Source organism: Odocoileus virginianus, chromosome 3 (assembly GCF_023699985.2).
Source record: "Odocoileus virginianus isolate 20LAN1187 ecotype Illinois chromosome 3, Ovbor_1.2, whole genome shotgun sequence".
Classification (NCBI taxonomy): Eukaryota; Metazoa; Chordata; class Mammalia; order Artiodactyla; family Cervidae; genus Odocoileus; species Odocoileus virginianus.
In genome coordinates this window covers 57,351,758-57,473,250 of record NC_069676.1, presented here as the reverse complement: position 1 = coordinate 57,473,250, position 121,493 = coordinate 57,351,758, and the positions used below count along the sequence as shown (strand labels likewise).

The 121,493-nt window shown below is 49.3% G+C and overlaps 1 protein-coding gene across 2 annotated transcripts; it reads right to left on the bottom strand.

The window, feature by feature from the left end:
• Positions 1 to 2,362: 2,362 nt before the first annotated feature.
• Positions 2,363 to 112,578, bottom strand: PPARGC1B (PPARG coactivator 1 beta). 2 transcript variants are annotated; one of them, XM_070465632.1, is made up of 13 exons: positions 112,181 to 112,578; positions 30,601 to 30,774; positions 29,254 to 29,340; positions 22,851 to 23,066; positions 18,838 to 18,954; positions 15,816 to 16,938; positions 14,855 to 14,891; positions 14,258 to 14,331; positions 12,317 to 13,103; positions 9,182 to 9,257; positions 7,069 to 7,190; positions 3,784 to 3,938; positions 2,363 to 2,646 (listed from the first exon to the last, which is right to left on the bottom strand). In XM_070465632.1, exons 1-13 carry the CDS (start codon positions 112,256 to 112,258, stop codon positions 2,546 to 2,548), a joined length of 3,147 nt encoding a protein of 1,048 aa, XP_070321733.1. In that variant the 5' UTR covers positions 112,259 to 112,578; the 3' UTR covers positions 2,363 to 2,545. The 2 variants fall into 2 exon arrangements, with proteins under 2 accessions (XP_070321733.1, XP_020741035.2); XM_020885376.2 differs by lacking the exon at positions 29,254 to 29,340.
• Between the last annotated feature and the right edge of the window lie 8,915 nt (positions 112,579 to 121,493).

Sequence of the window (121,493 nt, the reverse complement as noted above, 5' to 3'; positions counted from 1 at the left end):
ACTTTGAATGTATAGTTCCTTTCTATTTTTTCCACAGGATGAAATTTCAGTTTACTCATTGGTGCAAATTAGGAGTTAGGGGAGGCATCAGGTGATTTAAATTCTATTCCATTCCATTCCATTCTATCCCATAACGATTTACTGTGTGCCTACTGTGTGCTAGGCAGTGAACAGCTATAAAGGGAATTTATAATGTTCAGACTCGTCTTTTTGGTCTATCCTCATAAACCCTGCCTTCTCCAAACATACTCCTGTCCACTATTCCTCTTGGCCCCCACCTGCAAGTGGGATTGTGTCGGAGTAGTACTGGGAGTCCTGCGCCAAGGAATGGCTTAAGGGCAATTTTCTCTTCATAGATCAGGACATGACATAGAGGGATGGGCCAGCATGAAATCTGGCCACCACGGGGTTCTCTGTGACAGAAACCTTTCAAAGATTAGACCAGGATGTCAGATAGGTTAACCTCTCATCAACTAGTCATGACTGCTCAGAGCACTGTGATGAGGATTGTTGAGCATGACCAAGTTCAAAGAACATGAGTGCAGTGGTCAACTAGTTATGTCTGCAACTGGCCAAGGATGTGGGAATAGTGGCCCATATGTCATGTACTTGCTAGATACCACCTTAGAAGCCACAGCTATCAGAGCCGGCATGGACCTTTGAGATCAGCCTGCCTAATTCTCCTCCTTGGTCCATTTCACAGAAAAGAAAGCTGGGGTCCAGAGAGGTGAAGTGACTTGCTACATAGGAACTCAGATTCCCCGTTTCTTCCCGTGCCAGTCTCCTCCAACCTTCTCTGTGGGCTTGAAGTATGCTCACCTCTCAGGAGAGGCTTATTGGCCCAGTTAACCAACTGAGGTATTTTATAATCTTAAGAACATAAACAGAAAATCCAAACCCCATAACTACCAACTGCCAAAGAACAAGGCTTGGCATTAGTAATATATTATATTACTTTGTTTAGTTAAATGAGCCAAGTTCAACTTTTTTTAAGCAGCAGGATCTTTTTTCTCTTCTTTTCTTCCAAATACAAAAACTCCCCAAGGAACTCTGATGTGTGAAAAAGACCAAGTTGGAGCCACTCTGTCTGAAGCTGAAGCAGTACGCTCTTACCCTGCCTGGCCATGTTCCCCCTCACAAATGGCCCCCAAGGCACCTCCCGAACATCCAAGCTGGACATGGCTTTGATATCACTCAAGAACACAAACTTTAAAGTAAAGCCCAATGAGAATGTTTTCCAAGTTGGAAAGGAGCTTGGAGATTGTCTTATCTATCCCCATGCCTTACATCCCCTCCTGTTCCCTGTTACCCCTGCCACCCGAACAACTTCACAGGTGAAGAAAAGGGAAGTCAAGCTGAAGGAGGATGAGGTGGTAGCTGGCCCCAAAAGGGCGACTGCTCCAGATCGCCTCTCTGCATCACTCCAGGTGTGTCCTGAAGCTCTGATGGTGTGTCCACAGGTGTAAGCACACCCAGGACCCCTTGGATCAAGATTGGTGCCAAAGCCTGAACTTGCCTGATATTGACAAGGCAGCTGCCAACTCACCCCCCAAAATGAGCCCCGAGGTGCCCAGCCTGTTGTCCTTTTCAGGTGAACCCACCTCTACCAGTCCTTGCAACTTTGCCTCTTTACCCTAGCTGAGGCAGAAGGAGGGGCCTGGGCTGGGACACTATAGTCTCACCGGTCATGAAACCCTGGGCAAGTCATTTTGCCTCCTGGGGCACTGCAGGCCTCACCTGGAAAATGGGAATAATGCAGCTCACCCCACCTTCCTTCCAAGGTCCTCAGGGATCTGCGCACTCATGGCCAGGCACAAACTCTGAGTGTAAACAGGCCCCAGCTTGCTCAGTGAGACAAGGCAGCGCTTGGCAGAACAGGCCCAGAAGCAGGCCCTCTCTCCAGCGCTCCTGGTGGTGGCTGCATGCCTCTTTCCCTGGTGACCAGGCTTCTGGCCGCCGGCACCTCTGGGGCATTCTGGCAAAGGGAGCGGTGCAGGTCAGTGGCAAACACCTCACGACAGTGCATAGTTAACAAAACCAAAGAAGCAACACAATAATCCCAGGCACAGGACGTCTGAGCCATAAATACATTGTTGTAAGGATATACTTTTTTTCTTCAATTAGAAATGAGTTTATAATCCTGATTCTATTCACGAGTAACGATTTCATCATCACACACTACAGACGAGAAATGGTATGGTGAACACAGCTGCACGTCTACGAGGGGACGTCGGTCAGGGAGGAAGGGGAGGTGGGTGCCGGACCAAGCATCTGGCGCCCACCCAGGACAACCCGTCGGAAGCGAGGACACTAATGTGGCAGTGGAACATCAACACCATGGAAACTCACAGACAGAAGCAGCTTTGTTCAATGTAAACATTGATTTTTTTTTTTTAAAACGACAGCAGTTCTGAGTTTCTCTCTCTCTCTCTCTCACGCGCTCGCTCTCTCGCCTTCTCATATACTTAATTTCTTTGAAAACGTAAACATTTTGGAAGGGCCTTGTCTGAGGTATTGAGGTATTCCTCGAAGGTTAAGGCTGTTATCAGTGCAGGCTCTGCTGGGCCTCCTTCAGTAAGCTGTCAAAATCCATGGCTTCGTACTTGGTTTTCACTGACGCAGGCAGGGCCTCTTCTGAATTAGAATCTGGGCGGGGGTGGAGGAGTCAGTGAGAGGGGAAGGCAATGAGTGATTCAGAAAGCCTGCCGATCAGAAAATCTGCCACCAGGGTCAGCCCCACGGAGCGGAGGTAGCCTGAGGTTTCAGAGAGCAGTGGGCAGTGGCTTGCGTTCCTCCGGGCCACCTCTGCCATATGGGTGGTGTCTTGGGGGCTTGGCTGCCCTGGTTGCAGGCTGGGGATGCCTGAACCAGAGCCCTCCTCCCAGGGCTCCTTTTCCGCTCCAGCAGCCTCTAATTCTGCTTCCCTTAATGGTTTCATGCCCTTTAGGAAGCCAGTGCAGAAGTCACATGAGGCAGACAACTACGATGTCCTCAGTGAGTGGCTGGGGAACTGAGTCCCCATGGGGGACACAAAGTCAGGAGCACTGCCTGGTCAGGTGCCTCCGGGGTCTCCTGACACTCAGATCTGCACCATGGAGGCTGCAGCAGACAGTGACCTACCACGAACTCTCTCCCAAATTGTACTTGTCCTTCTTTACCAACTTGTCCCCAGATGGTGAGGGCATGGTGACAATATTGTTTCGCTGTGGCCCAGTAATGGACAAGGCTGCTGTCTGTCAGGGCCACCGTGGATGGCAGGGCCTATGAAGTCAAAGAGACGGCAGCTGTGGTTCTGCCACCTGGCTGCAAACACGAGACTGGACCTTCCAAGAGGCCACAAGAGGCTTCATCTCTTTGGTACCAGTCCTGGCATAGGGCAAGACAGACCAGACGCCAGAAGGAAAACAAGAGGACAGCTTCCAGGCCAAGTGGCTGCCAAGTTATTCCCACCAGCCTGGGGGAGCCTGGTCTTCCCCCGTGGCTCAGGGGTAAAGAATCCTCCCCAATGCAGGAGACGTGAGTTCAACCCCTGGGTCAGGATGATCCCCTGGAGAAGGAAATGGCAACCCACTCCAGTATTCCTCCTTGGGAAACCTCACGGACAGAGAGCCTGGTGGGCTACACTCCATGGGGTCACAAAGAGTTGGACACGACTCAGCGACTAAACAATGACAGGGGAGCCTGGGCATGGGAGCCATGTCCAGAGGGGACTTTAGGTTTCAATAAAGGAGGTCACTGCCCCAGATCTTTGGTGAGCGGGATGTGCAGGGCCTGTGTACTCACCGTAGTCAGTGTAGCGGGGCCAGCAGAAGTGCCGGAGCCCCCCATAGCTCAGCTGGAAGGAGGGCTCACTGCGCTTCCTCAGGGCGGCGCCATTCCTCAGGGACAGGGCAGCGTGCTCAGAACACCGGTAGGTGATGAAGCCATACTTCTCGCCTCTGGAAGGAGAGGAAAAGGGGAGCGTGTCACTGGGCCAGGCTGGTGGACACTGTCCGACCACCTGCTACCAGGTGAGGAGCGGGAAAACCATGAGTCATGAGTGACTGCGTCGCATGGCTCCCCGACAGACATGACGATGGTCACTGGGTTGGCAATAAAATACTAAGAAGTGCTGGCCACCACCCGTCGCCTCACAGGCTCTTCAGACACCCTGTGACCGGGGACTGCTGTTATCTGTCCCTCTGGGATGAGGAACAGGCTCTTGAGTTTCGGATTTGCCCAAAGACAGGGGGCAGAGCAGGGACTCAAACCAGACTTCCTGCCTTGAAACCTGAGGCTTTTCATGCTCCTCTCTATTTCCTTCACAATGCCCATTTTTCAGGATCGGCCACACCTACGCTCCATCCTACCACTCCCACACCCTTCAAAGTCAGCCTCAGCTGTCGCTTCTTTTTTTTTTTAATTAAATATTCATTTATTTATTTAGGCTGTGCTGACTATTGCAGTGTGTGGGATTTCTCTAGTTGTGGCGCTCGGGCTTTTCTTCTTGCAGCACATGGGCTCTAGAGCACACAGGCTCAGTAGTCGTGACATGCGGATTCTCTAGGGTCTCTAGCCGTGGCACACAGGCTTAGTTGCCCCATGGCATATGGGATCTTAGTTCCCCGACCAGGGATGGAACTCACATCCTCTGCATTGGAAGGTAGATTCTTAACCAGTGGACCACCAGGGAAGTCCCTCGGCCACCACTTCTTTGGAGGCTAACCTGTCCTTCACCTTCCCTAAGATTGCTGGTATTGCATATACATCTCCTCCTTCATGCCTGCCTATTCAGCATTATCTCCCTGCCCTCTAACACCACCCAGTACTCAGCTGGGCTCAGGGCACCAGGGTAAGTAAGGCACAAGACACTGACCCTCCTTGGCTGTAGTGATTTGTTCAAGCATGAACCTGTCACCCAAAACAGAACCCCAAAGATTCCATGCCATATCTTTGCTGGAACCCCTGCTTCCCTGGGTAGGAGATATGCTCACAGCTGGAGGCAACCACTTTGCTAGCATGAGGGAAGCTTGCCTGAGAAGAATGCCAACATGAGGGGGACCTAAAGTCAGATCTACTCTCACCAGTTTCACAATCAAATGAATCCTGATCTATCGGCCTGCTACTCAGACTCCACAAGGACAGTACCATCCTACCACTCAGCACAGGTCTACTGACCTCAAGTGCCTCACAAACATGCAACTGAATTGCATTTCCTGACACCTCTCTGAATCAGGCCAAGGCTGGAACCCTCTGACTCTATATATCTGAGACTCATGAGTAATTTTTAAATCTTAACAAATTGAACCATCTCCTTAGAGATTAAATTTCTTGCTTTGTTTTTAACATGTTACCCTCATGTGATATCCTGAAGACTGCACACAACATAAAACAGTTTGTGTCATGACTTTTTCAAACAAATTATGACAAAAATACACACCAAAAAGTTTACCATCTTTATTATTTTTCAGTGTATGGTTTAGTTGTGTTAAGAACATGCGTGCATGCTAAGTTGCTTCAGTCGTGTCTGACTCTTTGCAACGCTATGGACTATAGCCTCCCAGGCTCCTCTGTTCATGGGATTTTCCAGGCAAGAATACTGGACTGGGTTGCCTACTCCAGGGGATCCTCCCAACCCAGGGTTTGAACCCATGTCTCTTACATCTCCTGCACTGGCAGGTGGATTCTTTACCACTAGTGCCACATTGTGTTAACTTACACTGTTGTAAGATGGATCTCTAGAAATGTTTCATCTTGCAAAACTGAAACTGTATACCCATTAAACAACAACCCCCTATACCCTCTTCTCCCAGCCCATGGCCACCACCATTCTACTTTCCATGTCTATGAGTTTAACTCCTTTAGATCCCTCATGTAAGTGGAATCACACAGTATGTGTCTTTTTGTGATTGGCTTATTCCACCCAGTATAATGTCCTCAAGGTTCATCTATGCAGTAGCATGTGACAGGATTGATTCCCATCCTTCTTAAGACTAATATTCCATGGCATGCATATATATCTTGCTTATCCATTCTTGTTGTTGTCAACTCTTGGATATTGTGAATAACAGTGCTATGAACATGTATGTGCAAATATCTCCTCAAGGTCTCACTTTCAATTTTTCTGATTATATACCCCAAAGAGGAATTGCTGGGTCAAATGGTCAAATTCTATGTTTAATTTTATGAGGAACCCCCATACTATTCTGCACAGTGGTTGCACCTTTTATTGGCTTGTTTGGGTTTTCCATAACATCAGTTGGAAAAAACCCGAATGAACTTCTTGGCCAACCCACTACATTCTGACCCATAGCGCACAAGGATTCCAGTCTCTCCACATCCTCACTTGTTAGTTTTCTATAGCCATCCTAAGGGATGTGAGATGTGTAATGATTCTTATGTAGAAACTATTTTCTCACTGAAGTTTTTAAAAGTCATCATTAAATTAGAATTTTAAAACCTTAATAACTTAGTTTGCAAGTAATAACAGGAGATACTTCAGAATTATTTCAAATCTGACGAAGTTTTGACACCTAAGTTGTGCATTTATATGCAACCTATTCTTGCAGATCTCCCAAGAGAGAGACACTGCTTCCTGGGTGAGTGCGACACAGGGCTGCAGCTGTAGAGGAATGGAGGGATGGAGTAACGTGGGGTTTGCAGCCAAGAGTGCAATGCAAGCGTGCCTTCAACCACCGTGGGCTTTTGGCAGCCCCATACCAGCTCTAGGATGGAAAACCAGAAGTGGACACATGGGCTGCAGATCTGGCTCTGCCACTAACTAGCTGCTCAGTTAACGTATCTGAGCCACCCAGAAAGGAAAGAATAGAAAGAGTAAGGTTGCATATGTCATACGCAAGTTGGAAAACTGAAGTAAGACAATGCATGAAAGTTGCCTCGCACTTTAGCAGACTATCAGTACATGTTTGCAGTGATTCCTGGGCTGCACAATTGTCACAGGTCCTCCCTTCTCCTGTACCTGATGGTAGGTTTGTCCTGGAAGTCCTCTTGGGCATCTCCAATGTGGTGAGCCCTGAATTGGGACCTCTGCACACCCCTACTGCCCTCCTCTGCGAGAGCCTGACTCACCTCTTGCGTCTCGTGAGCACCTGGCACTCCACAATCTCGCCAAACACTTCAAAGCGCCTCTTCAGTTCACGCGAGCTCATGTCACTGGAGAGATTTCGAATGTACACCACGCGGCCTTCGCCCTGCCGGAGGGCGACACAGAGGGACCTGTCATTCAGGCTGCCCCCTAGATGGCGGGCTCCCACAGAGTCCTTGTCCCCAGTCCATATCACCTGGCTGAGCAAGCGACTCCAGCTGGGACTGGAGTCAGAGATAGGACCACGACAGTCACTATCCCAGAGGACCTGCCTTATGGGAGGAGGGGACTGTTAAGCATCGGATGGGAGGTGGCCCGAAAGGAAGTGACTGTGTACTTGAAGGGAATGAACAGAGACTGGGCGGAGACAGGAGAGGAAGTCACCACTACTACTGTAACTGCACCCTGAGCAGCTTCTGTATCTGTTTGGAGTCTGACTTCTTCTGGTATTGGGGGAGGTGCTAAGGATGCTAAAGGGTGAGCACTGGCAGCCAGGTTGCTACAGGTCAGAGGGGACAGGGGCATAAGGATGTGAGCCACCATTACCTTTGGTTTTGCCAGGGTACTATGTAGACACTTGTCACCTTTAGGTGCCGGGCCCTTAGACCTGCCCATCAGAGGGGGTGCGTCGGGGAAGCCCGGTTGGGACCTCCCCCGCCTCCCACCACCATCTAGTGACTGGATCCAGTTAAAGGCATGGCCATCAGAAGAGTGGCTTTGATTTGCTGGAGAAACTCCAGCTGTGCTCCTGGTGGGCAAGACCACCAGGGTCTGTTCTAGACAGGCTTTCTCTGGAACAGGTTAAGGCCAGCGATCCTCCAGCCATGCCCTCCTGCACCTCAGAGGGCAGTGGTCCAGAGAGGGCACTGCTGCACAGTCTCAGACACCAGGTACGTTCCCCAGAGTGGCCCAGTTCAGCTCCATGTAAGAATGCAACCGCCCTCTGCCCCCTCCCCACCCCCGCCTCCTCCAGCACCTTGAACTCACAGGCCCTTTCCGGCTTCTGTCACCCCCTCCGCTGTCCTCCTGAACCTTTGCTTGGATGGCTTCTTCCATCCCTTGGGGCCTAGCTCTCTGAAGATGCCCTTTCCAGACAACCATGTAAATAAATCCTCCCCACAAGTCAAAACATGATTTGTTTCAGACATCTTAGTCGTGGTGTGATTAATTTCACAGTGCACCTCCCAATCTGTAATTACAGTGTTTATTGCTTTGCTTATGAGTCTGTCGTCTCTCTTTCCCTTCTGGCCCAACCATAGTAGTGGAGACCTTGTTTATCTCATTCGCTGTTGCCATCCAGCACCTAGAACAGGGCCAGGCATGTCACAACTGTTGAATGGTCACACAAGGATCCCAAGAAGATGCTCCATGTGGTTTTAAGTACCTGCTTGCAGACACCTATACACACCTCCAGGGTATGCACACCTCAAGCGTGCCCTGCCCTGAAGCACCACGCTGTCGGGGGCGGTGGGGGGGTGGGGGTGGGGGATGGAAATCCAGTGAGAGTCTGTCTGTGCTTCTGTCTTACTTTCCCTTCCCTCCTTTCTAATGATATGAGGACACTGACTCCAGCTTCCTAATGACTTTTCCCTGTGTGCTGCTTTGCAACAAGTTTACCAGGCACAGCCTGGGCCTCCGGACTAACTCTGGGGGAGGACTAGAGAGTCGGGCAGGGAGGAAGAGACAGGCTCTCTTGGTCCTTTTGCCCAGATCACACCAGGGGACCCTATATACAGATGAGTAAACTGAGGCTCAAGGCAGTTGGTCAAGGTCACACAGAAGTGGAAGCAGGGCTGGCTCTGCTCCCTCATCAGTGTTCATCCCCTGTGCCCTGTCGAGCTTCTGATACTGAGCCCTAAATCCTCACCAACGGCACACTACCCCACCCCACTCCCAGACCAGTCCATTGGCTGCATTTTGCACATGCCACCTTTGATGCCCTTTGGTGACCCTTGTGCTTTCGTAAATGAGAGAAATACAACTATCTCCTGCAGGCCAGATGACCTCAAAGCACTTCGGGTCTCTGAAGCCCCCACACTTCCTGATGCCCCTGCTTGTCCCCACTCACTCCGGGCTCTGGGGCCCCAAGTCACTTACAATGGCCTTTTCCCGCCGCTTCCTGGCATGCCGGACGCTTGGCGTTCCGTCTGAACACGACCCTCTGCTCTCACATCTGTCAGTGAACAAGCAAAGCAGACTCACTCACTCTTAGCAGGGACCACAGTGGGGCGGGAGGAGGACTTGCTTCAGGAGCGATGTTTCTTCAGCTTTGTTAGGACTTGTTCATCAGTGAAGGTAGAACTAGGAGAGGGAGCCCAGCTCTCCGCCTCAGCGGTCACCACCCAGGGCCTCAGGTGGGTCTGAACATGTGACTGACACATGCCTTCTACGTTGCTAACCATAATCCCTGTGAACCTTTCTATGCCGTTGGGGGTGGAAAGGCCCTTTCACTTCATTATGATATTTGACCTGACGAAAAAATATCCTCTGAGGTCTCATGCTTCCCCATTTTTCAGATGAAAATCTTAAGGCTCAGGTTCAAGATGAAATTTGCCCCAACGCTAAGAAGTGGGAAAGCTAAAGCTAGTAGGAGGTCTGCTGATTCTAGACCCTCCATTTGTGCTGTCTGGCCAGGCAGCAACCTTGGCCATCACAGCCCCTGTACCCCAAGCAGCCAGTGGGCTACTCAGTTGGAGAAGCTCCTGGGTGCCACATGCCTGCGCCCTCCCAGGCACCTGTCTGCACAATGCCCTCTCTTGCCAGTGGCCAGGCAGCTGGAGGGGAAGGAGCACAGCATGTAAGGGGGGTTGAGTGCCGACTCTGCCACACACCGTTTACATCCCTGGGAACACAGCAGAGAATGAGAGCAGGGGCTCCAGAGTCAGCTAGCATTCCAATGCTGATTCTACTACCTCTCTGCTGGTGACCCGGGACTGGCTACTTAAGCCAGTACTTCATCTGTAAACTAAGGAGAATCAATTGTATTTGCCTCCTCAGCCATTTGGGAGAATCAAATCAGAACATATGTGTACATGCTTAGCTCAGGAATGGCTCAGTACTGGCTGGCTATATTTTTCTATTGAAACTCTTTGAGCCTCAGTTTCCTCATCTATAAAATGGGGATGAAAAGCACTTGAGCTTCCCTCAAGTGCCTCTGTGAAGCTCAAAGAGGGTAATAGAAAGGGATGTGACTTGCAAACTTTAAGTGCTATATAATAAGAGTATCATTATCCACTTGCAGTGGCATTGGAAGTCTTCCCCCATGAAGAGCTCACAGTGACTTGAAGGTGCTGCAGGGCTTGTTAAACCAGCGCAAAGCGTTCCTGTTGATTATGTTTGCTAGCAGAAGCACAAGTAGAGAAATGCTGGTCTGGAGAAGGCTGATGACTAGTTTATCCAACTGACTAGCCATCAAGCTCTGCCAGGCAGCTGAGTAGGAACCAAGTTAACCAATTAACTTTCTCCAGCGAAAGCCAGCCTGAACTTAGCCCAAAAGTAAGAAGGAGGAAAAGGAGAATCCAAGGTGGTTGAGAGAGGCCCCTGACTCTTGTGCCAAGCCCATGGGTAAAGGGCCTGAACAGGTCAGGAGGGGAAGGAAGCCAAGAAGCTCCAGCTCTGGCCTTGGGGAATGTGCTTCGACAGGAGAAGAACCTTAGTAGCTTCTGAACAGACGCTGCAGAAGAAACCAGCTAATGTGAACAACAGGCAGACTAGCTCACAGCGACCCTCTGGGGAAAGAAGAACAGAGCTGGAAGGGAGGTTCGGAGAGGTCTGACAGAAGATGTCTCTGACTAACTGTTCTGGCTTATTACATAGACAGGTTTTTAGAGAAATGGTTCAAAATGAGTTCATTTTAAATAACAGTTCAGGGCTTTGGCACAATAGTGTCTGGGGGATCCAGAAGTCCCCTAAAATCCAACGCCCAGTGAGTTGCCTGCTACATTTTAACGGAGAAAGGAAGCTTTGTTTTCACCAGATTTTCAATTGAGAGCCACCGGTAGAGATAAGAAAACACAAAGAGGAATTTTTCTAAGGTTATCTTCCTACTACCTGAATTCTGTTTCTCGGATTATGGCACTCTAGCAATGTCGTCGTTACCCCGGAACTTGTTAGAAATGAAATTCTCCACCCCCACCGCCGACCTACAAAACCTGAGGCTCAGGAGGCGGGGCCCAGCCACCAGCTTGGTAAGGAGGCCTCTCCCGGATTCTGCTTGCTGCACTGCTCTGAACCCAGGAGCGCCATCTGGTGGTCACTCGGGTGCATCTCGGGCAGAGGGTTTGGGACATGCACCCAGGCTCCTACGGCCTCCCCTCCGAAGAGCCAGGGCCTGCTGTCATTGGGGAAGAGAAGCAACCTGTCTTCACCAAAAGATGCCAGACTTCCATTCTTTCTGCCCAGCTCCCCACAGAATTCCGGAACGGCTCCTTCTACAGACCGGTTCAGTGAGCAAAGACGGTATGAGGAAACGCCCATGACACGTCATCCTGGTGCGAAGGAAAAAGAGCTCTCCCACCGGGTGACTGACTCCTGGAAGACTGCACAACTCCGCAGCACCGAGAAACAGGAATAAACCTTATCACTGCTTTAAATCCGGGTTTTGGGGGGTTTTTTAGGACACAAATTAGAATTATGCTAATCTTTGTTTTACAAGTAAATTCACGTAAGTATTACACTGTGTACATGTGTTGACCCTTGAACAACACAGGTCTGAACTCTGAGAGTCCACCAACACTGGGGTTTTTTTCAGTAGTAAATACCACACTGTCAGAAGTTGCTGAATCTGAAGATACAGAGTTATCTCAGATGAGGAGGGCCGACTATAAGTTACACACAATTTTTGACTGTGTGGAGGAATGCTGTCCCTAACCCTCACCTTATTCAAAGGTCAACTGTATATATTTACACAAAAACCTACCCATTTTACAAATATAAAAACAGAAACAGATGAATAAGGTCACAAAAAGCCATAAAGTGTGTTTTCTTCCTCCCTGGAGGCCAGGAGATCTGGACCACTCCTCACTGGACCACTGGACCACACAGCAGGCTTCACCTGGCTTCAGGACTTGCCCATAACTCCTCCAGGAGTCCACCTCCAGGGCCTCTGACCAGGACACAGGCCACACAGGAAGCTGCGGCCCTGGTCTCAGGGCTCCTCTCTCCCCTGACACCTCAGAACTGGGGGTGCTCAGCTAACCACCATCCATCCTGAGGTAACCCACCCATCCATACCTGAAGGTTCTCCGTGTGGCTGGTGACCGGGAGCGGCAGGATGAGGAGCCAGAGCTGGAGCGGCTGCGGGAACAGAGCCGCCGACTGGCCTTGCTGGGTGGGCTCTGGTAGGGGCAGTGGTCAGAGCGAGGGGGGCTGACCCCTGAGTCCTCTTCATCGTCATCCTCCTCCTCGTCTTCCTCCTCCAGGAGGAAGGTGCTCTCACCACTGCTGCTGCTGCTGTCCTCAAAGACTGTGTCATACTCGGGGCTCTTGCAGGAGGCCAGGTCTTCATCCTCCAAGGCTGTCTCTAGGAGCCCAAAGTGCTTGGTGAGGCTGGCACGGATCTCGTGGTCTCTCAGCATTGTGCTGTCCTTGGTGGGGGCATCAACATTACAGCTTCCATCTCCCTCCCTGCCAGAGGCCTGGGCCTCAGCCTGTGGGGCCCCTTGCTGGGGCCAGTCCTTCAGGTGGGCCCCAGATGGCTCCCAGGACCTCAGCACCTTCCTCTGCAGGGCGCCGTCTGGCTTGAGCACCTGGCAGTAGTCATGGTCACCGAAGGAACAGGAGAAGGGGCGCTTCTGACCAGCCTGGGAGGCTGGCTGGGCTGGGGTATGCCGCAGGTGGGACAGGAGCTCGCTCCGCTCTGGGTGCTTCTTTGGCAGCTTGTGGGCAGCCTCGGTGGTGGCCCCAAGCTGGGGACCCTCCGAGGTGGGAGCTCTGTCTTTGCCTGGGCTGTGCTTGATGTCTGGCTTGAAGGGGTCTTCCTCTGCGGGCTTGTAGGGAGGCGTGGTGGGCGGAGTGAGTCCTACCCAAGCAAGAGGAACACCGTGAGACAGATCATTTCTCCAAGGAGCACTGAAACCCTCATTTGAGATGGCAGAGAAATAGCATGCATGTCACCACTCCCCAGAGCCAGTGGAGAGCAGGCATTGCTAATCGATCACTGCGCTGCTGACTGAGCCTGGACGTAGCCTGGGACTCCATCTCATACAGTCCGTCAGCAGCTTTTCAGAGCTGGCATGTGATGAAATCCATTTGCCATCCCTTCTGTAGCCTTGCAGACGCCTCCAAGTTGTCTGAGATCTCTCTTCCTGCTCCACATTCCATCATTCCACAAGCCCTCCCAACTGGTCATCCCAAATACCTCTGAAGTCTCCCAGGGTACAGAGGTGGCAGGCACCACAGGCAAAAACCTCCCATCTGGATTTGACCACCACAGTGACCTTAGGTGGTCCTGCAACTGACCTTAGCCTTCACCCTCCCCCAGGTACCAGAGGGAACTTGCCAAAATGCCAGCGATCTCTTCCTTTCTGAGGCTCCTGGAGCCTTGAGGATCTACATGAAACCCTTCAGCCTGACATTCCTCTCAGCCTTTGATGTTTGCTCTTGCCTGACCCCCCAGTTCTCCCCACAGCACTGCCATGTGGCCGGTCTCCCCCGATGCACCTGTACTTCCACTTCTTGTGCCTTTTTGCTCATGCCAATTCTGCTGCCAAGAATACCCTTCTCTTTTGTTTTTGTCTCCTCAACTTCTACTGCCCTGCAAACGTAGCTGAAATGCCTGCTGCTCTGGGTACCCGTGCATCTTCTCAGGCCACATCCTGCCCCTCCCCATACTGTCCCTTCCTCTATGCTCCCAGAGCTCTTGCAAGGTCTTTGGAACAAGCACATGTCAAACAGTACTTGTCATGATGTGAGTCTGTTTCCCACATAGGACTGCAGGCTGCTTCAGGGGAAGACATGCATCTCTCTTTTTTTTTTTACATCAGGTCATGTGCCAACTGTCAGCAGCTGAACAGCGGAGCCTGGGTCCTGACTCTCCTTATAACTCTCTCAATGGGAATCTCCAGATCCAGCGTAGCCTGGGCGGTGGTGGCAAGGAGGGCTTGTTCGGGTACCCCCTTACTGCCTGAAGTGCTTCCTCCCCAAGGGCACCTCCCCACTGAGCCCCTAGCTTACCTGCTGTGCCACAGAGCTCCACCGTCAAGGTCTGCTCGAAGGTCTTCTTGCCAAAAGGAGGGTCACCGGTGGGGCTGGAGGACAGGAAGAAAAGACGCCAGTTAGGAGCAGATTCCACCTCCCCGAGCATGCCAGGAGGGCAAGGGGACACCGTGACAGATCCTGCTTCTGCGGCCCATGAAAGTGAGGCCTGGGGAGAATTTGCAGGAGAATCCCCATCCTGGCTGTTAGGGAAATTCAGAGCTATACAGCTTTTAGGAGACGTGGGAGAGATCTGAGGGAGGTGGAGACAGGACAATCATTGTCAACCTCCTTATTTACAATGAAACAGCTGAGCCCCAGAGAGGAGAAGACACTTGCCCAAAGCCACACAGCAATGTCAGCTTTTCCCCATGAAATTCTCCATCTCTTAGGCCTACAGAGACCAGCTTCTAAAAACCAAACTGCCTACCAAGGAAACCCAGCTCCTGAGAACCCTACATGGTAAAGAGGGCAGGGGTGTGGGGACAGGATCAGGCTCAGTGGCCAATGAGTCACCCTACACCCAACCAGATAAGGTCTCATGGAGTAATAAGCCAACAATTTCCAGAAATCTACCTTTGCGACAAGGCCAGCATGAGGCACCTGGAAGAGTCTGAAAAGAAGACAAAACAGAAAAATAAGATTTTTCAACATGGCATTGCTAGAGAGGATGTTTCCCTCTGAACTGCATTGGTACCAAGCACAGCTTCTTTCAGGCATGTGACCCAAAAGCCTCTTCCATTTTTAGGGACGAGTAGGAACAGCTCAAAACCTTCATTCCCCCAGACTCAGCAACATTTACAGCTGGCGGAGCTACGGCTTTTGCAGCGTTGACGGGTACTAGGGCGACCCCTTATGCCCAATCAGTATAGCGCGTGTGGTGAAGCATTCCCACTTCCAAGGCCAGCATCTGTGGGCTCAGCCCCAAGGAGATGTAGGACTGACTAGTTGACTAACCATTAGACACCTATGTGCCTTTGTTTCCATGTCTTAAAACAGGAATTAACAACAGCACCCACCACATAGGTTTCCTATGAGGATCAATGGGGACAATCTGTATTAAGTCATAGACCAAGCCTGGCAGAGCAAGTGTAAAATAGATGACTGCTGTATTATTATCCCCACTTGTGTTACCATTTAAAATTCAACCTCACTGTGGAGCTGAATTTAGAGACTCACACCGTCCATCACATTGTTACTCAGGAAGTCTTCTTTAGAGGACTTATCACAATTTGTAATTACTTTCCTTTCTTGCTCACTTTATGATTGCCCATCTCCCCCACTGACACACAAGCCCCAAGAATGTAGGCATCTTGCTCCTTGTTCATTAAGGACGCCTGGCCCATGCATGATGAGAAACTCAGAGATGCTCAGGTGATTCCTGAAGGTCTTCCCAGCTAAGCCCATTACACAGGAAGGGAAGTTGAGAGCCAGAGAGGGAGAGGGGTTTGCCCAACCTGGGGCTCCTGGCTCCAGTGCAGTGGGGTCAGCCACACCTCAGCCCCGCCCCCTCTCTCGGACCACCGACTCCGACTACCTCTGGAAGAGAGCCTCGGGCAACTGGGGTCCTCGTCCGTGTCCCCACACCCGCTCTCACAGGGGCTCTCCAGAGCTGGGATCTGGGGTCCCCGCAGGAGCGGCTGGTCTTGGCCACTGTCCTCATCCGTGGGGCTGTCAGGCTCCCCCTCCACATCATAGGCTTCGGGGGCCAAGCGCAAGGGCAGAGGCCCCTGGGGATCTGCAGGGACCATGGGCTCATCCGTGAACGTCAGCCAGGGGCCGAGCTCAGGGTTCAGTCTCCTGGAACGCCGCACGGGGCACACGGAGCTCTCTGGCTTCCTCCCCAGCTTGGTCCACGGCAGGCCGCGCCCTGACCTTTTCCGGCCCCATTCCTCCTCGTCCTCTTCCTCTTTTTCTTCTTCCTCCTCCTCTTCCTCCTCTTCCTCCTCCGGCTGCAGCCTGGCCGACCGGCTGACATGCCCTTTCACCTGCAGTCGCAGCGGGCGCAGGCTGGGTCTGGGCCCCGAACTCTTGGGTGAAGGTGAGACCCTCACCTCTTCCACGGGGCCCGGGTGGCCGGCGGAGGCCTGGCTGTCCTTGGGCCGGGGCCGGGGCGTGAGGGAGGCGTAGACAGGTGTGGCCAGACGGTAGGGTTTGCTGACATCGCAGAGGACATCTTGAGCCAGAAGTTCCCTCAGGATGGAGAACTCGGTCCAGGTGGCTTTGGAAGGGTGCTGGGACCGAGGCCGGGGTCTGACCTGCTTGGCGGGGCTGCTACTGGGCTGTGGAGCTGGCTCTGGGGCCTGTGTGGGCAGCTTCCTCTGTGGGAGGCAGTAGGTGTGCATGTAGCGGATGAGCTGCACCATGGCCTGCATGTCCTCCTGGGAAACCTGGGCGCTGGGGTCTGTCCTGCCCAGCACTGTTGAGTCCCCGGGGGAGGCTGAAGCCAGCTGGGGGCTTGGGCAGTCCTCGCCCGCCTCCTCATCCTCCTTGATGGGGAGCCAGGGACTCAGGGATGGTGGTGCCTGCAGGCCTCTATCCAGGGAGAGGGCTTTAGCCCGAGGGCAGGCCGGTGCCGAGGTGAGGTGCTTGTGTAGCTCCGTGCAGCTCCGGCTCTGAGAGTGTGGAGTGGGGCCCTTCCTGTCTTGGGGGCCATCCATCTGGAGAGGGGAAAGAGGCCAGAGTGAGGAGGAAGACCCGCACGGCTTCTCCCCGCTGCCCACACCTGCACCACTGGCCAGGCCCAGGCTGTCTCTCCAGGATGATCACGCTGGGTTTCATTGCTCCATCCCCGGCTTCCAGCACAGAACCGCACTTGGCAGCACTCAGGGGATGAGGATGAAGGAACGGCCAGCCTCCTAACAGGGACCCCAGCTATGGACCCCGCCCTTTCCAGGTTTACTGCCAAAGCCCTGTTCTGACTACCTTGCTCCCCTGCGCGGAGCCCTCAGTGACAGCGCCAAGAAGTACATTAGTGGCTGCCTGGGGCTGGGCGTGGGAACAGGGACTGACTGTAAATAGAGACACTGGGGATCGTCCTGGGAGGATGGAAATGTTCTAAAACTGGATCGTGGTCATGGCTGCACAACTCTGTAAGTTTATTAAAAATCACTGAATCATACTTTTAAAACAGGTGCCTTTTATGGTATGTAAGTGGCACCTTCATAAAGCTCTTTAAAAGAAAAAGAAAAATTCAGTAGCTTTCCAGTGCCCGTGTAGTAAAGGGGAAGCCCCTGGTGGGGTGCTCTGCAACGTGGCCCCAGCCAACAGCCCTCCCCACACACTCCCTCACTCGTCCACACACGGGCTCCACCCCCAGAGCAACCATCTCTCTGCTGAGGCCAGGCCGGCTGTCCTGCTGTCTCTCATGCCCCATCCCCCGGCAATGCTTCCGAACCTTCCAGAGGGCAGGCTGGCTCACAGAGGGGCTTAGCTGCTGCCTCTGTGACAAAATGGAACATGAGGGATGGCCCTCTCTTTTGGGAGGTCAGCCAGGGCAAGGAGGGAGGGGACACAGGGAGAGGGCCCACCCTCCTCCCCCACCTCCGGGCAGACCAGGAGGGGACAGGCCCCCGCAGCAGGCCATTATCTGAGAAAGATGCTATCCTGAGTCTGCCTGGAGGGGTGGCACTGTCTGCAGCAGTCCGTGCCAACGGTGTCTGGGAACAAGAGGAAGGGCCGCATGCAGGCTCTGAGTAACAGAACACTGGGAAGTCACCTTGGAAACCCCTCCTTGAAAGTCTCAGAAGATGGAGCCCAAGAAGGGAAAGGGACTTGCTTCCCTCTGGGTGTTCACAATGGCGATTTCAGCTCTCTGAATTTCTCCACCCCCAGGAGAAATTCAAACTCCTCCTTGTGGTCCCCACGGTACCAACAAGGATATTATGCTGGGTTCTGTCACCTCATTAGAATAAGCTTCCTGAGGGCAGGCCACAGCCTCCTTGTCCCCACTCTAACTCAACATCTAAGACTGCCTGGAACACTGAGAGAGAGTTGGCTTTTTAAAAAAATATTTATTTATTTGGCTGCACTGGGTTGTAGTTGAGGCAGGTGGGATCTAGTTCCTTGACCAGATTGAATCTGGGCCCCCTGCATTGGGAGCATGGACTCTTAGCCATTGGATCACCAGAGAAGTCCCTACAGTTGACTCTTGAACCAGACAAGGTTCCACACAGTGGAAAATTCACATGTGACTGATAGTCAGTTCTCAGTACCCACTGTTGCTCTGCATCTATGGATTCAATGAACTCAGATCCTGCAGTACTGTAGTATTTACTACTGACAAAAATCCACGTAGAAGTGGCCCTGTGCAGTTCAGACCCATGTAGTTCAAGATCAACTGTACATGAAAAAGTCCAGGGCTCTTTCTCAAACCCCAGACCAGCCTAGGTTTCAAGTAGTGTCCAGGACATCAGCAACAAGGGTTGTGTGAGGAGCAAAGAGTGAACTGTGAGTGTATTGAACTTGATGGCCTCTAACAAGAATGGAAGGGTGCACCCGCTGCCTAGAGACCCTCTTGGAGGAGTCCTGGGTGGGTCTGGGGGCATGTGTAGACATACCTTGACACAAGGCCGCGGATTTCTGGACCTGAGGCCTGCCTGGCGCCATGTGGTCCCTTCCTTCTGGCTATCGGAGGTCGAGGCTGGGTAGGACGTGGCGAGAAGGAGTTTCTGCAGCTGTGGGAGGAGCAGATGGGAGAAGACAGAGCTGAGCTACAGCCAGAGACGCAGGGAAACACATCTTGGGGAGAAGCCCGGCCTGGAGTCAACCCCCCCCGCCGCCCCCGGAGTGACCACACTCTGACCCCGTCATCACGGGAGCATGGAAGAAGACAGGGCACTGAATGACCTGGAATACATTAAGTACAGAAAGCAGGTTGTGTAGCAATGCCAGACACAAGTATCCCAGTAAAAAGTAAAGTCCTCTTCAGAATGAATAACCCAAGAGAAATATCTATGATCTTCAGAAACCAAAACAGATCTTGGGTGATGTCTACCCACGCTACCATTGAAATGTGATGCACACACTTGATTTGGACATTCTACATACACTTGTGGTTACACACACAGGCACACACATACACAGTGTGGATGGTGAGGCCCCACAATGTTCCTTTGGTGTAGGATTTTAGCTGATTTTCCTTTCTTCTTTTTGTTTAATCATATTGTTTAGGAAATTGATTCTTTACCTTAAGCGAATAATACTTGGAAATGGTGGAAAATACACATACCACAAATACTAACGGGTAAACAACTGGAAGATAGTCTCCCTCCTGTCCAAGGTCCCAGAGGCAACTGCTATTAACCACCTTCTTGTGAACCTTTCCTGAGGTGGGACTCAAAAATATATACACACACAATGCAAGAATGTATATATGTACACATCACCTCCAACCAAGCCAGCTGTTTTTACACAAGTGAAAGCATACTAAGCTGATGCTTGTCTGGCTTTTCTAATTTTTCTATAAAAGTTGATAAGCTTTTCACACTTCTACACCCAGAGGAAAGGTGCTCAGTGTATTCCAGCCAACAAAGCAGGGAGGTGAGCGCACCTGGGGGTTTCGCCAGGGATCCTACCACAGCCGAAGTTGAGAACAAGTCAGGAAGCATGAGCGGTTTTTGTTATAGCACTGAGTGTTTCCTCAGGAGACATGACCCCCAGGTCACCCCAATGGGATGGCCAAGGGCCCGGGAACCAAAGAAAAGGCCACTCCCACTGCCCTAGGAGCTGGAGGAGCCACACAACCCTACCAAGACCCCAAACCAGCATGTGCATGTCTGTGATCCTCTGACATGGACACGAAAAGATGGTCATACCAGAGCAAGGGACCTGGTTTAACCCAACTCACTGCGAGACCTTGGGTGAATCCTTCCCTTTTCCCGGCCTTGCTTTCTCCAAGGTTGTAAGTGTGTATGGATGTGTGTGTGCATGTGTGTGTGTAAAACAGGAGCAGGCAGACTAAATAATTGGGTCTTTTTTGATTCAGGGGTCCCTGTAAGAATACGAGAGAAGCTGCTAGCCTCAGAAAACACACACATATGCAGAGGTCCATGGGTTCTGCAGGTGGACTCTCTGGGACCCATGACTCCAGGTTAAGAATCTGTACAAATTCTCAGGGCCTTTCTAGAACTATGTTGGAATGTGGGGAGTCTAGATGGCAAGTCTAAGAAACAGAAGTACAGTCTAAGGCACGAGAGGGAACAACCAACCGGTGACCAGCAGGGGTCTCTCTCTACCTCTCTACTCGGGTGTGGTCCCTCTGCAGAGTCCTATACAGAATTCCTCTCTTTACTACTATTCCTACTGGGCTTCCCAGGTGGTGCAGTAGGAAAGAATCCACCTGGCACGCAGAAGACGCAAGAGATGTAGGTTTGATCTCTGAGTCGCGATGATCCCCTGGAGAAGGAAATGGCAACCCACTCCAGCATTCTTGCCTGGAAAATTCCGTGGAAGGAGGTGCCTGGTGGGCTATATAGTCCATGGAGTCACAAAGAGTCGGACGTGACCGAGCGACTAACCACACACGTGCTCACACGCACAAAGTATTCCTACTACTGATACTGGGCTTCCCTGGTGGCTCAGCTGGTAAAGAACCCACCTGAAGTGCAGGAGACCTGGGTTCGATCCCTGGGTTGGGACGATCCCCTGGAGAAGGGAACGGTTACCCACTCCAGTGTTCTGGCCTGGAGAATTCCATGGACTGTATAGTCCACGGGGTAGAAAAGAGTCGGCTATGACCAAGTGACTTTCACTTTCACTTTTTCACTACTAATACTACTACTAACACCATGGCCAACTGTTGTGACTATCACTTAGATAGCGTTTATTGAGCCATTTCTTTGTACCTGGCACTGTTCTAAGTGCTTTACACGTCCGTATTATCTGCTGTACTCCTCCCAACTGCCTTTGAGATAAGCACTGCTATTAACCCCACCTTACAGACCAGGAAGCTGAGTCAGAGAGAGGCACAAGAGCATTCACTGGTGAGGCTGAGATTCAAACCCAAGAGGTCTGATTCTAATCAGAAAGGACATCGACCCTCATCAGCAGGAGCCATCACCTGGGACTGAACACACTTTTGAGTCTGGCATGCATAGGTGCTTGTTAAATGTTCCACACTGCTTTGGGGAACATGAAGTCAGCAGGAGAGAGGGAAAATGGTCCTGGACTAGGAGTCAGAAGACTTTGTGGGCAAGTCAACTTGTATGATCCTGGGAGAGGCCCTTCCCTCACTGAGCCTCAGTTTCCCCAGAGGTGTACTTTATGATTACCAAGGGCCTATTTAGCTCTAACTCTCCATGACTGAAGATCCCTGCCACCTCTAACAGGCCCTGACTTTTCAGCTAAGTCTCACCAGCCCTAGGAGTGCCACTGATGAGGTAAGAAGCCTCAGACAGATGAGCTGGACTTCACAAGCCAGTACATCTGGGGTTCTGGCACCTTTAGCCTGCGACAAGAGCAACTGCTTTCGGCAACTTCTGAAATCCCTTTGGAATCTGAAAAGGCTGAGACCTTCTCCCCAGAAACCTGCAACACCATGCGTACATTTCCACATTCCACATTGAATCAGGTAGCATTTAACTTTTGCTGGTCAGAGTATGAACCGGTCCAACCTCTTTGGAGGGCAGGCTGGAAGTACTTGTCTAAACTGAAAAACCACATACATTAAGACCCAGGAATTCCTTTTCTAGGAATGGATCCACTTCCTCCTGGTGAAGGACACAGTCTAAGGCAATGGAACAATAAAGGAGTTGAAACAATGCACATATCCACCAACCAGAGGATTAGTTAAAAGAAGTTATGGTACCTTCTTATAGGGAACACTATGCAGCTGACAAAAAGGATAAAACAGAGCTACCTCTGCTCATCTGAAAGAGTTTCCATGCCACACAATTCACTGAGAAAAGCAAGGTTTAGGCTGTGTAATGGAGGCTCTTTTTTGTCGTTAAAAAAAAAAGTAGAAGAGAAAAGTCACACAACAGATCAGTAACCATGGTTACATCCAGGGAAAGAAAAAGCCATTATGAGACGGGTAAGGAGGTTTTGCTTTTAACTCTCCATACTTCCTGCTTGAATTTTTCACTGTGTGTATATGTGTGAAAATGAAAGTCGTTCAGTCATGTCCAACTCTTTACAACCCCATGGACTGTAGCCCACCAGGCTCCTCTGTCCATGGGGATTCTCCAGGCAAGAATACTGGAGTGGATTGCCATTCCCTTCCCTTCTCCAGGGGATCTTCTCAACCTAGGGATCGAACCGAGGCCTCCCATATTGCAGGCAGATTCTTTACTGTTGGAGCCAACAAGGGTGTGTGGAAAATATTTGCATTTAATTTCAAGGTTTAACACACACTTAGGGTAAATCCATGAAATCCCAAAGGGCCTACAGAGTTGCAGGTTAAGCCCAGGGAGGCTGCCCACCACCAGTCCAGGCTGTGTGCCCTGAACCCTTGCCAGTGATGCACAGAGATTCCTGCAGGGGTTGGAGCTGGTTTCCCTGCATCCACCACCCTTACAACCACACACCACATCTCAGGCCACCACCATCACTTCAGTTGGAAGCAGATTCTTACCAGCGAGAGCTCGTCCACCTCAGGGGCCGAGGCAGGGGGCCCCTCCAGAGAGGGGCTGGGGGGTGCAGAGGAGGGGACAGGTGATGCAGAAGCACAGGAGGGTGTGTCTCCATCCTCCAGGGCTGGCAAGGCAGCCAGACTCACAACATCCTCAGGGATGTCATCCAGGGTTTTGGTGAGCGCTGCCAGGAGGGCCTCATTCTCATTGTCGATTATCTGCAGTGAACAGAGAGACAGAGAGGGGACATGGTTAGCCAATGCCTTGGGCTCAGTGACTTTGGGTAGAAATCTGCTCTGTACCTGCAGCTGTACCACCACCATCATCACCCTCCCGCCACACCTGCTCAGATCTTCCCAGTTTCCTAGGAAAGCAGATGCTCAAGAAATCTGCTATGGACTCCAAGAATCAGAGATTTTCAAGCAGGCAGCAGGTGGTAACAGAAAGGGCCTTGGCTTGGGGTCACATGCTAATCAGGGGATGCCCATCCCTTTCTCCAAGGACAGTCACTTTATACCACAGCCTCCTGTGTCCAAACTCCTGGACAGAGTACTGGGGCTGGTCTATGCCACTGGCAGCCCCAGGTCAGCCTCTCTGACCCTGGGGCCCAGACAGCTGGTAGAAAGACTGGAAGCTTCAAGGTTCAACCGTGACAGTGATGAGCAGAGCAACAGGACAAGAGCTACCATGCCCCTGTCGGTTCCCAGGGCCTGCAGCCTCATTCACTCATGGACCGGCAGGGCAGTTACTGTGGTGGCTAGGAGCTTGGGATCTGGAGCTGGGGTGGATCCCAGATCTCACATTTACCAACTGTAACAACAGAACCTACTTCATAAGGTTATTGTCAAGGACTGAGTTAATATATGTAAAATGCTAGGAAAACAGTGCCTGGCATATAACAAGCACTAATTACTACTACTACCATCACCTCCACTGCTACTACCACTACTACGACTCCTGCTATAATGATGATGATGGTGATAATGAAGGTGGTGACGATAGTGGTCTGGGGTAATGGTGATGATGATGGCTGTGGCGGTGGGCAATTCCTTCCCTCCCCTTCCCCCTCTTCCTTCTCCTAACACATATGTACCACTACTCTGTGCTTGGCGATGATTGGAGACTGGTGATACAGACGAGTAGCTCATGGAGTTTACCCTCCAGTAGAGAAAAGAGTTAAACAAGGAAACAAAACTAGATCATTTCAGAGAGTGAGAAAGCTTGGGAAAAAAATAAAAGGAAGCTGTGATGCAGAATAAGAATGCGGTAAAGATTTATAGGCTATTTACAGCAGTCAAAGAAGGCTGCTCTGAGCAGCTAATACTGAAACTTAGGCTTGAAAGATGAGAGGGTACCAGCCAGGCAAACAGCTGAGGAAAGATGATTCCAGGCAGAGTGAAAACCCAGTGCCAAGGCCAGGGACAAAGGGTTTGGCTGATGAAAGAAATAGAAAGGCTTTGTAAATACTGCCTCAGGTAAACCCCACAATAACTCTTGTGGGGGTGGGGTTGTTGTTCAGTCGCTCAGTCATGTCGAACTCTTCGTGACCCCATGGACTGCAGCACGCCAGGCTTCCCTGTCCTTCAGCATCTCCCAGAGCTTGCTCAAACTCATGTCCATTGAGTCAGTGACACCATCCAATCATCTCATCCTCTGTCACCCCCTTCTTCTCCAGCCTTCAATCTTTCCCAGCATCAGGGTCTTTTCTAAGGAGTCGACTCTTTGCATCATGTGGCCAAAGTATTGGAGCTTCAGCTTCAGCATCCATCCTTCCAGTGAATATTCAGGATTGATTTCCTTTAGGATGGACTGGTTTGATCTCCTTGCAGTCCAAGAGACTCTCAAGAGTCTTCTCCAACACCACAGTTCAAAAGCATCAAGTCTTTGGTGTTCAGCCTTCTTTATGGTCCAATTCACACATCCATACATGACTACTGGAAAAACCACAGCTTTGACTACGGACCTTTGTCAGCAAAAAGTCTACTGTCATGTTAGATGGTGACTGCAGCCATGAAATTAAAAGATGCTTGCTCCTTGGAAGAAAAGCTATGACAAACCTAGAAGGGGGGTGGGGTACTATTCTAATTGCCATTTTGCATTTGAGGAAACTGAGGCTTATGGAGGTTGACCAACATGCCCTGGGTACATTTCATTCATTCACACAGCAAATCCAGGGCAGAGGCAGGGCTGACACAGAGCATAGCACACACAGATGAACTGACCAGTTTCCTTCCCTGATGTCTCAGATCTCTGACACGAGGGTTAGCATGCACACTCCCAGCCCACCAGCCCTGCGCGGAGATCACCCTGCTTCCAGGTGAGGCACTGAGTGTCCCACTCAATAAAGCCCAGCTACTGGGCTTGTTCTGGCAGGAGGCCTGTCTGTCACATGATGTCTTAACCAGCGCTCTTTCCCATCCCAGGTCAGGCTGTTTATCCTTTCTTCAGGAAGTTCATCTGAAATACACATCCCGTGACGGCCTTTTGGCTGCACTAAATCTGTTCCAGGCCTTGCAGCCAGTGAAGCAGTTGAGTAATTCAAAGGGGGACATGGGAAAAGAGAACAAATGTGGTTGTGACTTTGCAAGACAGCCAAGAATAAAAGAAAGGTCAAAGGAAGGTTTCAGTTTAGCCTGACCAGGGCCCCCAGGATGGGGGTCCAAGGGCAGGTCCAGGAACTCCGGTTCAGGAATGCAACAGGGCTCAAGTGGCAGCCCAAATCCCTATCCACAGGCCGGACCCCCAAACCTGTGTTTCCTGAGCAATAATGTCCAGCCTGATGGGGAGTTAAGATCTTGGACCTGGGGCTCAACGACCACTCTTGGGGTTGACTGAGGGGCACTCTACCACTGACAGGGTGACCTTGGGCAAGTCATTTCCCATTTCTAAGCCTTGCAGCTTTGGGGGAAGACCTGATCCCCAGTCAGTTTCCTTCCAAGGGTTACTAGGGAGGCTGGTCTGGAGGCAGCCACACAAGGGCTCTGTGAATTGTTCCTCGCCTAGCTCAGTGCCTGGGGCGTGGGAGGCTCCAGGCAGATTTGATGAATGGAAGAATGAGTGAACCAAACAATGAACTCTGACCACTGGGGAGATTAGAGTCTCAAAGTACCCATTCCAGAGTGAAGTTATTCAGAAATCATTCAGTGTCATCAGCACTGGAAAGAAGGAGGGGTCCTGCTTTCACAGCCAGAGGAAAAAGGCCCAGAGATATTCTGAATTATCACAAGTATCAAGAGCTGGAAGGGCCCGTGGGGGTCACACAGAGACCAGGGAAGTCAAACATGCAGCTAGCATGCCCTCATGCCCCCACCCAATGTTCCATCCACGCCCTTTCTTAACACAACCCTCCAGGCAACAATGTGGATCATCTGGGTTGGAATTCAACGGGAAGCCTATTTGCCGTTCTTTTTTGTGGTGGGGGGAATGAAGGTCCAGGAGAGACTTGTCAATATTGCACAGCAAGTTGGGAGCGGGTAGGGAGGATGATCAAGGACTTACTAGGTACTCAGCATGGTGCTGAAATGAATACCAGATGGTAGAGACCCCCAAGGAGCCCCAGCAGGTTAGGCAAAAACAAAATGACTAACAGAAGGCCTTCTCGCTCTGTCCTCAGCCCTCCTTTAGCAGGTCCAGTTCGCAACAGCCAGGCAGGGTCAGGGGTCCTGACTCTGACTGGGAAGAGAGTCCAGCCCTGCCCTCGGCATGGTCCCACCAGCACCCCAGGATAATATATCACAGGGAGCCACACCGCCCCTCTCCTCTTTCCAGGCCCATTAGCTCAGCTCTCCCAGCTCTGCTTAGAAACGGAGTGCAAATTAATGGAGAGTTAATCAGCTGAGGAAGGGATATTAATAGGCTTGGCCCCACCCCCAATCTTCCTGAGCGCTCTGAGGCTGGAGAAAAAGGAACCTTCAAGAAACCAGAGGGAGAACCTTCATTCTGAGCACCTAGAGGGGCTTGAGGGAATGACAAAAGAACAGAGTTCAGGCTCCCAGGGGCAGAAGAACACTCAGAGATTGTCCCCCATTCACTGGGGTGCAGGAAACCCAGGAAGTCAGTTTCCCTTCCTTTTTTCTGGGGGTCAGTCCACAGATGTCACAGGAGTCTAAAAAGGACCCAGTGGTGCTCTCCCTACAACAGATTAAGGACCGCTGATCTAATCCGTGCTCATTCCTCATTTCTCACCCAGGGAAACTGAGGCCCAACAGGGAAGAGCTACTAGCCCAAGGCCACACAGCACATGGTGACAGAACCAAACGCCTGCCTCCTCCAAAAATATTTACTAAGTTTAGCCTACTGTGGCCCTGGCCCCAGTACTCTGGGCACACAAACAGAAGGTACTGTCCCTGCCTCCGGGGGCAGTTGTCAGCTCTTGTAAGGATAGCTGTTCTCCACTCTCTGTTTCCATAGCAATGGTGCCACCTGACTTGTGAGAACATGGCTCTGACACAAGGCAGCATGGCTATACGACTGCCGCTGGTCAAATGAGGACTCTGTCCCAGTCAGTGGCAGGGCATATTAGAACCTCTGGGCTCTGAATTCCAGCTCAAGGACTTCAGAATGGGTCATGTCTGGTCCTTGGCAGGAAAGAAAACATTGCAATCAGTTTCTTCATTCACCACCTATGACCGAGTCTTTTCAATTCAATGTGCAAGGGCCTCACAGAAGAACAAAATACTGCTTGTCCTCAAGGAGCTTGAATTCTGAAGATCACATGCATGCACAGGACGGGAGCCCAGAGAGGAAGTGACTGACCACCTGCCTGAGGAAGAGCTAACATGAGAGCTGGGTGTTGAAGGATGTATTCATATAAATATTTTTTTAAGCCCAAAGAAAGTGCCGGTCTCTGTGCACAGCCTGGGACCATGACAATTTACAGTGTTGTATCAGCCCCCAAGCTCCAGGGGTGGGGAGGGGGCCGGGGAGGAATCAGGCACTGATCATCTAATCACCCTCACAGAGGGGCACTGGGGTGTGATGGGTGGCACAGGTTATGGAATGCAGGGCATGAAGGGGAGAGAGGCAGGGTACGCACAGTCCTGACCATCTCTGGAGATTCTTCTGCCTCCCTTGCTGTGCAGAGCCCAAGGGCCACACCAGGCTGACTTGTGTCTGAGGCCATTTCATGCACATAGTAGGCTCCTGGCAGGAGCTTACTACTGGGTCTGGCCGGTCTCTGAGTAGGTGGGGCCTGTACAGTTTAGGTGGGGATGGTCTTTAAGTTGCTAAATTGCTGAGTGAAAGTCGCTTAGTTGTGTCCAACTCTTTGTGACACCATGGACTATAACAGTCCATGGAATTCTCTAGGCCAGAACACTGGAGTGGGTGGCCTTTCCCTCCTCTAGGGGATCTTCCCAACCCAGGGATCCAACCCAGGTCTCTCACATTGCAGGTGGATTCTTTACCAGCTGAGCCACAAGGGAAGCCCAAGAACACTGGAGTGAGTAGCCTACCCCTTCTCCAGCGGATCTTCCCGACTCAGGGATCAAACCAAGGTCTCCTGCATTGTAGGTGGATTCTTTACCAACTGAGCTATCAGGGATGGTCTTTAGGCAGCATCCAAATCCCTCTCGCTCATCAGTTCTCCATAACCTGAAAGTGTTCCCTGGAAGGTGGCCCCACTCTGAGGGAGGGAATAGCAGAGAGCAGTTTACCCCATTGTTGTGAGAAAGAATGGAGGCTGCAGAAGGAGCCAGAACCAGAGCCCAGTCCTGCTGATCCTCATACAACAGTGAGGGGGCTGGGTTCCTACATTAGAGTAAACACACTGACCCTTCCTAACTGTGTGGCCTTGGGCAAGTTACTTAACCTCTCTAAGCATCACTTTTCTCATCTGTAAAATGGGTTACTGATAGTTTTTTTTACTGATAGGTTAGAATAATCTTGGGGAAAATCCAACTCCTTCCCTGGTGGCTCAGACAGTAAAGAATTTGCTTGCAATGCAGGAGTCCCAGATTCTATCCCTGGGTCAGGAAGTTCCCATGGAGAAGGGCATGGCAACCCACTCCACTATTCTTGCCTGGATAATTCAATGGACGGAGGAGCCTGGTGGGTTACAGACAATGGGGTTGCAAAAAGTCAGACACAGCTGAGCGGCTATCACTTTCACTAATATGACCCAGAAGAGCATGCATAATCTGGCCCCTGACTAGCCCATCCCCACCCCCCATTTCCTGACACCTTCCCTTTAGCTACTGCCCTCCAGCCCTTCGGTTCCCCAACACAGCAAGTTTTTCTGCTTCCTAGCTCTGGGATCATCATGAGGCTCCTTTGTCCTCCTTCAGCTGAAGCATCTCCTCTTAGAAAGAACTTTCCTGACCACCCAGTTTCTTCAGATGCTCCTCATCCCAGGTTAATTCTTATTGTGCCCGTGTCACTAGTGACCACTGTTTGTCTATGTATTACCTGATCTAAGGTCAGTCTTCCCTCTAGACCGTAGAGTCCACTGTTGAATGCAGTGTCTGACACACATAGGGAGCTCCATAAACATTTCTAGAAGGAATGATACAATTTGTCAGGAGAACTATTTGAGAGGATGCTCATGGCATACTGACTTGGCACACGGTATGTTATTGTTATTGCTATTATTATTATTATATTGTCAGATAGGCACAGGGAGATATGCATTCTTCCTCCAATGTTTATAGAGGAGCATATTCAAGGGAAGAATAATAACTCCAAATGTACTCATTACCCAGCTTCAACAAGGCCAATTTTATTTCACCTATTACTCTCCATGCTACACACCCACACATGCAAATGCATGCAGGGATTGCTTTATTCTGAAGCAAATCCCAGACATCACATTATCCCACATTAGAGCCCTTCTTAAAGGAAACATGCCTCCAAGACTGGGGCTCACAGGGGAAGAGGCATAGATATGAACTGCAGGTCCTGGCATTACTTCTTCTTAAAGACCCTCTGTGGGAGGGGGGGAGGGAGGCTCAAGAAGGAGAGAATACACACACACACACACACACACAGATATATATATATATATATATATATATATAATTATGACTGATTTGCATTGTCGTATGGCAGAAATCAATACAACACAGTAAAGCAATTATCCTCCAATTTAAAAAATTGTTTTAAATAAAAATAAAGAAAAAAACAAATAAATACAGAACCTCTAGGCACCAATGGAAATATGGAGATAAATACACTCCTGTATGAGAGTTGTTAATAAAATTACGTGAGTAAATATACACACACAGGGACAGTCCTGCCACAGAGAATGGGAGTCAGTCCCATTATGGCATCAGCATGATTATAAAGCTCTGGCTTAGGAGGCAGGCAAACTTTGTTTCAATCTAGTTCAGCTACTGACAGGGTAAATCGCCCTAGGCATGTAGCTAAACTTCTCCAAGCCTCAGTTTCCTCATCTGTAAAATTGGGAGATAATCTCACTTGCTTCACAGGGTGGGAAAGAGAGTTCAGTGCGATCACTCAAGGAAGGGAGGAACTCGCTCTGGCTCACAGAGAGACTCAGTTCTGACTAGGGGCAAGGAGAAAGTAGCTCTTTCCAATCCCCACTTCCCAGAGGCAATAATACTGCCTCTGAGAGGACAAGAGCTGCCCAAGACCAAGTGCAGACCCAGGACGACAGACAGGGTCCCAATAGCCAGAGTGGATGAAGAGACTTCTTTGCATGAGCAAGTGGAAAAAGGTGACTCAGGGCAGAGCCAGGCTTTCAAGGGCAGAGAGAGGCACGGTGAGGCAGACGGTGGTGAAGTTCGGAGGGCATACCTGGAAGAGCTCCGAGTCATCAGGGCTATACTCGCTGGGGTCGGTTTCAGAGTTCTCTGGGCACCACTGCAGCTCCTCAAAGCAGGTGGCTGAGTCAAAGTCGCTGGCATCCAGCTGGGAGAGGTCGAGCTCCGGAAAGTCAGCGCAGAGTTGTTCCTCCCCAGATCCCCCACCCTGAGGAGACAGGTAGAAAGGAGGTGGGTCAGAGCTGAGCCTGGCTAGACCCAAGAAGGGACCCTCCTACTTAGGATGCTGCCAGTCTGAACCCTTGGCTGCCTTTGTCTAGGGCCTGATTTTGCCAAGTGACCAAGAAATGGAAAGATCTACCTCATCCTCTTGCAACTGTTGAAGCTACCAGGAGGTAGGTCAGGCTCTAGCATTACAAATGCCCCTGCCTGCTATATCTTCCCTTCTCCTCCACACTCCTTTACATCCCTCAAAGCCCTGCCCACAGAGGACCTCTTATCTCTTCCCAGAAATATTTGGTTGAAAACTCGATTACAACCTGTAAATAGAGATCTACTCCTTTCTATAACTGTTCCCATTTGAAAGGGGATTTCTAGAAGGCAACAATCCTTCTATATGAATAATGAAACAACAAAAAGCAAGAACTGACATCACTGAGTGATTGCTGCATTCTAGAAAAACACTCACCCAGGTTCCCAGAAATAATTGTCTTGTTTAAAAAGGTAGAAGATCACCCATCAGCAGACAATAGATAAGTAAAACTATAACCATCTATATCATGGGATATTACAGTGCTGTTGAAAAGAATGAGGGCATTATGTATGTTCTCCATATCATGTTAAATCTAAACTGCAGAACATCGGCAGGTAAAATACTATCCCACATGTGTAAAAAGAATGAGACAGACTCAAGCCACACACTGTTCATGATAATATATATGAGAACACAGCACCAATACATAGGAGGTCTAGAAGGCCATAAGTGGTGGGTCGGGTAGAAGAAAGTCAGGAAGGACCTGGTAACAGCACCGACTAAACCGGTGCTTCTCAGAGTGTGGTCCCAGGATCAGCAGGGGCAGAACCACCTGGGAACCTGATGGAAACAATGCAGATTCTCAGCCTAACCCAGACGACAGACTCAGAAAGTGATCACTTTCTCACCCTGGTCTCCCAGGTTTAACAGTTACCAAGGGACTTCCCCACAGATCCAGTGGTTAGACTCCAAGCTTCCAATGCAAGGAATTAAGATCCTGCATGCCACTGGGAGCAACCAAGAAATTTTTAAAAAAAAGTTATCAATAGAAGGGTGCCTTGCAGATTCAGAAACAGCCTGAGTTGGGGGAGGCTGACACAGAAACAGGATACCATAGACACTGGGGTCCCAGCATCTATGAATCACAATCCCCATGCACCAGCTGTGATGCCTTGGGCAAGACCCTTAACCTCTTTGAGGCTCAACTATCTCATCTGTAAAATGGGACAATAACACCTGTCTCATACAGTTAATATTAAATGAGGCAATGTTATAACTTGGCTTGGTAAGTGCTCAATAAATGGCAGCAAGCAGGAATGGTGACAAATTTAAACATAATATAAAACAGCAGAGTTTCATGGCAGGCAGAGATGGGTGGAACCTCCTTCAAGAACAGAAAGAGGCCTGCGTGACACTGAAGAGAAATAGGTTTTATCCAGGCCTTTTCCTTAATTGTTACCACTTACTAGGCCTCATAAATTATGAATAAATGTATATTATTAGCTCAACTTGACACAGGAAAAAGGCTTTTATCCGAATTTGGGTCAAATGTCTTAATTGGCATTTTGCAAGAATCCTGTACACCCAGGCAGCAGCAAGGCCAGTTCTCGCAAGCGGCCAGTCCCTGCTTTCAGGCCAGGTAGCACGTGTCCAGAGAGTGCAACTCCAGGGACACTCCCATCCATGCCTGCCCTCTATCTGCCCGGTCTTCATCCAAGCCACATGTGTTCAACACTCCTGGGAATTAAGCCCTGTCACTTGGTGAGGATTCTCAGCCGTCTCCTGGGGCTGCCTCCTCCCCTACTGAGTTGGCTCATGGGGGTACAGCGTTCTTGCCTGTTCTAAACGGATGTTTGGTTTGTTTTCAGTTTTGGGCTGTGATGAACAAGCCTACAGTACTTGTGTACAAGTCTTTGCATGATAAAGACTCATACATCATACAATTGTCTCTCTCTTGGGTGAGTATCTAGGAGTGGAATTGCTCGCTCATATGGTAAATGTCTGTGCATGCATGCTCAGTGTGTATGACTCTTTGCAACCCTATGGACTACAGCCCGCCAGGCTCCTCATCCATGAAATTCTCCAGGCAAGAGCACTGGAGTGGGCTGCTATTCCCTTCTCCAAAGCATCGGTGTGCCTTGATAAAACCTGCCTGAGAAATTGCTCTCCAATGTGGTTGGGGCATTGCACACTCCCATAGGCGGTATGGAAGTTCCCATCGTTCCATGCCCTCACTAGCACTTGGTTTTGTCAGTATTTAAATGAGCCAAGCATGGTAGCAGGGGCCTGCAAACATTATATTAAATGCTACTATAAGGTGGGCCCTGTGATGTATAAGACTCAGTGCTTTCCTTCATGATTTGCCATCTCAGTGGGAAAAGAAAACACAAACATATTTCATTACAGGTTGTGTTAGTGCCACAACGGAAACAGACCAGCTGCACTGATGGAGGACAAGAGGTGGAGGGGGATCTACTCAGATGGGGTTGACCAAAGGCTTCCTGGAGAAGCCAACGTCTGGTTTGAGACGTGAAGGAGGAGGAGCCAGGCAGTTGAAGATGTGGAGAAGGTTTCAGGCGGAGATCCAGGTGGGGACCAAGCCTAGAGTGGCGGGCACTGACCACAGGCCAGTGAGGCTGCAGCTCAGCCCTGGAGTAGCGGGAGGGAGAGGATGCCTTCAGAGAGGCCGTGGAGGCCCGCTCAGGTAGGGATTGGATGGATTTGGGCCTTATGCCAAGTGCGATGACGGTGGTTAAAGAACCCGCCTGCCAATGCAGGTGACATGAGAGATGTGGGGATTTGATCCCAGGGTTGGGAAGACATCTTGGAGGAGGACATGGTAACCCACTCCAGTATTCTTGCCTGGAGAATCCCCATGGATAGAGGAGCCTGGTGGGCTACAGTCCATAGGGCTGCAAAGAGTCAGATACAACTGAGGCAACTTAGCACACAAGCATGCACATGGTGGGGGTGGGGCCAGTGTGGAAGCAAGTAGATGGGCTAGGCTGACTAGTATCCAGTAGAGGGTCTGCAAAGCAGGACGAAAGGCCAAAAGCAGAGACACAAAGATGCTGGGCAACTGGCACCTCACTGGCCAGCAAAGCCCCCACCTATAAGCTCTCTGGGGAGCTCTTTCTTTATATATTCCAGAATCAGCCCATCCTAGTAACTCAGAGCAGCCACCTCTGTAATCTTATAAACAGCTACCTCTTGAATCTTATAAACAACTTTTAAATCAGAGTTCCAGAATTCCAGCCCAGCAAGGAACCAGCTGCCCCAAGAGGCTGAACATGCAGGTCATTGTGGACAAGTCAGGAGACCCCTTCCAGAACCAGATATGGTATGTGTGCACAATGCATGTGTGTGCAAGGAATTCAGACTTAACCTCTAGGCCTTCGTAGACACAGCTAAGAACTTCTGACTCGCCTTCACTTGGCACATATGGAAACTGAGGTCCAAGGAGGATAATGGATTAGCTCAGGGTCATCCAATGAGTATCCTTCCTATGAAAGCCATGCCACTGCCTTTATAAAATGCCATCAAGTGGCCATGACCACTGCACTTATTGATTTACAGAGAAGCTCGACACACTCAAAGTGTACCTAGGACATAAAAATAAAGAAACCTCAGCTTCGCGGCCTTGTCGATTAGGGCTGAGGCCACTCTCTAGCTAAAAACCATTAAGTGTTGCATTAATAGTGACTTCTCTGGCCCTCTCCATATGTAGAGAGGCTTTTGGAGGGGTGCCTTAGGTCAACTAAAGGGCCTCTAAAGCGGCTGGCTCCTGTAGGCCCCACTCACAGAATGGTGGGAGGCAGGGGCGTCAGAGCACAGGTGAAGCCACTGAGTGCTATCTATACACCGTGGATCAGGCCAAGAACTTCATCTACATTCTCTCATTGGATTCCTCTAACAGCACTGCAGGGCAGGTGTCACTGTCCCCTTGTTACCACTAACCAGGAAACTCGCAGATCCCATCACTTGTATTGGTCTGCCAGGGCTGCCGTAAGAGAGCACCACAGACTGCGTGGCTCAAACAACAGAAATATTTTGCCTCCGTGTTCTGGAGGCTGGAAACCTGAGATCAACATGCTGGCAGGATTGGGGCTTTCCGAGGCCTCTCTTGTTGGTGAGTGGATGGCGTCTTCTCCCTGTGTCTCTCCCCATCATCTTCCTCCTACTCATGCCAGGCTCTGTGTCCAAACTTCCCTAGATTAGGCCCACCCTGATGACCTCATTTTAACTCGATAACCTCTGTACTAGAGACCCTATCTCCAAATAAGGCCGTATTTTTAGGTACTGGGGATTAGGAGACCAACATATCTTCGCATGGAGGATGCAGTTCAACCAATAGCACCCAGGGTCCCAGAAATGTAAAACTGAGATTCGAACCCCGGGTCTCCTGGCTCCCTACACAGCCTGTGCCATTGTCTGACACCCTGCTTCTGAAGGTGAGAAGGAACTTTTAAAATCATTCCCTCCCATTTATGGGCTTTCCTGGTGGCACAGTGGTAAAGAATTCTCCTACCAATGCAGGAGCCACAGGAGACACAGGTTCGATCCCTGGCTCGGAAAGATCCCCTGCAGGAGGAAATGGCAATCCACTCCAGTACTCTTGCCTGGAGAATCCCATGGACAGGGGATTCTGGAGTCTGGCAGACTACAGTCCTTGGGGTTGCAAAGAGTCGGACACAACTTAGTGACTGAGCATACATGCAGGCATTCCCATTTATGGGTGGGGAGACAGAGCTTTGGGAAAAGTCTGAGAAAGATGCAAGTCACAGGGTTAGTTTGTAGCTGAGCAAGGACAGGCCTGGGGCCACACGTGCTGTGTTGTGCGCTGGCCCCAGGCACACAGCCCCCCCGTGGTCCCCACCACAAGTCTGCTTATACCACTGTGGCAGGAACACCTCTGGCTGCTGCATCATCTGTACCCATTCCTCCAGCAACATCACACCCCGTATCTAAGCAGGCTGAGGCTGCCCCAAGCCAGGGAGATAAACACCTCTGGCAATGGATTAATGGTGCTTCATCCAGGTTCACATAAGTGCCTTCATTGGAAGCTTGTGCATCTTGTCTGAAATCGATTCCCTGTTTAAGAAAGAATGCATCTGCAGGAAAAATTGGTAGCTCCACTTCCCTGACTACAATCAGCAAATCGCCTAGCTTAGCGTGCCTGGCCCAGAGCACATTCTCAGAGTTAGACCTGGTGGAAGGAAGCGGGAGAGGGGGAGGGGCAGCTGCACTAAGAACCTGGGTGCTGGGCCTGCCCGCAGTCACTATGCCTCCTTCAGTGGGTCGCCCCCTCTCTCGGGTTCTCACTGCCCCCTCTGAAAAAGAGAATATGAAACACACAGACCCTGTGGACCCATCGTGCTCAAGTGGTTGATACAATTTTGTACTTATCTAGTTTCTGTGATCCACACAGACTTTGGGATGAAGGCAGAATAAATAAATGAAATTTATGGAGGGGGAAACAAAGGTACAGAAGGAAGGTCTGTCTTAACATGGAAAGAGGCCCAGACAAGAAGGACAAAGGGCTAAGCCTGGCTTGGTTACTAACACTCATCCTTTGAAGTCAGGACCTAAATTTTGTAGCCTCAGTTTCTATCAACAAAATGGGGATAATAAAAGAATCCTACTTCACAGTGTCCTTACAAAGATAAAGCAACACAGGTCAGACTCAGGTCTGGCATGTGTCAGATACCCAGTGAATGGTGGTCATAGAGCACTTATAGTTGACATTCAAGTGACATTCACAGCTATAGCCTCATCGATACCTTCCCAAGAGGCAGGAAGGTAGGCAGTGGTCAATGTTCCCACTGCACTGACAGGGACAGCAGGGCCTCTCAGAAGGTCAATGCTTGGAGAACTTGTCTCCTGACCCATCCCCTCAGCCCTAAACCTGCTGACGCCCTCAATCCTATGTTCCTTCAGCCTGCAGCAGCCCCCACTCCAGTGTTACCGTGGATCGTGGTTTCCCTTGGAGGATGATCTTGCCCTAACAGACAGACCACAATGGCTCTCTCTGGGCCTCACACACTTCTTGACCGCCATCTTGGACGTCCTAAGTACTGCCCTACTGCCAGCTTGGAGCCTCCATCACTGACAAAGTTGTATTAGATGGTCTCAGGCAAGTTTTCCCTTTTAAATGATTGGGCATGAGATCTATTAGGGGCACGGGTATCTAGCACTGGGCTCACCTTTCCTGACTCCCTAACAGTAGCAGACACCACTAATGAAACATGGCTCTACTTCCTAATGAGCCCCAAGCATTTGCAATGAGGGGCCTTCATGGCCACTGCTAATCCATAGACTAGACCTATGAGCCTGTGCTTCTATTTGCCTTCTAGGAAGGGAGGGAAATAAGCATGTATGATGTCCCCACAGAGTCATTTCACCGTAAAGATGTTTTCCTTTTTCTCCTCCCACCTCTGCTATTTGGAGGGCCTCCCAGCCATTCCCCTTCCTAATGATGGCAGCCCACTGATCTTCCTTGGGGACGTCATCCCTCCTCCCAATCCAGTCGGTCCAGGTGAGTATAGTCTGGCCAATTTAAAGGGTTTCATCCAGTGATCAGGGCAACTGGTTCACAGCGGTGGTTCAGGGTGAACACCAGGAATGTGCTGTAGCATTTGGACAAGGGTACCCAGTTGCTTGAATGTAATTCTGGAGACACTGAGAGCCATTTTTGCTTCTTCCTGAGAATGAAGCCAGCACAGGGAATGTGGAGTCAAGAAGGAAAGAGAGATGTATTCCTGAGAAAACAATGTAAACACTTGGATCCAGCTGTGCCTGAAGCCAGTCTAGTCCCTGTTTTTCACAAATATGTGAGTGAATAAGTTTTCTCTCCAGATTAGGTGCCAGCTGGAGTTTATTATCTACCAATGAAAAAGTTATAATTGATTCATCTCTCTTACAACCAAAAGGAAAAAAATCTAATCTTCCCACTGTCTTCCAAATTAGTACAAAATTCCTAAAGATGCTTCCAGGAGAATAGTAGGAAAAGTAATTGACTTTTAGACCACAAAGAAATACTACCAGCCTCCTCTGAAATAAGACTCAGGAGTCATAGACACAAAATTAAGCTCCAGGAAGAGTAAGTAGAAAATGCAGGAGCTCTGAGCCCAGCCTAAAAGAAAAAAACACTCTGAGCTTAAAGATAAATCAGACCATTGAAAGGATCTTCCACCAAGACACTCAAGGCTAAGTGTCTCAAAACGTCATGGAGGCCCTTTCCACATGAAAGCGTCAGTCCCAGGCTTGCCAAGTGCAAACTCAGTGATGCTCAACACTTTTCAACCAGGTCCCAACCCTCAACCACACAGCTGACCACTCAGGGCTTAGTGTAAGGTGATTTGATGGAAGATCACCAGATCTGGTGGGAGTGGGTCCTCCAGCCCAGAGAGCAAAACAGGTCCAGGGCTCAGAACTGGGCTACAAGGCCAGGCCAGACCCAGACAACCAGGGAGGATGACAAGTTAGTTACCAGTGACCTTGAGAAGGCAGCTCTGATTGGTAGACAGGTGAAGAGGATGGAGGAGGTGGGGTTCCTGATATTTCGAAGCGCCAATCGAAACCTTGCCATCAAACCTATCCTAATCAGGCCCTCTCAGGCCTCTGGTACAACAGACGCTTCCCTAAGCAACAGGCCAAGTTAATACACACTTCAATCCCTCCTGTAACAGCACACATTACCAAGGCCCACGGTGCCCCAGTGTCTCAGAGACAACCCTCCAGGTCATCTACACACCTGCCTCCAGTGGCTGGTTTTCTTGTTCAGTGTCGGTTGTGTTTTCTCCCAAACACAACTATAATTACAGACATTTTTGTTTCCACTGTGCCATGAGGCATGTGGGATCCTAGTTCCCAGACCAGGGATCAAACCCGTGCCCTCTGCAGTGAAAGTGCAGAGTCCTAACCACTGGACACCAGGGAATTCCCATCATTATAAATTTTATTATTTTTTAAAAATATTTGTTTATTTGGCCACACTGCACAGCTTGCAGTTCCCCAACTGGGGGGGTCAAATGCAAAGCTCACAGCAGTGGAAGTATGCAGTCCTAATCACTGGACCACCAAGGAATTCTGATAATTACGAACTTTAATGAAATGGTTCATCAAGAGAAAATATGAGGATAAGAGAAAAGACTGCAGTGGAAACTAAGTTGAAGGCAATGGAAGGAGTCAATAAAGTTGAGCTGGTTTTTTTTTTGTTTTTTTTTTTCCTTAAAAAGAAACACAAAAACCCTGCTGTCAAATTATGTGTGGGTGAATTGATAGTAGAAGATTAGGAAGACATTGGCAAGAATCTGAAGAACTCTGCACTTAGATTGCTTGAAGAGAGTCTCAATTCTTAATCCAATTGAGTGCATCCCCAGTCTGGAAATAGGAGCCCTTGCAGTGTGGGTGTGGACTAGGCAGGAGAGAGAGCTTGGGATTTCAGTGCCAGCAGCACAAGCAGTCCCAGAGCAAAGACGCAATAATGAACGTGCATGCCATATGGCTTCATTAAACAACCACGGTAGGTATTAGGTTTTATGGTTTTGTGCTCTCGCTGACTTTGTCTGAGGAATTCCCCTCTCTGGCCCTCCACCTACCCCTCCAACCCCCAGCTGTAGTTCCCACTCTTTATCAGATAAGGTGACTATTATACATGGATTGCAGCCTCAAAAGCACAGAAAATTAATCCCTACAATGGACTCCCAGAACTGGGGCTTTAGGCACTGGAGGAGCCTAGGGAAACACTTCCAGAGACAGAAGACTCTTATTTTGCAGATAAGGACACTGAGGCAGAAAGTCTCCTGGGACAGGTGTTATCTTAGTCATATCCTTTCTCCCTGTTGCCTTCCAGCAGCCCCTTTGCCAATTGAGATCCCTAAGATCTCTGAGAGCTGTGCCTGAGTGAGGTGACCTGGGGTGGAGCAGCTCCTGGATGTCCTGGCAGCTGGTTGGCACCAAGGTCTTAGGGGATGCCATCAGTGCCCCACCACCCATCCTGGCATCTGCCAGCCAGCACAGGCTGCCCCTGGCTTGGAAAGGTGGTGTTTTGTTTATTTTTAAAGCGTAAAGTATACTCTTTGACACAAGTGAACGAGTGAGTGAGGGTGTTCCAGGGGCAGTGCCATTCGCACACTGTGTTCCCCTACAATTGCTATCAATTTTCTGCACTTGAATTCAAGGGCCTCTTGAATTCAAAGGAAAGCGGCAGGAAAAGCGCTTTGTAAACTGTGAAGTGTGTGCAGGTATCCACCTGTCGTTAAGAATGGTTGAGGAAGAGCTGGCCCTGGCTCATCACCTGCCAGTTGCAGGGCATCCCCTAGCCTCTTTCCATCTCCAGGGACCAGCCTGCAACACAGAACGGTTGTGTGGCTTGAGTTTCCACCCTGGGGCCTCTGTGCCGGCAGCTCCCTCAGCCTGGGAAGCCTTCTCTTGCTTTCATCTGCGCACAGCTGGGGGTCCTTTCTTATCAGCCCCAGCCCAGATTAAGTGTCCCTCTGAGACCAGCCTTGCTGACCACTGTATCCTGAAGTGGCTGCCCATCTCTCTCCCATCACCTGCTCCAAGTTCCTCAATTAGCACTTTTTGCTCTCTGATGTCCCCCTCACCACCTTTGCTGGTAATTTTTTTAAATTGTAGTAAAATATACATAATATAAAACTTTACATTTTAACCATTTTTAACTGGGCAATGCAGTGGCATTAAGTATATTCACACTGCTGTGTAACCATCGGCAGCACCCCTCTCTAGAACTCTTCCCAGTTTTCTATGTATCTACTTGTATATGTCACCTCCTCCAGCTAGGAGTTGCATCCGAGCAGAAGCTTGTTCCCCGCTGTTTCCCCAGCACCTAGCAGAATGCCTAGAATGTAGTGGCTGCTCAATAAACAAAGTGAGAGCCATGTGGAAGTGCCCTGTAAACTGTAAAGGGTGGTGCACAAGAGCAAGAGAATGCAACCTGGACATCTATTCCATAGAGTCTTGAGACGAGGCCTAACTGCCTGGCAGCCTCAGTTACCCAATAATGATTTTTGTCCTACTCTGTGAGGTCAAGAGCACCAGGAGCTCCTTTCCTTCCCTGGTTCCAGGCCCCTTTGAGAGGTCACGAATGAAGATACACGATCACGTAAGCCACCTGACATTGACACTCACCATTTCAACACATCAGCTCTACCCAGAGCAACATTTTATCAGTCACTGAAGGGCAGGCACAAAAATAGATGGCAAGGATCAAATGCCACCCTCGGCAGTGGTTAAAAGCCCTGGCATACGAGGACTTAAGGCCTGGGGACCTGGGAGGGAGGGGGTCCTCTGTCACAGGAGGGCACAGACTCTGGAAGGTGGAATCAGGGCTGGGATTAGGCTGAGGTGTGGGAGGTACCAACCTTGGGCACCAAACATCCAGCAATTGAGACAGATCATATTTAATGTAATATTGTGAAAACAATAAAATTTAATGCCCACCCCCCAATCCAGGATGAGCAAAACATCAAAACTCTAAATAAAGACAAGGTCAGTGGTACAGACTTTTCCTTTTGCTTCAGACTATTTGGCTCTGCATGGCAGTCTTCCTGCCTTTAAAGATGTGGTATTATTATATTCAAAATGGATATTTTGGTATCGACTATTAACAAATTAACTAACACATTAACTATTGCAATATATTTAAAGTGTTGCATTAAAATATGACTTATCTTGATTACTGAACTTTCTGTCACCACAACTTTTGTGCCTGAGCCAAGTGTCTCCTTTGCCTCACCGTAATCCCCCCTAATCCTAATGAGAATGAGTTACTGTATGTTCTGGTGACTGAAATGAGATCAGATCCTGTCCTGGATCTTCACTCTGGGGCCTCAGTTTCCACATCTCTACAATGGAGCCCATAACCCTAGGTATTCCAGTCCTATCCAGTGAGGCATTTGGGACTCTAAAGTGCAATCTATAGGTGAGGAACTGTTATTACATTTTTATCAAAGGTCGTAAATGGTCCATGACAATGGTGGGCAGCATTCAGCTTTGAGGTGAGTTGCAAGAAACTTGCCTGATTCATAAAGAAAGGAGTGAAGTTTGCTAAATGAATAGATTTTCTAAGCAGGACCTCCTCTCCCATTCTGATTCCTTTACTGGACGGGAAGGAAGGCAGAGGGCTACAGTGAGCCTGAGGAAAGCACCACTCCTTCCAGCTGAAACGGGCAACCCCCCAAATACCTGATCACACTGCAGAATCGCTCTCCTTCCCCATCACATTTTCTGGGGTTCCCTCAAAATCAGAATAGGCTCAAGGGCAGGGAAGGAGGGACTGGCAGGTGTTAGCTATCCTCAGATGCGAGAAGGATAAAGAAACACCTGGAAATGGATAGTGGTGCTGTCTGTACAAAATCGTGAATGTACTTAATGCCACTGAATTGTACACTTAAAAATGGGCAATATTATCTTATGCATATTTTACCACAATAAAATTAAAATAAATGCTAAACGTTCCAGAGACCCAAAATAAAGTGCCTGACCCACTCTTTCTGGAGGAGTTCTCTGGGGTCCTACAGTGTCCATGTTCTTTGCTTCTATTTATGTGTCCCTTGCCGTGGCTGGCAGGAGACCCGGGGGGAGCTGGGCCAGAGCTCAGCTGAGAAGCCCTTCTGCCTGTTCACACTGTTATAAATAACCCAGAAAGAGGCAGAAAGAGGGGACTGGCGTGAGAGTGAAGGTCAGGCAGCCCCTTCGTGGCATTAGAGGAAATGTCACGCCCACCGGGCCAGCAAGGTGCCGGCTCACATCTCCAGCCCCCAGCTGCCCGGGGCTGACTGCGGCCGTGCTGTCGTGCCAGGGAGCATCACTCCCACTCTGGAATGGCAGCCCCAAGGTGGCTGGCTCCCGGAGGTTCAAGCAGAGAGGAGACCATGGGGTGAGTTGGGGGAGCAGAGAATAGCTGAGGATCCCCCAGCCCAGCGGGCAGGGAGTGAAGTCAACTTCCCAAGAACCCAGGCCAGGGCTCAGCCACCAACACAGCAGCCTCAGATCATCAGCCAATACACACAGCCCGCGGAGGGAGAGATGACTCAGCAATGCGCAGCCCACAACTGCCCCTGCTGGGGCTGCTGCGCAGCGTGGGAGCCGGCAAGGGCCTCACAGCCCATCTGGTCCTGTGGTTCCCACGCTGGGCTCCCTGGGGAACCCCCTGCATGCTCTCCACCCCCGCATCCCGCCAGCGCCCTGGGCTTTGAAGTGGGAGGGATGATGAGGGAGCTAATTAATTAGGTTTTCCATTTTTATTAACTAAAAACTACACAGTGGCAACGCATCATACTCCTATTTAACCTGAGTGAATTCAACATTATGAGCTTGGCAAAAACCAAATACACAGGAAGCCAAATTTCTGTTTCTTTCTTTCTGTTTCTGTTTCTTTTAGAATTACTATGACATTACGTTTTGCATGTGAATTTTATACTTCTCCATGCCCACACACTCATACCTATTATTCACATATGCTATTTTGTAGGCAATTTAAAGGCTTTACTGGGTTCATTTGAAATCTCAGACTAAGAAGCCACTTTCCAAGTAGGTGGTATCTACTACCAGCAAAGCGGGTATTCCCCTATGGTACTGATGGAGAAGCTAAGACTCGGGGAGGTAACATGACTTTGCAAAGCTGAATGTAAATGTTGGAGAGTCTTTATGGGCTCAGGAAGTCCAGGTAAGAAGGTGCTGTGTAGACCACAGAAGATACCACCAAAGTTGGGGCTCACCCACCACCCCCAGGAAGCTGGAGGCACAGCTAAGACTAGGGGCCGTTGCTCACCCTCCTGCATTTGTATGAGCCTTCCCCAACTTGTCACCGCCCTTGACAAAAACACAAAGTCCTCCTGCCCATGAGGCCTGGTGCGGCCTGGGCCTGCCTCCTCTCGCACCAACCCCTGGGCCCTCTCACCCTTCCCATGCTGCGGACACAGCGGCCTTCTTCTCCTGGAGTGAACCTCTCTCAGCTTGGGCTCTCCACCTGTGACACCTGTGTCTGTCCTGCCTGGTCCCAGGTTACTTATCCAGCGCTGGGTCTCAGTGAGAGGCCTTCCCCAACCCCTAACCTGCTATGGATCACGTCCCCGTGTGTTATGCACAGCATAAACCCAGGGACTGTCTGTCCCCTCCAGAATACCAGCTGCAGGAGAGCAGAGGTCCAGGCTTGTCCTCTGTTGAATCCCGATGCCTAGGAAAGTGTCAGGCACAGAGTAGGTGCTCACTAGATCTTTGTGGGATGGGTGGAGGTGGGCCCGGGGAGCAGAACTCCAGTTTCCCAGGTCAGTTCAGGCAGCTCTGCCTCACGATGCTGAGTCCTACAAGGCCTTCCTCTCATGCACCCGCCTTTCCTGGGGTGGGGTGGGGGGGGGGGGTGTCATTCTGCATCCATTTATTCCCTTAAGGAAATATATTTCACAGAGGTCAGATGATGAGAAACCCAGACCCATGGCTCCCAGATAAAGCTGGTGGGAAACGGATTTTCTCTGGCCCCAACAGGCCATCCTGGTCATGTGGTCAGCGAGGGCCCACTCACTCACGTCCCCCAGGCCCAAGGCACCGGCGCTCTCCAGCCACAGGTGAACCTGTCCATTGTGGAAGTGTGTTCACTGGGTGTGTAAAGTGAATCTTTGTCAAGCAAATCATACCTTTCCATTCCCTTCTTCTTAAGTAACAGGGAGGTGGTCCACAGGGTGATATCGCCACTGGTTTCCCAACCAGAGCCAGGGCCCTCACGGTGGAATAGCAGGCACCGGAACTAGGAAAGGGGCACCATCTGACAATGCCTGGTCACCACCCAGCCTGCAGGGAAACAGGTTGGAAGTGGGGATCCTCCAAGACAGAACAGTGAGGTCTTTCAGGGAGTGAAGCTCCCGCCATGGGAGCCCACTTCTCTGACCTACTGGGCTCCTCCCACCCTGCCAGGATTAGGGATCTCGGGGCTCATAAAAATCCTTTACACCTGTAAACTAGACATTCTCCCAACTGACCCTTACCATAGGGCAGAGGTTAAGCCATTTTTTCTGATGGGGAAGCTGAGGTTCAGAGAGGGGAAGTAACTTGCCTAAAGTCACGGTGCAAGTTAAAGAGAGGAACAGGACTAGAACTCCCAGACCTCTGACTCAGTAGAAGCAAAAATATCACTGATTAGGAGTGGCAACCTTGAACTCTCTGCTTGAATGGCATGGGACCTCGGACGAGTCCCTCCACTTTTCTGAGCCTCAGTTTCCCTATATTTCACCAAAACTGGCTAGGCTTGAAGACCGTGGTCAGTCAGCTGGGCTTTGAGACATGCAGGGTCAGCCTGTGATGTCCTGGGGGCATAGTAGGAAAGCCTTAGCTGCTGCATCGGCAATTCCCAACAAGGGGGAGAGGTGGAGGAGATGGAGGTGATGACCACTGCAGGAGGCATCACATGGGGTGTGTCTGCAATGGCATTGTGAGAGGGCATGAGGAAGATCTGCTAGCTCCTCACTCTGCTACTCAAAGTGAGGTCCATGGACCAGCAGCACTGCCCAAGCCTGGAGCTTGTTCAATTCTGCAGAATCTCAGGCTGAAGCCTAATACCTCCTGAATCAGAACCTGCATTTTAATAAGATCCTTAGGTTGATTCATAGGCACATTAAAGTGTGGGAAACAAATTTTAAATTGGAAGACCAATTGTAACATGTGACCTTCAGTTCAGCACCTAAATCCTCCGAGCCCCAGTGTCTGCATCTGTGGAATAGAGATAACAATGTGTGCACCTCACGGGACTGCTCTGAGCGTTGTTAGATCACGCATGCCAACAGTCTAGCCCAGTGCCCAGCAGGTAACAGCTGCCCAAATTGCTAGTTCCTTTCCTTCCTGAAAGGCAGGAAGGAAGAAAGCCTCTGCTTCCATTCCAAGTCCTGCCTGCAACATCTGGGAGGCGAGGAAAAGACCCCCGTGGGGCAGCAACAGATGGGGACAGGGTGGGAGCAAAGGGAGAAAGGAGGAGGGCAGAGGAAATGATGAAGCAAAATAAAAACAAGCAGCAGAGACCATCTGAATCCCCAAGAGGCAGGCGACATGTGAAACCCAGAGACACAGCCATTTCAGCTCACGTCAGAGGATAAAAGGCTGAGGATGGAGGGGCAAGGGCCAGGGGGCTGTGTCCCCTCAGGTCACACACAGCCCCTCCAGCCCAGCTCTGAACCAGTTCTTGTGGCCAGGGTGGGCACAATGCCAAGGGTCACTGGAGCAACCAGACAGAATCCGGGGGGCTCGGGCTGAGCCCCGAGAAGGGTTAAACTTGGCTGGAGGACACTGATCCAAGGGTCGGTCAGCCCAGAGGAGCTGGACAACAGGGGGCTGAGCTGTGTGATTTTTGGCTGAATGATTTAAACTCTCCAGGCCTCAGTAAAACAGGGGGTGGTAATAATAGTCACAGGAATCTTATGAGGATTTAATGAGAAGGGCTTGCATTGTGTCAGGTGCACATTAAGTGCTAAAAAGATAACGGTCATTCCTGAGATTGTTACACAGGAGACCTGAAGCAACTGCTGGAACAGATGCAGCCCTTTGGGATTCCAGAACTTCCTCTGTACCCCATCACTGTGCTAACCCTTCCAGCTCAGACTGACCCAATCCAACCACTATCAACTCACAACTTACTGGCAGCCATGGCTTCCTGCTTCTACTCCAGCCCCCTCCAGGCTGCTGGGCAGGGGGCAGCCATAGCCAAGTGCTTTCAAGTCGCAGATCCGACTGTACTGGACCCTGTTTGAAACCTTGCTTGTTCCCAATTCCTCCCGGATAAAGACTCAAACTCTTCAGGAGGCCTTTAACAGTCTGCATGATCTGGCTTCGCTCTACCTATTCAAAATCATTTCCTGGCATTAACCCACCGTCCACCCAACTTTCAGCCCCACTGACCTTCTCTCCAACACTAGCACTTGCCAGGACCTCGCTCCTGGCAAGGTCAGGACCTTCGCATGTGCTATTCCCTCTGCCTGGAACATAATCCCATGCACAGATGCTTTGTCTAGTTATCTAGTATGTACCCTCCACTCTTTACCTCCTGAGGAAGGTTTCCTTGAGCCATGCAGACTGCAGAAGCCTGGCCTTCTGGAGGTCCTGAGCCTTCAGAGCTTATCACAGTTGTTAATTAAAACATTTACTTGCATGGGCATGTTATTATTGCTCACCAAGGTATCCTTGGGCTTCCCCGGTGGTTCAGTTGGTAAAGAATCCACCTGCAATGCAGGAGACCTGGGTGTGATCCCCAGGTTGGGAAGATCCCCTGCAGAAGGGAATGGCAACCCACTGCATTATTCTTGCCTGGGAAACCCCATGGACAGAGGAGCCTGATGGGCTATGGTCCACAGGATTGAAAGAGTTGGACATGACTTAAGAGACTAAACTACCACCACAATGTATCCCTGGCACCCAGCACATAATAAGTGTTTAATAAACATAGATAATAAGTGAACAACTCCATTCTCTGGCAACCATCTCCCCAGTCCTAGGAAGTCCCACCTTACCCCTCACATCTTTCCCTAGGCCTTAATTCTCTATACACACATGGGACAAACCCCAGGGCTGCCTGGTCCTCAGCCTCCACCCCTGACCTGCAGGACCGGCGCCAGAGATCTGAACGTTTCTAGATCTGATTTTCTTGAAAGCAGCTTTGGGCTACAGCCAGGGGAGGCGTGCGCCGCCGGCCTCGGCAGTAAACGCTGATGAAGCTGTCTGGACCAACTGAGCTGAGATCAGGAAATGCCAAGATTTAAAAGCATCCGGAACCCATTTATTTATTGTTGTTCTTGCACTTCCAGGCTATTTTAAGCTTCAGATCGATCAGATCCTCTCTCCAAATATCGGTCCAGAAACACACACCACGTACCTGGCCCTACCTGTCAGGGCTCAGTTGCCCCCTGCCCCATCTGACACACCACCCTGACGACAGCAAAAACAAGCAGCTAGTCTTGTTGATTGGGTACCTCTGTGAGCTGTAAGTGAAAGTCCCCAAACATCTCAAAGGTAGGCTGTATTAGCTCATTGGGAAGATGGGGAAACTGAAACTCAGAGAGGTAAAGAAACTGGTCCAGGGTCACACAGCTAAGAACGTGCTGGAACTGGGATTCATCCCCAGATCATCCGAATTCAAAGGTCAGCCTGGGCTCCTAACCACTCAGATGATTGTTTCCCTCATTCCCCTGCCACAGCTTTTCATACACACTGTGGGGTTTCTCATCTTGCCCGTGCCCTTCCAGCCACCTGCAAGGACCAGCAGAGTTCTCATGCCATGAGTCAGAGCCACCAACCCCCATGCGTGCTGCTATGGGAAGGTTGCCAAGCTGGGCTGGTAAGAGAAAAGGGGAAGTTAACGTTACATGATCACGTTTATTTTTTTAAATGATGCATGGATGGGAAGACGAACAGATGGTTCATAGATTACCAGCTGAGCCACCAGGGAAGACCAGATTATTGCCAGAAGGACACAAAAGAAAGCGCCAGGAGTTGGGGGGTGGGTTTCGGGAATAAGGAATAAGGAGTTGACTAGGGATAAGGGATATCAGAGAACACCTGCTTTCTATGTTACATCTTTCTTTCCTCTTTGAAGGTTTTTATTTTCATTGATCATATACAGGCTTCAACCCATCCTTAAAAGGCCAATTCTGACTTCCTAGTGGCCCAGTGATTAAGAATCCACCTGACAATGCAGGGCACACAGGTTCTATCCCTGGTCTGGGAAGATTCCACATGTCTTGGAGCAACTTAGCCCACGAGCCACAACCACTGAGCATGTGCTCCGCAACAAGAGAAGCCACCGCTGCTCACCACAGGTAGAGAAAGGCTGTGGGCAACAACAAAGAACCAGTGCAGCCAAAAATAAAAATAAAAAAATAAATGGTCAATTCACAGACCACCTCCCCCATGGAGCCTGCCCTGATTGCCCCTACTCGTCTCTCCTCTGCATCCCTACCACATTCTGCCTGCATCTCTCAGGGCAGTTAGGCCACTGAGCCTGCATCCTCAAAGTGCACACACCCACGGGAGTCCCTAGCCAGACAGGAGCCTGGGTCATTGTCCTGACCCTCTGGGGTCTCCCCAACACTGAGCCTGAGCCTCTGCTGAGGCAGGGGTGCAGAAAGGCCTGCTAAAGGAACAACTATGTTGCTTTCTAACTTGGTCCATGACCTCCTAAAGCCAAGGAAGTTGGAAACTCTAAAATGGAGCTGGGGGATGGGGAGGAGAAGAGGAAAGCAGAGAATCAGAGGGTAAATTCAGCTCCTGGAAACCTGCCCAGTGCGCATCCCTGGGAAATGACTCAAGCACAGCTGATGCCAGCAGACAGTCCATTTGGGCCCTGAGGTCACCAAACCTCATCACAGCCCTGCTTATTAAATATAGAGGCGCATGAAATAAAGCCGCCAATCTGGTGTGGGGCTCAGAGGAAGGCGCAGAGACAGGGATGAGAGGCAGGGAGTCTGGCCTCCACTCCCCACCCCTGACTGATCACCCAGGAAGCTCTGGGCTGTGGCTGAGACTGGACCCTTCGGTCAGATTTGGCTCCTGGTCTTGGAGGGAACTTGGTGATGGTCCCACTTCACCTCCCATGCAGCAAGGGGGTTCCTGCCCCTCTCAGCACCCACCCCTGCCTGAGGACCAAGGAGAACTCGGTAACCTGTGGCCCATGATAATCACAACCTTTGGTGAGCCTCTCTTTTGTGCCATGCACTCTACAGTCATCTCATTGATCCTGTCCAACCAAATAAAGAAAGGCAGACACCATCCAGTCCATTTTACAGACGAGGAAACTGAGTCCCAGTAATGTAAGTAATGTGCTTGAGATCACACAGCGAAGTTAAGTGATACTGGAACTAGACCAAGACTGCACAGGGGAGAAGCCAGAACCAGAACTCCATTGGCTGGAACTATGGGACCACAGCCACCGGGTGATGGGAGGCCTCAGCTTTCTCATTATCTCGGGGCTACTGGCCTAAGAATCATTGAGTTGAGGCCATGCCTCTCTGTCTCTGATCACATACCCACTGGAGGCGTAGTTGTGGGCTGAGATACTCCAAGGCACAGGCCAGGTAAGGTGCCTCTTCTCAGAACTCCCTCAGAATTTCCCTCCCAAGACCTGGCATAAAAGTTAAATTATTTCACTAGTATAAGTTAAATTAAATTATTTAATTATTTCTTCTAGTTAAAGTTCTAGTATAAAAAACAAAAGTCTGCTAGGGACTAGAATGTAAAAGCCATAATAATTGTTTTGGATAAAATAACAGTTTTTGTGCTGTGGGTTCTGTTTAAATCAGTTGTAGGTTTAGCTGATGGAACTAAATTGGAGGCTGTGCCAGGACTGTTAAGAACGAACTGTGGGATCAGATAGATCTGCATTAATTTGGGCTCAGCCACTCAATCAGCTGTGTGACCCTGGCCTGATCTCAACCTCTCTGAGACTTAGCTTCTAAATTGGGAATGATAAAATCATGCTTGCAAAGTAGGAGTCCTTAACCTTTTTTGAGTCATGAACCCCACTGACAGTCTAGTAAAGGCTATAAACTTCTCAGAATGTTTATGAATGCATAAGATATAATAAGTGAAATATTTTTAAATGCATAAAATAAAACAGAATTATTTAGGAAATCAATACTATCAAAATACATTTATAAAATATTAAAAAGACTAAATTTATATTACAATAATATGGCAGGCTTCCTTATTACTATACTAAATAAGATGTAGTAGCAAGTGTATTAATCACCAGTAATTTCAAAGTAGCAATGAGTATGTATTTTTAGGTATCCGAAAAGACTGTAATGTGATATGAAAATTATGTGATTTCCATTGGTGACAAAGTCAAGCTACCAGTAATACTTCTACAGTTTGTCACCTACATTCACAATGAGAGGAAATGCTAAATTTCACTTGGAGGTTGGCAAAAGTAAAGATGTGATTTTTTTTTTCCATCCAAGTTCCCAGACCTCTGAATTCTATCCCCTGGGGTTAAGCAACTCAGTTGTAAAGCAGTCTACACAGCGCCTGGCATACCCTGTGAATGTTCTTCAGGGTAGCTGGTTCAAGCAATGCCAGACTCTGCCCCCAGGCACGACAGGGTCCATGGTTCCACCTGCATGCCATTAGGAGTCCTCTAGGGGAGGGGTTTGAGCAGCCCTGTGCCCATGAGGGGCTCAGGGAGGGATGTGGGTCATGCAAAGCTGTTAGGTGACTATGGAAAGCTCTTAAAGTTAATCCAGAAGCTTAGGGCTGGCAGAGGGTTAAGCCCCAGCTAGATATGCACTCAGGCTGTCTCAGCTCAAAACAAGCTGCGTCCTTCCATGCATTAGCGCATCCTCAACCACTCTGCAAAGCAGCCCTTTCACATCCTACCTCCTGACAACTCCACTTGGGTAGCTTATTGGCATCTCAACCTTATGTCCAAACTGAATTCTATTTGCACCCAAGCCAGTTTCTCTTCAGTTTTCCCAGTGTCATTAAATGGCAAACCCTTCACCCAGCTACTCAGAAGAAAACCTGGGCTCCTCTTTCCCTCACTGCCCGATTCAACCCATCAGTCTTGTCCACTCCCTCTCCATCTCTGCTGTCACCATACAAGCCCATAACATCACCACCTCCTACCTAGGCTTTTTTTACAGTACTGCCCAAAAGGACTCCACTTCCACCCTTGCCAATCCCACCCCATCCTCTCTGGCTACTTACTGCCTTGCTCACCATGCCCTAGGCATCCCAGCATTCTTTACATCAGCGTGCAAAGTAGCCACTGCCCCAGGGCCTTTGCATAAGTTATTTTTGCATGGCTGGTTCCTCCCTGACATTGAAACCAAATGTGACCTCTTCAGAGAGACTTTCCCTGACCATTCACTACAAAGTGGTTACCCCTCCCCACACTCTGACAAACTCTCCATCACATGGCTGCATCTCATTTCTTCATGACCCACGTCAGTGTCTGAAATAAACTTGTCCATTCTGGTGATGTGTTTGTTATCTGTCTACCTGCACTCAAACAGAAGCTCCTGATTGCTGAAGACTAGTCTGTCTTGCTTCCTACTATGTTGGCACACAGTAAGCACTCTTCAGATTTTACTGAATGAGCTTTTTACTGTGCAGGGGAAATGGGCTGAGTTCTGGGCAGGCACTATGTCATGCAGTCCTTACAGCTGCTATTCTTTCCCTTATACAGAGGCAGAAACTGAGGAGGCCCAAGGAGGTTCCCCAGCTGGTTGAGGGCTGTCTGATCCCAAAGCCGGATTCTTTATCACTTCATCATACACTTAAAAGAGAAAAAGAAAAAATTATTCCTTCCCACTCCTCCATCTTCTCCAAAAGTCATCCCCAAAGAGAAGACCAGGGATGGATGCTTCTACATAAAGATGCAGAAGTGCAGGGCTGAACTGATGGCATTCCAGGACTCATGATGCTGTGACGTCATGCTGCTCAGAGGCTGTTCCCCTGCTGGACCGCTCTGCCCACAGAAACTGGCTGGCAGGGATGTGGCATCCAAACCTGGACTCACATTTGCCTGCAGCACCCTGGAAACTCCCCATGGCTCCTTTCTCCTCAACTGCTTTTTCCAGGCCTCTAATCTCCAGATCAGGTTTCCAGAGCTGGGAGTGTTGTCTGCGTAGGAAATTCCCCACGCAACACTGCGGCGGGAGGGAGACTTATCTGAGAGGCTGGAGATCTTGAAATCAGAGCCACAGAACCCCAAGCAGGAAAAGAGCCTGACCGCCAATCAGTCCAACCACTCTCCTTATGCTTTAACCAAACAATAGCTTCAGGTGCCTCATGGGATAGTTTCCCTTATAGCTCCATTTCACAGATGAGGCAACTTGAGGCCCACAGAGGTTTGCTAATTTCCCTTGGAGACACCCAGCTAAGTAAGTTGTTAAGCTGGGATGGGAACCCAGGAAATCTGACTCCCTAAGCTGTGACATTTAACCTCCATGTTAGAATAAAAACAAAACCCTTTTTGTTTCAGAGCCTCACCAAGGGAGGCACAAGTGCCAGAATTATCAGAGTGAAAGGGGCCCTTAGACAGACCTGGCTCTAGCTCTCCTATTTTCCAGTGGAGAAAACTGAGGTTCTGAGCAGGAGAGTCTAACTGCCCCTCTGACTGCATCAAGCTGCCCCTGGTGAGCTCCACCCAGCCCTGATGCCAGGCAGGGTGTGCAGGCACCACAGGTTGGTGGGCAGTGACCCCCACGAAGGACCAGCTCCAGGAGCACTCGCCCCTGGAGTCCGCATTCCGATCGGGTTAGAGCAGGAAGGGCAGGTGCTGGGCAGACAATGCTCCATCCGCAGGGGGCGGGAGGCAGCTGTTGTGCAGGAGCTTGCTTTAAACAGAACTCCCTGTTTCCATTTTAGCCCTGTTGCCATGGGATGGGTCTGGCTGGGACATCGGCCTCCTTATATAGGGCAAAGCAGAAATCCTTGCCCCCCTTCTCCTAATGCAAAGGCAACTAACACAGAAAAAGACAAAATAAGCAATGGCTCTTTAGAGGCAGACACATCTCTTTGTCATGTTACTGCTTAGAGGGTTTTGCTTGTGTGTGTGTGTGTGTGTGTGTGTGTGTGTGTGCGCGCATGGGAGAACACACATGGGTGTATGCACACAAGCATGCCACAGAACAGCAAATCAGAACAAAGTGCTCTGGTTTGGATTTGACACTGCGAGCTGCCACCACCATATACTCCCAACAAAGACCCCTTGCCTCCCCAGGCCTCAGTTTCTCTGTTTCTCCATATGAATAGGCAAGAGTCAGATGAGACACTGGTAACATCCTTCTTGGCCTTAATATTTTACAATTCTATGAGATGCAGATGATCTGAAACCTTTTCCATTCATTAAAGAATCAACATGTGAGGAACAACACCATTAGCCAGTCTGTCTGGAAGTTCTTCCCCAAGAGACTTCACTCCTCCACTCCTCCTGGTCTAGTTCTAACACAGGCTGAATTTATTTTTATTTTTGGGGGGAGAGGGGAATGCTGCATGGCATGTGGGATCCTAGTCCCCTAATCAGGGATCAAACCCACACCCCATGCAGTAGAAGTACAGAGTCTTAACCACTGGACTGCCAGAGGGAAAGGTTGAATTTTAACCCTTCCTTGGTAGCTCAATCATCAGGGGTTGGCCACCTTTTTCTGAAAAGGGTCAAATGGTAAATATTTTAGGTTTTTGAGCCATACAGTGAACTACTCAGTCCTGGAGCTGTAGTGTAAAAGCAGCCACAGACATGTGAACAAATAGGCATGGTGCCTTCCAATAAAACTGTATTTACAAAAACAGGCAGTGATTGGATGTGGCCCTTAGGGCCTCAGTTTGCTGACCTCTGGGACCATCATCTTAATCACCACCCCTTCCAAGTGGTCCTCAGCTCTGACACAGTGCTGCCCCTCCCCTCAGGACTCTGAGATCTTCAGAGCTGCTGGTCTCTGCCCTTAGCAATCACCTCCCCTGGACAGTTGGGTGCCTGGCTGACACATCTTCCTGCTGTGAGTGTGCTGTCTTCAAGAAGCTCCACCCTTCTCTGCTTAGGTACCAGTTCTAATCAACAGTGGACTGGTCAACCAGATCTCAAAGCTGAAGGCTCCATCTAAAACAAGAGTCAGGGACTTCCCTGGTGGCCCAGTGGTCAAGAATCCACTTGCCAATGCACAGGACGTGGGGTTTGACCCCCAGTCCAGGGAGATTCCATGTACTGAGGAGCAACCACCAAAGCCCGTGTGCCTACAGCCTGCGCTCTGCGACAACAGAAGCCACTACATTGAGAAGCCAGCACACTGCAACTAGAGGGTAGCTCCTGTGCAGCGCATAGGAAAACCTGTGCATAACAACAAAGACTCAGTGCAGCCAAAAATAAACAAACAGACAACATTAAAACAAACAAATGACAACAACAAGAATTCGTGGGCTCTGAAGGAGACTCACTTGGGGGACTGCAGGGCCTGTCCCTGTGGTAATGATCTTGGCTACCACAGGCTCTGCTCTAGACTCCAGAAGGCGTAGGCTGCTGGATGAGATGTGTCTGAAGGCATGAGGAAACCAGGGTGTGATCTGTCCTCCCCACAAACATTTGTTGCATGAGTGAGGCAGCACAAGCTCATTCTTCTAAACAATGGGCTACTTATACTATCAGTAACAGCATAGGGGGATTTGGGGAAGACAGAGGATGCTCGAATGAACCAGCTTCCTTCTGTCCTTCCCTGGACTTGTTGATAGAACTCTTTTCCCTCTGACAGGAAAACATCTCCTGTGACTCAGGGGCTCCTCCTGGCAGGCAGAAACCACTCCCTTGTCCAGGAAGCACTTGCCCACCTCCACCCAGTTCTTAGGCAGGCCAAGAGGAAAGAGCAGGCAACAGCAGCTGCCCCCACAGAGCTTTTTGTGGGGTGAGGGAGTCACTGGATCAGCAACCCCAACTGCAAGGGCAGGGAGGCCCAGAGGGGTGGAGGACACACCCACTGCCAAACCCAGTGGCCTGGGCTCTGATTGCATGTCCTGTCCCAAGGCTGTGGTCACTTTTATCTGCACATCTCTGAAGGTCAAGGAGAAGACACATGAAGCTCTTTTAGGGGCCCCAGAGGCAGATCCAAGATACAAATGGGTGAAAGCCACATTTTTTCCCATACAAGGAAGAATGAAGGCAGCGATGTCCTCTTTGTTGGGATTTATACAGAGGCCGGCAGTGCAAACTGCAAAGGGAACTCAAGCACCCAAGAATGAAGATGCTATAACTGATCAGTATGACTAGGTACCAAATCTGTGTTCCATTCAAGTTCTTACCCTTCATCAGCATATTCTTTTAGCCTCACATCAATCCTCAGGGTAGAAACTAATGATCCACTTTCCACATGGGAAAAGCTCAGTCAACAAAGGCTATAACAGAGGCAGAAGCAGTGTAGCTTGCCAGGATCCGACCCCAGCTCTCTTGTGTCAGTGTCTCCATAAAATCACATTCTCTGGTACTTCCCTGATGGTCCAATGGCTAAGACTCCATGCTCCCAATGCAGGGGGCCTGGGTTCAATCCCTGGTTGGGGCACTAGATCCCACAAGCTGCAACTAAGAGGTCGTATGCCACAACTAAAGATCCTGCATGCCAGCGAGATGGAGGATCCCAAGTGCTGCAACTAAGAGTCAGTGCAGCCAAACAAAAATATACATTTTTAAATGTTTTTGGTTTTTTTTTTTTTTAAAAATCGCAGTCCTTTAATGACACTCAGACTCCTAGTCCCATCCCTACTCCACCCTCAAAGTGGGATGAATCATTCTAGGAGGCGGTCTCAGCTTTTCTTTGACTCTTGCCTCTGGGGAGCTCCTGTGAAGAGCGAAGGGGTGGGGACCCCACATCTTAAAGGCCCCAAAGAAGAACTCTGTCTCCCTCTGCCCCCATCTCATCCCTGAAGGATCAGAACCTCCCTCAGAAGGACTGGAAGGGCTCTCTATGCCAGGCCTATTTGCTAATGCCTATTTTATAAGGTCTGCCCCACCCCACCCCACCCTCTACTCCAAACAACTGATGGTTCCACCTCAGCACCTTTGGACGTGGTGTTCTACCTTCCAGCGCTCCACCTGCTCCCCCTCCCCAGTACGGGTCATTCTGTCCTCTTCTAAACCCTGCCCTCCCAATTCTTGCCCCAGGATACCATCTGCCCAGCTTATATCTCTCTGAGCATTTAGCATCATTCCCCCAAGGACAGGCTTTGAATCATGTGTGTCCCAGGGTCCCCTGGGGCCAGCAGGTGCTCATTTATCCCATGTGTGCTGAATGAGTGAAGCTTTTATAGACATACCCTTTTATATTTAAACAGGAAAACCACAAGGCACTGGGATATGGTCCCTCATCTTAATCTGTAAAAGGCTGTAAAAACAGAGGAAGGGAGCCACCAGACACCAGGCCAATGACGGTAGCTCTCCCTGTCTCCTCAACTCATTGGGTCTTCAGTTAAGAGCGTATGCAGAGGGGAAGAATGTCCTGGGTGAAAAAATAAAACTTCCTTCAGGCTCTAATATTCCCTAATTACCACTCATTCTGCAGAAAGTGACTTTTGCTATAAAAGACTAGCCTCTCCAGGCAATGAAATCACAGAATCAATCTCAGCACCAGCATCTGCACATAGTTAGCTCACAGCCCCAGTCCAAGCAGGCAGGCTTCAAGCCCCTTACATACCACAGGGATGGGGAGCCCATGAAGAAGTAGAGAGTCAACTCTAGAAACTTCTAATGAGAAGTTCTGGGGGTCCTGCAAGGCCTTTCACCCCCAAGAGTTGAAGTTGGAATGGCTGAGAAAGCGGAGTTAAGGAGAAACATAATAGTGACTGAATCAAAGGATATTCTTAAGAAAGACTCAGTATTTCCCAAGGATTGGTTCCCTGACCACCTGCTGCAGAATCTCCTGGGGGAAGCTTGTAAAAATGCAAGTTTCCCAGGACCTACCCCAAAGGCCCTGAATCCATCACTGGAGGAGACCCGAGAATCTGCACTTTAAACAAGCTTCCCAGTGATGAAGCAATCATTACTGTCCTCTGCCCAGATTCCTGCCCCAGCCCAGGAATCTGTACCTGTCACACACTGCCCACGGTCTGCTAGGTCCTCCCAGCAGATGGGAATGTCTCCAGAGTGACTGAAAGGAAAGCAAAGCCCCAGTAAGCTTTCTTACTCATTTTTTTCCTTCATCAGGTCCAAAAACAAGAGCACTTGTATACTTCCAGATGTCTCATCCTAGAATCAGGATCTCTTCCGGCTGTGCTAGCTCCTTTTATTATAATTCTGAAGCCTCAAAGGCCCCTAGGAAATGCAGGCCACAAACCAGCTCACTCTGGACCTGGCTAGACTGGGACTGCAGCAGGCTAGACATAGGGTGGACAGGGAGTACAGCTGGACGCGAGCGAACGGCGGGAAGAACTGGTGAGGAAACAGGCACGCCCAGGGTGCCCGAGTCCTAAGTCTGGGGGCTGAGGGTGGGGGTGGTAGCTTTCACTTGGGAGGGGAGAATTTCCTCATAATAAACGATGCTGCAAAAAAAAAGGAGTCCTGGTCCTCTGCCCAGTCCTGAGAGAGGCAACTCATGCCCACCATTTCAGGTCCCTTTAACTTTTGCACCCCTCCTCCCATCACCTACACTGAGTATTTATTATGTTACCAAGCACATCCCTTACATTATCTCATTTACTCCCTATAATAATCTTACACAGAAGGTATGATTTTCACCTCTATGTACAGGTGAGGAAACTGAGGCTCAGAGAGATTAGGGAACTTGCTCAAGGTCACCCAGCTAGAGCCAGGAGATGAACCCTGGCAGCATGACTGGAGATTAGGGACAGACCCTTAGATTTACCCTGCTTCCCCTTCTGAACCCCCACAAGGTCTTAGAAAGGTGTCACTGAGCTGTGAAGGGTTGGCACACAGACCACAGCAACCTCCGTGGGTCTTAATGAGAGGGTAGACAAGTGAGGCATTTCTTGAGCAAGAAAAGAATTAGAGGTACTGCTTTAGGTAATCCCTTTCTGGTGCACTGCACTTTACAGTTTACCGTGGGAAGCATCACAGTGCCTAATAAAGGGATCCAAACAAAGCAGTGACACCTGAACCAGGCTGCCTGGGCCTGAGCCCTGCTCCCAGAGTTATATGATCTTGAGCATGTGACAACGTCGGCACCTAAATACCATTTCCTATAAAATGAGGATAACAACAGTAACTACTCCACAGAGTTATTCTGAGGAATTAATGAGGATATAAGTAAAGCACTTAGAACAGTGCCTGGCCCATAAAAAGTGTCATTTAACTGCTCGCTGTTATTGTAAGTATGATAAAATGATCTCACATTTAGTACTTTATTTTATCCTCATAACAGCCCTGCTTGGTCCACAGGACTGGATTATTTGTCCCAATTTTCAGATAAGAAAAGCAAGCTTCAGCAGGGAAAATGAATTCCACAAGGAAACACAGACAGCAGCATGAGTCTCTGAATTCTCAAAGTACCTCCCAGGCAAGTCCCCATTTTGCATTTGCTTTTCTTTTGAGCCCTGAGGTTGCCTCCATTTGTTCTGTTGACTTATATCTAAAGTGAGAGAGCTAAAAAAAGAAAAAAGTACAAGAATGGTCTACCACACAACAAACATGCCACCACTTTCAATGCTTATGTACATGGCTGCTGCTGCTGCTACTAAGTCACTTCAGTCGTGTCAGACTCTGTGAGGCCCCATAAACGGCAGCCCACCAGGCTCCCCCGTCCCTGGGATTCTCCAGGCAAGAACAATGGAGTGGGTTGCCATTTCCCTCTTGAGCGCATGAAAGTGAAAAGTGAAAGTGAAGTCGCTCAGTTGTGTCCAACTCCTAACAACCCCATGGACTACTGCCTACCAGGCTTTTCTGTCCATGGGATTTTCCAGGCAAGAGTACTGGAGTGTACATGGCAGACACCACTAATCAATCATAGGCCTTGTTCCTACTGAGCTTGAGCATAGATATGGACTCTCCAACACAGTATTCTTGACAGTCATTACCAACTGATCACAGATGGTAGATGATCAAACCTCTCATTGTGTAGACAGAACCTTCTATTCAAACTTGGACTATTTCCAAATTTAGTTCTGACTAGGAGACAGGGGTACTCATAGCCTAGTCCCATTACTACACATGTCAACCTCCCTGCAGATACTTATGGATTATAGTGTCCCTGTGAGTAGAATGTGGTCACAGCAACATTCATCTTTCCCTACACCCAAGAAACTGCTCAACATAGATGCCTTGCTTAGCTGGTCCTGCATCATGACTGGCAATCATGTCAGCTCTCGGGGGAAGCACTGGACATCAGCAGGTCTCCTCTGATTATGGATACTGGTGAAAAGTATGGGAGGTAATTAGTTACTAATCTATTTTAAAACCCCAACCTGAAGAATGATTTGGTTTTTAATTAATGTAAAATGGAGCAATTCAATGGGCACAAGGGTTTTTACCCCTCCACCATCCTTCATTAGAAGGAGAATACCTTCTAAACCTGGATCTCATAGGTCAGTGATGCTGAACCTACATACGTACTCTTGCTCCAGAGGTAGACCCATGGTCCAGTCCTGGGCAATCAGAGAGCCACATTCCCAGACATCATGACTGGCTTAAAGCTGAAAAATGTACTGCCTAATCCAAACAATGAGAGTCAGTCCTAGGATGTTAGCTGGTGCTATTGGGAAAGAATATTCTCATCCTATTGCAGTTGCTAATCTGATCCACGAGAGGCCTTGTGGCCCTTTTTTTCATTGACTGGAAAGAACCTGTGTGAGAATGGAGCCCCAGTAAAGGAAAGCTACATTGACCGATCATGCTCCTGGATCAAACTGAACCTGAACCCCACATTCTCCAGTTATGGAAACCAATAAATTCCTTTATTGGAGGTGACTTTGAGTCAGCTCTCTTTCACTCATAACCACAGCAATCCTGACAGTTAAATACACACATTCTCATGTGGTTAGAAAAGATCTCCAGCAGGAACATGGGTCCTGCAGCTTCTCTCACCCAATTTATAGCTGATAAACTGGACACACATAGAGGAGTAAGCCTGTGTTCTCTAACACGCATGTTGGGGTAAATTTTTTTTAAAAAGTTTGAGAATCACTGAGCTTGACCCTGTGTTCTTCTACTGATGTCTCTTTTCTACCCTAGGCACCTAATAAAATTGATAACACTTGAGCCAAGGGAGTTAATGCTCTGCTTCTGAGGCCTGTTAAACAATTTTGCTTCTATTGGCAGAGGACCTTTATTCATTCATTGGTTCATTCATTCCTTTGTTTATTTCACTGACATTTAGTGCTTTTGGTGGTCTTCACTTCAACCCTCTGAATTCTCCTCCATATTCTCTACTACCTGAGACATTCCTCCCCTGACTGTCTCAAATTCCAGTTTCTGCAGTCTATAGCATGGATGCAGCTGGGTTACACATGAGGCTACCCTACGACAGGGTGTCCAGGTCTGCACAGATACTTGGATCTTGGATCTTGGCTGCTGCCTCCAGGGCATCCTCCCATCAAGAATGGATGTCAGGCTTGGTCCTTGGCTTGCCTTAGCTGTAAGCCCAGCCCAGCCTGTTGCGGAGCTAATCTAGTACATATGAGGGGAGGGGGTCAGCCAATGACCCCATATTCTGGCCTCATTTAGTGCCAACCTGGGATGGGGTGCCACAAGCCCCCAACAGTCACAACACCAACCACAGCAGGCTCCACAGACACATCCAAACCACTCATGTGAACCACCACCAGGAGACCACGAGGTCTTCACTCTGTGTGAAAGATGGGGAACTGGGATCTCAGGAGAAGTAGAGGGCAGGACCAAATACACAGGGGTCATTCTATAAATACTTGGCACTAAAATTTAAGAGGAGAAAAAAGAATTTTCCTTAATGATAACAATTTATGAGTCATTTGAACTGCCACATTTCATCATCAGATTGTAAACTAAAAAGGAAGGGGTCCTGGTTTACTGTGTGCTTACTAAGTGTCAGGCACTATGCTGTCTCACTGGAGATCACAGAAATGAGTACCTCCACCTCCTTCACAGATGAAGAAACCAAGGTTCAGAAAGGCCCCAGGTCACCTGCCCAGCCAGTGATATAAGCCACGATTCATATCTGGGTCTGTCTGGCTGCAAAGTCCATGCTGTTAGCCCATCGTTTTTTCTGCCCTACCTTTAGAACTGGAACGCCCCTCAGACAAAGGTGCCAGGTCCAATCCTCAGATAGGAGATTGAGGCCCCAAAGGAAGAGGCCTGCCTGGGACCCAAGGTTGTTGCTGCCTTGGGTAGGGTTTCTCTCTAGACTCCGGAACCCTGAACACAGTATGGAGAAAACCTGTCATCCCGAGGGTACATATACTTCCCTCTTTCCTGAACTATCACTTCAATGCAAACCTGAGCCGTGCTTCCAAGGATACAGCAGGGATAGAAAGAAGGCATCCCCACCATCCAATCAGGTGGTGCCCAGGCTAGTGCCCAGGTGATTAGAACACAAAGAGAAGGAATTGAGAAAAGTTCAACAGGCTGGAGTGAGGGTCAGGGATGAGGAACAGGGGGAAGCAACCTGAAGGAATTCTAGGCCTCGATGGGGAGGTTGCCCTTTGCCCCACGATCATGGAGCTTCACTGACAGCGTTTCTGCAGGACAGTGACCTGATAGCTCTGTGCTCTAGCTGCCATGTGGAGATGCAGACAAAAATGGCAGCAGGAGGCCCAACTGGGTGGCTGTCCCATTGGCCAGAGTGACACAGTGGTTGCTAAGTGGAAGGAAGTAAAATGAACAGAAATGAATGGACTGGACTGATTGCTGACAGGGCAAGATGAGGCAGATGAGCTGATTGGTCAAGACAAACTCCCTAATCCCACTGGGGGCTGTGCATCTCAGTGGAAGTTAATTAATGGGCTCCTGGGGTATTGAGTGTGGCAGGAGGGAAAGAGATGTGTCCCAGGGGTGAGGAAGGCCTGAGTGGGCCACCAGTCTCTCTCTGTAATTCCAGTGTGACACTGAGACAGTGACCCAGGAGTTCCAATGCCCATTCCAGAACCTCTGCCCTAAGCACTTTGACCTTCTAACCACTTGCAAGTGCAGAACCCCTGGCTAGGACAGCCCCACCAGCTGCCTCCACACAAGGTCTTTCTTCCCTTCCTCTTTTCTCCCCACCCCACCCCTGCCACCCCAGCCCCAGCCAGTACTTGGCAGCCCCCCAGAGGCTTGCTGGGGCTCAGGAGGGAATGTTGAGCATCTGGCCAGAGCCCAGGCCAGCCCTGTGGGTTCATATTAGGGCACCTGCTAACGTGCAGGACCCTGAGGCACGCCACCCTGTGATTGGTTGGCAAGACCAGGCATCGGGGCCATTCCAGCACCCAGGGCCGCGTGACCCCGAATCCTGGTTATAAATAGAAGAGAACCTGTCAGCCCCCCACCCCCCGGCCCATACCCAGCCTCCCCTCCCTCTTGGCGAAGAATGAAAGGGCGCCTTGAAATGGTGCAGAGGCCCAGATGCCCAGCTCAGTTGCTCTGGACCCAAACCTTCTGCTGATCTCAGGCAAAACACTCCATCCTCTAGAAATCCAGGGATTCATCAAGCTCAGGCCCCACTCAGCCCACATCTCACTTCTATCCCCAATAACTCTCCTGGTGTGGTTACTGCTTCCAGCCCCCAGATTTCTGAGTCATTCGGGTCACACTTTAATATGCCGCTACCAGCAAGGCATTCATTAGCTAGTCACTGCTGGAGGAGAAGGGTGTGTGTGCATACTGGTCTTTGCAGAAATATTTGTCTTTTAACACTTCTTCACAGCTTTGAGGATATGAGACCAACCCTCGCCCCTTACCTTACACAAAACGTATGGGCCTTGAACTTATTTACAAAATAGAAACAGATTCACAGACTCAGCAAGTGAACTTACAGCTGCCGGGGGGCAGGCGGAGGATGAGGGGAAGGGATAGTTAGGGAGTTTGGGATAGACATGTACACACTGCTATATTTAAAATGAGTAGCCAACAAGGTCCTACTGTATAGCACAAGGAACTGTGCTCAATATTATATGGAAGCCTGGATGGGAGGGGAGCCTGAGGAAGAATGGATACATGTATACGTGTGATTGGGTCCCTTTTCTATCCACTTCAAACTATCACAACATTGTTAATCAGCTATACTCCAATATAAAATAAAAACTTTAAAAAATAAAATGCATTAAAAAAAAAAAAAAAACGGAATGGGCATTCCCCAAGGTCACATAGTAAGTGGGTAGTAGAACAGGGACCAGACTCCCAGGCCAGTGCTCACCACAGTCCCTCGTGGGATCACGAACCCCACTCCCGGCCCAGCATCACTTGGGTTTTTGTTTTGTTGTGCTGTGTGCTGTCAGTTACTCAGTCATTTCTGACTCTTTGCAACCCATGGACTAGACTGCCAGGCTTCTCTGTCCATGGATTTCCCAGGCGAGAATACTGGAGTGGCTAGCTATTCCCTTCTCCAGGTGCCCTTCCTGACCCAGGAATCAAACCTAGGTTTCCCACATTGCCGGCAGATTCTTTACCATCTGAGCCACCAGGAGGGTCTTTGCTTATGCCATGTCAGTGGCCTGGAGTGCCCTTCCCGCTTCTTTCTTCTCTCTCCTCCACCCTGGACTCAGCCCATTACCACCTCCAGTAAGAGGCTTTTGCGATCATTTAATTTACTTCACAGCTGTCCTGACCCCCAGGCCCCACCAATGCAAACATTTCCCTTAATGCATTTACTGAGTCACTTGCTTGGCACTGACCAAAAATGGCATTAGTATTTATTTCCCTTTATTAGGAGTAGCTAATAGTCTATCTCACAAGTTAAATATAAGTTGGTAGTAGCTGCCATCATGTGGGTAAGGATCTGCAGGAAAAAGTACAGTGATTGATTAGTGATGTCTGCCCGGGCCAGACAAACTGTCAGTACTCACGCCAGCTTTTGTCATATCTGCTTTAGTATCTACTCTTCATTCTTCTCCCCCAGAGATTAAATTTCTTAAGACAGAAGCTCACTATATAGATCAGTCAGCTTGAGCTATGAATGCAGGGATTCTCCATTCCCTATGCGTGTGTGCTCAGTCACGTCTGACTCTTTGCAACCTCATGGACTGTAGCTTGCCAGGCTCCTCTGTCCATGGGATTTTTCTGGCATAAATACTGGAGTGGGTTGGCATTTCCTCCTTCAGGGGATCTTCCTGACCCAGGGAAGATCCACTGAGCCATCAGGGAAGCCACTCCCTGCCTACCACCAGACGTCAGCATGGTAGCAAGTAGGCATCGCAGAGGAGGGGAAAAACCAATAATTATTTCTTGCTCACGCCTGTAGCTGCAGCACACAAATGACTCCACAGTTGTCACCTCAGCTAACCTGGACAGCAAGGCTGAGAGGCAGACAGGTATTCTCTCCCTTTTTCACATAAGGAAACTGAGGCACATGGACACTAAGTGACTGTCCCTGGATCAAGCAACAGGTGTCAGGCCTGAACCCAGGTCACAGGAGGGCAGCCACGCAGAACCAGCAAGTATCGTCACAGCCAAGAGGTGACCACCCACCTACCTTCTCATACCTCGCATGACAGGAAATGCCCTGCCACCCAAGGCAGGCCAGCTCGTTCCATCTGGATCAGTTCTAGACATCGCGGAAGCTCCTTACTTGCCACATTTCCTCATGAAGGGGTGGCACCCCCCTCCAGTGCCACCCCTCGCCCACGGCAAATATTCGCAGGCAACTCGTGCCCTCCCCAAAACTCCTTCTTTCCTTGGTTGCGCACTTTACAGCTCCTGCCATTTGGAAGAACACGCGGTTTAGAGCTACTCGCTGTAGTTCCCCTTTCTCTGACAGCACATCTGTTTGCCTACTTTGTTGAGGACCACCTCCTCCCTAGTTCTAGACGCCAGACTGCTATTAATACAACCAAGCATTCAGAAGTACCCGTAACTTTTGAGATTCAGCATGCTTCACACTATACACCTACTTCCCCCAAATATCCCTGTTCTGCAAAACTAGAAAAAAGTAGAATAATAGACTATCAGAGCAAGAAGGGCCTCAGAGATCCCAAGGTCAGACTTCTTACTGCATGGCTGAGGAAGAAGGGCCCTGTTTCAGGTTCAATGGTGAGATGGTGGAGAGCCAGACCAGAACCCAGATATCATCCTCTCCCTCTTGGACTCTGCCCACTAACCACTAGGTAATGTTTGACTTGAAATCCTACACCCGACTCAAGGTCAGGCGAGCCAACCTGGGCCTTACTGAGGACTGCTGAGAGATCAGGATGGGAGTCTGAACCCAACAGGTCTGGGGTCACACTTGGCTCCTGCTGCTCTGCACACGGGCTCCTCTCCATGTTAGAATCCGTGCTGGTGATTTCGCCTCCCCGGGTGTGTGGGCTGATGACCCTTCAACTCCACGCAGCTCTGCGCCCCACTCCTGCCCACCTCCAAAGTCTGCAGTAGGAATAGGCCTGTGAGTTCATCACAGGCTCTGTTCCCTCCACCGCATGCAGGAGGAGGCCCTTTCACCTAGATCTCCTTTCAGCTCTGGGTACAGGGATCACATGCTGCCAGTCAGAGGGTGTTTGCAAACGCCAAGTGAAACAGGAGAGCTCCCATGCAGAAGGACTGGGAGTGGGCTCTGGGTAGCCCTCTATCAAACATCACCGGCCCTGAGCAGCCCTGGAGTTCAGACCCCAGCACACAGCATGGTGCGGTTCCATGCACATCTGACCTCATCACAGCCGGGACCTGCTCCTGTCTCCCTCCCCCATACACCCGTGTTTCCACCACACCACCCTCCTCTTCTCCTGAAAGCCCACCCTCCCCAGGCTTTCAAATGCTCTTTCATGCCTGGCGGTCTCAATAGTTAATCCCAGAACAAGCCTTTCCTGATGCCCACCCCCCTCCATCATTATTGCCTCCTTCTGCACCACCCCACCCCACAGTCTGTCACCAATGTCCCCTGATTTGTTTCCTTCTTTCTGTGTTTTTAGAGAGCTCCACAGGTGCAGCGACTGGTCCGTCCTTATACTGTTGTATCCTGTCTGGTATATAGCAGATAAAAACCTGAAGGCATGAGTGCTGTGTGGTACCTGAGGTGGTCTTGCCACACTCTGGGGACAGAAGAGGCAGCCACTCCCCCAGGCTCGGGGGTGCCTATTTGCTGTTTACCAGTTACTGCGCACTTATGATGCACCAAGAACTAACATGCAGCCTACAGAATCCCTACAACACTCACCCTACCTAAAAGATGGAGAGACTCAAGTTCAGAAAGGCTTAGTGATCTGGGACGTGTACCCAAGATGCAGCAGAGATGGGATTCAAAATCCAGGACTCCGTGGACTGCGCTCAGATTTGGGGCCTGGCTGGGATCAGATGGTGACGGGCCCTCGCCTGGATTTTTATCTCATAGCTAAGAGAAATCTGAGGAAACCCTTCTGAAGAAAGGCTGGCGTGGGCCCTTCAATCTGGGACCCTCAAAAACTAGATCTTGGACTTCCCTGGTGGTCCGGTGGTTAAGAATCCATCTGCCAATGCAAGGGACATGGGTTCACTCCGTGGTCTGGGAAGAGCTGGGATGTCTCGGGGCAACTAAGCTGATGTGCCACAATTACTGAGCCCATGTGCTGCAACTACTGAAGTCTGCTCAACTAGAGCTGGTGCTTCGCAACAAGAGAAGCCACTGCAATGAGAGAAGTCCTCACATCGCAACGAAGAGTAGACCCCACTCACCACAACTAGAGAAAGCCTGTATGCAGCAACGAAGACCCAGTGCAGTCATAAATATATTTTAAATTAAAAATAAAAAAAAAAACTGAATCTTATGAATGATTTCTTGGGTACCTGCTCTCCAAAAGACTAGCCTGCAAGTAAACTCCTTGTCAGACACAGACAGTGGGCACAGGCTGTCTCCCCTGTGAGATGTTTCTAGAACCTTCTGGATAATCACTTTCCATGGAATTCTGGAAACTTGGAGACGGTTCTGAGGTCACACAGTCATTCACACTTCCCTTTTTACTAACAAAGAAATCAAGTGCCAGTTCTTGCCTGAGATCCCCCAGCCACAGCCAGGCAGTTACAGATCCTGGATGGTTGGCCTGGGGTATTGTGAGGGAACCTGGTGGGAAGAGGGGATGAGGGGCTGTGACTGGCAGGAGGAGAGAGCTTCCTTCTGTGAGGTCCCATGAAGCTGAGCCAGGGCAAGGGTAGGAGCTGAAACTGCCGCTCATTCACCCCAAGGAAGCGCCTGCGACAATCCAAGCTGCCCAAAGATGGTCACAGGCAGCCCTGTGAGAGACAGTGAGGGCTCTGTGACCCACAAGTGCAAACACAGGCTGCCTGGTGGACGGCAAGGCGTGCAAGCAGGAGATGGTGGGGGCGGGCTCAACGAGATAGCCTTGTGGTCCTCCTAACCCAGAGAGCCTGGGAGCTCTGCTCTGAGCCTCTTCTCGCAGAGCCCGGGGTCTTTCTGGCCCCTGAAGGCCCAGGAGGAGTCAGGAAGCCTCACAGACCTCTTTCCCACCCCCACCCCTCACCAAGATGCAGGCTGAGGCTGAGAGACAGACTCAAGTCTTCTTGCCGGGAATATTGGCCTCTTCCCCATTCATGGTTCAGAGGCTGCCTCTCTTCCGCCATGCACCTATAAAATGCACCAGCATCCGCGGACACCCAGATGATGCTGGTCCATGCATGTGAACAGCCGGACACGGTGTGTGTGTGATTTCAGAAGAGAGTTTCAAATCCCTCCTTCTAAGAGTTCCTCTCTTGGGGAGCTAGAGCTCTGGGAGGAGGATGGGGCGGTGCGGCCCTCAAGGGGAGAGAGGACCAAAGAAGGCAAGATGTTAGGATGCAGGGGGAGGGGCAGTTTCCGGAGGAGGCCCAGGCTGTAAAAGGAGTGAGGCCTCCGTGATCCATGAGGGACAAGGCAGATACTTAACTCTTCCCTCCCAGCGTGGGAGGGCAGCGGAATTTCCCAACACATTCCCGGGCACCAAGCCCAGCGAGCCCCCTCTCACTCCTGGCTGTGGGCGCAGCTCTGGCCAGTCCTCACTACTGAGCAGGGCTGGCAACGGCCCTGGAGCAGTGGGCTTTTGGAAGGAGATAGGAGAACTTGGGGGCGAGGGAAACAGGCCCTGGAGACAAAGAATGGCCTCAGATCCTGGCTGTGCCAACCTGGGCGGTCTTGGCCTGTGATTCGGGACTTTGCTCTGAAGTTTCCACATCTGTGAAGTGGGCAGACGATGTGTGAGAGATGGATGATTGAGAAAATTGCTCCAAAGCCCTGGCACACATTTGCTTGACTAATAGTAGATAAAGCAAACCATGAAACTACTGCGACAATCATAGCAGCAAGAATACATCCACACAGAGTCCAGCCCAGGCGCTGCTGCTTAACTAAGATGAGCTCTGTCACCTCTTCTGAGCCTTGGGCCCTGAATCTGCTGAGTGGGAAATGATAGCAGACTAAAACGTGCAATACACTGGGACATGGTCATCCCTAGTGTGGAAGAGCTGGGTGGAGGGGAGGGTAAGGGCTCGGGGGCAGGCACAAGGCAGGAGCATGAGAGTGTGAGCATGTGTGTGCATGCATGTTGAGTACAAATGGCCTGGAGAGCCCCACCCTGTCCGCTGCCAAAGGGAAAAGGTTATTGGGCTATTTCCCTCATTCCCTGAGAACCGCGCACAGTCCTGTTCAAACCTGTCTGAAGCCTCAGAGCCAGTAAGTGGCCAAGCAGAGCTATGAACTCAGATCGTATTGCTGAAGCCTTGGTCCCTCTGTTACTCCACAGTGTTGGCCTCTGGTTGGGGTCACTCCCAGGGCCTTGGATGAATTCACTGCACCTCAGCTGCAGTTGGTACCAGAAGTCTGCCCAGGTCTCCGCAGGCCAGCATTCACCTCATCCATGACCTCAAGACCCCTTGGTCTATGGATGCCAACCACAGGAGGAACCACTGCCATAGGCATTTGGGAGTTCCAGGTTGGCACAATGATCTGACTCAGGGACCTGGTGGCTATATTTCCTGCACAAAGAAAGCTGTCCAGCCTAAAGAAATTTCTGGCACCCCTTTAGGGAAACACACAAGCAAACTTTCCAAAGCACTAGATGGGGAAACCACTGCCCATAGAGGAAAAGGAATGTGCCCATGGTCACACAATAAGCTTGCAATGAAAATGAGGCTGTGGTTCAGCTCTTCCTGCTCCGGGTGCAGTGGTCCTTGCATCGTCTTTATCACCAGCATTCTGCTGTCTTTTCTAGGATATCTGTTGGAGTTAGAACAGAAGAGGTCCAAAGGAAATATCCTTGGATGAGGATGCCGATAACAATCACTGTTGAGGAGGCCTGGGCAGTCAGTGCTCTCTTGATGCAAACCACTAGGGGGCAATGTTGGCTTCACACAGCTTGGTTGTGTTGGAAGAATGTTAAGAGGCCATCAGAGAGAGGAAATTAGGAGAACTCCATTAACTGACTTCTATCTCACCTGATTTACTTCCCTTATAGACTGTCCAGTGTGCCTAATGCATGATTCCCTTCGGTGCCACCCGTGGAGGGAGGCACAGAGGGAAGAGGGACATGGAAAGAGGTCCAGAGGCAGATGCAGGTCAGATAAGCCACAGAGACTCAGAGGACCTCCTAGCTCCCATCCAAAGACAGAGGAAGAAGAGTGGGTATCTCTAGCTGAAGCCTTCAAAGCAAGACAGGCCCAGATGCAAACTCAGCATCCCTTTCTAGGTCTCTTAAAGAATGTTTATCTCAAATGCCAGCTCCAACTGACTGGGAAGTTTTGTTCTGTAGAGGGTGCTGAGGCCTGTCCAGGTTCAGGGGGAGAGTATGGTGACTGATCAGTTCCGTCCACCATGGGCATGTCACAGATTCCTGTGAGCTTCAGCTAATGTTCCATATCAGTCATGACCCTTCTTCCTTCCAGGAAGCCTCACTCTACTGCCTCCTTCAAGGGGCCTGGGCAGTGGACAGAGCAGAAGCAAGTGAGCCCCTCTGAAGGGACGGGAACTGAAGACTCACAGGGCCAGCAGACTGTCCCAGGGATTCTATGTCACTGACGGTAACAGGGAAGAGAACCTGGGTAGGGGGCTCCATCTCCCCTGTTATTACTGAGATGCATCCACAGAAGCGTGTTCTCAGTTGCCTCTGCCCTCATGGGGTGGCCGTCAGGGCTTCTTAAGTGAAACTGAAAGGGGTGAGAGTTCAGCCACGTGAGGCTGTGAGAGGCTGTTGCGGTCTCTGCGGCAGGGAGCTGCCCTACCTCACCCCTGCACACCCTTCACACACCCATCAGTTGCCCATGAACACACCCCACCAGAGAGGAAAGGGGAGGTCAGTCCAGGTGAGGTTGTGCAACCAGCTCCATCCATCTGCACCTGCCTGACAGCCGCCAGCATGGGCTGCAGCTCCCCCTGCTCTGACGGAGGAGCGTGTTGCTCGGAGAGTCCCAGCCTGAGACTCAGATGCGCCCACCTCGACCCTGGAAGATGCTGGTGTGGAGTCACCCCCCTCCGCCCAAAAGGCCATGCTGCACAATGGGAGGAACACTGGACTCAGAGTCCAGAGTCTCAGATTGAGGCTTCAGCTCTGCCGCTCACCCACTCTGAGTCCTTGGCCAAGTTCCCACCCCACCCTGGGCTTCCGTTTCCTCTCTGTTCCATGACGGTTCATGGCCTCCAAACGCCACGAACTGTGGCCAGCAGCATCAGAGCCACCCAGGCACAGGGCCAAATCCCAACCCCAGACCCAAGTGAAGACCTGGGCATGAGGCTTGGAACCTATGCTGTGAAGCAGTTTCCCACAGGACTCTGAGATCTCGAGATAGAACTCAATCCCCTGGCAAAAGGCCCTCAGCTGCCAAACCAGCAACCTCATCTCAATGACTTCCTTGAGCAGGTCCCTAAGCAATCTCAGCCATTTTCTGAGCTGGCCAATGGATGCAGGAGATGGAAGGAGGCTCAGAGCCTGCCCAGCAGCAGGATCAGACGTTGGGGTTGGGGGGGGTGGGGGGGTGGAACGGCCCAGCCAGCTCACCCCTGAGCACTGGCTCACCCTGAAAAGAGCCTGGCTCACTCAGGGTGCAGTCTCCTTGCTGAATGAACAAATAAATTTCAAAGCTGGAGTCTGAGAAATCACCCCAACCTCTTCTCAATGCTCAGTTGTGATAACTGTGGTCAGGCCAGTCACCATGGGGCCAACCCCAGAAAGATGAGAGTGGCAGCAAATCTTTATGAAGTCCTTACCCAGTTCCAGGCCTACAGTTAACTGCATTACCTGTGAACTTCACAAGCCCCGGGAGCATGTGATATATTTAGCTCCATTTCACAGGTGAGGAATAGGGGGCTGGTATACAGTCAGTAAGCAGCAGCACTATGGAGCCCTCTCATCAGAGGGGGACAGGGGGCTCCCCCAGGCTCCCTGCTTCACAGATGCTATGAGATGCCAACCCCAGGCTTCCCAATGGGTCTCAGATGCCCATAGCATCCTGGCCTCTGCAGGAAGGGCATTCAAGTCAGAGCTGAAAGGGGGACCCAGGACAAGCGCCTCACTTGCTCTCCTAAGTGGTGCTAAAACGACTCTGAGGCACCCCTGCAGACACCTCCTTTCTGACTGATGGGGTGTGCAGGCACCAGTGGGGCCCACGCAGGGCTGGATGGGATCCTGGGGACTGAATAAGCTGGGACCTGTCCATAGTCACCCAGGCCAAGAGTCACCATCAAGCCAGACAGCCGGGTCTCTTCCCTCAGAACTTCATAATCGGCTTACTTCCCCAAAATTCTGCCCTCCTCCCCCGTCTACTTCCACCTCACTCCAGTCTCCAGCTTACGGCCGCCCTGCCGGCCCCTCCTCAGTCCACCTCCCTGGTTGTCGAGCCTCTAGCCACGAAATCTGTGAGCTTCATAACACCCTCCCAGTGTGTAATTACACGTTGAGGTAGATACTTAATTAGTGTCTGTCGCCCCCCACAAAGGCAGGGACACTGTCTTATTTGTCTGTTTGCCCAGTGCTGGAAAATGGTGGGCCCTCAATAAATGCTTATCAAGAAACAAGGAAATCCAGTAGGAGGCAAAATGCAAAGTTGAGAGTGAATGATCCCAGTAGCGAGGACTGACAGAACCCCAAATGGGCAGAAATTGATCAGGGTTGGGGCAGATGGAAGAGAGGGAGTCAGTCAGGGAAGGCTTCCTAGAAGAGAAGTTAGGCTCCAAAGGGTGAGTAGGAGTTCGGTGGTCATTTCAAGAGGGTGGACCCTCACAGGGCAGAGGTGGGGCTGTCCTTGGTGGGAGCAGTCCAGGAGGGGGTCAGACTGAGACTCCACCTCTGAGGAGAGGCTCCCTCACACCATACTGCCCACCTGCCAGAGAAGGAGCAGAGGGTCGGCCCTCCTGAGGGCAGCAATGGCTGAGAAAGTTCAATGCCAGGTTCATTCAAACACTCAGCATCCCTGCCCATAGGATATGAGGGTACACAGGGCTGCCCCAGTTAAGCTTTGGGGGGCACTGTTGTGTTTCCTCTGGAGGCTGTTTTCATTAATAAAAGGTGTGGAGGTCTGCAGGCGCCACCACCTCAGCCATCCCTGTCCCCCAGTGCCATCACAGCCTGTGTGGTCCCCCGTTCCCATCCCCAAACCCATCCCCAAACATCAAGAAGGTAGAGATAAAGCATCAGCTTTGCCAGCACCATAGCCAAAAACACCAGCATCGCACCCACGAGAAAACACTATCCTGCGACACTACCAGAGCTGGGACCAAGACCTTCAACTCCAGGTACAGTCACGCTACATCGACACATCGTTGTTGTTCAGTCACTAAGTCGTGTACGACTTTTTGTGACCCCATGGACTGTAGCACGCCAGGCTCCCTGTCCTTCACTATCTCTCAGAGTTTGCTCCAACTCATGTCTACTGAATCAGTGACGCCATCCAACCATCTCATCCTCTGTCATCCCCTTCTCCTCCTGCCCTCAATCTGTCCCAGCATCAGGGTCTTTTCCAATGAGTTGGTTCTTCGAATCAGGTGACCAAAGTATTAGAGCTTCAGCTTCAGCATCAACATCAGTCCTTCTAATGAATATTCAGGGTTGATTTCCTTTAGGAAACACTGACACATCGTACCAAACCTTAACTGCACCTTCAGCTGGTCACAAGCACTGGCGCACCCAATCTGACCACAATGCCACCACCTCCGTCACTCAGCAGTTACAGAAAACACCACGAGCATCACAGCCCAACCCATCACCCCAGGCACCTTAAAGACATATCATTAACACAGATCCCACATCCCATGACAGTCAGCAGGACACAAATACCATCATCGCAGCCTAACCCACTAGCAACATGTTATAACCACGCCCCTACGGAACACACTCGCAGTCACACATCACAGTTGCCAGCCCAATCAGCTCACAGCAAAGGCCTTACCTGCCAGAGCTTATAAAACACACCCAGACCTAACATCCAGTATTGCCCTTGTGCCTGCTTATCCAAGGGTCCTGGGGCTACCTGGAGGGGGCCTTTCAGAGGGCCCTCACTGACTGGGTGTGTAGCCCACCAGACAGATCTGGCTCTGGATTCCACTGGTACCTGCCCCCACACAGTACAGTGTCCCCCTGAACACACCCAGAACACAGCAGACCAGCAGTTGCAGTGGGTCCCCATCTCAGTGCTCCGCTCAGCCCCTTTGGGACCTGCCTTCTCCACCCCACCCCACCCACCCCAATAAGCCAGTCACGCTCTCCAGATAAATGCCCCATCAGCGGCCCTGCCTGAATTCTCAGAGGAAGTCCTAGGAGAATAGAAGGGCTTTTTAAAAAGCTCCCAGAGGCTCTGACACGGAATCCAACCCCCAGGGAATCCCTGCGGTAAAGCCTGACACGAGGACCAGAGGGAAAGAAACCCTTCAACCCTCCATGCCTTTGGGGTGATATCCAGCCCTCAAGACTCCACAGCAGCAGCCCCGCTCACCAGAAGGAGACCTTGGGGGTGATCTGTCTCCCTGTCTGAATGGAGACCTCCATCCTGTCAAGATCACCCCAGCTGGTCCCTGCTGAGCAGACACTCCTCAATACCTCTCGCAGGGCCAAGCCTCCTGCAAAAGGGTTGGCAGGACACTGCTATAGCCCTGGGGCCTAAGTATGTTATTAGAACATACTATTCAGCTAGGGCTGCCATTACAAAATACCACTGGGTGGCTTAAACAACAGAATTCACTTTCTCACAGTTCTAGAGGCTAAACATCTGCCAACAGGGTTGGTTCACGGTGAAACCTCTCCTCAAGGCTTACAGGGCAAGTCTGCCTTCTCGTTGTGTCTTCACATGGCCTTGTCTCTGAGGATGAAGAGAGATCCCTGCTGTCGCTTCATCTTCTGATAAGGATGCCAGCCCTACTGGATGAGGGCCCACCTTTATGACCTCATTTAACCTTCATTACCTCTTTACAGGCCCCATCTCCAAAACAGTTGCACTGGGGTTTAGAGCTTCGAAACATGAATTTCAGGAGGGAAACAATTTAGCCCACACAAGGGGGAAAGGCTTGAAGGTTTGGCAGTCTGACAGGCCTGGGTTAGGAAACTTCACCTTCTGAGCTTGCTTCTTATCTGTAAGTAGGAAACAAGTGTTCACAGTGTTGTCTGAGGATGAAAATAAGAAGGCAACGGGACTGCCTTGGTGCTCCTGTGGCTAAGACTCTGCTCTCGAAGTGGGGGCCTGAGCTCCATCCCTGATCAGGGAACCAGATCCCATAGGCTGCAACTGAGAGTCTGCGTGCTGCAACTAAAGATCCTGCATGCTGCGATGAAGACCAAAGGTCCCACATGCTGCAACGAACACTGGGCACAGCCTAACTAATTAAATAAAATGAAATAAATATTTTTTGTTTTTAAATGAGCATATAGAGCAAATGAAAGCTGGAGCCAGCCTGGAGAGATCGCTCAGTAACATTCCGTTGGTACTGTGAAATCAGCTGTAGGTGGGCAATTTACATCATGGAAACTGGTCAACCCTAAAAATGACGGCCCCAGCCCACCGTTACACATTCACCAGGACACCACTGGACACGATACTGTAAGTACAGAACTTTCTACTCAGTGCTGCCAGACAGCCAAACAGAAAGAACAAGGAAAAAGGAATGCCACTCACAATATCTTCCTATGCAAAACTAACAGAGCGAAGGAAAACACTTTCCTTGCTATAATTTATGTGTAACATTATAGGTGTTTCCCATTATGCTATGCTTTTGTTTGGATTCTCTCCATTCCCCAGGTCTGGCCTCATAGATCTATGGCCACACCCAAACTGTTCCCACCCTCATGCCGTTGCCTCACACTGCCTGCAGCGCCCCTCTAGTGTCCCCAGCAGCCCAACAGACCTGGCCATCAGGGCCCCTGTGCTGGGCTTTGTTTGCATCCTTAGAGGGCTTGGTGCTGGCCCCCCTCCAGCAACACTCTCTGGACCCACACATGCCTGCCTAAATGGCCCTGTGCCTGCTTTCAGGGCCCATGCTGGCCTCTGCCCTGGACCCATCATCCGCAGGAGGACTGCACAGTGTGTGTGCACGCTGAGGCTCAGGGGTGAGTGAGCAGTGGCTCTCTGCGGTTCCCCAGTGGATGGAGGGGTGAGTGAGCAGTGGCTCTCTGCAGTTCCCCGGTAGATGGAGGGGTGAGTGAGCAGTGGCTCTCTGCGGTTCCCTGGTAGATGGAGGGGTGAGTGAGCAGTGACTCTCTGCGGTTCCCGGGTAGATGGAGGGGTGAGTGAGCAGTGGCTCTCTGCGGTTCCCCGGTAGATGGAGGGGTGAGTGAGCAGTGGCTCTCTGCGGTTCCCCGGTAGATGGAGGGGTGAGTGAGCAGTGGCTCTCTGCGGTTCCCCGGTAGATGGAGGGGTGAGTGAGCAGTGGCTCTCTGCGGTTCCCGGGTAGATGGAGCTTAGACGTGCTGCTGGGGACACCATTTGTACTCTGTCCTAGCTGCAACAAACCTGCCATCCACTTTCTTCAAGGTTCTAGAAAAAGAAATGTGTCAATGTCAATGATGATGATCCTTCAAAGCCTAAGGTTCTCCTGTCCTCCATAAGCCATAAACCATAGCCAGCCCTGCCCCTAGAATAGTTTTGTATCACATTTAGTCATTTAAGTCCTTATGACTGCTTTGATGTGACCACTCAAGGTTATTTCAAGTTATTCCAATAAAACCTTTGTATTTCTATAATAAAATCTGTTTTTATTCTTAATACAACTTGTGGGGGGGAAGGAACATGCTATTATTTCCACCTAACACACAGAAGACTTACAGCTATTAAGTTACTTGCCCAAGGTCACATAGCCAATCTGGCCACGAAGTCAAAAGTCTGCATGGGTGCTTATGTATGTCTCCCTCTAATCGGATGATCAACTCTCTTGAGGGCGGGGATAATGTCTTATATCTATCTGGACTTTGAGGGGCTACTGGGCACCAAAAATACGGTTCCTAGAAGTGTAAAGGGGGGCTTTGCAGGTGGATCAGTGGTAAAGAATCCACCTGCCAATGCAGGAGCCACCAGAGACACAGGTTCCATCCCTGAGTTCAGAAGATCCCCTGGAGGAGGAAACGGCAACCCACTCCAGTATTCTTGCCAGGATAATCCCATGGACAGAGGAGCCTGGCGGGCTATAGTCAATGGGGTCGCAAAGAGTCGGACACGACGAGTGACTGAACACTCACATATGAGATGTAAAAATTAGGTCCCTTTTCTTTTTTTAAACTTTACTCATAAGAAACTGAACACAATGTGACAGCTGGAGAAGGCAACTTCAGGACTTCAGAGCTCCTCCCCATCAAGAAGCCAGACCCAGCAAGAAAGCAGGGGGTTCCTTCAACCCTGAGGAGGCTTAGGTGCAACTGAGGGGGATGCTGAGCTGTCACAGAGCTGAGGGGACTCTGGAGATGGAATACTGTCCCCTGAAGATGCCCATGTCCTAAACCCCCAAACCTGGGACTAGGCTAAATTATAAGGGGTTTTGCAGATATAATGAAATCAAGGATCTTGAGATGGAGAAATTACATTGGGTTATCTGGATGGGTTCCATGTAATTACAGGGTTTTTATAAGGAGGCAAGAGAGTCAAAAAAGGAGATGTGATGATAGAAGTTGAGGTCAGAGCAAAGTAACCACAACCAAGGAATGTGTACAGCCTCTAGAAGTCTACAAAGGCAAGAAGACAGATTCTGCCCAGTAAGAAATGAAGCCCCGCCATTGGCGCAAGTCCAGTGAGACCCATCTTGGCCATCTGACCTCCAAAACTGTAAGATAATAACTCTGTGTTGTTTTAAGCCAATGAGTTCGTAGTGATTTGTTAGGACAGCAATAGGAAGCTAAAACAACTCCTGTTCAATGTATAAGAAATTGAAACCCAGAGAGAAGGCAGTGGCCCTCGACTATGAGGACAGACCCAAGGAGAAGCAGAGTTCATGGTACCCTTGATGGACTTCTGGTCTCAGTGAGAACCACTTCTCCTGCAGTTTGCCATTTAGACACCTTGGTTATCATTTGTAAGGAAGAAACATAAGACGTCATGTGGAAGAATATAGACAAATGCTACAAAGTTACAGGGGAGCACAGTTCATCTCAATGAAAGGAATATGTGAGCTGTCAGATGTAACCACAGTGAGAATGAATGTCTTATCCCTGGAGGTGACAGCTGAGTGGGTACAGCATTTTCGGGGATACTAACAGAAGCTTTCTTACTTTGGAAAGTTAGACCAAAGGATATTCACAAATTCATGATTTGAGAGGATCCTAGATTTCTAGAATTCCTCTACACTGAGTCTCCATTCCCCTGCAGTTTCAAGATCTCCACTCTACCCTTCAATAAAGCCTGAGACCCCACGCTTGTAAGATGTCTTTACGTCATCTCTCCACACATCCTCAAAGTTTCCTGGTGTCTCTGTGGAGTCAGAGGAAAAAGCAGGAAGAACACTTCCCCTGGGAGCCCTGAATTTCTAAACAATTATTTTATTACCAAGGAATCTTTCCAGCCAGCCTCACTCAGACCACATCTCCTGGATCTAGGAGAAAGGCTGGGGGCACAAGAATGCATTTGTGGGCTCCTGCACAAACACCCCCTCAGGTTCCCAGAGCCCACCTCTGTGAAATTTACACCCCAACCCACACCCTTCTCTCCCAGCCAAGCCAGCGTGGGAAATAGGCCGAGATGTCTAACTCTGCAGAAAGAAGACTGTTGTTTCCTAGCACAGGCAGACTTCCTCCCCTGGCGCAGGGGATGTCCTTGCAGGGTGGGTTGTGGGGAGCCAGGCCAGGGAGTTGCCAGGACAGCTTTCCACTCGCTCGATGCAGGAACCCTGTCCTCATCTCCAAGTTAGCCACACTGGCCACTCCAGGTGACACCACCAACCAAACTAACTGGGAAAGGAACCTGCTGGTTTTGCTTACCCCTCACACCCCTGCCAGCCCCCTATCCCAGGCTGGTTCCATGCTCAGGTTCGCAAAGTACAACCAAGTATCTGCTTTACTCTGAGCCATTCAGAGAACATCCACCTTTCCCAAAGAGGAGAGCCACCTGACTTTGTAGGGGGAGGGAAACAGGAAGCGGGACAATAGATAATTCCATCATCTCACTTTCGCCTTCAGTCGGATACAACGAAATTATGATGGTGCTACCACGCTCTGTAAAGGCCATAGGCAGGACTCACGGCATAAACCCAGGCCCTAGGGTGATGCAAGGCTTCTTCAGGCCAGCTGCAGGCAGAAACCAAAAGCTCAGCCTAGTAAACCCTCTGGGATCCAGAAACAGTATGGATATTTGGCCTGGCCTTGGTTGAGGGGCAATAAAAGGGTTAATATTTCTGGGTATTTATCTGAGGAAAACAAAGGCACTAACTGGAAAGGATCGTCTGCACGGCCATGTTCACTGTAGCACCATTTATGACAGCCAAGACAGGGGAACAACCTGTGTCCATCAACAGATGAATGGATAAAGAATATGTGATATATATTTTATATATATAATTATTTTAGGGCTTCCCAGGTGGCTCAGTGGTAAACGATCCACTTGCCAAGGCAGGAGACCTAGGTTCAATCCCTGGGTCAGGAAGATCTCCTAGAGAAAGAAATGGCAACCCACTTTTGGTTTTCTTAACTGGGAAATCCCATGAAGAGAAGAGCCTGGCGGGCTACACTCCATGGGATCACAAAAGAATCAGACATGGCTTAGCGACTAAACATTAGTAGTAGTAGTTATTTTATATATGTATAAGTAACTATATATATAGTTATTCAGTCATGTCCGACTCTTTATGACCCCATGGACTGTAGCCTGCCAGGCTCCTCTACCCATGAAATTAATGAGTCACCATTTCCTACTCCAGGGGATCTTCCTGACCCAGGAATAGAACCCACGTCTCATGTCTCCTACATTGACAGGAGGATTCTTTACCACTGTGCCACCTGGGAAGACATATATAGATATATATATATGTATACACACACACACACACACACACACACACACACACACAAAATTCAGTCATGAAAGCAGGAAATCTTGCTATTTGCAATAACACGAATGGACCTTGAGGGCATTATGCTAAGTGAAATAAGTCAGATAGAGAAAGACAAATGCCATATGATCTCACTTATACACAGAATAAAAAAAAAAAAAACCTCAATGATATAGAGAACAGACTGGCAGATTGGTGGTTGCCAGAGGCTGAGGGGTCTGGAATCAGTGAAGATGGTCAAAGGAAAAACTTCCAGTTATAAGTCCTAGGGATATAATGTACAGTGTGGTAATATAGTTAATAATACTGTATTGCACATTTGAAATTTTAGGAATAATTTTTAGAAGAAAGGGCTAAGATCACACACAAGCTTTGGAATGAGACTGCATGTTAACTCCCAGCTCTGCTGTGTGAGGTGAGGTGTATGTTGTCAGGCAAGTTGGTTACTTTCGAGCCTCAGTTTCCACTTTTGAAATATGGCACTAGTAACTAATATTGACCTTGCTATGAGGAACAGACTACAGAGGAGGTATGCAAAGGGCTAATCAAGTTGCCTGGTCTTTTAAGAAAGAGCTTATTTAGTACTCCCTTTAAATATATAGGGGGCTTCCCTGGTGGCTCAGAGGTTAAAGTGTCTGCCTGCAATGCGGGAGACCTGGGTTCAATCCCTGGGTTTGATTCCTGGGTCAGGAAGATCCCCTGGAGAAGGAAATGGCAACCCACTCCAGTATTCTTGCCTGGAGAATCCCATGGATGGAGGAGCCTGGTGGGCTACATTAGTCCATGGGATCACAAAGAGTCAGACATGACTGAGTGGCTTCACTTTCACTTTCACTTTAAATATATAGATTTCTGGATCATTAAGGCCCTACCAGGTCTGGTATTCTGTAGTTAACCTGGTAAAGATACTTTAGCTTGTCTTTCCTGGTTACCCTGTAACTACATGACTTAGATTTTCTGATCTATCTCCTCTCAGACCACCCCATTCAAGACAAAAATTAAATATGATGATAAAAAATAAAACCAAAAGAAAGTCCTGAACCTGCAATTTGGGTGATCTGCCACAAGGTGGCAAACTTCTCGATGACAAGGTCTCATAAGGTCCAAGCTTTGCCAGAGGAGTCAGAAGTGATACTGGTGACAGATTAGTAATCAATTTTTACACGTATTCATTTTTATAAATCTCTTTATTAAAATAGCAGCCTTAAATAAACTGAACAATATCTTCTAGGCACTGTCAAATGCTTAACCTCATTTAACCCTAAAAACAATCCCACAGAAGCTGGCATTATTATCCTAATTTGGGGGAAATACAGAACGGAAGGCTCATAGCGGTGCTGTGGCATGCCCAAGGCCACACAGCCTGAATCTCTTAAAGGCAAGAGAACTTCGGGTAAGAATGACCACCGCTCTCCCCTTTCCACCCTGAAGTTTTGCCCTCAGCTCCAAGTGGCTCCAGTCGCAAGTGCTCCAGGCAGGCAGTGAGGTCTTACCAACGAGGCACCAGCTGACTGCCCCTGGGCCTCCCGCAGGGAATCAGCACCTGCCAGGCTGGCCTCTACTGTCTGTCCCTCCCTCAGCTAAAGGAGGTATTTTCTTCCTTTAATAAACAAAAGGTGATGAAGGGGGTTCTTCCCTCCTTTCCTTCCATAGGATTAGTCTGCCTTAAAAAGAAAATTCTGAGTTATCTCAGAAAGGGAAAGTGTCAGTCGCTCAGTCATGTCCAACTCCTTGCAACCCCATGGACTGTAACCCACCAGGCTCTTCTGTCCATGGAATTCTTCAGGCAAGAACACTGGAGTGGGCTGCCATTTCCTCCTCCAGGGGATCTTCCCGACTCGGGAACTGAACCTGCGTCTCCTGCTTGGCAGGTGGATTCTTAACCACTAGCGCCACTGGGGAAGCCCTGGTGGCGCTAGTGGTAAGTAACTCTAGTTTCATTCATTAATAAGCACCTTCCACTTGCATTTTCACACTCCTCCCTCCCCCAGCACCCTGAAGTTGACATTCCAATGACAGGAGGGACAGTAAGCAGTACACAGATAAGTGAATCAGACACCATCCTGATGGTCAGCAGACTTGCTCCAACCAGCAGACCCTCCTAGGGAGGGGCACCTCCATCATTTCCTGCCATTTGTATACCGGCAGCCCCAGTCACCATCCTGACTGAGCCTGCATCCTCCATGCCCTGAGACAGCCAAGGCCTAACTGAAGCCATCACTGCACAGGCCCAAGCCAGCTCTCCCAGCCTCCCTATCTCACAGACCAGCAGGACATGTGGCACTGTCCCTTTAGTTTCCTGAGTCACAGAGGAAGGAGCAACCGAGGCTAGAGCCCAGCCCCATGTCTTTAGGCTTCAGCTCCCAGCCGGTTCTGCTCTATCAGCCTGGAAGAGGTCGAAGCTCAGGTCCTGGAGAAAAGCCCTAAGTAGCTCCAGGCCCTCTGGGTCCCTCTTTTGCTGCACCATTCTTGGGAGAAAGCCTGCCTTAGGAGGGAAGTAGGGGGCACAAGAGTTCAGGGCCAATGCTTTGCCCTAAGGGGAGCCCAACCTTAGGGCAAAGGACTTAGAATTCAGGACTCAGCCCGGGTCAGTCAATGGTCACTAGAGTACTATGCTTCCCATGCCAGCTGCCTGAGTCTTACTGTATCTTTGTAACTCCTCCAATGATTTTTTTACCCAAAATTTTTCTTTAAATCCTTTCCTTCTTTTCTCCTTAGATTCATCCTTGTAAGATACACACACACACACACACACACACACACACACACATATATTATAATAGCTACATTTTCTCAAATGCATCTAAATAAATACCTAACTATTAAATGAAATAACCTGATTTGCTTGCTGCCCCAAATCAACAAGTAGACCACCCACACTTCCTTTGGAACTCTGAAGTCACTCATTCACACGCACTGACTTTATCCTAGCTGCCTGCCCTTGCTGGCTCAGGTCTTCCCCTGGAAAATTCTGAAACAGTGGCAGCTGAGGTCTTTTCAACCCAGCACCTGGCCTCCCTCGGTCTGGCACCTTCAGTGGCCAAGGATCACGTCATCCTTGTACTGGAGCCTGTCTTGATGACACGAATTCACAGGTTCCATATCTTTCACCAATTCCCACTCCCACTCTCCAGTGCCCATGTTTGATCCAGCCCCCTCAGCGGGGCTGGAGGACATCACATCCTGAGCCTTTGTCCCTCACGCCTATCTCCCTCCCCGTCCTGGCACACCCCACCAGCCCTGCTCCAGGCTGAGCCACCCAGGCTCTTGGGCCTGCTCTGAGCACTTCTTTCCTCCCCAGCCTCCCTGCCCTCCCACCATTCACTGTGAAGTGTGGGGGTGCTTCTCTGGACCTCAGTTTCTCTGTCGGTACAATGAAGGAGGAAAGACTGAGATAAAAGTTCTTAGGTGGGGCCTGTACCTGGCTTTCAGAGTCGACAAAATCACATGCACACTTGACTTACGTAAAACAAGTCCACACTATCTTCAGAGTCCCACATGAGGGCTCTGACCTCGTTTTAGTCAGCCCCAGGAGCACAGGCTCTCTGAAGGCCTTGGGGCTCTCATGCTCACACCCTGAATCCTTGGGATGTACACACTCCCCACACCACACCCACGACCTAGTGTACAATGGACCTCAATAAAGACCTAAAACACCCTCTCTTCTCCATGAAATCCATGCTTCGTGAACAGCCCCTGACAACAAAATAGAGAGAGAGAGAAACACACCAAGCGCTTGATGCCTTTTATTCAACTTGAGAACCAAAGCAAGTTAACAACTTTTGTAACAAAAAAAGAGAAAACTCAAGAGTCACCCCAGGGGTGACTGGGGCCTGGGGCCATGGCAAAGCTCTCATTCCAGTGGGGCTCCCTCAGGAATCCAGACTTGAGAACTGGAGGACCAGGGCCAAGGACCAGAGGGAGGGAGGCTACAGGGCCAGGGAAGGGGAGAAGGGGGTAGCAGGGGCCAGCCAGTTCACCTCTCCAAAGGGACCGAGGGGGCTCCCGGGAGAGCCAAAGGATAGAATTCACAGATTCAGCTCAATACCTACATGTCCCCAAAACTGTCCCTCCAACAAAACAGGGGGTCTCCAGAAATAGCAAGCGCCCTGTCCTGCGTGCACAAGCAGCAGCTGGGAAATCTAAGCCTGTCCATCAAGAGGATGTTGGGTGGGACAGCCTCTAAAATCTCTTCTATTCTTGAGAGTCTTGGAATTCTTCCGCAGGACAGAAGAGAAGGCTGGGGCCTGGGAAAGCACAAGAGCCAACCAGAGAGAGGCCTTAGTGGGTGAGTCAGGGCAGGATCAGCAGAGAGGCCCGCGGAGGCCACCACGAGGGCCTCCTGACCAAAGTCACTCCATGTGCCCCTCTGCTTGTCGCTGCCCTTGCACGTTACACCATCACTCACACCAGTCCTCACGGGATCCCAGGGAGGATGAGGGTCTGACCCGAGAACAGAATGGGGAGTAGACAGAGCTAAGGAGGGAACAGCAAGGCAGGGGCAGACACTCTAGCTGGGAGAGCAAGCAGCAGCGCTCACACCAACAGGCACCGCGCACTAAGCTCTTTAAACATGTGTTATCCTGTCCCCAGCCCCCACCCCCAGTCCCACGATGAGGTGGTGCTGCCAGTGCCCATGGGCCCATGAGAGAACATGCGCTCCCTCGTCTGGACAAGGAGACTGAGGACAGCAGGGACCCACAGCCTGTCAAGTTAATAAGCCATAGAAGCAGGATTAGACTCTAAGCAACCCCTCCAGGGCCCACAAAACCAAAACAGTGTTGAGAAGTGTGTGAGAAGTGTTTGAGAAGGGGCAGGATGCAGAGCCAGCATCAGTCACTGAACAAAACCCCCAGACGCCTTTCGCGGTTTAAATAACTAGAACAGCAGGAAATATGCCCGATTCCAGAAGGAATTCACCCTGCTCCCCTCCACCCTGACCTGCAGCTCAGGGCAGGAGTCTTTTCTTTTATCTTTACTTCAGGGAGGGCAGGCTCTCCAGGCAGGCTCTCCCAGAAGGCTCACTGGAACACTGGGCGTGCACTGTGGGACCAGGTCAGATGGGATTCTGCCACACCTCAGGGCAAATTCCAGAAATGATTCTGCTTCTACCAGGGGCAGCCAGACACAGCAGGACTCGGGGGCTTTCTTATTTGCGTGGCAGGTGCTTAGATGGTTGGTAGGGCAGTGTCTGTCATATTTGCATAGCATTTGGGCTCCACTTACATTTCACTCCACAGCAAACAAGCAATGCCAATCCCAAGCATGTCCCAGACTTCTACATACCTGCTGCTGTGAGGGACGGTGGCAAAGATGTTAGTGAGGATAACCACATGACTGCTGGAGACACATGATGTCTGTTTATTATCATTTTATTCTTCAGTTCAGGTCAGTTGCTCAGTTGTGTCCGGCTCTTTGAGACCCCATGGACTGCAGCACGCCAGGCTTCCCTGTCCTTTACTAACTCCCAGAGCTTGCTCAAACTCCTGTCCATCAAGTCAGTAATGCTATCCAACCATCTCATCCTCTGTCATCCCCTTTTCCTCCCACCTTCAATCCTTCACAGCATCAGAGTCTTTTCCAATGAGTCAGTTCTGCACATCAGGTGGCCAAAGTACTGGAGCTTCAGCATCAGTCCTTCCAATGAATATTCAGGACTGATTTCCTTTAGAATTGACTGGTTGGATCTCTTTGCAGTCCAAGGGACTCTCAAGAGTCTTCTCCAACACCACAGTTCAAAAGCATCAATTCTTTGGCGCTCAGCTTTCTTTATAGTCCAATTCTCACATCCATACATGACTACTGGAAAAACCATAGCTTTAACTAGATGCACCTTTGTCAGCAAAGTAATGTCTCTGCTTTTTAATATGCTGTCTAGGTTGGTCATAGCTTTTCTTCCAAGGAACAAGCATCTTTTAATTGCGTGGCTGCAGTCACCATCTGCAGTGATATTGAGCCCAAGAAAATAAAGTCTGTCACTGTTTCCATTGTTTCCCCATCTATTTGCCATGACGTGATGGGACCGGATGCCATGATCTTAGTTTCTTGAACGTTGCATTTTAAACCAGCTTTTTCATTTTATTTTCATTTTAAAAGGGTGCGTTTTATTCTTGCGCCCTTTTAAAACAGGGTAGGAGGCTCAGAAAAGTTAAGCAACTTGCTCAAGGTCACACAGACTGTTAAATGGCAGAATCCTCAGACCCAGCACTCAAGCAGATCTGACTTAAAAGCCCTACATTGAGCTGTCTTCCATGCCAAGGCCCTGCTCCTGCCTTCAGGGGCCCTGCAGCTGGGGCAGCCCAATCTCAAGTCCCAACCCCCAGCAGTTTTTCCCAGCAACTGCCACCCACGATGCGATGTCCCTCACTGGGCTGACTCAACAGCCTCGACCTTCCGACAGCTTGCCGTCTGCTGGTTGATGTGGTCTGCCTGCTCACGGCTGTGTGCGCAGTGCAGACCATGGGTGTATGCTGAACAGCTGAATCAGTGGATGGCCCTGCTGTGTCCTTGGCCCTTGCTACATCTCCTGCATTATATGTACAAAGACTGCACCCCTTCTTTATCTGTCCCCCCCACAGCTCCTTGCACATAACACATGCTCCATCACACTGGGTGAAAGAACATGGAAAATGTGGTAGGAAATCTCTGGATCCAAATCTTAGCTCTGCCACTAACACCCTGCCTGACGTGTGGGTCACTAGCTCAGTCCCTCTGGGCTTCCACACTCAGGGCAGGTGTGGGGAGCCCCCAGTTTGGGAGGCTCTTGGAGGACAGGCCCTTCACCAGCTCCCAAGAAGCAGCCCCGCAGCTGGCCCTCGTTGCTACTAGAAGCAGGCCTCGTGCTGGATGTGGGTCATTCTTAACCAAATGCACTTCCTCTGGTTTGTGAGGACAAGGGAAGGGGCCAGAGCTCTGTCTCTACATTCTATGCCTACCCAGGGAGCAGCCCAGCACCCCAAGTTTTTCATTTGTAGGCTGCTCAAGTTCAACTCTGGTCTGCTGTGTAAGGCAAGTGACTTGAGTTTCCAGCTCCTGGCCACTGAATCAGGAACAGTGGTACCCCTTCCCTCACCTCCTACTTCATGGTGGCAGAGCTACTGGTACAGCATTCTCTAGGCACCAGGCCCATCTGTTCATTCAACCTGCACATTCACTTCAAGAGGCAGGTACAGTAATTTCTCCCTTTTACAAATAAATAAAGAGGCAAACAGGAGTCAGTTACTTGCCTGAGGTCATGAGTAAAACATAACTGAACAAACCACAAAATAGAATCTCTAGCTACATCCATGAGAAGTATTAACTTGCTGGCATCAAAACAGTGAATTAAAAAAGTCCAGGGAAGGCCAGGGAAAAGACCTTCTATAAACCTTAATAAAGATTAATGAGATCTTAATAAAGATATATCATCCAACATAACGCTAAGTGAAAAAGTCACAAAGACAATATGACCTGATCTCTTTTTCAAGGAAAATTGTTCATGGGAAAAAAAGAAACATTCATGGTGGCCACGTCTGGATAGTGAAATTATGGGTGGTCTTTATTTCCTTTTGGAGGATGTACCTATGTCTTTAACTTTTTTCAAAAAATATTTAATTCTTTTGTAATTAAAATTTTAATAAATGTTTATTTTATACTTCAAAGGGATTTCCCTAGTGGTTCAGGGGCTAGGACTCTGCGCTCCCAATGCAGGGGGCTCAGGTTCAATCCCTGGCTGGGAGAACTAGATCCCACATGCTGCAACTAAAGATCCTGGCTGTTGCAACTAAGACCCAGTATAGCCAAATAAACATAAATAAATAAAAATTTAAAAAGAAAAAAAGAAAAACAAAGCAGAAGTAACTCTTGTAAACCAGAGGAATTGTGAATGCATAAAATTACTATCCAATTCTTTAATTAATTATATCTGCTTTAAAACTGGAAGTAAAAATGTGAAAAATGTATAAACATTTGTGATTACTCAAATCTTTATTGAATTAAAATAAAAAGCAAGATATGACCCCACAACAGAGACAGAGGACACCTTGGAACCTGGAAGGAAGGCTCAAGCCCATGGGCAGAACTGGCCTGCAGACATCTATGCATCCCCGAGGCAGGGAGCCCCCAGACAGGACCCCTACTCCCACCAGGAGGCACCTGGACCAGCACGTGACCACACAGGAGATCCCGCCTGGATCCAAACCCCCAGCCAACTCTCAGTACTTATCTTTTGAGGTCCATCTCACAACAGTAACTGATGGCTTCAATGATAAGTATAATCATAATAATGACGCATTTGATGCACAGGTGCACTCTGTCCTCTTCCCAGAGCACTGGAAGACAGTGGGGACAGTCTGTACTGCTGCGCCTGTGCCTCTAGCTCCCAACACAGTGTTGGGATGGATGATGGATGAAGTGAATGAAGGAATGGATGAATAAGTGAATGCTGATCTAAGAACAAGGTGGAGGCTGGATTTGTCCCAAAGGCAGGGTTACCTAGCCAGAGTCCACACCACAGTAGGACACAAATTGGCTGCGTATACAACCTTACCACCTTTGAGTTCACACGGCCACTATGTGGTAGACCTGTCCCCACAATCAGCTGGCTTTGCCCACAGACATTACCATGTGTGGGATGGGGGGATAAGGGTATAAGGGAGATGGAAGGAGAAAAAGATTCCATCATCTAGGCTGTTGCTAGGAGAGATTAATCACCAATGGTCCAGTGGCTAAGACTCCACACTCCCAATGCAGGGGGTCCAGTTTCGATCCCTGGTCAGGGAACTTGATCCCACATGCCACAACTAAGAGTTAGCATGCCACAACTAATATAGATCCCACATGCCACAAAGAAGACTGAAGACCACCCCCCAAGCCACATCTAAGACCTGGCATAGCCAAATAAATAAATACATGTATTTTTCTAGAAAAAGACCAAAAGAATGTCCCAAGCTGCCCACCTGGTCTTTTTCTAAACTTCTGGGGCAACAAGACTCCCTCCCAGGGCAGTGGAGTCTATGGGAGTCCAAGGCCTCCACATTCACCTTTGTCACTCCAACTCTGTGATCAGCATTTCCCTCTGGCTGGGCCTTCCTTTCTCCTCCTGGCCTTGCCTCCTCCTCTAGTCCTGTGGTTTCTCCACTTTGTGACCCTGCCCTGGGCCCAGTTATTCCAATTCTAAGAATCTCCTTCTTATTAAGCAACCCAATTAGCCGCACTGACCTCGACTCTCTGCAGTTCTCCGAGCAGCCAGGCGTTAAATCGCAGATCTAAGTGGAAATTGACTTTGCATCGAGGGTGCCTTAGGACGCTGACACGACTAGATGGAGAGCCAGTGAGGAAGCCTTCATCTGCTAGGACAGCCTGCCAGACCTCCTCTGAATTAGCAAAGGCCTCCACTCTGTAACTTGGAAAGGCCTTGTGCATTCTACTCATTTCAAAGAAATATTGTAGCTTAAGCGATGGGCTAAAATACAGATGTATTCACTCAACTCTCCTAAGTGGATCCCCTCAGGCAGGGCCTGCTCTGATTTATAACTAGCACATCACCTGCTCTGAAAAGATGCTCAAACTCCAGGTCTCCATGCAGCCTCCCCTGGGATCCTGGCTGCACAAGTAGTGGGTGTTTCTTGTGAAGACTGACGGACCCAGCTGCTCCAGGCTTTTGCCTGTGCTGCTCCCCACTACCTAGAACACCTTTTCCCCAAAAGGTTGCTTCCTTTTTTATTTCTCAGGCCTCTGCAAAATGGCTTCCCTGATGGCTCAGCAAGTAAAGAATTCACCTGCAATGCAGGAGACACAGGAAATGCGAGTTCCATCCCTGGATCAGGAAGAGCCCCTGGAGGAGGAAATGGCAACCCACTCCAGTATTCTTGCCTGGAGAATCCCACGGACTGAGGAGCCTGGAGGGCTACAGTCCAAAGGGTCACAATGAGTCCGTGTCTTATTTGTTCTTAAAGTTTATTACTAGCTGAAATCATGTTCCTTTTCTGATTCCCTATGTCAGTTCCCCACAGTCAGGACTGGGCCTATCACTATGTCGCCTTGTCCAACCACAGGAAATGGGCATTAAATACAGGTGGAGTGAGATGGAAACTCCCTACAGCCAAAATAACAATGAACCAAGCAGGGTGATCCAGGTCCAGGGGTCAGGAAGCCAGAAACTATCTCCATGGAAAGTCAGACAAGGCACTGGATCTTAGAACTTCAGCTGCAGTCAAGGAAGCTCTGGTCCCCTCCACTCATGGGTCATCAGATGAGCCCGCCCCCACTCCCATCCCTATTTGGGGAAGGGGAAGGCAGGTTGAGTCATATTTTCTGGGATTACAAAAAGAATATTTCACAGGAAGTGATCTGCAGAGTCTACAAGGAGCAGGAAAAATCCCCAAATCCCCTCAGAGTGTGTGTCCTTTGGGGTTCTAGGTCAAGCAGAATCCACATCAGGACCTAACTATGGCCAGACTCTGCAGCCCTTTCTATGACCAAGAACAACAAGAAACTAGGATGTAGGCTTCCCAAGGCCAGGGACCCTGCTTCTTTTTGCTAAATCCTCAGTCTGGACCAGTGTCAGCACATAATAAACACTTCATTAAGTATTTTTTAAATAACTTATTTTTTTATTTGATGCTTCCTACATTGTAAGCATTTTATATACAAAGTTCAGTGATTCTTCAAATCCATTCTGTATAGCCAGGACTCCTAACACCTCCTCAGAGAGGTGAGGTAAGATGGCCAAGCAGCAAGGGGAGGACAGGGCAAGGCCTTGCACCTAAGGTGTCAGACAAACAGTAATGATGACACCACCTACCAAGCCAGACAGGCAAGGCTCTACCATTGTGGTCTCAGTAATCCTTTCAACAGCCCTCTCTGCTCCACAGTGAAGGCAATCATGGCCCCAAATGGTGAAGTCACCTAGCGTAGAGTCTACAGTTAACGCTGGGAAGAACTGGGATTCCAACCTAGATATCTCTCAGCTCTGAGCCACGGGCTCTTGGGGTTCAGCCACAAGGCACTCCACTGAAACAGAGACACTGTAGTAGAAGTTAGAATAATTAACCGCATGAATCATAATGCTCTCAAAGAAACTGCACATAACCAAGACTCTTACTGTAGTAAGATAACTCGGGACCCTATCCTGGGCCAGACCAGCCTCTCACTTGGGCCTCTGGCAGGTCTACTCTCTGGGCCTCACTTTCCCCACCTATTTGATCCCTATTTAACCAGATGACACGGTTCTCAAGTTTTAAGAATATAAAATTTTTTTTCAGTCATCTGAAACTAAGTAAATATTCATGCAATTTTATGTTTTTACAGCTTTCTACAGCTTATAAACACTTTTTAGGTTGATTATCTAATCTATCCAACAGCCCTGCTCTCGAACTAACAGCCTCACTTTACAGAGTGGGAAAAAGTGACTCAAAGAGGTTAAGTGACTAGTTAAGTCACACAGCAGGTAGGTGTCAGGACCAGGATCTAGATTCCAGCTCTAGTCCACAGGGCTTTCCCCTTCACCTGGGGTGCTAGAGAGGAGGGTGGTGCCCAAGAAGGTGCCAGGGTATTGTAAGGGAAAGCAAGCACATCTATATAAATCAGTAAGGATCAACAACACAATAGGCAGTCCACTGGAAAGGAAACACAAGTGACTCTTAACCATGAGTGAAAGCCTGCAAATTAAAACTTCCAAGAGACACCAGATTAACAAAGATCAAAAACATTTAATACCATGCTGTGTTACTGAACAAGCATTTCCTATTCATTTCTGTGGGAGTGCAAAACTGATGTAATCTCATGAAGGGGAATGTGGTACCATTCATCTAAATTTTAAATGCATACACCTAGGACTTCCTTGGCAGTCCAGTGGTTAAGACTGAGCTTCCACTGCAGGGGGCCCTGGTTCGACCCCTGGTCAGAGAACTAAGATCCCACAGGCTGCAAGGTGTGGGTCGAAATAAATAACAGCGCTAAAAATAATAATAATAAATGCATACACCCTTTAAGGGGGCAATTCCATTTGGCAGTATTTATCCTAACAAATCTACTCACACAAGTGTAAAATGACGTTCACACAAAAATATTCACTACAGACTAGTAGCAGCACTAAATTAGGAATAACCAAAATGTCCAATCGAAATCTGGTTAAGCAAACTACAGTCAAGACAAAAAGTGAAGTAGATCCTTTATACACTGATAAGAAATGATCTTTTAACATATAATATTAAGTGGAAAAAAAGCAACCCGAGGCAATGATCTTAGCTTGCTACCATTTGTGCACAAAATGGAGGCAGAGGTTTGACCATATATATGCTACACAGCTTTTCTCTGGAAGAACACTTTAGAAATTGGTAGCAGGGTTGCTGAGGGGACAGGAGCACAAGAATGGGAGAGAGACTTCCCTTTGTAACTTTTACAATTTTTTTCAAGGAGGATCACATATTAAATTTTCAAAATAAATACAAAAGCAAGTCTATTTTCTCTTTCCCATTGAACAATGCTCTATGCTGAAACCAGTATAAAAATTAACTTGCTAGGTGGCTGGATCTTCCCAGGACCTGCTCCACATGACCCCCACCCAATTTCTTCCCCTTGGGTCAGCTCCAATTGCAGCCTCAATCACAAGGTGGATCAGCTAACACTTTAAATGGTCTGGCTGAGTCAGGAATTCTAAATCAGAAAATCTGGGTTTAAATACCTTCTCTACCAGCATGGGTGCTTAACTTGCTCTGTACATACTAACAAATATATATAAAAAGATTTGATGTAATATGTGTGGGGGGAAAAAATGTGTGTGTGGAATAAAAGCCAAATCTCTGGGGTGATTAAATTCTGGGAGATAATGGTGATGGGTCATATGAAACACTTGGAGGTGATCAGATACTGTCCAAACTTGATATGGTCTGAGTTAAAACAATAGCAGTCACTGTGGTGGGTTCAGGCTGGTGAAGTAATAACACTGCCTTACATCTGTTAATGATACAATGTGTAGTTAGCTTTGAAATCCATGATACATGCATTCTCAAGGCAATGCAGGGGTTGATCCCATGTTATGAAGAAGGACAGAGGTCACGTGGTGGGCAACATTTAAGCCAAGACTTCAGTCAAAGTTATCTGTTTCTCAAGGTCATGGGCAGAAATCAGTCCATAAAGGACTGGAAGGCGGAAGTGTGCCCAAGGAGGGAAGTTTGGCTGGTGGTGGAACAAGCCAAGAAATAAAAAAGGACTGCTTATGACTGGTTGTTCCTGGGTGTGGGATTCTTTGTTTCCTTTTGGCCTATTTGTACTCTTAAATTTCAATAATAAATTAACAGTTGATACTTTTACAACAAGAAAATACAATGTACATAAAAATAAAACAGAGTGACAAATTCAATTAAAAGGCATTTAAACACAATCAAGATGCTAAGAGAGGGTATTTCTTGAGGGCAAGAGATTACAAGATGGGGGTGGCCTCTCACTTTCTCTGACAAGTTAGCTCCTAACATTGGAAATTTTTTTAATGTTTTTAAATTTTAATTAAAAACATTTTAATATTTTGAATATTAGTTTTAAAACATATATGTTTGTTGAAAAAAAAAAGATATTTAAAAAAAACTTAAGGCAATAAATTATTTCTCCAAAACACTTGGGGATCAATAGCAAATTATGGAAAAAAACCCTGAAGCTGGGAAAGGTTGAGGACAAGAAAAGGGGGCGACAGAGGATGAGATGGTTGGATGGCATCACCAACTCAACGGGTTTGAGCAAACTCAGGGAGATAGTGAAGGACAAGGAAGCCTGGTGTGCTGTAGTCCACGGGGATGCAAAGAGGCAGACACAACTTATTAACTGAACAACAAAATGGAGCAATTAGACAAATGTCTGAGTTACAGTGATATCAGATTTTTGTTTCAAATTCCATTATTGTTAGCTTCCTTTATTACCTAACAAAACTGATTTTTAACTAACTTGCTCTGGAAGGCTCAGAGCAGAGCTTCCCCTGGATGCAGGCAGATGCTATCTCCCGGGCTGAAGCGGGGCCAGGCTGCCTGCGTGCACCCACCGGGCGCACGTGGACCTGCCCATCAGTCCCTCTGTCACCTAATCCTCCCAGCTGCAAGATCTGGCAGCTGGCACAGGCCGGAGGGAGTTGGGTAGCTCTGGTGTTGAATTGCCTGTTGGCCACATGGTACGGTAAGTGCGGTCGCTCTTTTTCCACTTGCTGTGAGCTTTCTTTAAATAATTGCAGACCTCGTGGCTGAGCCAGCAGGAGCTGCGTGTGGAAGACTCCAGGGGCCAGGGCCCATGAGTGGCCATCCTGAGCCTCAGAGAGCACCCACAGCCAAGTCTGCAGTACCCTTGGGGTATCTCAGAGTTCACTAACACCTTCCCTCCTTTCTTAAAATATTTTTTTTGAAGTAAAACAGAGAGGAAAGCTGAAAGGCAGTTTTACAGATAAAAGAATGATTCCAGATAGATAACATAGCACTGTGGGGGGGAAGGGGAAGGAGGAAGAAATTAATTTTAGATATAATCTATCAATAGAGGATTCTGAATAATTTGCTCCTTTAAAAAATCTGGCCTGAAGTTCCTGATTTTCACCCCATCTTTCCACCCCCATGAGTGTCTTATCCAAGTGTTCCGTGATTCACTGGGGAGATTGGAAATCAGGGACTCTCTTGCCTGGAGTTCCTCCTCCGCCTTCTTTTTACAAACCCACACGTTTAAGGCACATGATCTCATGACAAACTTCTTCCAACTTGCAGTTCAAAGACAAGTTGGCACCCGTCACCAGCAAAGGAGCCACCGCCTGGGAAGCTGAGGGCCTGACACTGGCTTTGCCTCCTGGATGGAAGGAAATCACGTGCCCGTCCGAGATGTGACGGTCCCCCAGCTCCGTCTGCCTCCGGTATCCAAACTTCTCCATCTATCCAGCACCTGGCAGTTCTGCTCCAAACAAAATTTACAAAAGCAAGGCAGCCTCCATGACAGAAAAAGGATAAGTCACGGCATGGTAGAGATGGGAAAACTCAAGCCCAGAGAGGAGGCCAGTGGAGAGGGATGAGCAGGACCTGAATCCAGGCCTTCCTCCAGACCCTAAGAACTACGCTCTCACCATAGCACTCTTACCTCTCTCATCTCCAGGACAGCTACAGAATTCTCTAAACTCTTCCCTGACTCGAAGAAGAGTTGCTGGAAATTAAACTTTTCTGGGGGAGTTGCAACTATTGCAAAATCACACTGTGGAAGACTGTTGCAACTCCATAAAGACTGGGGATCATTGCCCCAAGGAGAATTCAAGATAATCTTGGGAATGCAGTCTAGACAAGGCACAGACGTGAATGGCTGAGAGGCCCTTTCCAAAGCCATGCCTTCTTCACCAGGCAGAACTTGGGGGCCACAAATGCCATATTCTTCTCAAATTGAGAAGGTAAGACATTGACCTTATTGGGTAAGACATTTCAATATCCCTGGGTCTCAGGTTCTTCATCTGTAAAATGAAAATGGAAATTGTCATGAGGTTGTAAAATACTATGAGAACTTCCCAGTAATATGCTAAAAGGGATAATAGTAGAAGTGAGATGAGTAATAATAATAATAATTATGGCAATAATTATCACTATCATCATTAAGTTTATTAACAGCTCCTTCTGTAAAGCTACTAGCCTTCTCCCTGTCCATCAAGTAGTCGGTGGCTGTGTGGGGCTGGCCCCACCATGATGGAGATTACTGCCTCATTGGGCAAAAGGACCTTGGTCAGGTCTGCAGGTGAGAAGCTGTGCCCCAGCCTTCTGCCTTCACTCTACACCTAGAGCCGCATAGACCACAGAGTGACAGCACTCACTCCATCCTGCCTGCGAGGCTGGGGGAAGATCTAGTCAACCCCCTCTCCCAAGACCTCCGCACTCCGTCAGAGCAGCCTCCTGCTAGTGGAAATCTTGGTGCTCCTGCTTGTGGTTCTTCTAGACACTTAGCTCATCCTGCATGTTCTTCCCCCTCACAGGAGTCATCCAGCCAGCTCAAAGCCTCCACCAATGAGGAAGGAGTCCATGTCCCCCTGCAGTCACTCACTGCTCATTCACCAGCCACAGGACATGCTGGGCCTTATGACAAGATGGTCTCTCTCTAGGACACCCTCCCCCACTGGTCAGCTAGCTCACTCAGCCTTCTTTCTGCTACACGAGCTGCCTGGACACTCCCTCTGTACTGGCCACCCTCCACAGCCATCTGTGGATCTGTTTTTCCCAGGATGGGAAGCAGGGCTTATTCAAACCTGCAATTGTAGCTTCCTACACAGGGAAAGAAAGAGGTATCAACTGATAATCAACGGTTCTGTAACTCGTGGGGTCTACTGGTTTTTGCCATCCACCTGTCATCAAACCAACCAGTCACTAAATGCCACCGTTATGGAGAAGAACCATCTCCACGCACCGCACTAAGTTCTTCAGACACTATATCATTGAAACCACTCATCAATATACTTACTATCATCCCATTTCACAGTTGAGGAAACTGAGGCTCAGGCAGATTAAGTAATATGCCCTAAGCCACTCAGGTGCTAAATGACAGATTCTGGACTCAGGCCCCAATTCAGAGCTCCAGTCTTAACCACTGTTCTGGTCTGCCTTCCACTGACCCTCACAATCCAGACCCTAGGCTGAGTCCATTACTGGAACCAGCTGACACCTCTCCTCCTCTGGTTGTCCCACAACTGGATCCTTGAAAATTTACTGTGAGGTCACTGAGCAAATAAGAGATGCAGGTTTGATCCCCAGGTCAGGAAGATCTCCAGGAAGAGGGCATGGCAACACACTCCAGTATTCTTGCCTGGACTATCCCTTGGACAGAGGAGCCTGGCAGGCTACAGTCCATGCGGTTGCAAAGAGTTGGACATGACTGAAGCGACTTGGCATGCATGAACTTGAGCAAAAGAGGACTTCTCATTCTGGGGTAGATTCTACATTTCCCTCCTCCCTCTCATGCTTTTGACCTCATTCTCTAGCCCAGGGGTACCCAAACTTCCAAGATCTAATGCCTGATGATCTGAGATGGAACCAATGTAATAATAATAGAAATAAAGTACACAATAAATGTTATGTGCTCGAATCATCCTGAGACCATTATCCCCCTTCCCACTGGTCCATGGAAAAACTGTCTTTCACAAAACCAGTCCCGGGTGCCAAAAAGTTTGGGGACCACTGCTCTTGCCCACTCTGCTCTCCTCACATTTCAATCCACTAAACCGGGCCCACTTTATCTCTAGGGAAACAAGCTTCTAGGAAGGTGGTACTAGTGCTAAAGAACCCACCTGCCAATGCAGGAGATGTAAGAGAGGCAGGTTCCATCCCTGGGTTGGGAAGATCCCTTGGAGGAGGGCATGGCAACCCAGTCCAGTATTCTTGCCTGGAGAATCTCATGCACAGAGGAGCCTGGCAGGCTACAGTCCACAGGGCCACAAAGAGACACAACTAAAGCAATTCAGCACACATGCACAAGATACCATCATTGTCCTCTAGGCTCACCTGCTGCACTGCCTGGTCTGAGACCACCTCCAGAGGTGGGAGACAGCCACATTCCTGCAGGGGGCTGGTCTACACAGTGCATGCCAGGCAGCCACTCCCTTGGCCACCAGGGCAAAGGGCAAGTGCTGGAGGCCTGGGTGCTGCTGGACAGATGCCCGTGGTGACACCCACAAGAGAGGGTGGTGCTGTTGCCCAACCCAAGGAAGAAAGTGGCATGAGGTTACTGGGGCACTGGGGCATGACTCCTTGGGGGCAGGGTACTATTGGGACCCCAGGTGCCTGTGTGTGGCTTGAGCAGCAGAGGAACTAGTCCCCCGGCCTACACTCACCCTCTGAGCCTCAGGCTCCTCATCTGAAGTTTGGGGCTCTATGTCCTGGGATTGTTGGGAGAGTTAAGTGAACTCAGCACCATAGGCAATACAGATTAAAGGCTCAACACAATTCATTCATTCAAGAAACATTCAATGAATGCCAACCATGCATCAGGTCCTAGGCTAGCTTCTGGGGGTGCAGTGGGAACCAGATAGGCAATATCCAGTCATGATGGGGCCATAGGCACTCAATGGGGTGAAAAGTAATAAACAAGAAAGCATCTGGGATGGCTAAATACCTTAAAGAAAAGAGAACATGGTACTGCAACAGAAAGTGGACAGAACAGGAAGATCAGGGAAGGCTTCTCTAAGGAGGTGATGTCTCAGCAAATCTGGAGGAGGTGAGGGGCCCTGGGGAGAGCATTCCTGACAGAGGCAACAGCATATGCAAAGGTCTCACTACACTAGCTGGAAGATTACTCCTGTTATCACTGGAGCCAAACCCTGTCTTCTCCATAGAAGCAGCACATAGAGCTGGGAGGACAACCAACTGGGCATCAGGAGAAGTGGCTTCCAGCTTTACACCATCAGAGGGCCTGGTAGGGCAACCTGCACCAGCCTGTAAATGGGTCTTTAAGGGTCTGTAAGCAGCCTAGGTTCCCCCGAGCTCCCTTCTTTCTCCCTCTTCCAACCCACACCCTGTGCAGTCCTCACAATCCGCACCTCCTGAGTTGCCCAAGAAATGTATGTGTGTGTGGTGGAGGCTCTAGTGGGACAGACAGAGGGATAAAGACAAAGATCTGATTCACTGCAGGATCATTATCAAATCACCCTCTTCGGCTGCACTTGCCCCTCTGTAAAACGGGAAAGCTGTTCAGGTGGTGCTAGTAGGAAAAGAACCTGTTTGCCAGTGCAGGAGACTTAAGAGACGTGGGTTCAATCACTGAGTTGGGAAGATCCCTGGAGGAGAATGGCAACCCACTCCAGTATTCTAGCCTGGAGAATTTCCAAGGACAGAGGAGCCTAGTGGGCTATAGTTCTTAGGGTCGAAGAGAGTGGGACACAACTGAAGTGAATTAGCATGCACATACACTCTCCTCTTGCTATAACATAAGATTAATGTGAAGGTCAAGCAGAAATGCCAGATAAGGGAGCCACCCTGCTTTACACAGGCATCATAAAGGGGCCTTCTATCTGCTTCTGGGTCATTTGTATCCTGTGCTCTGGACTAAGACTGGAAGGACAGAGAAGGGAGGAGACAACAGAGTTCATTCCAGACACTCTACAAATAGTATCTGATTGTTTAGGACCAAAGCAGGGTGTCTATGACAGGGAGCTTTCAAAAAACAGACACTTAAGGGGTTGCTCTCAAAGATCCTCATTCAATAAGTCTGGGATGGCCTCAGACGTATAATTATTATGTTTTTTTAAACTACACTGATGATTCTGATATGCAGTCATGGCTGAGAACTACTGATTAGTTCCACCAACTCTGGCAGGTAGGAGCTATTATTATTCCCATTTGGGAGCTGGCAAACAAGAGCAAAGAGTGGCTAATTCCTTGGGTCACACAGTTAATAGCCATAAAGCTAAGATCTAAAACAGACAGTCAGCTTTCATTCATCACAGGGCTACACAGTTTCTTGAAGCCAATCAGCATGTGCCATAGGCCCTTTCTACTACTCCATGGAGCCTTGGAAATCCAAAAGACAACCTCTCACGTGACAAGATTGCATCAACTTTCAAAGAAACTTTTAGAGCTAGACCAACTCCTTCTTCATCAGCCATTATCAAGAAATAATGTGTGCTCACAATAAGCTTCATTTATAGACAACTTTGAAATTTTTCCTCCTCTTGAGAGACCTGTTTTAGACAGTGACACCAAAATATATTTCACTTTCTTGCTTCCTTGAACAGAGACCATGGATCAGAATATACCTTTCCTCGGGGATGAAACACTGTCTCTACAATGCATTAGCTTTGTACTTTTGCACAGTAATGTATTCAGAATAAGGGGGCTGCTTGCTCAGGCCCCAGTAGCCTTCAGTGCTGAATCCACGTGTTTCTGCCTCTGGTGGAACTGTACTCCGCACCCCACGTTTGCATGGACACACTAACAGAACTGACTTGCTGCTTCTAATGTCCTGAGGCTTGGACAGGACTGCCACGCTTGTGAGAGCTGTGTGTAAACAAGGAGCCAATTGGCCCTAGGCGGGAAGGGTAAGGGGTGATCTTCTACGGAACAGACTGAGTCTCCAGGCGATTCTGAGCAAGGAATGATTGATCTGGCTTGCAGCTAATCCTCTTGGGCTGGAGAGTACAATCCTGGGTTCCTGAATGATCCCTTTACCTCTCTGAATTCCCTCTCTACTTTCTTCCTCCAGAGTGGAGGCCGGACCCAATGGAATAAGCAGCTGGGCAATGGACATGAGGCCCGGTGCAAGGTGTTGGTGTTGGTTTTGGTCTCCCTGGAAGACATAATAACATTTGACCAAATCCCTCCCTGTAGATTCTGGAAGCTCTGAGCCCCTCCCCAGTTGGGCCAGAGCAACAGACTGGATTCCTAATGTGTTTTAACATTCCACAAAGACCTGCCCGCTAGAGGTGTGTTCTGATAGGGGGTTCTGGAGGCTCCAAAAGATGTTTGTCCTTTGATTCCTTTGTGTGCAAGGCTTATCTTGGAGACAAGGGCAGTGGGTTCCTTGTGGGGACTAGCACAATCCTCCTACACCCCCCCCCACCCCCCCCACCCACACATCCTAGCTCCACACACAGAGAAGGGGCTTCTGTGGCCAGGCAAATGACTGGTGACTTTCCTGAAAGATCAAACGGCATGTGTTCATTCATTTAGTAATTCAACAAATATTTATTGGGGGCCTACAGCCCCCAGCCGCTGTCAAGGCATTGGGAGATCTGATGTTGAACCAGCTTGACAAGATCCCTCTCCTTAGGGAGCTCTGGTCCTGACTGGTTAGAGAAGAGAGAACATAAAGAATAAACACATAAAAGTTATCACAGGCTGGGACCAGAGTTCTGCATTTAACAAGGCTCCAGGGAAGGCCCAGAATAAATAGAGGTCTACTCCCCATACAAATCTTCCCACAAAGCAAATTCTCCCTGTGCCCCACCCCACCCCCATCTCTGCTATAGGGACGCCACTCTGAGCCCCCTGCACTCTCTCTTCTCTTCCACTTTTTCTTTCACTTCCAGTGAGCATCCCCCAGCTGAGGCCAAGTTTAGATGCCTCCATCCTGCTGTCCATCACCCCCATTCCAGTCCTTGTTATATGCTCAGCCAGACTGGTCACACTGCAGTGGGTAAGACCATGTGCTCTGAAGCCAGGCAGACCTAGGCTCAAATCCCAGCCTTTCCATTGTCTGTCTGGGTGACTGGAAGCAAGCCACTGAACATCTGGTAGCTTTAGTTTTCTGGTTTGTCATAGCACCGACCTCTCCAAGTAGCTGAGAATCCTTTACCTGACAATGTACCTGAAGGTCCTAGCTTAGTACCTGGCACGTATTACGTGGTCATGAAATGTTAGCTACTTTCTATGCTTACTGTTATTAATAACAATACTAACAAAAACCTTTGCTGATGCCTCACCAGGACATTCAAAACCCTCATAGCCAGTTTCCCCATGTGCTTTGTTTTGGAGTGGCTAAAGAGCAGATATAAACTAATCAGGGTGACAGAATACAAAATGAAGATAGGAGATGCAAATTCTGTCATAGACTATAGGATCTCAGAGCAAAAGGGGAGCAATTCTCAGAGGGGGATTTAGGGGAGGCAGCCCTTGAGGCCTTGAAGGATGCTACTGGAGTTGGGGAGGGGCAACAGATACCCATGGTAGGGGTCCTAGGGGTTGCCAGGTGTAGGAAAGAAACTGCAAAACAATATTAGCACCATAAACTGGAAGTCAGCCTCAGTTTACCCCAGTTTACCCAACTGCAAAGTTGGGTAAATCCCACTTCATGGGGTTCCTCTGAAATTAAATGCTGTTCTTGAAAGGGTTAGCAGTTTTTAACTGTTCTCATTATCATCACTGTTGAAGGATATGGTTGAAGAGGAGGGCAGTCTAGGAACACCAGGATTCATGTTAAAAATAATATATTGTTCTGCTCTTGTGGCAGTGGGTACAGCGTTGCACGGTCAACAGTACTGGAATAACAGATGGACAGATAGATGGATAAATGGGTAAGCGTTTGAGGTCTTGGATGCTGTACTAAGGAACTTGCTTCTGCAGGTCACTGAGGATGAGCCTGCAGATGTTTTGAACAGGGGTTTCTGGGGTCTGGGGTCACTAGCAGCATGGAGGCTGGGCCATCCTCAGTCCCAAAGAACCAGGGCAGGGCCCTCCCCAATGTCCTGGGTACCACACTTCTCTGAGAAGAGCCTGAGACCAGAAATAAGGTTCAAGCAGCCACGTTGCCAAGGCTGTTTGCCATGGCAACATCAGGGAGCCACTCGTGGGCCGGCTGCTGCAACTGCTCAGGGCCTGGTTTCTAACGTCTCCTTGCTCTCCCTCTGCTAAATGACTCTGTTCTGCCAGGCAAGCACAAGGAAAAAACACGGCAGCAGAGCTGCCGGGGAGCATCCATCTCAGCCAAGCAGGGCTCGCCTGGCTGAGTTACCAGACAGTGGGTCCCAGACAGTTGAGTCCCTGCTATGCAGAGCCACCTCTGGCCAAGCAGACAGCAGCCAGGCTGGGCGACATGAAGGCATTCCCTAGTCTGCTCCCTGTCTGCTTCTTCACCTCAAGGTGAGGGCATTGAGCAAGATGGTCTCTAAGACACTCCCAAGCCCCTGAAAGCTCAAGTCTACCTTGGTGTATTTACATAATTACCCCTGTCATCTTCACAGTGGTTTACTATATGTCAGGTGGGTGCTTACTATATGTAAGGCAATGTGGCAGGCACATTTCTCTCCTGCAGTTATCTTAAGAACATACTATAATTATCCCCAATTTTGCATAAGGTAACTGGGGTCAGAGAGGTTAAGACACTTGATGAAGGTCACATAGCTAGTAAATGGTAGAACACAAATTTAAACCCTTGGCAGTTAAACTCCAAAGCCCAGAGCTCTTAATCACGGATATTTCTTCTCCTCTCTTTAAGTAGCATCTAACTGGATTTGCTTTTCGAAAAGTCAGCATGGGAACACTTGGCTAAAGCTGGAGGGGATTCTTCTCCAGTCCCCCCAGAAAGACATAGTGAAGGAAATCATAACATTAGGAACCTCAGGGCTAAGACAGGATCAAGGACCAAGAGTTCAGTGGGAAGATAAATAGCAAGGTCTGAATTATATTTGTCTGTTTTTTAACAATGGCTCCTATATACTGAGCATTTCTAAACACTTTACAGGCATCATCTCAAACAGCCTTTCGTAAAATCCCTTGAAAAAGTGAAAGTGTTAGTTGCTCAGTCCTGTCCGACTCTATAACCCCATGGACTAGCCTGTCAGGCTCCTTTGTCCATGGGATTCTCCAAGCAAAGAATACTGGAGTGGGTAGCCATTTCCTTCTCTAGGGGATCTTCCCGACACAGTGACCAAACCTAGGTCTCCTGCATTGCAGGCAGATTCTTTACCATCTGAGCCACCAGTGAAGCCTGAGTGAAAGTGTTAGTCACCCAGTCGTGTGCGCGACCCCATGGACTGCAGTCTGTCAGGCTCCTCTGTCCAAGGAATTCTTCAGGCAAGAATACTGGAGTGGGTTGCCATTCCCTTCTCCAGAAAACCCCTTAAGTACGTGCTACTATCAGTTCTATTTCTTAGATAAAAGTGCTGAGGCACACACACACAAAAACTCTTGTGCCAAAGGCCACAGGGCTCACCCTGTAAGTACAATCCTAGGATTCAAAGCCCTCTCAGCCACTGAAACAAATAATTAGAGCAAACCTTTGTTTTCTTCCCTAAAAGACAGAGCAGTAATTACAGGCCTTTGGGGATAATTAATCAAAGACTTTGCCATGACTTGTAAAAGTCTCTCTGGTCTCCTACTCTAGACCTGGGGCCCCGGGTGGCAACTCAGGCTCTGCCTTAAAGGAAGGGCAGGGCAGGAGCCCTGGAGTCTTGCTGCCACCAGAGCCTAGCTAGCTATGTGCCTTCAGGCCAGCTTCCTCCTCTCAGCTCTGTCCACTCCCAACCCTGTCTCCCGTAAGGGATGGTCCTGAGCACATAATGAGAAAACCCAAGGTCAATTACATGTTAAAAGCAGAAGCATTACTTTGCCAACAAAGATCTGTATAGCCAAGGCTATGGTGTTTCCAGTAGTCATGTGTGGATGTGAGAGTTGGACCATAAAGAGGGCTGAGTGCTGAAGAACTGATGCTTTTGCACTGCAGTGTTGGAGGAGACTCTTGAGAGTCCCTTGGACTACAAGGAGATCAAACCAGTCAACCCTAAAAGAAACCAATCCTTCATATTCATTGGAAGGACTGATGCTGGAGCTCCAATACTTTGGCCACCTGATGGCGAAGAGCCTACTCATTGGAAAAGACCCTGATGCTGGGAAAGATTGAACACAGGAGGAGAAGGGGACGACAGAGGATGAGATGATTGGATGGCATTACTGACTCAATGGACATGATTTGAGCAAGCTCCGAGAGTTGGTGATAGACAGGGAAGCCTGGTGTGCTGCAGTCCACGGGGTTGAGGAGAGTCAGACTCGACTGAGCCACTGAAAAACAGTCAACTGCAAGAGGAACGGATGAACCCACTGGGGTTTCAGCACAGTGAGAGCTGGAAGAACGTGCAATCTGTCCCAGGAGGTGGTGATCTGTACCCCAGGACTCCACAGTCACCACAAAGCCTGGCCATCTTGGGCAGCAGAGTCTCTCCTCGGACCATCACCCTGTCCCTCCCCCAAAGCCAAGACCCACCCTCCCCTCAAGTTCTGATACCAGAAAAAAAACTAGTCAGGGAGTAAGAGACCTGGGACTCCTCCAGCAAGGTGGCTTCTCCTTCTCTGCCCCAGGGTCCCTTCTGAGAATGGTAGGGGTTGATTTGATGTGCTCCAAGGTCCCTCCCAAGCCGAGGAGAGTGAGCTGCTCAAGAACCCATGTTCAAATCCCAGGTTAGACACTCACTAGCTCCAAGACCCTGTGTGACTGCTTTAACCCCTCCGTGCTTTAAGTTCATCACTTACAAAATGGGGAAAACAGAAGCAATCTCACCATTATTGGAAGAAACCATTGCAACAGAATTCAAAAGTCTCTTCACAGATACACAGTTAACAGCCACAGATGACATGTGGTCTGTGAGTGGACAAACAAGAGTGGCCGCTTGTCAAAAATGGCCAAAGCCGGGTGACAGTGGCATGGATATTCCCGATTCCCTTCCTGCCACTGGCTTTGGCTGTGCATGTTCGCTATTTTCCATCATAAAATGTTTAAAATACAAAGTTCTTTGCAAAGAACCTGACACCTAGTCATATAAAACATTCTTCAGCTCAAAAATTTGCCTACTTAAATGGGTAAACACAAAACCAGACCAGGATAAAAATATGTTTTCTTGCCCTTCCTGAGCTGTCATTCTAGTTATAGGGATAAAAGCACACAGGCATGGCTTTCTCTGGCAACCCAGTGGTTTAGACTTCATGCTTCCATTGCAGGGGACACGAGCTCGATCCCTGGTCAGGGAACTAAGATCCTACATGCTGCACAGAAAATAAAACAAAGCACTAGCAGATAGTAAGTGGCACCCTCCATGTCAGCAGAATAGTGTGCTTCACAGGCTTTCCAGAGTGGTCAAGTGTGAGCAGGGGCTTGAAATGCAGGTAGGCTATGAATATATTAAAATGCTGGGGATGGATGTCTGAAGAGGAACTTTCAGGTCATTCGAACAGATTTTTTTAGTCTGCCTCGTCTGAGCAACATGTGCTCTAAAAAGGCTCATAGTCTAGCTCATTTATTCACCCAGTAAGGATTCTGAATGGCTACTGTGTTCCAGGCATTTGTCTATTCACTATGAGAAAAAAAATGTTTAACAAAGTGAACAAAAATCCATGCCCTCATGGAGCCTAACAACAATCTGGAATGATTTCCTAAACACTTAAGGAGACATGTTACAAGAGATGCACCTATCATTGGGTGCTTCGATGCCATGCATTCTGTTAGGTGCTTTAAATCCATTTGTCCTTTGATTTTCATTGACTCTGTAGTGAAACAGCTTTATCAGGGAAGTACTATTTATCGTTATCTGTACACCTGAGGAAATGGAAGTTCGAAGAAGTCACGTGACCTACCAAAGGTTTCACTGTTGGTAAATCACAGAACCAGGACTCAAACCCAGGCAGGCTGACTTCAGAATGCTCTCTGCTACACATGGGATGGAGCAGTGGTACCTGAATGTGAGATGTCACCAAAATGATGGCGTGGGAGCTGAGTCTTGTGCAGGATGCATAATGGAAATAGTAGAAATTGCAACAGAAGACAGAAAATACCTGCATGCGCCAACACCTCCTGGAAGATTCATGACATAGCCTGGGGCAGGTCAGGATCCCAAAGAGAAAGCACACAGCTTGGGATAAAGTCAGGGGCCTAACTCTTCAACCTCAAGTACCCGAACGCCCTTGCACATGAGGTTAAACTTTAGGTTTTCCTTTAAAAGTACTTGGTGGCTCAGACAGTGAAGAATTCGCCTGCAATGCAGAAGACCGGGGTTCAATCCTTGAGTTGGAAAGATTCCCCTGGAGGAGGGCATGGCAACCCACTCCAGTATTCTTGCCTGAAGAATCCCCATCGACAGAGGAGGCTGGTGGGCTACAGTCCATGGGGTCGCAAAGAGTCAGACATGCCTGAGCAACTAAGCACAGCAGGGAGCCATGCATGATGTGTGAACAACAGGGTGGCATCAGACACGTGCTCTAGGACTGATCTTCCACTGGGGCTGAGGACAACCAGGAGAGGATAAAGTCTGGTGTGATAGTAAATGCAGGAACCCAGCTGTGAATGGACAAGGACCCAGACCGGAAATGAGAGAGAGTAACAGGAAAGTCAATCCAGTCCAATTGATTCCTCATCAGCTGAGTGTCCACAGGATGTAATTGAGGCATTCAACTATGTTGGAGAGGGACAGACAGTAAACAACCCTGCTCATTCTCTTCTAAATGACTTTATTTGGGTTCCCTCCATCCTATCACAAGAACTGTGCTTCCCTTTCTTACAGAGAAAAGATTGCATGGGCAGGAGTTAATTCTATGCTTCTATCCTTGATCTTGCCCTTCGAAAGTGTTTCAGAGACGGATTCCAAGTTTTGTGTACAACAGATGCTCATTTTATCTACATTCTATTATTTAATTTCCAATCCTGAGAGTTAGGGCCTAGTATCCCCATTTCACAGATTGAGAAACAGAGGCTTAGAGAAGTATTTCTGCCTTCTCTCTTGACAATTTGCCTTCATTTGCTCAAGGTGCTGGAAGACAATGAATAGAAAGAGAGTAGTCCCTGTCTTCATGGAACGTGGAATCAAGAGGTCCTGCCCATTGACCATCAATGGACCTTGCCCATTGATACTGGCATTTCCACTTATTCCAAGGTAATGTAGGTAGACCATCTTCAGCAAGTCAATGAGTTTTCTGAAACTGTAAATGGGAATAATAATAAGCTGTAAAATGGGAATAATGGCATCTATACCTTGTTAAATCCTTATGAGAATGATATGTAATAACACAAACAGAAGGCTCAGCAGAGCACACAGCACATAGAGGATGCTCAATAAATGGCATTGATGATGATGATAATGCAGGAGGAGATAGCTATTAATACTGCAATGCTCATGTTAGGGACTCGCTTCCCAGCATAAGCCCCCATTTGCAATGCTTCTTCTGACTCAAACCAGTATTCCTTCTATTGTTCCAGAGAGAGAAGGAAAAGGGTGACTCACATCCTGGCAATGATGAGGCTTCTGGCTAGCCTGCAGCAGCTGGGAAGAGGAGGGCCCCAGGGTGAAGGGGAAACATAAACCCCCAGGGGCCAGTTGCTGGGCCCAGTTGCTGGGCCTTTCCTGGGTTCCACAAGCATCCTGAGCATTAGCACCAGCCAGGGAGCCCCAGTGAAAGTGAACCCTGGGTCTCTGGTAAACAGAGCCAGCAAATGTGTCCCCTTCTACGCTCAGGTGAAAAAGTTAAGTCTTCTGGGTCTCACACAGATGAAGAGTGGGTAAAGGCACCCAGCAAAGGTTGCACTTCAACCTGCCCCATAGATGGCCAGAACTTTGACTTGGAAAAGAAGTTAGCCCTGGTTTCAGGGGCTGTGGAGGCAGCAGCATTCCAGACCAAGCAAGTCAACATCAGTCAAGCCATTTTTTTCCAGTTCTCCATGTGGCAGGTGCTCCTTTGGGTGTTCAGATCCAGTTTTAGAACAACGAGGAAACAGGATACCAACTGAAAAATGGACCAATTTCACTAACACGACATTTCACAGAAACAGACCATAAATGGCCCATAATCATTTGGGGGAAAGCAGCACAAGTCATCAAATAAATGCACATTAAAACAATAAGGTGACAAAATTTATTGATGAATAGACTGGTAAAAATGAAAAACAATTAAAATGCCAAGAGTTTTCTGGGTATGGGTAACTGGGCATTCCCATACAATGCTAGTGTGCAAATTAGCACAATCTTTCTAGAAGGCAATCCAGAAATATGTTTACCAAACGCCTGCATAGTTCCTTTGACAGAGTAATTCATTTCTAGGAATTTAAATGAAGAAAAGAAGACATACGCAGAGATATTCATTTCAGCACAGCTTACAAGAGCAATATATATATATATATATACTACTTAAATGACTAACAAAGGATTGATTAAATACCTTTTGGTTCAACCCTCAATATTACATAACCATTAAGATATTAAGATATTAGGTAGAATACTTGCTGATGTGGAAAGTATATTGTTTGGAGGACAAAAAAAAAGCATGTTAGAATGGTGTGATTCCAAGTTAACAATTACCATACAAAGAATGATTCCATTTTTGTCAAAAAAATATAATCCATAGGAATCAATAGGAAAGAAAAAGTCAGAAAACACATAAAAATTAATGGTGGTTATGTTTGGGTAAGATTACATATTTTCATTTTTTTTCTTTATGCTTGCCAGTTTTTCCGAACAATTCTATTAATAAATATTTTTAAATGATAAGGGGTTGGACTTGATGATTTATAAAGATCCTGCCATCTCTGACAGTGTGCACATCTATGATTGATGTCCCAAGTGTCTTCAAACAACCCATATTTAGTGTGGGCTTACTATGTGGTCTCTGGAGCCTAAGTCACTGCCCACAGCTGCAGCCCTCTGCATTCCTCTCTCCCCATACCCGGCCCAGCTGTCCCCCCAGCCAGCCTGAGAGCGTCCCATGTCTGTCATTTCTGTGCCTAGCCAAGAGCTAAGCAAAGGCGCTCAGCACGGTGACAGGTGACAGAGGGGCACAAAGACATTAAAGGCACCACTCTAGCTCCAGAATCTTACTGGGCCACAGGACTCACACACAAAATGCTTGGTTGTATAACACAGACTAAGACAACCAGAGGCTAGAGAAAGCAGGGCAAGTTGGGCTAGAGAGGCATGCCAGAGGAGAGGGCCACGCAGGGATGGTGGGTGAGGACACTACAGACAGGGGCCTGGAACAAAGAGGAGCCAACACAAAGTCCTTTGGGACACATGCTCCAAACCTTCCCAAGAAACTTTCACAACCCTTAAGCTGTTGAATTTCTGAACTTTGACCTGAATGGGTGTAAGTTAAGTCTCTGCAAGAGAAATCCTCCCTCTATCTAACTCTGGATTAGCTGCCAAAGACAAGTCTTTGGGATAAAGCAGATAAATTACCTTTCTACTCACTCCCCCCGCCGCTTCCAAAGGGGGAGACGGTGGAGGGGAGGGCCAGGGAGGGTCTGGGGGGAGGAGAGGAAGTTACAGGAAGGACCAGACATCTCACATGCAAAGAGTGCTCACCCCCAACCACGGGCCTTGGGCTTCTCTTGCAGGCACCACCAGCCCCATTTGACAGATGGGGGAAAGGAGGCTCGAGGGTTAAAATGGCTTGCTCCGGGGTCACCCAGCCAGAGAGTGGGGAAGGCGACTCCACTCAGGCCTTCTGACTCCAAGTCCAGTGCTATTTCGAGGTAACACACAGGACCTGGAGTCAGGAGCCCTGGGTGGCTCTGTCACCCACTGGCTGCGTGGTCCTGTACCAGCCGTCCAGCCCTCACAGCCTCGATCCCCAACTGTAAAATGAGGAGGCCCGCGAAGACCCGCCCAGGTCCTCTTCCGGCTGGCTCTCGGAGCCTTCTAGGGGCGGCGGCAAAGCTCCCCCTATCAATTACACTTTCCAAGTTGGGACGGCAGAGATCACCCGAAGGGCCTCAGCCCATCACGTGGTTGCATAAAAAAAGCAAAACGTCCCAGATTAACTTCCACTGCACTGCTTCTGCTGATACACGATTACCCAAATTTCTAGTTTCCTTAGGTGAAATTTGCCTGCTGGGTAGGCACTCTGGACGGCTAAAAGGGCAAATGTGAGCCGAAGAACACAGAAGATGGTGTTGAAACCTGGGGTCGTGTCCAAAGTGGTCGAGTTCTTCCTGTGGGTCTCTGAACGAGTATCTGGCTATTTCAAGCCTCCTACATCCTCGTCTTAGTAGAGGGGTTTGCAGACACCCCCAGACAAGCGAGAGGGCCGAGGGCAGAACTTTCGTAGCAGCAACTCGGCCCACCCTGTATCCAGTCTCTCCGGCCCCACGCTGTCGGCTAGAGGAGGGCTGGGGGCTAGGGGACTGTGGGCGCGGCGGTGGTGCCGAGACTGGGATCGGCCTTCGGAGCAGACAGGGACCGGGGGCGAGTGCCGGCGCCCGGTGACTGCCGCTGGAGCTCCACTGCAGTTTCGTCAGAGGTAAAGGTACGCGCCCGGTGTGCGCGGCGTGTGCACACAAACACACACTACCGCGCGCAGACCATTCATCACACTTTTCCCCTGGCCTGGAGAATTTCTGCGCGATCATACGCCACTAGCCCCTGCGGCCCCTGTCCGGAACCCACCCAAACGATCCCGCCACCGACCACGAGGCCCCGCGGCTCCCTGACGCATGGACGTCCGCAGCGATCAGGGACCGGCCTTCTGCGCGTGGCGGGCTTCCTCTCGGCGACACCCCGCCACGCCGCGCGGTTCCAGCAGCCAGCGGGACTCACCACCCAGAGTCCCCCAGAGCTGAACGTCTCGGCTGCTGCGTCCCCTCCAAGTCGCATCTCAACGCAAGGAGTCAGCTAGCAAGCTCTCCCCGCCCACCCGGTCCCATGACAGCTGCTGCCGCCCAAAGACAGGCAGATATAACAAGAAGCAAAGTTTCCCTCTCTCCCCTCCCACATCCCGCCCCCCTCCCCCTCCCTTCCAGTGTTATGCAAAACAAGCCGGCACCGGCGCTCAGACTCCAGGTACCAAACCAGCCCTAGCGAGCCGCGCCCGGTAGAGCCCAGCTGCCCCTCTCTGCCTCCGGCGTGCACCCGCATCCGGGGTCTCATTCGCGGTTCGGCTGCACCCCCAGCCTCCCCGCTACCCGCGCCGGGGTGGCCGTAGAAAAAACCCTAACTACGGGGCCAAACTTTATGCTTGCAACAGGCATGGGGTGGGGAAAACTGGGGAACGGGTAGGGGGCGCGCACTCCCTGTGCAGGCATTTTCCGAGCAGTTTATCCCAGCAGCAACCCCCCCGCCCCCGTTTCCAAGTAACCAGCTTCCTCGCCCCTCCCGGCCCAACGGAGCACCCTCTCCTGTCACGCGCGTGTCGCCAGTGGGTCTCCCAGGCGCAGCCTGATCCCGGTTCGCCGCTTCGCCTTCCCTTCCCCCAGCATCGCCGAGCGCTCAGCAGGGGCCGCGCGCAGCAGGGGTACCCAGGCCCTCCCAGACGGTTCTCCGGCCCCATCCTGCCAGGCTTTCGCCCCCGGGGGCTCCACCGGGTAGCGAAACCAGGAAGGTGCTATCCCCGCCCGCATGTCCACGTGCCCTGCAGACCCCTATGCCTTCAGCGGGCAATTGGCAGGAAACTCCGCGCTGCGGGAGCTTTTGGAGAGCCTCGGGGGGGCTAGCTGTAGAAGACCGCGTACCCGAGACCGGAGGATCAGGGGACTCCGGGGACCGGGACAGGCGCCTGCGCCGGGGCCACAAGTCCACGTGAAAGTACGGCAGCAAGTGCCGGGAGCCTGAGGGCGCGCCTTCTGCACCCAGACCCAGCATGAGGGTCTCCCACACCTGACGCGGCTCAACCTCTTCAAGGAAGCACGGAACCCCCCCCCCCCCCCTCCAGCTCAGCGGTCGGGGGTGTGGGGGTGGGCCGGACTCCAAGCAACCAAGGCTAGACCCTCCCCAGCGGCCGTAGCGACCGCAACGGTCCGGCATGCGTGGTGGGGGGACCTCCAGCTCCCTGTCCCCAGAAAGAAGTGCATTGCAGGGTGCATGGAAGGGGGGCTCTGCAGTCTGGAACCCCCGATCCCCTCAATGCGCCCACCGCTGCCTCCCGGCCTCCGCGGCTGCGGCGGCAGCCCCCGCAGCTCAGCGGCCCTGGCTCCCCGCCCGTGGCCCCTGCTGATCTTACCTGCGTGTCCGCGAGATAGTTGAGGAAGAAGGAGGAGAGCTCCTCATCCAGCAGCGAGCCGCAGTCGTTCCCCGCCATCTTCCAGCCGCGGCTGCAGCGTGCGGCGGAGTCAGCGCCGAGCCGGCCCGGGGGAGGGAGGGAGCGAGCGAGCGAGGGAGGCGGGAGGAGGAGGGCGGCCGGCGGGAGGAGGGAGGGCGGAGCTCAGGCCCCGGCTGCCGCAGGGCCGCTGGCTGCGGGGGCGGGGCCGCGGGGCGCCCGCGCAAGCAGGGGGTCGCGCCCCCACTTCCCTGCGCAGTGTGTGGCTCCGGGATCCTCGCCCGCGGCCCGCGGCCCCCGGCCCAGGAGGAGAGCGCCCGCAGCCGGGTGACTGTACTCAGCCGACAGCCCGATGCCTGCGCAGCAATGCAGGCAGCCCACTGCTCCTGCCGACCGAATCACGTTGCGTTAGCGCTGGGCGGGTCCTTACGAGACAACCTGCTTCGGCACAGCTGGGGAAACTGAGGCCTCAGAAGGCAGAGGACCTCGTTTGAAGCCACAATGTAGTTTAACACAGGAAGACAAAGCCCAGGTCTGACTGCCCTGGAGGCTTGAGTGTCTCGCTGGACTACAGCCAGAGAGGGAGGGATACCATAGGTCAAAGGTGGAGAAATCAAGGAAGGCTCCTCGGAGGGGGAAGCTGTTTTAAAAAATCTTTTCTTTGGAAGATGCGTTGACCCAAATTCTTAACCATCTCTCTCTGTCTTCCTTCACGCTGTACTTCGCCCCCGAAAACTTCAACGCCTTCTCTGACCATGGCCACAGTGCCTTGAAGTGGCCAGCTTCCTGCTGGCCCACTGGCCTCCCCGTTTCTTGGGTAAGCCATCCGACTACGGAGTTCTGTTTCCTGCCCACGGGTATTCACGGAGTAAACCTCTATGCTTCACTGTATCCTTCCCTGCTGCTCCTCGGATTGTCAACTCACTCCCTCTCCTGCCACTTCCATCATTCCCAGCTGCTTTAGCTCTGCAGACCTTTAAAACAGGTAACAGTTGCCATTTTACCGTAGTCACAGGGAAGATTTGATCTTCAGACCTCTTCTACTAGACTTCAAAGACCCATGAAAGCAGGGCCTGAGTTTGTTTTTGCACATGGTATCTCCAGTGCTAGGCACATAGTAGGTTCTTAGTAATGTGTTAACTAAAAATCCCAGAGGATTTAGATCTCTCATTACCATCACCACACATTTCGTAGATAAGAAAACTGCCTAGGGTCAAGAGTGTGCATGGAGTGAGTGCCAGGGCCAGATCCACAGCCCCCAGGCCTCCTGACACCAGCCTTGAACTTTCATCACCATGCCCTGCTGTTTGCCAGCCAGGAGATGAGGGCACCGCCTGGGTAAAGGCAGAAAGGCGGGAAGATTTCAACCTGTTTTATTGGGCCCTCCTGCTCTCCTCCCATCCCAAGCTAGCAAGGGCTGCCCCGCCCTGCCCACCCTCACTGGTTCCCTCCCAGCCGGAGGAGGAAAGGAGTACAGGGAGAGTCCCTAGACACCTGCTCAGACTTGAACACCAGAGCAGGAGTTTCCTTGTTCTCCAGTCCGAGGTTCCCAGAACCAGAGGGTGTGATTTCACTCTTTGGGCTTTAGTTCAGGGCACTTTTAAGGAACAATGGATCCCAAGAGAAAGCCTACATGGAGCTTTGGAGCGATAGCCTGGGAGTCAGCAGTCCCAGGCTCTGGTCCAGCCCATCACATCTCACTCCAATATTGGGCCACGCAGGGAGTTAAGAGCATGGGCCCTCTAGTCAGAGTGCCTGGTTTCGAGCACCTGCAAGTCATTTATTCTCAGGCTTTGGTTTTCTCATCTACATAAATAGGGACCATAGAATTACTTAATAGGGGTGTTATGATGATCCAGGAGCTAACATATGCGAAGTGTTTAGTACAGTACCTGACTTCATGGGGGAAGTGCTAACCTCTCTCTGGTCCTCTGTTTCCTCATCTGTAAAAATGGGGGTGAAATATATGTCCCCCGAAGCCCTGGCCAATGTTATTTTCCTCTCTTCCAGAGCTTATATGCTGCTTATATCTTGAACTCCAATAGGTCTGAATTTGAATCCTGGTACTCACTAGCTTTGTGCTAGTTTACTTAACCTAAGCCTCAGTTTCCACCAGGTAGGTATCTTGAGAAAAGTGGACGGAACAATGCATGTAAAATTAATTACTTGGTTCTATAGCCTGCAAAGAGGAAGTGCTGATTCTCACACTCATCATCATCACTACCGTTACCAGTGTCATCACCTTCAGCACTAAAGACATGTGCTCTCCTGAGGCCATGCTTTTTTGCTGCTGCCTGTAGACATCAGAGCCAGAGCCTCCCAGGACGCTGTTTCCAAGAAGCATCCCTCCCAGATCCAGTCTCACCTCTGATTGGTGTTATGCCCCCTTATAGCCCAAAGGCCATTCTTGGAGGGTCCCCAAGGCTAGCCATCTCCAGCCTTGGCCTGGCAGAGCTGCAGTGCCAGATAGGGCCCCCCAGGGAAGCCCTCAACAGTGCCACCCAAAAGCTTTTGTCTTTAGTTGCCCAGCTACAGGGCCTTTTTTACTAATCCCTTTGTCCTCAGAATAGGCTACTCATTGGCAAGAGACTCAGATGAGAAGGCACCTGACCTGAGATAGCTAACTTCTTTTACAAAAACATCTTATCCCAAGGATTCCTTTATTAAAGGCCACTCAATGGATTCTCAATCTCTTCACATTCTCTGATCCATAAAAGCCCTCAAGAAACCTAATGGGCTATATAATCTTTGCAATTACCATCCCCTCTCTGAGGCTGTTTCCATACCTGTAGAAAACAAAAGAGTTGGGCTAAATCGACCTCTACTGAACCCTCTAGCCCAGATATTATGGGCGTTTATAGGTACCAGCCCAAACTTAGTTTCTCTCTTCTGCGCATGTGCCAGACAACTGAGCTTATTATCATCTCAGATTGTCTTCAACAACCCTGAGTATTTGGCGCTGTGATATCCATTTTATGACTGAGGAAACAAATGCTTAAAAGGGGTTGAAATGATTAGTCCAAGACCAAGCAGTTAGAGACACAGCTGAGATCTGAAGCTAGATCTGTGCATGCTGTAAACCCCAGACCCTTGAAAGGGATTGAGGAAGACTTCACACCAGCACCCCCTCCCAGAACACTGGGATGGTGGCACATTTCCTATTTTATGACTTTCAAGTGAAGGTCAATAATCATGCCAAACTCGAACTTCATGTGGCTCGACTCCTATCTCCTCTGCCTTTTTTTTAATTGGCCTTGCCTCTCCCAAGATTAGTGAAAGTTTGCCTTGCTCATACCCTCGGTGAAGACCAGACTGCTACAGACTGAATGGAAATGCCTTTCCATTGGAATGGAAATTTTCCAATGGAAATGCAGCAAAGTGAATCTGTTTGACTTCAGTATTTAATCACTACCAACAAATGCTCAAAAGTAAAAGCAATCAGTGTTTTCTCCCTTCTGATAATAGGAGAATCCTTTATTCAGATTTTACAGCCATGATTCTCAAACTCTGGAGTCATGACAGATACCTGGTCCCTGTCACCAGAGATTAAAATTCAATAAGTCGACAGTGGGCCCAGGAATCTGCATTTAATAGGCTCCCCTAAATGACTGTGCTGTAGGAAACTACCCATCAGTCAATAGACATCTGATGAGCACCCACTATGTGCCAGCTGGGATGATGTGAACCATAGATAAATCAGTGAACACAACAGCTGCCACCCTGCCCACATTCTATTCAGAACAATTGCTTAGTAAATTTTTGCTAGTGAATGGGGGAGAGGGGACGTGAGTCTTGATCATCACTGAAGTTTCCTGCCAGCCGCCCACAACTCGATGATCCTCTCACCCAGGCCAGGGAGTCTGAAACACCTATTTCCCACCTATTTCTCCAGTCCCAGGAGGCAGGGATTCAAGCCAAGAGGAACTAAGAAGTCACCTGGTTTGTATTGTTAATTTAGAGAGCTGGCTCCATCTCCTATTGAATTGTAGAACTTGAGAACTGTGATGTGTATGTTACCCACCAGCTTCACTGGACACGTAGCAGAACGTGGCCAAAGCTGCACACCCCTTAGGGACAGAGCCAGGACTAGAAGCCGGGGCTCCAGGCTGGATGCATTGTGCTCAGGTGTCTTCACCTTCAGACTTCTCCTCATGGTTGAGCCTGTGGAAGAAACCACCCAGCTGTGTCAGTTGAGGGTCTTAGAATTGGGGACTAGAGCTTTTCGGTTCTTGAAATTCTATCATGGGGGGTGGAGAGGGAGGTGGGAGGGGGGACTGGGATGGGGAATACATGTAAATCCATGGCTAATTCATTTCAATGTATGACAAAAACCACTGCAATGCTGTAAAGTAATTAGCCTCCAACTAATAAAAATAAATGGAAAAAAAAAAAAAAAAAAGAAATTCTATCATGGGACTTCCCTGGTAGTCCAGTGGTTACTGACTCCATGCTTCCACTGCAGGGGGCATAGGTTTGAGGAGGTTCCACATGCCATACAGTGGAGTCAGAATAAAAAAAAGAAAGTCCATCATAAGCAAAGCATTTCTTTATGTTGACCTCTCCTCCCTGTAGGGTCAACTTATAAACTCACCCATACATTTCGGGGATACTTAGCAGATCACTGTCTCTTTTACGCACTACAAATGATGAAAAAGTTTCCCAAATCAGCAGGTGAGGGGCACTAAATAGCTGTTAAGTCACCTATGACTGTTTCCCAGTTTTGCAAGTGCAGGTTTTCATTCCCTTGCCTCTGCCTTGTTAATGACTGTACACAAAGCATGGGAATAATGAAGCGGGGTAGGAATAGAAACACCTGCTTTTTCCTCATCTGTCCACAGAGCAAAAAGATCCTAGACAGGTGTGACAGGTATAATGGTCCCTCACTATACCCATTTGAGAGATGGAGAAACAAAGGTCCAGTGATGTGAATTATTGTTTTTTCACAGAGATGTAAATTCTACTAGGTTATTATATATATATAAAATACATAGATGTATAAAATACATATATGTGTGTATTACATACATAACATAATACAGCAACATTTAAAGAGTTACCTGAATTAAAGGGCAACATCTAAATTTAGTATCTCTAGCAAATAAGGCAAGCAGATGGTAAAAATGCCTGAGTACCTATTGTTTGTGAATATCTTTATGGTCTTATCACTTTGAGATCTTTTTAAGGATCAACCTGTCTGTCCTACCTGACCTAGAATTTTGTGTGGATCAAGTTCACTTACAAAGGACTTTGAACTTCACATTCACTATCCTAAATCATCAATATTGCTCCTTTGGAAACATATCCTAAGGATCTGATTCAAAAACTGGGACTGCTACAGCATAATGTTTGTGTAGATAGATAAATAGATACATAGATTCAATAAATATTTTTAGAACCTTGCCAGATGCTAGGCACTGTGCTACAGGGCCACAAATGGTAAGCATAATATAATCTTTGCTCTCTTGTAACTCATAGCTCTGATCTCCACAATATGCAGGGGAGAGACTAGTCAACATGCAGTTTGCTAGGGTGTAGTAAGTCCTTTTTTAAAAAAAGATTATTTATTTCTGAGTGCACCAGGTCTTGTTGCTGCACTCGGGCTTTCTCTAGTTGCAGTTCGAGCGGGGGCTACTCTCTGGTTGTGGTACTCAGGCTTCTCATTGCAGTGACTTCTTTTGTTGCAGAGCACAGGCTCTAGGCACATGGGCTTCAGTAGTTGTGGCATGTGGACTCAGTAATTGCCATTTGTGGGCTCTAGAGCACAGGCTCAATAGTTGTGGGGCATGGGCTTAGTTGCCCGATGGCATGTGGAATCTTCCTGGATCACGGATCAAACCCATGTCCTCTGCATTGGCAGGCGGATTCTTAACCACTGGACCACCAGGAAAGCCCTGTAATAAGCTCTTTCATGGAGGAAGCTGGGGGGCTGAAAGCTGAGTGGGGCTGGGAGAAAAGCCTGTGGGAGAGGTGGGATCCTGAGCCAAGACAATGCAAGTAGTAGGAGGGATCTGGAAGAGTGAATGGGCAGAGGCCAATTTAGAGTGGGAATCACTAGGTTTTTGTCATAGATAAGAAATAATGGGCTGATTACAGGGAAGAGTCAGGACTTTCAGGTTCTGGCTTCAGTGGATGATGAGTCTTAGAGAAGAGGCAGCTCATAAGGGTTCTCCTGAGTATTTTCAGATAACTGTGGGACAAGAGGAGACATACAGGGGGAGCACACTGATACCAAGCAAAAAATTGGTAAGAACCTCAGCATCTAGTAAAGAGCAGTTCAATTCCACACCTAGTTACAGACAGTAGACAAAAGCTCACACATGTGTACAGAGAACTGTGTTCAAGGGTGTTCATTGCAGTATTGTTAATTATGGTAAAAAAAAAAATACAGGTTACAGGAAAAAATGAACTGTGTGGTGAGATCACACAATGGAATATTAGACAATTGTGAAAATCAATAACAGCTGCATGAATCCACAAAGACAAATCACGAAAGCAATGAGTGAGATAAACAGGCAGCCTAAGGATATATGCAGTATTATACTATGCATGTAATATTTTTAAATATGAAAAATAACACTCCATTGCATTGGCCAGTACATATATATGAAGTAAAAGCATAAACATAGAACAGCAAAGGCACAGCTCATTTCAGGAAAGTGAGAGGAGACGGGGGACCCAGGGCTGGCTTTATGGGTGAGCCACCTCACTCATGCAGTCACACTGGCCTTGCACGTGGTTAATTACTCTGCTGCTGCTGACTTGAAATTCATGATGATTTTAAATAAGGGTTCCTGCATTTCATTTTGCACCAGACCCTGTAAGTTATGTAGCTTCTCCTGGTGGGATTAGAGTACATTGTATGTAAGAGAGCTCCAGTTGTACCTGTGATCTTGTTTTTAATCTCAAAAATATTTTAAAAGTATCAGTATTTGTTAAATCTGTGTAGTGTATTATTCCTTGTGCTTTTCTGTATGTTCAAAATATTTGATAATTCAAAAACAATGAAAATACTCTGCAGAAGGTAGAAAGCTATATGGAAAATGTACAGGAAAATATGTATAACATTAAGTGAAATAGTGTTATAAAAATGTTTATAAAGTGATTGTAGTTGTATGCATAAATGTACATGTAAAGTGTATATGTTAGAGTGACATAAGGAGTGTGAACAAACAAAACATGATGAGGATGGCGGAAATAATTTTTTTTCATATTTTCATTTGTGTTTTGTTACAATTTTGTTTTTATAATAAATAAAATGTAACTTGCCATCTATGTTATTTAAGTAGCCTATTTGCATTGTAACAGGGACATTTCAGAGACTTAAGATCTCAACATAAAGGAGTAGCTATGATGGAACTGGTAGGACACCCTCCCTAAAATGAGCTTTGAACTGGATGTCAGTTTGGAGTCCAACTTGGGCACCGAAAACTCACGTTTGGATAAACCTCTTCATGCTGAGACTCAGATTCCCCGTCTGCACAACAATGGGCTTGGACTGGGTGGGCTATCCAAAACACGCCTTGGATGGGTGTCTCCCCCAAGGCCAGTGCCCTGACTGTGAGATGCTCTGATTCCCTCTCCCCTTTGCAGGGGAAATCATTCAGGCCACGTGTAGTTTGGCAGCAGAGACTGTTGGAGTCAGGATCCTGAGCGGAGAATCCAGGTCAGTAGGCCACCCTAGGAGCATTTTATATCGGGTGGAAGCTCTTTGGCTCCTGGAGCAGCCAGAACTTCAGAGTCCCCGGGGAACGGGGCGTGGCCTCACAGGCAGCGGAAGGTATAGAGGATATAGTGTGGCATCATGGGTGCCGCAGAGCATCCTGGGTACAGCATGATGGACGCAGACCTGTGATCTTCAGCTTCTCTGAAGAATACTGGCAGACAACTCCAAAGACAAAATATCAGTTGAAAGGGAATATTCCACCTTCTGTCAGAGTTATTATTTATCATTGTAATTTTTTTTTTTTTTAATTTTTGACCTCGCCCTCTGACATGTAAGGATCTCAGTGCCCCAACCAGGGATCAAACCCACACCCCCTGCGTTGAAAATGCGGAGTCTTAACCACAGACCACCAGGCAAGTCCTCCACTACAAATTATTTTAAATTATGTGTGATACAATTATTTTATCCTTGTGTAAAAAACGCAAGCAAGAGACTTCCCTGGTGATCCAATAGCTAAGACTCCATACTCCCAGTGCAGGGTGCCCCAAGTTCAATCCCTGGTCAGGGAACTAGATCCCATATGCTGCAATTAAGAGTTCACATGCTGCAACCGAAGACCCAAGGCAGCCAAATAAATAAGTAAAATGAATATTTTTAAAAAACAAAAAATGTAAACAATACAAAGAAAAGACAAGCTTCTATGATCACCTTCACCCAATATCACTCCTTCCCCATAGGTGCCCACTGTTACTGTTTCATGAATTGCCTTACAGAAAAAAGATTTTTCTTTGCTTTTTATACATAAAAAACCTAGAAACCCTCAAAGTTTCAATTGAGACTTTTAAATAAAAATGGAATCCTACTATAATTACTATTTTGTAATTTCCTTCTTAATATGTCTTAGAGGTCTTTCCATATCAGTTCATACAGATCTACCTATTTCTTCAAACTGTTGTTCAGTCGCTAAGTCATGTCCAATTCTTTGCAACCCCATGAAGTGCAGCATTTCATGCCAGGCTTCCCTGTCCTTCACTATCTCCTAGAGTTTGCTCAAACTCATGTCCATTGAGTCAGTGATGCCATCCAACCATCTCATCCTCTGTCGCCCCCTCCTCCTCCTGCCCTCAATCTGTCCCACCATCAGGGTCTTTTCCGATGAGTCAGCCCTTTGCATCAGGTGGCCAAAGTATTGGAGCTTCAGCTTCAGCATCAGTCCTTCCAATGAATATTCAGAGTTGATTTCCTTTAGGATTGACTGATTTGATCTCCTTGCTGTCCCAGGGGCTCTTAAGAATCTCCAGCACCACAATTCGAAAACATCAATTCTTCAGCGATCAGCCTTCTTTATGGTCCAACTCTCACATCCATACATGACTACTAGAAACACCATAATTTTGACTATATGGATCTTTATCAGCAAAGTGATGTCTCTGCTTTTTAATACGCTATCTAGGTCTGTCATAGCTTTTCTTCCAAGGAGCAAGTGTCTTTTAATTCTTTCAAATTGCTGCATGGCTCTCCCCAGGGTGAATATGCCATGGATTTGATTTGTAACTGTTGGTGCATCATGTTTCTAGACTTATGTTCTTCAGGTGGTTATATGGCCCTAGTTAT

What these genes read in the sequence shown, in the direction of transcription:
- PPARGC1B (XM_070465632.1), bottom strand. Translation starts at nt 112,258, where the DNA reads ATGGCGGGGAACGACTGCGGCTCGCTGCTGGATGAGGAGCTCTCCTCC. An exon ending in AGGTGGACGAGCTCTCGCTG is followed by an intron (nt 18,955 to 22,850) that starts GTAAGAATCTGC and finishes CTCCTCCCACAG; the next exon opens with CTGCAGAAACTCCTTCTCGC. An exon ending in GCCACACGGAGAACCTTCAG is followed by an intron (nt 9,258 to 12,316) that starts GTATGGATGGGT and finishes GTTCACTGACAG; the next exon opens with ATGTGAGAGCAGAGGGTCGT.